The 144,179-nt window shown below is 45.8% G+C and overlaps 1 protein-coding gene across 1 annotated transcript; it reads right to left on the bottom strand.

Annotated features, from left to right (window-relative positions):
- Positions 1 to 40,459: 40,459 nt before the first annotated feature.
- Positions 40,460 to 107,483, bottom strand: LOC144763484 (solute carrier family 22 member 16-like). The gene is made up of 3 exons (XM_078649120.1): positions 107,368 to 107,483; positions 63,479 to 63,578; positions 40,460 to 42,638 (listed from the first exon to the last, which is right to left on the bottom strand). The coding sequence occupies exons 1-3, from the start codon at positions 107,445 to 107,447 to the stop codon at positions 42,429 to 42,431; spliced, it is 390 nt and encodes a 129-aa protein (XP_078505246.1). The 5' UTR covers positions 107,448 to 107,483; the 3' UTR covers positions 40,460 to 42,428.
- Positions 107,484 to 144,179: the final 36,696 nt, after the last annotated feature.

The raw sequence follows: 144,179 nt of genomic DNA, 5'->3' as shown, positions 1-144,179 counted from the left end.
TTATGACCCATTCGTGGTTTTCCTGGAGCAGTCTGCTCAGTGCGTCCGCCTGAACATTCTGCACACCTGGTAGATGAGTAGCCGTTATCGTCAGTCCTCTGGCAAGAAGCCACTGCCAAATCGTCTGCGCCTCCTGCGACAGGGTGCGCGATCTCGAGCCCCCCTGCTTGTTGAGGTAATACATTGTGGTCGTATTGTCCATCTGTACAAGCAGAGAGTTGGTCTGGAAGGACGGACGAAAGGCCTTCAGTGCCAAGTGAACAGCCCTGAGTTCCAGAAAATTGATGTGATACGTGGACTCCGTCTGGGACCACGTTCCCTGGATCTGTAACTCCCCGGAATGCGCTCCCCAGCCGCGGAGAGAAGCATTTGTCACGTTAGTCTGAGTGGGAATGTCCTTGTGGAAGGGAACCCCCTTGAGGAGATTCCCTGCTGAACACCACCATTTCAGAGACTGTAGAGCATGCACAGACAGTCGTATCTTGTCGTCCCAGTTTCCTCTCCTCTGGTCCCACTGATCCTCCAGACACTCCTGCAGCGGCCTCATGTGTAGCAAGGCGTGTGGTGTGAGGAAGATACAGTAGGCCATCGGCGTCAGTAGAGAAGACACCGTCCTCATGTCGTAGATGGAGCGTCATAAGAGCCTGAGCCTTCCGAAGGAGTGATAAACGTCTTTCCTCCGAAGGAGACACGCTTGCAGACAGCGTATTGATGGAGGCTCCCAAGTACTGTAGGCATTGGACCGGAGTCGGGACAGACTTGGACATGTTGATGTGCAATCCCAGCTTTTTCAAGAGAACAGACGTCTTCTGGAAGTGTGCTTGCGCTTCCTAGAAGGAGGATGCTTTGATCAACCAATCGTCCAGGTACGGGTGGACAAACACCTTGTTCTTTCTCAAGTGTGCCGCTACCACTGTCATGCATTTGGAAAAGGTCCTGGGCGCTGACTTCAGCCCGAACGGTAACACTGTGTATTGATAGTGATTGGCGCTGACTTGGAATCGCAGGAACTTCCGGTGTTTCTGTGCGATGGGCACGTGGAAGTATGCATCCTGTAGGTCTATTGCGCACAGCCAGTCTCCCCTTTGCAGCTGAGGGTAAATCTAGTGCAAAGACAGCATGCAAAACTTTTCTCTGCGAATCCACTTGTTTGTTTGTCGCAAATCCTGAATAGGCCTGAACTCCTTCTTGTCCTTTTTGCGGACTAGAAAGAACGGTGAGTACAGACCTCTTCCCCTTTGAGACAGAGGGACGTCTTCTATCGCCCTTTTCCTTAACAGGGTATCGGCCTCCGCCTGGAGCTCTCGCAGCTGAAACTGCGAGCAAACCGGTGGAATTGCTGGAGGCGGGCTGGTGAACCGAAGACTGTATCCATTGCAAATAATATTCAGCACCCACTTGTCCTGAGTAATTTTTCTCCACTCTGCCAGAAAATATTGAACGCTTCCCCCCACCGGAGTGGGTAACGGATGACGGGGAAGTAATCGCTCAGGGCCTAGACCCGCCGGTCCTTTGGTCGCGGTGGCAGACTGCTGACCACCTGCTTCCTCTGGAACTGCTGCTGCTGCTGTCCAGACTGTTGACCTCGTCCTCTGCCCTGTGCCCCGTACCGTCTCTGGAACGGCGGTAGTTCTTCTTCTGGTCCTTGGGCTTCTCCAAGCCCACGGCCGTCAGAGTCTCGGCCTCCGCCTTCATGCGGGCCATCTCATCGTCGGCGTGTCTCCCGAATAGGGTCTCAACCGAGAAGGGCAGGTTGGCCACCCTCTGCTGGGCTTCAGGCTTCAGTGATGTTAATCTGAGCCAAGCGTGGCGCCTCTGATTAACTCCATGACAATACCCGTGGGCTGCCAGGAGTGACAAGTCTGCAGCAGCGCTGATCAGCTGGTTCGACACCAGCAATCCCCTCGTTCGGGATCTCCATAAAATCCTCCTTCTTTTCCCAGGGGAGGAGGTCGGCGAACTGCTGGATGGACTCCCACAGCGCCCGATCATAGCGCCCCAACAGCGCTGATGCAGTGGCAGCCTTCATGGAGGTAGCGGCTGTAGGAGAGTAGGGTCTGCAATCCTATGGTCACCCCAGATTTTTGCTTTTTGCTTCACTGGTTTACAACTTTCCCTGGCTGTGGGCCTGCTAATCAGACCCACAGCCTGTTCTCTCTCTAAATTGACACACATGTACTTTAGGTGCATTTACCAATTGGTACTGGGTTACTCTTATAAGTACTTGTACAGTGTACCATAGGTACCCAGGGCATAAGTGCACCCAAGGCCTACCAGGGGCTGCAGCATGTATTATGCCACCCCTGGCTGGCCATGTAAACAGACACAACTGGCTGGTAATACAGCTGGGGCAAGGTGGTGTAATCACCCTTTGCTGTAGATATAGTATACCTATATCTAACCCCAAAATGGACACATAGATTCCTATAAGTCACTCCTATGGCAGGCCTTATCAATCCTGAAGGCAGAGTGCTTGGAATTATGTGAGATGGTGCTCTAGCATGAGCTGAGCCTGTCTGCAGCTTTCGGAACCATGTCCTTATAGCTGTTCCATGATAACGCTATACCATATACTCTTAAGTGCATTATAATCCTCGCGGTTATTGCTAACTTTGGTATAGCATTATCAAAACATGTCGTGTAAGGTGTCATACGCTTTGGAATACTACCCCCTCGCCAGTTCTGGCGACGGGGGTAGCATTCCACCCTTCTAGAGGGATAAGACATGTATGTAACTGTAACCCCGGTTAAAGTTAACCCGAGCCTTAGCATCACAAAATGGATGCTGCCACCACAGACACGAGTCTGACCTCCTGCTGCTGGGAGTCCTTCCAGCAACGGAGGCCTGGACAAAGGGTTTCCTGCCTTGGGAGGTGCTAGCACCACCCCAGACAGAATTTTGTGTATTGAGGTAGGAAGTGCTGAAAGGAATGAGATATGCCTGGGGCACACAAGGTGTCCCTGTGCATACCCCGGTTCAAACCAGTTGCTGGGGCACTCCAGCCCAAGATCTGGCGCGAAACCGGACAAAGGATAGGGGGTGTAACCACCCCCCTTCCTGGTCCCCCCATGGGAGGGACCTAGTCACTAGTACAGCCCCCTTTAGCAGAATAAAGGTAGGAGCTGGTCCCATTCCAAATTAGATTATCCTGACAACTCTACAAAGAAGAAACTCTGGACTTCGACGTTCTGCTCCACAGAAGACTGAAGAAATCTCCCTTGTGGCCAAGGAGTGACCACCCTGCAACTGCAGGCACCATCAAGCGTCCTAGCGGTTAACTTTGTCATCCTTCCTGTCGGAACCAGACCTCAGAGCTCGACGAGACCCGGACTCTCAGACCTCTCCGACCTCTACCCGCATCTGCAGCACAGCTGAGACCCGTGGGCGCAACGAGACACGTGGGACCGGCCATCTTTGAAGAACTCCACTTCGCTTCCAGCACGACCTCTGAGGCACCCTCGAGTAAGTGCTTTGGGGATTGAGAAGCCCCAGCCCCGAGCAGCTCCTGCACCAAAGACCAGCCCTCCAGCCTCCACGAGATCTGCGTGGGGCCCTTCTGCCTGGTTGTTGCTCGACGCGTTGTCTGGTCACTTGCCGGCTGGCTTGTGGCCTCCTAGACGACGAACCTTGAAATCTACACCGCTGGTCTGGTTGCTCCAGACTGGCCCTTGCTTCCCTCCAAAAGAGAAGTACCCCGGACTCTACTGGTCCGTACAAGACGCCATCTTCGTCCACCGCGTGGGTTGCCTTTGCCAAGGCCTGTTGATCCCGATCCCGGAAGAGACACCGCCGACAGTGAGAGCCTGCGTGGGACAGCTCGTGCCTCCATCCTGGTTGTCAAAGACACCTCCTGGTCCACGTGGCTGCAGAGACAAGCGTCACCTCTTCATCTGATCGCAACAACAGCATCTGGTTCCTTCCTGGTTCCACACCGGTCACTGGCTAGTGACTTTAAACACTGTCCCCTCTGCTTTCAGGTCTCCATCATCTTCGATCCGCCCTTGGATCACTCCGGACATCTTCCTCCTGGTCGCCTGCAGCATCTTTATCCAAGGCTCATTGACTTCAATGCGGAAACCCGACGCACTTTCACACCTATGCACCCGCAGCCTGTGGGTGAGGTAACGAGAGCATTTCGGTGCTCATAGGCAGATTGACTCGGCTAGTGTCCAGGTATCCTGTAGTGTTGGTCTCAACCAGTCGGAACTGTCCTTACTTACCTATTTCGTAATCTGTTCATGCCCATTGACTTTGCATTGAAACCCGCGTGTGTGTTCTAACACTGCACACGCGTCCCGTGGGCCTCCTGCTCCTTACTTAAGGTTAGGGTAGTGTAGCCCCAGCGATTAAACAGCCTCTGGGCATCCTTATTTCTCTACTTAACCCATTTCCTTAGTATATGGTTTGTCGTGCCCGTAATTTGTGCGACTTATTGTGTTTTTCTGAAGAGTATTGTTATGTGCTTAGCCCTCTGATCTCATAAAGAGTTCAGAGGTGTTTGTTAGTAATAAATATATTGTTTATTTTCATAACAACCTGTGTGGTGTCCTTTCATCTGTTATTCAAAGGGTTATATGTGGTAAAACAGCTGGCTTCACATGCCAAAAGAGTTTAGCCTAAGACTGTTCTGTCCATGCTACCATTAGGATAGCTGGTCTATAAGGTTGACTTACAACCAATCACCATAAGGGTTGTTTGGACTGATACAAGGTGATCACTAGAACTAGTGACATCATATATCAGGCCAACTTCTCACATTGGTGGCAGCGGTGGGATTTGAGCTTGCTGTTGTTTTTACCAAATATAATCTTGAGATGTAATTTGAAAGATCACAAAAGGTACCATAGGTACATATAACAAGCTTAGAAATACTCTGAGTTCTACTGAACCAGCTGTTGTAGTAGGAAGGGGCTAGCACACCTGACTACAACTCTTAGCAAGGGACCAGTAGGAAAACCCATGGTGTAGGTAGGTGCACACACCACACCTCACTAGAAAGCATGTCTACCACAGGAGAGGCCACAGTGACTCCCCTTGTGGTTAGTGACCGTCCACAGTCACTTTCCAGATATGCAGCACTTAGTTTCCAGGAGATGAGACAATTGTGTACCTCCAGGAAACTAAAACAGGGTTCCAACCCTAACCTTCCTTTTCTGTTAGGACTCTTAGAGACCTATGATTCCAGAAGGGCCTCTAACCCAGGCCCCTCAGACCCAGCAGATGGAAGCATGCCCCCCTTAGAAGCTGACCCTGACTCTAACCTCCCTGAAACAAAAAATGTAGATAGGAGGGAAGATGGGGACTCCTCTGATGGAGAGGTAGACAATGGCCAAGCTTTAGTCAGCAGACTTACTAGGGCCACCTTAAGCCTACATGGGGATGGGTTTGGGGGAGTCCCAGACCTAGCCACAGGCAGGCCTAACCTTGGGATTAGAAGAGATAGGTCTCAATCCAGAGACTCCAACAGATCTGTTCACTCCCATGTCTCTCATGCATCTGCTCAGAGGAGGATGACTTCCCCTCAGAGGAGAGAGCATCAGGCAAAGACGAAGGAAGTTAATCTGAGGATCCAAAGGGAAGAACTTGCCCTTGCCAAGGAAAAACTTGCTTTTGCCAGGGAGCAGAAATTGAGTGGGCTAGAACCCACTGGTGGCAGCATTATCCCTAGGGATAAAGACAGGAGTTTTGATAATAGACACCTGAGTAAAATAGTGCCCTCCTATAAGACAGGAGATGACATCCACAAATGGATGACTGCTCTGGAGAGAGCCTGAAAAGTACAGCAGGTACCCCAGAGTCAGTGGGCAGCTATATTGTGGCTCTCCTTTGAAGGTAAAGGCAGAGATAAGTTCCTCACTGTTAGAGATGAGGATGCTAATGACTACCAAGTCCTGCAAAAAGGCACTGATTGATGGGTTTGGCCTAACAACTGAACAGTACAGGTTGATGTACAGAGATACCCAGAAAACTGAGGCTCAGGATTGGACTGACTTTGTTGATTGTGCCACTAAGGCTTTGGAAGGCTGGTTACTGGGAAGTAAAGTTACTGATTACACAGGAGTGTACAATCTTATAATAAGAGAACATATCTTAAATAATTGTCAGAACCAGTTGTTGCATCAGCACCTGATTGACTCAGATCTGACCTCTCCCCAAGAACTGGGAAAGAAGGCCGACAGATGGGTCAGAACCAGGGTTAAGCAGCAGAACCAGAACCAGGGTGGTGGCCAGAAGAAAGCAGACCAAAAGGGTAGTAATCCGAATCAACAAAATGACCAGAAGTCAAGTCAAGTCAAGTCAAATCCACTTTATTCGATTAATTAAAATCATAAAAGTATGCTATACAAAAATGCAAACAATTAAAAACATTTAAAAGAATTAAAATTTACACAATTGTATTCTAATACATTTCATTTCCATAAAAAGCTCAAGGTCACAAACCTATTACATTTGTTCTACAAGGCCATAATTCCCAAATACAAGAGCTTGTTTAAGAAGGAGTAGCTACTGCATTACACACCCGCTCAGATCTCCTTATTCTTACAGAAGCTACCAGAAAACTGGCGACACAGTACATAGTTTCCGGGGTTTCCATCATTTGAAGAAATAGTAGGGCAGGTTTATGTTGTTTAAAATTCATCTTTTTCAATAATGGGGTAATGAACCGTTTCCGAGGCACAGAAAGCAACCTGCAGAAAAGCAGAAAATGCACAGTGTCCTGGGGATAAAGATCGTCACATTTACAGGGGGGATTGACCTCCGGCCTACCCCACCCAATCACATCCCATAATATCAAATACATTTGATTAAATCGGAATTTCGTGAGTAACCATCTGTGGAAACAGTTAGTCACGACCGATAAATAGGGAGCCAGCCTCAAAGACGTGGTAACCAATACATGGGCCCTTACTGAAGGTTTACTTAGCTCAACCGCCTCTCGCTCTGCATCACAAAGCCTGATAAAGTTGGTCTTAGTCCACACTAAATCGGCTTTGCACAAAGAATCAGGTCTAGAGAAGATCTCTGGGCGGCCAAGCTTCTCAGCCAGGTTCTTGATATAGGACAGCCACTGAATTTCCCTAACATGGTCTAAGTTAAGACAGTCCATTATGATTGTTCGATTTAGGGAGAGTTGCGGATTCAGCCAGATCTTGATCCAGAGCAGGATAGGTGCTATTTTAATTATATCAGTAATGTAACCCATACCCAGCTCCAGATGAATAGAATAGGTAGCTGTGGACGATGGGAGACCAAGGAGAGACCGCAGAAACTTGTTCTCCTCAATTTGTATGCGGTCAGGATTACTGAATCCCCAAATTGCTGCTCCGTACCTTGCAATAGAAACTGTCTTGGCTTTATAGATTGCCAGGATTGCTTCAGTTGGTTTCCCCCCTAGTCTTTTGGCGAACCCCAGTACTGCAGCCGAAGAACTTCTCATGGCGTTAGATTTTGTTGTGAGCTGTGGGTTCCAGCTACCCCTATCATCGAATAAAACTCCGAGATATGTGAATACCTTTACTCTACTAATGACCTCGGTACCACAGTAAAAAGTTTTAACATTGTTTCTTGAACTCCCCAATGACATTATGTGGGATTTCCCTGTATTAATCAACAAGTCGAGACTGTTCATAAAATTGCCAAAAGAGTCTAGCAGTCTCTGTAGACCAATTTGGGTTCTTGCCAATAAAACCGCATCGTCGGCATAGAGGAGCACCGGGATTGGCGTTCCCCCCATGCGCGGAATATCCTGCGAAACTGCTGTCAGGTCCGTCTCCAACGAGTTCACGTACAATGTGAACAACATTGGGGCTAGAATGCAGCCTTGGCGCACCCCCCTACTGGACTTAAAACTTGCTGTGCATTTCCCCTCGGTTGTCATCCTAATAGAAGCATTCAAATCCCTGTGCAGCTCTGCTAGAAAATACACCAGCGAACAATCAAGGCCCATCTTAAGCAACATGGTCCACAGCCTTGATCTATTAACTAGATCAAAGGCTGTGGACAGGACCATAAAACCCAAGAAGATAGAGCCCCTTTTGGCCCTCGTGTATTTGGCTATAATCAAATCAAGATTGAGGCATTGGTCCTCCGTACTCCTCCCCGCTCTAAAACCATATTGGACATCAGTCAATATGTTATTCTCCGAGGCCCAAGATGTTATTCTGGTCAAGACCACCTTCCCTAAGATTTTAATTGAGGAATCTAACAGTGAGATGGGCCTATAACATCTCGGGTCTCCCCTCTGCCCCTTTTTGAATACAGGGATTATGATTGATCTAGACCAGGACTTAGGGAACCCTACGGTTGCAGAGGCATTAAAAACTTTAGTTAAGATTTCGGCCCAGTACGTCGGATTGGCTTTATACAAGTCGGAGGGAACCCCATCCGGACCTGGTGCCTTATGCCCAGCCGTACTCTCAATTGCCTTAATTACTTCAGCTGTCTCAAACCTTACTGGGGCCACAGTAGGAACAGGGGCTACCAGGGATTCCAGCTCCAGGTGGCTACCATATATTTTTTCAAAATGACTAAGCCAATCTGTTTCAGAGATGTTTAATTCTAGATCAGAATTTTGAATTTTAGAGAACAATGGCATGTTGATAATTGACAAAAATTTGGCACTGTCTTTTAAGGTAGCTTTATCCATGAGCTCCACCCAGGCTTCGTGTTTTAACTCCCTTTTTCGCTCCTGTATTGCCTTCGCATACTCTTTTCTGAGCTGTGATACCAGAGCTTTGTTTCTCGGACGAACATTAAGGGCCTTTTTTAAAATGTTATGGGCTTTACTGCATTTTTGGTCAAACCAGGCCATAGCCGGTCTATTATTTGCTACTCGATCCTTCAGAGTAAGTTCCTGTGACACTTTAGAACAAATGGCCTCGTACGAAGATATTACTACCTCCCCATTAGAGAGAGGATTGACACAGGTGTTTAATTCCTGTGCGGCCTTAGTTGTTATGGTTTGGAAAAGTCAGCGGGGACGATCTTACCCCATTTAAGCCTTCTCCCCTGGTCTTTGGCTTTAACCGACACAACCGCCTGGGGCGGGACAGAGATGTTTAATAACGAAAGCCCATCAAATAGCTCCATCACCACAGGGTTATGATCACTTAAAGGCATCTGTATAGCATTATAAAAAATTACATATTTTAAAAGTCCTAGTGATAAAAAGATATAATCAATAATTGTTTGGCAGTCCCTACCAGTATAAGTAGCAACCCGAGTGTTGGTATCAAAAAACTCAGGTTCAAACAAATTATTACTAGACAGTAAATTTTCAAGAGCCACCCCCTTCTGGCTATGTTCAAAGTGCTGAGGGGATATACTATCTGGGCCATCAAAATCAGTTAGGACACAATTTAAACAAAGATGTACATTAAAATCTCCCATCAAAATTAGATGGCAAAAAGTGGTTTGCTTTTCTTTATAGGATATTAAAAAATCATTTAACCATAGTAAATGCTCATCTGTAGAGGCCCCTTGTTGTGAATTATAACAATTCACTAAGATTATTTTGATATTATTAAACAAGGTTACCTCCACGATGAGAAAATTATGAGAGACACAGTCAATCTTTACAATTTTACCCCTGACGTTCACCGATACCAGCAACGCTAGTCCCCCTCTACTTCTACCAGCCGTCGAACTCAAAGCAGGGACAAAAAAAGAAGTAAAACCATCCACCCAAAAGTCACTATCCTCATCCCATGTCTCCTGTAGGGCAACACTATCATATTGTTTAATAACATTGAGCCAATTTAAATCTTCTCTTTTGGAACGCAGCCCCGCGATGTTCCAGCTTAACAGCCTCACTTTGTCCCCCAATTCGGGGTTCTCTATTACGGGGATATCACTATCCGTCCTAAGTGGAGATGCCGGGGCCATGGAAGACAGATCACCAGTTCCCTCACCCCCCGGGCCTACCCAGGCCTCCCGTCAATCACACAAATCCAGGCTGGATAGGGGATCAAAACTATTATAAGTTGCAATGTTAAACCCTAGATTTGTGCTCCACCTATTATTCTTGTTATTCATGTTATTATCCCTATCTAGACCAGGTGTTTTAGGGTATGTAACATTTTGTTGTTCCCCATACATTATTTTTAGCGGAAGTGGAACAATACTACCACTTCTTCGTTGGGGCGGAAGTAGGTTTTCAAGGACATTAGGCAAAACTGCCGGGTTTGAGAAGGTTTCTGCCACACAGTCACCACTAAACTTTTTGGGTTGGTTCCCTATCCACGGGACCCTTTTTACTGACTTGATCACACTCGCCAGTTGCTGTTTCCCACCTGGGGCTAGCTTCATGTTCCCTGATAACCAATGTAGAGCCTTACTCGAGAGGGATGCAGGTGGCTCTGCAAGGCCACGTTCTAGATGTGGAACGTTAGCCAACACCAATACCACCGGCGTAGCTTCAACAATAAATTGAAGAGGGTCTGTTACCTGGTTTTGGACAGGGGGAAAATTAACTGTTAACAGGGCATCATCCTTGGCACCTAGCTGGTTGACAGTATCCATCGGGGCTTGGGCAGGGGGGTTAGTTATTAACGAACCACCCCCTATCGCTCCCGCATCCAGAGTGTTCTCCCCTGAAAGGGCTGTTCTATTTTCAACAAGAATTGTTATATTTTCCACCTCCCCTACGAGCTTAATTTGTAAGCCTTCCAGTTTTTTGATCTCGGCATTCAGTTTGTCAATTTTTCCCACCAGAGGTTTAATTATAACTTTAATCTTGCTTTCGAACACCTCTACAAATTTGTTAAACAAGACCTCGACCATGGAATGCTTAATATTATCCTCGTCAAGGTCAGTGGTTATTGCCTTAGAAGTACCTGAAGTGGCATCCCTTTTCCTCCTAACCCCAGACCGCAACCCACCACGCTTTGGGTGTTTTTTCGCACATTGTCGTACCGGTCGTGGCACCTGATCTGGGGAGGAGAGTTTGGCTCCAGTAACTCGTGTCTGGACCCCATGATCAGAATCAATGTCACTATCGGGATCAGTTACAAGGAGTATATCGGGGACAATCACGGAATTCATTTCAGAGTCATTATTATCAGGTTCCTGGAAGGAGATAAGTGGAGCATCCGTGCCTATGTCCTGAGGTGAAGTGGCTACCAAGGAAGGTGGTGAAGATGGTCTTAAGCGTTCCAAATCGGGAGATTGGCTCAGACCCAGAGATTCTCTCCTTTGATTATTAATTTTCTTCACCGTTTGCACCAGATAATTATCAATAGTGTTAGATGTAGCCGCAGCAGCAGCAACTTTCTTCGGCATCCTGAGCTTTTACGTAATAACCCTCTTTCACAGAACAACTAATTCCCACAGGGCAGAGCAGAGCTCATTGATTACAAAATCTTACTAGTAGTTGAGAGCCTGTTGACCCAGGGGCAGAGTATGTGGACCTGTCCATGTGTGTCCAGTCACGGACTGTCGCAGACTGTCCCGCCCTTGTCCCGGGCTTAGCCGGGCGCTCCCGCGCACGACTCGCGGGGCGAGAGGCACTCCTCCCTCTTAAGGAACGCTCCGCTGAAGACCCGTTGGTCGCGCCACACCCGCCGGGGCAGCTGGAAAATGTAGTCCCTGCGGCGGGGGTGGGTTACTGTGACTTCGGTGGCCGTTCCCCTCACGGCGGCGTTCACACAACTGCGGCTGCACACTCTGGGCGTTTAAAGGGCCGTTCCCCTCACGGCAGCACTCTCGGGCAAAGCAGGTAAGATTGTCTGGCATTCTCAGCGCTCGTTCGGCGCTCCTCCCTCTTAAGGGACGCTCCGCTGAAGACCCGTTGGTCGCGCCACACCCGCCGGGGCAGCTGGGAAATGTAGTCCCTGCAGCGGGGGTGGGTTACTGCGACTTCGGTGGCCGTTCCCCTCACGGCGGCGTTCACACAACTGCGGCTGCACACTCTGGGCGTTTTAAGGGCCGTTCCCCTCACGGCAGCACTCTCGGGCAAAGCAGGTAAGATTGTCTGGCGTTCTCAGAAGTCTTCAACAGGGCCCCAACAATCTAAGGAGGGTGGGTCCCAGAATTCCCAAAAGAAGAGGACTGATATTCAGAAGAAACCATGGTGCCAATACTGTAAAAGTAAGACTCACTGGTTTAGTGAGTGCACCAAGAAAGGCTCAGCTCCTACCACTACTGCCCCTAAGGCAACTGCACCCCCTAGTACAGCTAGTAGTGGTAGTGTACCCCCCAAGGCTATAGTTGGGTTAACCCTGGGAACTGAGGTGGGTTCTGACTTAGTCAGAATACCCACTCAGGCTGTTCTTGTTTGTAGTGGGGACATAGATATGACCCCTACTGTAAGTCCTAGTACTCTGGGCAAGTACAGGCAAACACCTTTGATCAATGGAAAAATGGCTCAGGCCTACAGGGACACGTGTGCCAGTGTCACTATGGTGACACCAGCCTTTGTGGACCCTGAGCAGATCATACTAGGTTAAGACTACCTAGTGACCAATGCTAGCAACGTCACTACCAATCACAGTATGGCAGTTGTTAACTTCTCTTGGGGAGGGGTAACTGGCCTCAAAAGGGTTGTAGTTAGTTCAGACCTCCCAGTGGACTGTCATTTGGGCAATGATTTGGAATCCTCCTTATGATCAGAAGTGGAGTATAGGACTCATGTGGAAATGTTAGGTTTGTCAGCACATGTCCTTGCTATGACCCGGTCACAGGCCAGAAAATGCCCAGCTGAACAAGTGCTGGATCCTGGAACAAGGGACCAGACACTACCCAAGAGGAAGAGCAGTAGGGGTAAGGCAGTGCCTTCCCCCCCTGCCTCAGGTTGAGGACCAGCCCTCTCAGGAGGCTGACCCAAAGACCCCAGAAGGAACTGTCCTAGAAGAACTTGAACCTGAACAGGTTGAGTTTCTTGGGACAGGGGGACCTTCCAGGGCAGACTTGAGGCAGGCACAGTTAGACTGTTCCTCCCTTGAACCCCTCAGACAGCAAGCTGCTGCTGAGGCTGCAGGGAATGCTACAGGTACCCACAAAGTGTACTGGGATGAAGAACTCCTATACTCTGAGTCAAGAGACCCCACGCCTGGTGCTACCAGGAGGCTGGTCATCCCCTTGTCTCTTAGAGGTTTCCTTCTTACCTTAGCCCACGAGATTCCCCTTGCAGGACACTTAGGCCAGAACAAGACTTGGGACAGGCTTGTCCCTCACTTTCACTGGCCACACATGTCTGAGGACACAAAAGAGTTTTGTCGCTCATGTGTCACCTGTCAAGCCAGTGGCAAATCAGGTGGCACAACAAAGGCCCCCCTAATACCACTACCTGTGGGGGGGGGGTACCCTTTGAAAGAGTGGGGATAGACATTGTTGGACCAATGGACCCCCCAACAGCATCTGGGCACAGATTTATACTGGTGGTAGTGGATCATGCCATTAGGTATCCAGAAGCTATTCCCCTTAGGACCACTAAAGCCCCTGTTGTGGCCAGGGCACTACTTGGAGTTTTCTCCAGAGTGGGGTTTCCTCAGGAGGTTGTCTCTGACAGAGGTGCAAACTTCATGTCAGGATACTCGACTGCAACGTGGAAGGAGTGTGGTGTAAATTACAAATTTACCACACCCTATCACCCACAGTGCAATGGGCTTGTGGAGAGATTCAACAAGACCCTAAAAGGGATGATAAAAGGGTTACCTGAAAAGCTTAGGTGAAGATGGGACATCCTTTTACCCTGCCTCCTGTTTGCTTACAGAGAGGTCCCATAGAAGGGGGTTGGCTACGGGAAACACCCGTTACAACGGATCTATCGCATCGCGCTGCCATCCCAACGCGACTATTACATCGCGGCCGGCATCAGAACGCATGTTATCAGGCCGCATGCTACTACATCGCATGCACATAGACATCGCTAGCGATTACATCGCTACCGCTAACACACCCGTGACAAATAAGTGTGTACATCACTACCGATGCCTACACTGTGAGTGTAAAGAGTGGCACATAACGTGTAATTGTAAAAGTTTGTGATTGTAAAAAGTGGCAAATAACGCGGTAAACACAAACACATAAATATCGTGTAAATATTTAATAAACAGTGGCTAAAGAAGTGTGAAATAACGAGTAACGCCATGACAGGGAGAGAATGTGGTATGACGGCTAACTCTGCCTACTTTGGTGCTGTGAACCAAGGTTCGAGCCTCCTATCAAGTTACCATACTTACAAGAGTAATTTTTTTATAAACAGACGTGGAATGTAAAAAGTGGTAAATAACGTGTGTACATTGTAATAGTAAATATTTAATAAACAGTGGCTATGTGAGGGGACGGGCGTGAATAATAATTCAACATATGCTTATTAATATATGTTATAATTCCAGCCTCGATGACAGGGAGAGGATGTGGTCTGACGGCTAGCTCATGAGGCGGAAAACAAACAAATTGATGGCTGAATGGGTGGATGCATGATAAATTGGTGGCTGGATGGCTGGGTGGATGGATGAATGGATGGGCGGGTGGATAGATGGGTGGAAGGATGCATGAATGAATGAATGATGGGTGGATTCATGATGGATGGATGGGTGGATGCATGATGGATGGATAGGTGCGTGGTGGATGGGTGGATGGATGGATGGATGGATGCATGAATGATGGAGGGATGGATGGATGGGTGGTCGACTTGCGGCCCTTCTCAAGCGCTCCGCTGCTACTGCGCATGCACAGCCCAGCATCAGAACGCATGTTATCCGGCCGCATGCTACTACATCGCATGCACATAGACATCGCTAGCGATTACATGGCTACCGCTAACACACCCGTGACAAATAAGTGTGTACATCGCTACCAGGGCTCGAGTCGGGGTACCACGCGGGTGGACGGCATCCCCCCCACTTATTTTACCAGGAGCTCGATAACTGGAGCAAATGGAGCCACACATTCACTCTTTGGCCTCTCTGGGGGGAGATCCGAGCCCATTCAGAACGCTGATCACGCGCTGGCTTCTCTGATGCAATCGCATCTAACGGGTGAGCGAGGGGAGGCAATGAGTCTGATGGTACAAGCCTCCTTTCGTGACGTCACTTCCTGTCGTAACGTCAGCGTTCCCCCACTTCTTTTTTTAGGACTTGTGCCCTGATCGCTACCAATGCCAACACTGTGATTGTAAAAAGTGGCAAATAACCTGTCATTGTAAAAGTTTGTGATTGTAAAAAGTGGCAAATAACGTGTGGTGATTGTAAAAACAAAAAACTGGCAAATAACGTGTGGTGATTGTAAAAAGTAAACACAAACAAACAGTGGCTAAAGAAGTGTGAAATAACGTGTGATGGCATGACAGGGAGAGGATGTGGTCTGACGGCTAGCTCTGCCGACTTTGGTGCTGTCTACCAAGGTTCGAGCCTCCTATCAAATGTAATTTTTTTATAAACAGACGTGGAATGTCAAAAGTGGGAAATAACGTGTGTACATTGTAATTGTAAATATTTAATAAACAGTGGCTATGCGAGGGGACGGGTGTGAAAAATAATTCAACATATGCTTATTAATATATGTTATAATTCCAGCCTCGATGACAGGGAGAGGATGTGGTCTGTCATAAAAGGTTTAGCGTCGTGGGGAGGGAGGGGGCAATGGGGGCCAAGGGTTAGGTGCGGGTACATGTACTAGAACTAGGAGAATGCAAAGCACGCGTTGTGTTGACGTGCGATGTAAGCGCCTACGATATTGCAGCCTTTCCAATAGAAATGCACGCATTCTCGTTGTAAAGGCGTGCGATATAACAGAGGGCGAAGTAGTGCCCTGTGCGATGTCCTAGCCGCGGTGTTAAATCCCGCGATGTGTTGGTCCGCGATGTAGGATCATACATCCGTTGGCTACAGCCCTTTTGAGCTTCTGTTTGGGCATCCTGTAAGAGGACCCCTATGTCTTGTGAAGGAAGGATGGGAGTTACCTCTCAAAACGCCTAAGCTTGACATAGTGGACTATGTACTTGGTCTCCGCTCTAGGATGACAGAGTACATGGAGAAGGCAACCAAAAACCTTGAGGCCAGCCAAGAACTTCAAAAAGCTTGGCATGACCAAAAGGCTGTCCTAACTGTTTACCAGCCAGGACAGAAGGTGTGGGTGTTGGAGCCAGTGGCCCCAGCAGCTCTCCAAGACAAAAGGTCTGGACCCCACACCATCATTGAGCAAAAGGGAGAGGTCACCTACCTGGTGGACCTTGGAACTCCCAGGAGTCCCCACAGGGTGCTTCATGTTAACAGGCTCAAGGCATATGTTGACAGGGCGGACATGGGCTTGCTCATGGCCACAGATGAGAGACAGGAGGGAGAGAGTGACCCTCTCCCACACCTGCTCACTCAGAACCCTGATGATGGGTCAGTAGAGGGTGTGGTCTTTTCTGACAGCCTCTCTGAACATCAACAGAAGGATTGCAAACAAGTTCTTCAATCCTTCAGACATATGTTCTCACTGACACCCAGTCAGACAAACTGGTGCACCCATGAGGTGGACACTGGTGACAGTCTGCCTGTGAAGAGTAAAATCTACAGGCAACCTGACCACGTCAGAGACTGCATAAAGAAAGAAGTACAGAAGATGTTGGAATAGGGAGTCATTGAACCCTCAGAAAGCCCTTGGGCTAGTCCTGTAGTTCTAGTGCCAAAGCCTCACACCCAGGATGGTAAGAGAGAGATGAGGTTTTGCGTAGACTACAGGGGTCTCAATGCTGTTACTAAAACAGATGCCCATCCAATACCTAGGGCAGATGAACTCATAGATAAATTGGCTTCTGCCAAATTCTTGAGTACATTTGACCTGACAGCTGTTTATTGGCAAATCAGGTTAGCTGAGGAGGCCAAGGCCAAAACAACATTTTCTACCCCAGGAGGTCATTACCAATTTGTGGTGATGCCCTTTGGTTTGAAAAATGCACCTGCCACTTTTCAAAGGTTGGTGAACCAAGTTCTCTCTGGGTTGGATGACTTTTGTGCAGCATATCTAGATGATATTGCTGTCTTCAGCTCCACCTGGGAGGATCGCCTGATCCACCTGAGGAAAGTTTTGGAGGCCCTGCAGAAGGCAGGCCTCACTATCAAGGCCACCAAGTGCCAGATGGGGCAGAGTCAGGCTGTGTACCTGGGCCACCTTGTAGGTGGAGGCCAGGTTCAACCATTAAAGAGAGCAAGATACAGGCCATAAATGACTGGGCTCCTCCAACCACCCAGACACAGGTCAGAGCTTTCTTGGGCCTGTCTGGTTACTATAGGAAGTTTGTCAAAAATTATGGGTCCATAGTGACACCACTTAATGACTTGACAAGCAAGAAAATGCCAAAGAAAGTTCAGTGGACAGTTAGCTGTCAAAAGGCATTCGATGACCTGAAGCAGGCCATGTGTACTGCACCTATTCTCAAGAGTCCTGACTACTCCAAAACCTTCATTGTCCAAAAATATGCTTCTGAGTTGGGTGTGGGAGCTGTTCTATCTCAACTGAATATTGATGGTCATGACCAGCCCATTGCTTTTATAAGGAGAAGGCTGACCCCTTGAGAGAAACGTTGGTCAGCTATTGAGAGGGAGGCCTTTGCTGTGGTCTGGGCCCTGAAGAAGTTGAGGCCATACTTGTTTGGAACTCACTTCAAGATTTAGACAGACCATAAGCCCCTCTTGTGGCTAAATCAAATGAAGGGGGAAAACCCCAAACTTCTTAGGTGGTCCATTTCCCTACAGGGGATGGACTTTACAGTGGAACATAGACCTGGTACTGACCATGGCAATGCAGATGGGCTCTCCAGGTATTTCCACTTAGAACAGGAAGACTCAACTGGTCAAGGTTAGTTTAATGTCCCTAAGTTTGGGGGGGGTTATGTAGGAGAGTAGGGTCTGCAATCCTATGGTCACCCCAGATTTTTGCTTTTTGCTTCACTGGTTTACGACTTTCCCTGGCTGTGGGCCTGCTAATCAGACCCACAGCCTCGCTGTTCTCTCTCTAAATTGACACACATGTACTTTAGGTGCATTTACCAATTGGTACAGAGGTCACTCTTATAAGTCCTTGTACAGTGTGCCATAGGTACCCACGGCATAAGTGCACCCAAGGCCTACCAGGGGCTGCAGCATGTATTATGCCACCCCTGGCTGGCCATCTAAACAGACACAACTGGCTGGTAAAACAGCTGGGGCAAGTTGGTGTAATCACCCTTTGCTGTAGATACAGACCTCTCCGACCTCTACCCACATCTGCAGCACACTGAGACCCGTGGGTGCGACGAGACACGTGGGACCGGCCATCTTTGAAGAACTGCACTTCGCTTCCAGCACGACCTCTGAGGCACCCTCAAGTAAGTGCTTTGGGGATTGAGAAGCCCCAGCCCCGAGCAGCTCCAGCAGAAAAGACCAGCCCTCCAGCCCTCCAGCCTCCAAGAGATCTGCGTGGGGCACTTATGCCTGGTTACTGCTCGACGCGTTGTCTGGTCACTTGCCGGCTGGCTTGTGGCCTCCTAGATGACGAACCTTGAAATCTACACCGCTGGTCTGGTTGCTCCAGACTGGCCCTTGCTTCCCTCCAAAAGAGAAGAACTGGACACATAGATTCCTATAAGCCACTCCTATGGCAGGCCTTATCAATCCTGAAGGCAGAGTGCTTGGAATTATGTGAGATGGTGCTCTAGCATGAGCTGAGCCTGTCTGCAGCTTTCGGAACCATGTCCTTATAGCTGTTCCATGATAACGCTATACCATATACTCTTAAGTGCATTAGAATCATCGCGGTTATTGCTAACTTTGATATAGCATTATCAAAACATGTTGTGTAAGGTGTCATACGCTTTGGAGTACTACCCCCTCACCAGTTCTGGCGACGGGGGTAGCATTCCACCCTTCTAGAGGGATAAGACATGTATGTAACTGTAACCCCGGTTAAAGTTAACCCGAGCCTTAGCATCACAAAATGGATTATGCCACCACAGACACGAGTCTGACCTCCTGCTGCTGAGAGTCCTTCCAGCAACGGAGGCCTGGAAAAAGAGTTTCCTGCCTTGGGAGGTGCTAGCACCACCCCAGACAGGATTTTGTGTATTGAGGTAGGAAGGGCTGAAAGGAATGAGACATGCCTGGGGCACACAAGGTGTCCCTGTGCATACCCCGGTTCAAACCAGTTGCTGGGGCACTCAGCCCCAGCTCTGGCGCGAAACCGGACAAAGGATAGGGGGTGTAACCACCCCCCTTCCTGGTCCCACCCATGGGAGGGACCTAGTCACTAGTACAGCCCCCTTTAGCAGAATAAAGGTAGGAGCTGGTCCCATTCCAAATTAGATTATCCTGACAACTCTACAAAGAAGAAACTCTGGACTTCGACGTTCTGCTCCACAGAAGACTGAAGAAATCTCCCTTGTGGCCAAGGAGTGACCACCCTGCAACTGCAGGCACCATCAAGCGTCCTAGCGGTTAACTTTGTCGTCCTTCCTGCCGGAACCAGACCTCAGAGCTCGACGAGACCCGGACTCCCAGACCTCTCCGACCTCTACCCACATCTGCAGCACAGCTGAGACCCGTGGGTGCGACGAGACACGTGGGACCGGCCATCTTTGAAGAACTGCACTTCGCTTCCAGCACGACCTCTGAGGCACCCTCGAGTAAGTGCTTTGGGGATTGAGAAGCCCCAGCCCCGAGCAGCTCCTGCACCAAAGACCAGCCCTCCAGCCTCCAAGAGATCTGCGTGGGGCACTTATGCCTGGTTGCTGCTCGACGCGTTATCTGGTCACTTGCCGGCGGGCTTGTGGCTTCCTAGACAACGAACCTTGAAATCTACACCGCTGGTCTGGTTGCTCTAGACTGGCCCTTGTTTCCCTCCAAAAGAGAAGTACTCCGGACCCTCCTGGTCCGCACCAGACGCCATCTTTGTCCACCGCGTGGGTTGCCTTTGCCAAGGCCTGTTGACCCCGATCCCGGAACAGACAACGCCGACAGCGAGAGCCTGCATGGGACAGCTCGTACCTCCATCCTGGTCGTCAAAGACACCTCCTGGTCCACGTGGCTGCAGAGACAAGCGTCACCTCTTCATCTGATCGCGACAACAGCATCTGGTTCCTTCCTGGTTCCACACCGGTCACTGGCTAGTGACTTTGAACACTGTCCCCTCTGCTTTAAGGTCTCCATCATCTTCGATCCGCCCTTGGATCACTCTGGACATCTTCCTCCTGGTCGCCTGCAGCATCTTTCTCCAAGGCTCCATTGACTTCAACGTGGAAACCCGACGCACTTTCACACCTATGCACCCGCAGCCCGTGGGTGAGGTAACAAGAGTATTTCGGTGCTCATAGGTAGATTGACTCTCCTAGTGTCCAGGTATCCTGTAGTTTCGGTCTCAACCAGTCGGAACTGTCCTTACTTACCTATTTCGTAATCTGTTCATGCCCATTGACTTTGCATTGAAACCCGCGTGTGTGTTCTAACACTGCACACGCGTCCCGTGGGCCTTACTTAAGGTTAGGGTAGTGTAGCCCCAGCGATTCTACAGCTTCTGGGCATCCTTATTTCTCCTATCATTCTACTTAACCCATTTACTTAGTATATGGTTTGTCGTGCCCCTAGGGCACCATCGTAATTTGTGCGACTTATTGTGTTTTTCTGAAGAGTATTGTTATGTGCTTAGCCCTCTGATCTCATAAAGAGTTCAGAGGTGTTTGTTAGTAATACATATATTGTTTATTTTCATAACAACCTGTGTGGTGTCCTTTCATCTGGTATTCAAGGGGTTATATGTGGTAAAACAGCTGGCTTCACATGCCAAAAGAGTTTAGCCTAAGACTGCTCTGTCCATGCTACCATTAGGATAGCTGGTCTATAAGGTTGACTTACAACCAATCACCATAAGGGTTGTTTGGACTGATACAAGGTGATCACTAAAACTAGTGAGCATCATATATCAGGCCAACTTCTCACAGCGGCCGTCCCTCACACCTTCCTGCCCGCTGAGTCCAACCAGCGACTTTCCTTGTCCGGAGGCACAATGGAGGACGGGGTGGTGGCGTGTTGCTTCCTCGCCGCCGTCACGATTACGGAATCCGGAGTTGCATCCAATCAGAAGAAGGCCAGGTCCGCATCAGGAGCCTTGTACTTCTTTTGCAGCCTGGAGGGGGCTGCTTTCGTCACCGCCGGAGTGAGGAAGAGCTCCATGGCGTGCTCCACTAATCCAGGAACCAAGGGCAACAGAGGCCTAGATAGGTGCTTCTTGTGGAGAGTCTCAAATATTACTGAGGTCGTAGGCGTGGGCACAGTCAGTTGGATGCCCAGCTTGCTCGCACCCCTCAACAAGACTTCCTGAAAGGAGACCACGTCGTCCACAGGGGATACCCTCATCCGAGGCGATTCTGATAGATTTGGCGTATAATTCCTTTCACTGGACGAATCCGTGCTGTACCTAGACCGACCCTTCCTACGGTGCCGTCTGGACCTCGTCGACGAGCGACGACGACTCCTTGATTGCCCTCTCCGTATGGAGCGAGATTTAGGTCTTCTAGGCCTTGGGCGTTCCGCGGGTGCTTGCAGCGGAACCTGCGGTGGTGGCCTGACCGGGGACCTCGGCCGAGGTGCCCCCTTAGGCGGCGTAGGGAGGTGCGTCAGTGAGACCGACCTCGGAGGCCGTGGTGGTGCATGTGGAGGAACAGGCGGAGGTGGTGGCGAAGGAGTGCGCGGCGGCGGCTCCTTAGGCAGTGGAGGAGGAGGGGGAGTAGGTGACTTCGGCTTGGGGGGCGAGTACACCACAGAGTACACTGAGCCAAAACGACTCTCTCATCTTCTTCCTAGGCGTAGGCGATTGAGAGGCAGCGCCCCCTGTCGTTGACCGACGTCACCGGTGTGCCCCTGAGGATCTGGAAGGACTCCTGGCTCCAGAACACCCACTGGAGGATGATCTCTTCCTCTTAGGTGCCGAGCGCCTCTTCGGCGTCGAAGAACGCCTCCTCGACGCCAACGAACGCCGCCTCGGCGTCGACGACTTATGCCTCGACGACGGACTTCGCCGCCTCGACGCTGAAGATCTGCGCCTTGACGTCGAACGTGCCCTTCTCGACGCCGATCGCTGAGTCGACGTCGAGGGTGAACGGCGGTGTCGCCTCGACGGCGAGCACTGACGCCGTCTGGAATCCTTACGACGTCGAAGTGTCGACGACGACGTCGATGATGACGACATCGATGATGATGATGATGACGTCTTCGGCGGCGATCTCGACGGCGGTCTCGTCAGTCCCCTCGACGCCGAAAGTCGACGTCGCCTCGACCCAGAGCCCTGGGGAGACGGGGAGCAGATCGCCGTCATGTCTCTCGACGCCGTTTCGATGGTATCGGCGTCGACGGAGAACGGCAACGCTTTCTGGCCTTCTTGACGCTGGGGAGCCCCCCAGAGGCCTCAGAATGGGCAGAGGAAGTAGATCCAGCCTGCCCAAACCCACCTTGACTCTGCAGTCTTCTTTCTTCCAGTCCTTGGAGCCTGATCTTCTTTCTGTCTCTCAGGGTCCTGGAGGAGAAGATCTGGCAAATCTCACACTTCTCAGGTAAATGAGTAGAAGGGAGACACAAGATACACACAGGGTGTGGGTCCGACTTGGCCTTCTTCCTGGAGCACTCCGGGCATTTATCAAACAATGCTGGCATTTTTGACAAAAAGGAGTGCACAGAATACTAGAGGAGGAAGAGGGCACCAAAACATGTCGAGTGTAAACACTCACACACTTTAAAAGTGCAAAAAATCTTATAACAAACCCAAAAAGGGAGAGCTCAATGCTCCAGGGTCCTGCTAGCAGGAGCCGGAAAAAAGAACTGAAAGTAAATGGGACCTGCTGAGCATTCTGGGATACCAGGAAAGGTCTGGAAAGTGTTCTTAAAGGCATGGTATCCCTTTTGAGCCACAAAATGGCAGCCTATGGGGCTTGTCTGTCCTCCCCTTCCTCTCTTTCATTCCAGAGGCTTTGTTGGTAAAAGGGGAAGTTTTTCTCTATGAAGAAAACTTGACAGGCTGTGCTGTTTGTGGTTGTGGTGGAATGTCTAGTTAAAGTACTGGACAGTGTAGCCTGTGGATATAGGCTGCATTATATGTCTTTAAATTCTCTCTTAAGTGTCTTGCAGGACTGCAATTTTAGACAGCTTAAGAGATTAATTTTGATTGCTCCGGGGTCCACGCTCATGAGCAGGACTATTCACTAGATTATGACTATACACAGAGATCCCCTACTACAGAAACAATTGATGGACGGAATGTTGGACAATGCAAATATTCACCCCCAGTCACATGGATCTGGTTAAAATCCATCATTCTTTTGCACACCACACCACCCCAGTTTGGACCCAGCGATATGCAAATCAGTCTTGAGCCTGTTCCTTGTCGGAACAGTCCAGCCCGAACTACCAAGCCAGGTCCTCCCTGGACCGGACACAAGCATCCTAGGACCGGTTTCAGGGTATCACCCTTCATCACTACCAGTCACACTCTGCATCTTTTATCCCACTTTTGCAGTTTCCTCCTTTCTCCCTCTGTGACTTATTTCTGTTGTTCTTTTTCTCTTTCTTCCCCTTTGTGTGTTTGTTTATTCCTCTCTTTCTCTAGGTAAATGTGCGATGAGGAAAAATAAGTGCCAGTCACCAGAAATGAGTGCCGGTGGAACCTACAGACAACCACCAGCTTAAATTAAGCACTGGTTATACAGAGGCAATGAATCTTATGAGATAAAGCATTCTATAGGAAATGTTACACAAAACGGTGAGGAATACCGTTGTGTGATCTGCATGATACCTTCTTTGCAGCAGGCACATTAAACCTCTGTGCTACATTATGAGTCAAAAATGCCACTAGACAAAACTTCATCTCTCTTCAGCAGAAACATTAATCACCTGCATTATCTTAACATTTTTACTGTTGCCTGAAAACTGCTAGACAGCAAGGAAACAGCAAATACTTTTAAAACCAAAAGTTATTATTGAACACATCAGCTTCACCGGTCATACCTCCCTAATGCCGGCCCTGGGAAATTGTTTGGGCCAGTATGGACTTGACTTTGAGGGTTGTAGGCTTTTTGGGAAAAAGACAAATTGGGGATTATACCTGAGGAATATTTTGGCCATAAAATGCCCCAGTTTTCTAGAACTTTATGCTGTACACTACATCATTTGAACTCATTTTTTCATAAACCAATCACAGTACGCAAACCCCACCCTCTTTTAGTTTGCACTCATCCACTGTGCTCATTCGCATGCTGTAATTGGATTTATACTTTCCACCCCATCAAATTGAAGAGGTGAGGATGCAGTTTTATAGCCAGAGTTTTTGACTCTGGAACTGGTGAGCCGGGTTTGAATCCCAGCCTCGGTGCAACATCAGGTGATCTTGGACGAATAATGTAATTTATCCATGCGTAATGAAAATTAATCTGACCCTATGTAATGTAACTGGTGGTCATTAAAATGATCCAGTGCCCGTGAGCTGAGTTTGCACAATGTAAAACCATGAAAAAATAATATATATATATATTTTTTAAAACAAATTGTTATTCATCAAATGACAAATATACCACAGGGCTCTGTAACCCAGAGGCCTCTGCACAATCAATAATCAACATGATGACTTTGACTTTTGTTAAGGAGAGAAATATAGCAAAGATTCAGAAATGCAATGCGTCTGACAGAAACCCCCCCTCCTTTTTGAGAGGATATAAAGAACAAAAAATTCCCCCAACTACCCCCCGCCCCCTGTCGCACATACCATCCCATAATCGCAATTGAAGCAGGACCCTGCATCCCAGCCACCCCCCTCACCCATTCATGTATACAAGCTAATGTCCTGTGTGCCCATGGGGTCAAACTAAGAAAGGAGAAGCCCCCTCCACAGTCGGCTTCAATGTCAGGCCGCGATAGTCTGCCCACCGCGTCCAGATGTTATAATGTTTCTGTGGCTAGCCTCTCGCTATAAAAATCGGGAGTTCCAGTCCCATACAAAAGTTTAGACTCCTCTTCCACACGGACACCATTGGTGAAGCCGGAGCCTTCTAAGCCCTGGCAATATCCCTCTTTGCTAATATGAAGCCTAACGTCATTAGATTACGCCTATAGATGTTACCCCCAAACCCTTCCATGACATGTAACATTACCAACTTTGGAGACTGGGGCAGGTCCCAGCCCAGCACCTCTGAAAGACAGGACATCACTCCACTCCAAAAGCGCGCCAGGGAAGAGCAGAGCCAGACGGTGTGTAGCAGGGTCCCCTCATCCTGTTCACATCTAAGGCACATCAGGGAAGCTATCATGCTTGCCTCCACAGCCAAACGCTTGTAAAGTAGACCCTGTGCAGATATTTAAATTGGATAAGGCATAGACGTACCGCTATGGCCGCTCCTCGCGGGGAGGCCAGAGCCTCCATCCAATCCTCCTCATCCATAGGACCCAGGTCCTCCCAAGTCCTCTTGAGATTCTGCATGGTAGGGGAGCTATGTGTCACCAATGTCTGATATATCTTGGACATTTTGTGGTCCTGAAGATCCCCCATGAATATCTTAGCCTCCACTTGACTGAATTTGGCTAGTGTCTCCAGGCCCGCCAGGCTAGGGGAAAGTGCATGATGGAATTTAAGGTATCTATAGAATTGGGTCTTAGGCATCTGATAGTCGCTCATCAGGTCTTGAAAAGATTTCAAAGTGGTCCCCCTCATGATGTCTCCTAGAGTGGAGATGCCAATATTATCCCATCCCCGAAACCCTGATAGAGCCGCTAATTGCGGTAGGCGCCCATTATTCCACAATGTGGTGTCCCGGGTCAGTGTGTTCCACCACCCTATCCGCACATGCCTGCCGCCAGATCCAAAGGACCACACGAGTCACCGACGGCAGAGCTCTGCGCACTGGTGCCGAATATAGGATCATGTGGAGGGAAAGATCTCCCATGAGGCGCCGCTCCACAGCGTACGCTGGGTCGTCCCGGTTCCCATACCACCACTCATTCAGGACCAGCAACTGTGAGGCCATATAATAAGACAATACATCTGAGGTCGCCAAGCCTCCGCAATACGTGGACAGGAAACATGTCCGCAAAGAGACACGCACCGCCTCTCCAGCCCACAAGAACTGCCCCAGCGCCAAATTCACCTGTCGAAACCACTGGGGGGAATCGGGTAATGATGGTTCTGCAGCTGATAGAGTAAACGAGGAAGTGCAACCATTTTAAATATGGCCGACCGGCCATATATTGACAATGGCATGCGCGACCAGACCTTCAGATTCTCCCGAACACGTTCCCACACTGGCGCCAGGTTCCTCTCCCATGCCTCCGCTGGAGACTCAGAGAGGAACACTCCCAGATATTTCATGCCATCAGTAACCAACCGAACCGACTCTGCCCAGTCACCCACCCCTACGCGTTCTCCAAAAGCCATAATGTACATTTGCTGGGATTCATATATAGGCCAGACGTTTCTCCAAAAATCTGCATTATTCGAAGCAGATGCGGACCTGTCCTATTTCCATTTGTTAAGAAGAATAGCACTTCATCAGCATAGAGCGCAATACGGTCCGAAAACCCATGATCCCATTCAAAACCCATCATTTGCGCATCTATGCGCACCCATGCCGCCAATGGTTCAACTGCCCATGCAAATAGATAGGGAGACAGCGTCAACCCTGTCGGGTGCCGCGCCCCAAGGAGAAAGTGTAGGACACCGCGCCAGCCACCCGCACTGAAGCCATGAGATCAGTATAGAGCAGAGACAGTTAGGACAGGAAGCCCGGGCCAAAATTAAGATGGCGCAACAGAGCGAAGAGAAACACCCAACTAAGGGAATCAAATGACCGATCCATATCAGCCAATAACACTGCCGCTTGCTCGCTACGTCACCGAACGACCTCCACAGCCACCTGGGCGCGACATATATTATGCCGAGTCGCCCGTTAGAGGATAAACCCGGATTGATCTGGGTGGACAAGTGTAGTGATGTGTGCCTGCAAACAATTAGCCAGTGCTTTGGCCAAAATCTTCACCTCAATGTTGAGGAGCGAGATGGGCCAATAGGAGGCATGCCTACCTGGGGGCCGACCTGGTTTATGAAACACCACAATCTCAGCATGCCTCCAATCCCGTAGGAGACAGCCTCGCTTGCGTGACTCTTCGACCACCCAATGATAGTGGTGCCCTAACTGCAAACTTCTTGAAAAACACACAGGGAAATCCGTTGAGCCCTGGTGCCTAACCGGAATTAATGTTACCCAAAGCGGCGCCCAATTCCTCCACGCTCACGTCATCCGGCAGAGCCCGCGGGGGCAGATCGTCTAGGACCGGCCAATCTCCTCCTCACTAATACATTCTTTAGGGGCAGCATACAGCTCCTCGAAATATGAAGAGAAGTTTTCAGTTATATCTCTGGAGTCTGTGAGGGGCCGCCCATCCATGCTTACCAACCCAGGGAGTGGCTGAGCATGGAATAGCCCCTCGCAAAGTCAATGAAGCATCTTACCGGATTTATCTCCCCATTGATATATGCGACTGCAGGTAGCCAACCAGGCGAGGCGAGCCTCATCCAAGAGGAGAGCGCCTGTACTAACTGCCGTCGTATAACATGTTCCTCCCCGCTCCGACTGCGACATTCCAAGGCACCCACAGTAGTTTCCGCCTGTGTAAGAGTCTCCCTCCGGGTCTTACAAGCTGTCGCACAGTAGGAGATATCAACCCCCGCAGGGTGGGTTTAATCGCTTCCCACAAAGGTTCAGTTTCTGAGACTGACCCCACATTAACCGACAAATATTGATCCGGCGCATTTCCAAGGCACTCCCTATAGTCTGTCCTCTATAAATTCCATGTTGAAAAACGCCAGCAGTAGGGCCTCCACGCCCAACTCATTCGCAGAACAATGGTAACTGGCGAGTGATCCGAGAGGCCCCGTGGAAGGATATCCGCCTCCACCACTTGGGCCACCAGCGCGTGCGGGATAAACAGATAATCAAGGCGATTTGTGGACCTCTGATAAAAAGGTGAAGCCCTGGGCCTGGCCATGCAAATGACGCCAGGGATCAGCCCAATCCAGCCCCACACCAAAGCAGATAACTTCGTACTCTGACAAACCTGTGCGCCCCCTCCGGGTCTCCAGCGATCCAAGGCAACATCTAGAACATCATTCCAAACCCCTCCGACTACTGCCAATCCATCTGGCATATCCACCCATAAGTCGCTCAACCAATGCCCAGGACAGCGAAGGGGGGGGGGGGCATAGACACATCCCAACATCACCGGCTACTCACTGATTGTACCCCGTAGAAACAGATATCTCCCCTGGGGATCCACCCACGTCATGATGTGTGTATATAGGACAAGGCGGTGAACCAAAATTGCTACCCCCCCACGGCTCCCTTCTGAAGCCAGCATGAAATGCCTGGGTAAACCTGTATCTCTGTTAATAGAGTGCTTTTGAACCCATTAGATGCGTTTACTGTAACATGAGGATATCGACATGGGCCTTCTTGGCATATTGAAGAATTGCCCCTTTTTAATCTTGTCTAGGGCACCTCTAACATTCCAGGTTACTACCCTAAGGGTTTCAGGGGAGACCCGGGCCTGTTCAGGTAACCCCGCCATGGGCTATGACAGAGTAAAAGGAAAGTGCGGAGATAGGTGAGTGGCGCACGTCCAGCAATCTAGCAGCATAATAAAGCAGTGCAACATGAAAACAACAACAAAACCATAACCCAACACAACTCAACAATCCCCCCACCCTACACTTCAAGAACAATGAAGCATCTGTCGCGGCTGGTGATGCCTACAGACCCCAACAGGAAGTCCCGGCACATCCCAGCCAATGGATCCCCAGTGTACAGCCCACCGTCAGCCCCTCCACTGGACCCCCAACAGAGAAGCCGGCCTTCAAATGAACTCCTCCGATCCTTCCAACAGCAGCTATATTATCAGGGGTCTGAAGTTCTCCTCCAGCTTGAGTGCCTGAGGAGGCCTGTCGGGAGGCCGAGCCAGCTCGCGCAGAGGCGCTACAGGAGCGGACTGGCGATGGGATCTGGACTGCCTACGATCTTTTGGGTTCAGTTGAGACTGCTTACGAGCAGCCTCGCCGGATGCCGAGCCAGAGTCCCTCCTAGGCGGTGAATGAGGACACACACACAGTCTCATCCGTCCATTGGAACACCTCCTCTGGCGTGTCGAAGAAGTGGGTCCGGGAGCGGTATACCACCTGCAGCCGGGCCGGGTACAGCAAGGCATATGGAAGCTTAAGATCTTGGAGCCGTGCCTTGGCCGCCAGGAAGTACTGCCTCTGTAGTTGAACTAGCTTTGTATAGTCTGGGAATATGAAAATGTGCAAGCTGTCAAAGAGCAGCGGTTCTTAGGCCCTGGCTTAAGAATAACATCTTGGTCGTGATAGTTCAGTAGCCTTGCAATGACTGGCCTCGGACGGGCCCCGGGCGGCGGTTTCTACATGAGGTCTCGATGAGCCTGCTCTATTACCAAGCAGCAAAGGGATTCCGGAGGGAGCCAACCCTCCAGCCATTGGGTAAGGAAGCGCTCCATATCTCCCCCTTCACAGCCCTCCAGAAATCCCACAAAGCGAAGGTTGTTGCGCCGGGCCCGGCCCTCCACATCCTCCACACGCGCTGCCATAGTCCGCTGGGTCATTTCAAGGGTGGCTACTCGTTTCTGTAGAGATGTAACATCATCCTCCACCCCGGAAATCTGCGCTTCGGTCTCGGTAATATGGGCCACTGCGTTCTGCAGATTCTGGCGGAGAAGCATGACGGCACACACACCGTCGCACGACACTGCTGCCAGAAGCCGCCCGCACAATTCCCCCGCGGCCCGACTCAGACCGCCCACCACGCCACCATTCTGCAGAGCACAGAGGAGGAGGGGGGGAAGGCCCTGCTTTGCACCCCAACACCACGGGGTCTCTACCCCCTCCCGACCCCCTCACCGCATGATCCGCCGCTGCAGGCGACCTCCCGCAGCCCGGCCGATGCCTCGGAGCTCCACACACGCTCCGTGCCGCAAACCAGCCGCCGCCGTCCAAGATGGCAACCGTCAGCTTGCCTCGGTCCGTGCTCCAGGCCACCTCAGCCGTGGCCTTTCCCAACAGGCTAGGGAAGCAACCGAAGGATGGCTCTTGTCTCCAACGCATCCCTCAGCAGGGGCGTGAGCAAGTATGTAGAGCGGAGTCGGAGGAAAGGATGTTTTAAGGATATTTACAGAGGGTGGACAGAGCTAGCATAGCACACGTCCACCATCTTCGGCTGCCAGGCCACGCCCCCCCAATTGTATTTTTTAAGTCATTATTGGCACTCATTTTCCCCAATATATCAAGGTGGTGTCTTAACAGATGAAGTCTTAGCATTGGCATAGGAAAGATTTATATTTTGTATACAACATTTTTAGAAGGTACAGTGTGGCGGTACGGAGTATCCCAGGAGCCCTCCTTATCCCCTTACAGATGCCATTGAGCAGCACACATTATATGGACCATATTAGATGCTGTATAAGTATTCTTTTCCCCCAGTGCTTTTTTGCCCTGCCTTCTGTCTGTGATATGACACATGCCTACAAGCAAAGGCCAGGGCCCCATGAAAATGATGTACATCCTCTTGTGTGTGTCAGAGATGCGACCGTACTTAAACTGCTGAAAAACTACGATTAAGACTTCTGGATTTGAGAATCAAAGGCAGCACAAGTTTCTCATAGTGGCTGTTAGTGGGTACTAAAAAAAAATCCAAATACGTGCTCATCCAATCCTTAGCCTCTCTGCAGAGAAACTGCCCGTGTTGAAATATTGGCAAGGCAAAAGTAAAGGAACATGGTCGCTTACGGGAGAGAGGGTGTGTTGGTTATGGGGGATACTGAAGTGAAGGAGCTGCAAGGAAGTACATGCATGATCAATCTACCAAACTTCAAAGAATGGAAAGCTAATGTGGCCCTGCCAGAAATCAAATTTTTAACTTGGAGGTCATGGCTATATTACCAGCCATCAGGACTTAAAACTATTAACTTGCAGATCATGGCATACTTTATTTGCCCTTAACTTAAGGCAGTAGGTAACTTCTAGGCATGTCATTCACTCCCTTACCCATCACTATGATTCTGATCTGGGAGAGCTTTCACAGTGTCTCATGTAAAACATATTGAGAAAATGCAAGTAATATTTCTTAAACATTTTCTCTTCATTGCTTTTTTAAAAAAAAATTTTTATTAAAGTTTTTATATTTTCAACATATACCACCAAATGTTACAGCACACTTATATAGTTTATAACATATCCTGTTCCTACATTAGACATTCTGTAATCAAATCTTTATAAATTCACTTTCAATTTCTTACGATCTTTAAGATTACCGAGCCATAGTTATAGGCGTAAACATAAACATATTCATAAGCATTTGGGCTTCTTGCTACATCGTCTCTATCCATACCTTCTAAGCATTATGTACATCTAAAACCTCCGCTATATCAGTGCTACCATTCCCCTCTTCCATCACTCTATAGGGTGCCATATCTTCTCCCCCAGCGCTCTAGCTCTCCGCCCTTTCCTGTCATATATTGCCTTCTCCAGATTATACATAGAAAGTAGCCTAGCAATCCAGATTTGAAAAGTTGGAGGAGCTCTATCAAGCCAAGCCTTTGCAATACAGATTCGATACACTGCCATAGCAACAAACAGAAACTCTATGGATTGACCCTCTCCCTCCCCCATCAGCCCAATCAATATTAGTTCCAGTGATCAATCCCTAATGATCCTCGTATAAAGGCCTTAATTGCCGTTATTAATGAGTACAATTGTGGACATTCCGCAAACATGTGAACTATATCAGCATTGGTTGAATCACAGCGCGGGCACATTATTCCCGAGGTGCCGCCCCATTGTGCTATTCTAGCAGGAGTATGATATAACGAAAACAGCGTTTTGTAGTGCTGTGCTTGTAGCGTTGCTGAGCATAACACAGTACATCCTAGATCTAAGGAATCTTGAAAATTCTCTTGCGAGGAGCCTATTTTCTCCCCCCATTTTATAGCAAATTTTTCCCTATCGTCTTTTTTAAGTGAATATAGTTCTGCATACAGCTGCCGAATTGTACAATGCTGGCTGCGCTCTATATATTCCATAATCTGGCATTTCCCAAACCCAAGTGTGCCTCCCTGTTTGTTCATAAAGTAGCTTCTCAGCTGTAAATACTTGAAAAAACTCCTACCGGATAGCTTATGCTTTGTTTGTAACTCCTGAAACTGGAGGATACCTTCCTGATCACACAGGTCTCCTATTTTCTTAATACCCTTTTCCTCCCATTCTCTCATAACTGAATCCCTAAAAATATCCCCAGGAAGTGACTGATTTGTATATAGACGTGTATACCTATTGTACCTTCCCAACCCTAATTTTTTTGAGACTGCCATCCACACCTTATACACTGCCATCAAAGTCTTGAATCTTGTATGCTTAAAGTAGCTGAAATCAATTGTGTTTAAAAAGCCGTTCGCAGCATCTCCCCCCAACAGTGCACTATATACATTTGTGAACATAGGTCCATTACCCCCGTGCTCTACCCCTCCTCCCCCTATCATCCCCTGAAAGTACTGTAGGACCGCCACCCAGTAGTAAAGTCTAAAATCTGGGGCACCCCAGCCCCCTTTCCCTCTCGGGAGTGTGATGTACCGATACGCTCTCCTCGTTTTTCCTTGTGCCCATATAAGTCTGTTAAGGATTAATTCTATTTTGGAAAACCATGAGTGATCAAAGAAAAGGGGAATAGCTCTAAAAATGTAAAGACATTTGGGAAATGTGACCATTTTAATGACGTTTATACGGCCCATTAGAGTTAGATGCAGGTTATGTATTCTTTCAGTGTTTTTCTTCACTTTTGCTATTAAAGGCTCCATATTTATCTCCACCAGCCTGTCTAGATCCGCAGTCACCTTTATCCCTAAATAAGTTGCCTCGGGGACCACCCTAGCGTCCTGATGTACTATGATGTTATTTTGCACTATCTGTGTCTTCCCCTTATTAATTGAATACCCTGAAATTGCCCCAAAGTGCATTGCCTCCTGCTCAATTTCCATAATAGCCCTCCCTGGGTCTGGTGTAATAATTGCCACGTCATCCGCGTAGGCGAATACCTTGTATTCCATACTGTGCAGCTTAACAGGGAGGATATTATTGTTGCCTGCCAGCCTACGTAGTAGAGGGTCTAGGTATAAGGCAAACAGAAGGGGAGAGGCAGGGCAACCCTGTCGCGTCCCACGCCTTATTCGTACTACCTCAGTATAGCCTTTGTTGATCCTAACCCTAGCCGTTGGTTCAATATATAGGGCCTGAATTGCTTTGATAAACCCCTGGCCAATGCCAAACCTGGCCATCACTCACCAGAGGTAGTTCCAGGAGACCCTGTCGAAAGCCTTCTCTGCATCGAGAAAAATAGCCGCGACAGGGTCCCCTGCAACCCCGGCGGCATCCAAGATGGTAATTATTTGCCTTGTATGTTGAGTGGTCCCCTTCCCTGGGATAAACCCATGCTGTGTACTAGTGACCATACTCTCAATAACCCTACTTAATCTTTGTGCCAGTGATTTAGAAAAAATTTTGCATCCGCGTTCATAAGCGTAATTGGCCTATAGGACCCCGGGTCTAGTGGCGGCTTAGCTTTTTTAAGTATGACTATAATATCTGCCTCCGCCCAGGAGTGTGGAACAGAGAGCCCTAACTGTGCCTGCCCAAAGGTCTCATGCATATCCTTCCCCAGCACCTTCCAGAAAGTTCTATAAAATTCTCCTGGGATTTGATCCGGGCCAGTAGCTTTTCCAGAGGGAAGTTTCTTCATAGCAGCTTGAATTTCTTGCATAGTTAGCTGCAGGTCTAGCTCCTCTTTCCCCTCACCTGACAGTCCTGGATGTGGCAGTTCGGATAGATATCCCAAAGTCTCTGCATCAGTGACAGGGGGACCCTGATCATATAATGTTGCATAGAAATTCCAGAAGACCTCTCTAACTTCTTCCACCTTATTTACGACCCCACCTAGCCCGTCCTTAATTTCTTTTATTTCTCCCATTGCCGAGCTTTGCCTTGCTCTAATTTCTAGCAAATGTCCAATCCTCTCGCTATATTCATAGCATTTTTCTTTCTTAGAGAGATAATTCCCCGCAGCCTTCCTTGCTATGCTTTCGCTTGCTTCTGCCTTAGATATCTCCATCTTTAATAAGATGACCTCTAACGGATCCTGCTTGATTATAGCCCCAATAAGTAGTTCTTCCAACTCCGCCAGTTTTTTAATCCTTTTATCCATCTTATTCCTTTCCAGCCTGTCCCTATGCAAAGTGTAGCTCAGCGTTTCCCCCTTACTGCAGCCTTGAACGCGTCCCAAGTTATACCTGCAGGAGCCGTTCCTCTATTTGTCTCCCAGAAAAATGCAATCCAGTCCTGCATATGCTCGACATAGCCTTCCTCCCTAAGAAGCCCTCTCTCAAAGGTCCATGTGTGTTCCTTCCTCGTTTCATTACTGAGAGCTAGCGTTAAAATGAGCGGGTTGTGATCTGATAGTATCCTTGGTATCCTTACCAACTGACTACAGCTTGCCAAGGAGCTTGAGATAAGAAAATAATCTAGCCTAGCCACCATCCTATGGGGTGCCGAATAATACGTGCTCTCTGTACCCGGTGGGTTATTCTGGGCCCATAAATCCACAAGTGCATTATTTCGTGCTAGATTTCCAATAGCCTGACAGGTCTTCTTCTTTCTTCCCCTATATACACTCCCCCCGATATACCTAGCCCATCCATACCATTAATATTGAAGTCCCCACAGCAAATTATTGGTTCTGGCCACAGTGACAATTCTGCATCTAGAAATTCAAAAATATCTGGTTCGTCGTCTGTAGAACCATAAATTGATACTATTGTACACCTCCCCGCATCCGTTTCCCCCTCCACCATCACCCATCTTCCTCATTGATCCTCTTTTTTCCTCGTGACCCTGACCCCCCTTTCTTTGCTAATATGGCAACCCCTCTTGTCTTCGTGCATTGTCTTGTGTGTGCCAATACCTCAAAGCCTACCTGATCCAACATATATTTGTTATTTCCTTCGATATGGGTCTCCTGTAGGCAAATAACGTCTAGTTTTAGCATTCTTAACATAGCAGTCACCTTCAGCCTTTTGCTTCGATCATTCAGACCGCAAATATTTATAGAGGCAATCCTCAGCATCATATTTGTTTGCTAAGTGTTTCCTTTCTTACTGCCAACTTCCCTCTAACCATTCCTCGTGCATTCATCACCAAAAAAGTGTGTCTTCCATATTTGTGCTGTAACAATCCTACCACCACCGCCAGCCCTACCACCGACCCCCCCCTCCCCCCTGCCCCCCCTCCCTGTTGGAAACCCTCCCCCCCCTACTACAGGCAAATAGGTCATGCATGACCTATGTGTGACTGCTGTAGATTGTAGTGTCGCTTTCCTCTCCTTCCCTTACCAATATACATTTGGCCTCCCTATGGAGCTGTAGGTGGCCCTTTCCCTCTGTTACCTTGTCCCCTTCCACATTCTGTAAATTCCCCTAGGAACTGGCTGACTTTTATTTCCGACTGAAACATCCTGACCTGCCCTCTAGTTATAACTTTTAACCTTGCTGGAAACAATAAATATGCCTCTGAGCCTTGAGCTTGGAAGGGTGCAATTAGTTGCCTAAGCTTCCACCTCCTCTCCACCGTTACATGGCAAAAATCCGGCCTTGAAAAGAAAGTGACCCCCTCAAACGTTTTCTTAGCTTCTGGTCTGGCTTTGTCCATTATCTCTTGTCTTGCCAGGAAGTTTCCCAAAAAGACAAGCATTGCCCTAGGTAGGTTATCTTGGTTACCATCCCTCCTCTTCTTGAGTGTGAGCGGGAACCTGTGCGCCCTTTGGACCTCGGTCTCCCACTGCCAGTGTGACTCAGGGAAAGCTCACTTCAATAACTTAATGACATACCCTCTAGCATCCTGCCCTTCCACCCCCTCTGCCAGACCAAGAAGTCTAATGTTATTGCGCCTCTGGCGGTTTTCAAAATCCTCCATCTTCCATTGGAGGTACTCCACCACCTTCTCCTGGTCCGCCTTAAAAGTCTGACAGTCCGTCACGTCATCCTCCAATCTGCCCGTTCTTTCCTCCACCTGAGTCACTCTTTCCTCAACTTCTTCATACTTCCTGTTCATCTTCCTTAGTGCACCTTGAATCTTTTTGGTTGCTTGCCTTGCTCTCCGGCTTTCTGCTCTGGCTTCCCCCTGCATCTGTTTTAAGGTGCCAAATAATAAGTCCAGCGTAGCATGTTGTGGGGGCGATCCAGTATTATTCTCTGCTGCCGCCCGTTCCACGCAAGTACTCTCTTGGTACACTTTTGAGGTAGCCGAGTAGTTCCACAGTAGCTTTTTATTCATGCTAGCAGGGGAGCCACCTCTTGCCCGTCTCATCGCAGACTTCCTTCTTTTCTGCGTACTTTTGCCCCCCGAGCCAGTGAAGCTTAGTTCTGAGTCAGAACTCTCCCCCGTAAAGCTTCTCCCTTCACTTGATGTTATAGAGTCAGATTCTTCATTCATTGAAAAAAACCTGTCCCCTTCCGGCGAGCCCCCACCTCTGGCCCCTTATTCTCTTCCAGCTCCCTTTGTGAATCCAGGCTCACCAAGCTGCCCCATTTAGCACCTTCCTTCTGCCTGCTACTTAGTCCTGCCTCAACTTGCAGCAGAGCGTCAAACATCTGAAGATTAATTGGGTTCTCTGCGCCCGTAGCGCTGCCTCTACCCCCTCCAACGCTCCCCCGCTCACCTCCTGCTTGTTGTCCGTGTGTGCTGCTGCCAGAGAGCTTTCCGCGGGAGGTGTGCAATCCGAGGGCGTCTCTGCCCCTTGCGGTTGCCTGGAGATCATGGCGCTTACGTCCTCGAGGACGGCTTCCCCCGGCCGGGCGTCTATGAGTGATGGGTGCTTCAGATCCGCGCCGGCCACCGCTTCTGCCGCTGATTTCGTCGAAAATGCTTCCGTTAAGGTGGGTTGCCTCAGCGTGGTTTCCTTGGGCCCGGGGGTGCTGTTCGCCTGTTTACTTGTAGCATTTTTCGTAGCCGGGCTATCCTTATGCTGTATTCTGGCTGCCGCTATCGCCTGCGTTTCTTCCCCCGCAGAGCCCGCATTATGCGTTAGCTTTTGCTCCAACTTCTTTGCCTTCTCCAGCTTCTTCATTTGAGCTTTCACTGCCGCACTGGTTACAGGTGCTGCCCGCTTAGTACTGGGAGGCATCTTCGCGTTGCTCCCAGAGTTCAAGCCATCCCGTTGACCCAGCACCTTCATCGTGCTAGCTGGGGGCGGTAGGGGCTTCTCCTTTTCCTGTCTCAAGCGCTGCGACATTGCCCCGTGTACTCTAAGACCACTCAAGCCGGAATAGAGATTCTTCCACCAGGACTTTGGTATCAGGAGCACAGCATATATCCCTCGATTCCACCACAGCTCTGAGCGTGTAAGAGCCTTCGCCTGTGCCTGCACATATTCATAGGTCAACAGCATGCCTGGATTGCATGACCGTCAGCATCATGTTCAGGAGAGGGAGGGAGTTGCGACTGTCCTCTACAATCCACCAGCGGCCATCTTGCCCCATTTTCTCTTCATTGCAATTGAAAGAGCTACTTGACGTTTGGCCGAGGACTCCTAGTCGAGCACCAGGAACATCTGAGGAAGTGAATAAGAAGGCATACATTTTTATTTGTAGTGATGGGTGAAGGGGCAGTGCTGAAGTTTGTCCTCACTAACCTTTGAACAAGTAACTTGCAGAGCCTCATCGGTGGTATACAGCATATACATACTGCAGCAATTTTGAGAGCACTTACTTAAAGCCTGGATGAGCTGGAAATACTTTTTATCCACTTACCACAGAATTATTATTTTATTTAAATTTATTTTATTTAAAACATATGAAGATTTTTGTAAAGATTTTTTTAGAAACTACAAAATTAAAAACCTGCTATACCTCATGCAGCTGTAAAATTGCAGCCATGTGCTATCCATTAACATGCAGCTTCGAATTTTGTATCGTAGGTTAATCAAACATTTGACATGGGTAATTTTCTGCTCCCACAAGATGGTAGAGTGCTCAAGCGAAAGGCTGAAACAGAAACAGATGGAGAGAGAAAAGCTGCAAAAACAAGGAAATATGATTCCTCCTATTTGGACAGTGGTTTCACCTGCATTGTTGTTAGTGGAGAAAGTAGACCACAGGGTGTGGTTTGTGGCATGATCTTAGCTAATGACAGCTTGAACCCAACCAAACTAAGTCGTCACTTTGAAACAAAACATGGGTCTCTAGCAGGAAAAATCTGTGATTTTTTTGCCAGGAAGTTGCAGGAGATAACTCAACAGAAAGAAGCGGAGAAATATGTGGCAAATACTACTGCAAATGCATTAAAATCATCAAAGCAAGTGGCATACCACAATGCCAGAAACAAAAGGCCCTTTGTAGATGGAGAAAAAGTGATTCAGCATTGCTCGACTTAGCTAAGACAATGTTTGGTGAAAAAGCAGCAGAGAAGTTCAAACGTATACCCATCTCAGACACAACAGTTTGCCGCTGCATCTCTGACATGTCAGAAGATATCCAAGGACAGCTCATAGCGCGGTTGAAATCAAGTTTGCTTGCTTTGCAGTTGTATGAAGCAACTGATGTGTCAAAGGATGCCCATTTAATTGGTTATGTTCAATAGTGCTATGAAACGCTATTATTAGAAGATTTTTTATTTTGCAAGCCAATCAAGGGGCGAGCAACAGGATCTGATTGGTTTGCCATTATCAATGACTTCCTGAAGATCCTTGTCTTAAAACGGTAAACTGTGCTGGAATTTGCACAGTGGGTGCTCTTTCAATGTGTGGTGCGAGGGCTGGCCTAAAAGCTAATGTATTGAAAGTGGCTCCACATATTCTGTGGACCCATTGTATGATACACTGGGAAGCCCTTGCTGTTTGAAACATTGACAGCGAACATGAGGATGTGTTGAATTCTGCTATAAAAATAGTACATTTTAAAGACCCATCCCACAAGAGCTCGTCTATTTGCAATTTTATGTGCAGAAATGGAGCTGAGCATGATGGCTTGTTGTTTCATACAGAAGTGCAGTGGTTATCCCGGAGGAAAGTGCTATCTCACGTCTTTGAATTAAGGAATGCAGTACAGCAGTTTCTTCTGTGTTTGGACCCCTGCAAAGCAGAACAACTATGCAATCCCCGCTAGTTTGTGCTTCTAGCATACCTTGCTGACATTTTTGAGAAATTACATTCTCTGAGTCTGTCTCTGCAAGGAGCTGACATCACTTATTTTACCATGAATAAAAGATTAACTGCATTCAAGAAGAAGCTTGATGAAAATGGCTTGTTTGAGCCATTTTCTTCTTGTTCAGTAGATGTTCTTGAGGAGACTGGATATGAACTTCTAAGTGTTGCTGAGATAATAAAAAAATCACCTGACTTCCCTCAGGGACAGTTTGCAAAAGTATTTTCCTGAGGGCAACAATCAATTTAATGACTTGTGGCAGAGTCGGCAAGCCATCTCCTGATTCATATGCAGAAAGAACTGATTGATCTCCAAAGTGACCGCACTCTGCAGATGCATTTCAGCAAAGTCTCACTTGGAGAGTTTTGGCTGCAAATGTCTGCAGAATATTCAGCTTTGAGAGAAACTGCTATCAAAACTCTCTTGCCTTTCAGCTCGTCCTCTTTATGTGAGATTGGGTTCTCAGCACTCGTGGTATTAAAGACTAAGTACCATTCAAGACTGGATGTGGAGTACAACCTGAGGATGGTAGTAGCAAAAATCCATCCACAGATTGACTGTCTCTGGGGTGAAAGACAGGCACACCCGTCACATTAATCTTGGTGGTGTTATTATCAATCTATGTCATGTTTAAAACAAAGCATCATAGTAAAAACAATTTGTGCACATTTTATCTAGAAAAATTGTGTTTTGAGTTGAGTAATAAGCCTCTGTCATTTAACCACACCTGCTCACAAACATGCAGTTTACTAAACATTCTTATTGTGTTGAACATTATTTACCAGATATGGCCCGGGATATGCGGGTGTTGTTCGATTATGTAGTGTACCAGATTCCAGTAATTTCTGTCAGGTGGTGGGGAGGTCCGACATTTAAAAAAATTCAGCTGGGTGGTTTCAACCTACAAAGGTTTGAAGACCCCTGCCTTAAGAGGAAGGAATGTCAAGTGTTGTCACTGTTATTGACACTTCTGTACACACTATTTCACTGGCTACACAAATTATAACAGTTCTGACAATATGTCCACTAGTATCAATCTCTCTTAGTTAATACATCTACCTATCTCGCAAGCTATAGTTCTCGCACTGGAGATTTATAAGAAAACGGAAGCAGAAATATGCCTTGCAGTACGGTGTTATGGATATATGGTAAATTATAACATCCTACCTCTACTTTCTACAACAGGTATGCTCACATATATAGAGAAATAATTTGTTTCACATGGTGCATCAATTGCGCTTTATTTACACAAAACATGGAATTCAAGAACAAGCATTCAGTTAATACTTCATGAAAGAGTTACTTTTATTAAAGATTAATCCTCCACCAGCAAAATGAAATGCATATTTAACACTGTTGTAGTTACACCAGCGCCCATAAAGTTGTTAAATTGAATCCCACAAATTGTGTCCGGAGCCATTTTTGAGTGTTGATGACAGTTTTGCACGATCTCCATTCATCTTCACAAGGGGCAGGGATTCTTCTCTAGTCAGGCTTGTAGATGGTCCTCTTCAAATCATACCACGATCGAGTTTGTGTAGTGGAAGAACGAAGTAGCAACACTGCAATTTTCAGATGCAGTGGTCCCAGTAAATACATTTTAAGAACTCATGTTATGAAGCATTGATTGGACCATGTTACCAAAAGAGTTACAGTATCAACAGTCAAAAGTCTCTGCATAAAGATCTTTGTATTACCTGATACTGTTTTTTTTTGTACTCAAAGGCTTGACCAAAACATGAGATTCTTGAGCTAGAAAGGTGCACATGCTCCTGCGTGAAATGAGAACTTTCAAAAGAGAATTTATTCGAAGATAGATCATTTATCAATGAGGACTTTGGCCCGCCTCAAATTCCTTCCTATGGTAACTTTCTAGAAGACTTTAATTTTTGTAAAGGACAGTCTTTTTTTTCTTCAGAAAACAAGCATAAAAAACAAGCTTGCTATAATCAGAAAGAGTGTCTATCAAGTCAACAAGAGATAAAGTAGATAAAGAAAAATATGTTCCCAAATCATAATAACATACAAATCATTAAACCATGGCAGCAGAAGGCATCTAATGCACTAATATTCTAAATCTTCAACCATTTGCAATGCGTCAAGCACAGTGCCTTTAAAAAATGTCCAGAGTAGTGTAATTTGCTTGGCAGCTTTTGTAGTGCTAAATCATTAAATGACTCACTTTTACCAGCAACACTTTTAATGAATGATACAGAGACACAAACCTGTACTCATATATGGTATTCCAATATATGTAATTTGTGATTATTAACTATCCAGGTTATTTTAATTTAATAGTAAACATGCCAATTTAAAACTAACTTGATTAATTTTCATACAATTATCCTATTCTATTGTTTAAAAAAATACCTAGGGATATTTTGGGAACCTACTCTAGAAGTTAAATCCTTACCAACTCAACATAATCACTTCAGTGCTGCAGTATACAGGCAAATGTAATCTTTGACATGTCACTTAAGCACTTATTTTTTAAACGACCTCCCCTAAACAACAGACTTACATTTGCACTTGTACATTTACATTTTCTAAATACACTCAATGTGGGAGTTTTAAGCATTCATATTTAAAATTGCTTAAAAAGATAAATAAATCAAGATCATTTTTGACACTATTGCAACCATTCGGCAAGTCTTCTTCACCTTTGCAGACATGGCATTAAAACAGAAATACAATATGTGAGCATCAAACAGAGGGCAAAGAGATCCAACTTATCTCCAATGTGCCCAAAAGTAACAGCGCCTATTCAGAAGCCCACACTATAGCGCTCATTCTTAGTCCTGATGTGAATCTGCAGTCATACAAGTCGGGCACAAATTGCACCTGGAACAAGGTAGTTTCCTTGCGCATTTGCCTGGTTGCCTCGGGAAACCAGTTAAAAAAAGGGAATCATTTGCAGTTTGATCAAAAAATAAGACCGAAACCACATAATAAATATTATTCTGAACTAGGAAATCTGGAATCGAGCAGTAAAACAATGCGGGATAATGCCAATACCATGCAGTAACAGAATTTCCAACCTCCTTGGAAGACGGGAGTCAAGCTTTTCTGCAGACCTAAGGTATGCTAAAACCTGAATATCCTTTATTCCTTCTCACAAGGCATATCTGTTAGAAATAAAAGCGTAGTTTATCCGTACTTGTAGAGGTCTAATTTGCATAAAGCATCAGTTACTAATTAGCAGATTGCTTCCCTTGGACGAGCGGCACCATGTTTTCTAATGCTACTCCATTCTGATCTTGTACCGAGTTTGCGGTTTTGTTCTCGGTAGCAGCCTCCAGTTCCGCAGCCTCCTCGAAAGTATTGGTCAGTGGCCTCCCGAGGGTTTCGGGCAGCATTAGAGTTAATATTCCGGTCAGTAGAGCCATAAGTCCAACCAGAAGCTGAAAGAAATACAATATGTCAATTGACACAGAACAGAAATGTATTAAATGCACATATAATTCTACATATTTTAAATCACTGCAGCTAAACAAATCTGTAGATATATTCTACTACTTCCTACTTCCTAGAATTTATTTTGAGACTTCTACTTGCAGTTCATGAAAAGCTTTGTTTGTGATGTCAGTATGGTTAAGGCCACAGCACAAACATTTACACCCATAGATCAGGCATCACAGTTGGCTTGTGTTGCACCCATTAAGATGCTTTCGGAATGATATGGATAGTACTCAGCTTCACCATCTGTCATCACAAAGGTCTAAAACCGGAGTACTACATCTCTGCAACTAGAATTGTTTCCAACCAATTGGTGTTTCCTTTTATAGAGTTTTGATTTAAAGCTACAGTTACATATTTCACCCGTTTCATGTCATATTTGAACAAGAACAGACAACTGAAATATTTATTGCAAAACTGTTGCCATTTTCTCAATGGGAGAGTGTAATCTGCAGATATTAGGACCAATTTCCACTCTTCTGATACTAGTTTTGCATCCATAGCTTCATTAGTATCAGTTATAGGAACACTATTCATAATGCTCAAAGCGAGGTTACCCGCCTATAGATGTATGCGCAACCCATCACTTCTAGGTTGAACAGATCCCTAATGTAAGGTTAGGACTTGGGGGGAATGGTCTCGCCAAGCAGCAAGATGGCCGCTCCTTGAGTGTGTTCTGCCGGCCGAGACAGGATCCTGTAAGATCCCGTTCTTAATCAGCACCAGCGGCACCTATAACATCAAGAATCGAGTCCCTGACACTGCAGCGTAAAGTTTGATACCGCTTTGAGGGCACAGCCTAAAATATTTTAGGCGTTCATTGAGCAGCTAAGGAAGGCCCGGTGCTGTGACTGGTGCGCTGCGGGCAGTGAGGCGATTGCATCGGAGGTCACCTCGCCTGATATCAGCGCAGCTATCCGGTGAAGCGGAGAGGGAATCCGTGTGCCGCTTGCTGCTACGTGTACCAGTAAAAGCACCGACGACCTGTATGCAGCGGGACGGCTGAAACGGCCACGGACACCGAGGCCGCCATCTTGGAGCAAGTCCTTCTGCACTGTAACGGTGTCCACCTTGGCCCGGACCTGGTCTCTATAGCTGTGGTCGCCTTGGACAGCGTGATGCGGCCGTGAGAACTCCGGCAGGACCCTAGCGGACTGTACCGGTGACCATACCTAGAATCTGCGCCCAACATCTCTGATGGAGTCCTTGAGTGAAGTGCGGCTGCTGACTCAGAGAGCTGCGGCAGGAGACACCAGCGAACTAGTAGCAGCAGCGGCATTTGCCCCTGAGGAGTGAGGTGGGACGGATGGCGGCACATCGAGAGCCTCCAGTGCTGCTCGGCAGGTCATGCAGTTTCCAATGCTGAAGATGCAGTGAAGAGAAAGTGATTGAAAGTGTGTGTGTGTGAAGTTACGGTCTTGAGGCGGAAGCCGGGACCAGTATCGATTTTTAAACACTGTTGGGAGATTTTACTTGCTTTCTTCTCCTCATTGGTGTTGTTTTTAAAAAATAGCGTATTTGCACAGTTTCTCTTAGGGGGCTCCAATCCGGAGCGAAAGCCTCCGTGGGTCCCGCCATCTTTGTTGAGGAGCTGGGCGAGCAGACTAGTGCTCTGCCCCTCCCGCCCCCACGTGCATAAAAACCCTGATGTCATCTGCACCTCCACTGATTGAAAGTGTGTGTGTGTGAAGTTACGGTCTTGAGGCGGAAGCCGGGACCAGTATCGATTTTTAAACACTGTTGGGAGATTTTACCTGCTTTCTTCTCCCCATTGCTGTTGTTTTTAAAAAATAGCGTATTTGCACAGTTTCTCTTAGGGGGCTCGAACCGGAGCGAAAGCCTCCGTGGGTCCCGCCATCTTTGTTGAGGAGCTGGGCGAGCAGACTAGTGCTCTGCCCCTCCCGCCCCCACGTGCATAAAAACCCTGATGTCATCTGCACCTCCACTGATTGAAAGTGTGTGTGTGTGAAGTTACGGTCTTGAGGCGGAAGCCGGGACCAGTATCGATTTTTAAACACTGTTGGGAGATGTTACCTGCTTTCTTCTCCTCATTGCTGTTGTTTTGAAAAAATAGCGTATTTGCACAGTTTCTCTTAGGGGGCTCGAACCGGAGCGAAAGCCTCCGTGGGTCCCGCCATCTTTGTTGAGGAGCTGGGCGAGCAGACTAGTGCTCTGCCCCTCCCGCCCCCACGTGCATAAAAACCCTGATGTCATCGGCACCTCCACTGATTGAAAGTGTGTGTGTGTGAAGTTACGGTCTTGAGGCGGAAGCCGGGACAAGTATCGATTTTTAAACACTGTTGGGAGATTTTACCTGCTTTCTTCTCCTCATTGCTGTTGTTTTTAAAAAATAGCGTATTTGCACAGTTTCTCTTAGGGGGCTCGAACCGGAGCGAAAGCCTCCGTGGGTCCCGCCATCTTTGTTGAGGAGCTGGGCGAGCAGACTAGTGCTCTGCCCCTCCCGCCCCCACATGCATAAAAAACCCTGATGTCATCTGCACCTCCACTGATTGAAAGTGTGTGTGTGTGAAGTTACGGTCTTGAGGCGGAAGCCGGGACCAGTATCGATTTTTAAACACTGTTGGGAGATTTTACCTGCTTTCTTCTCCTCATTGCGGTTGTTTTTAATAAATAGCGTATTTGCACAGTTTCTCTTAGGGGGCTCGAACCGGAGCGAAAGCCTCCGTGGGTCCCGCCATCTTTGTTGAGGAGCTGGGCGAGCAGACTAGTGCTCTGCCCCTACCGCCCCCACGTGCATAAAATGGTACACCTATACAGGGAGCGCAGCGGGCGCGCCATAGGCGAGCCCTTCTGCACCCGTCCGCGCATAGGGCCGGGACCCCTGCTCCGGTCGATACCATCTCGACCCCGAGTTTTACCTACACCAGCGAAGCTCTTAGAGCCTTGAGGTGCGGATCAAACTCAGCAGGCTGCTCTATTCTGGAAATTGGGGCCAGCACTGGGAAGGCCCTTAACATATGCCCTAACTGTTCACAGATCTTGCCAAGACTAAGCTGGGATCCAACTGCACCCCCCAGGGACAACAATGAAAAGCCAGTCCGGAAAAGGCATTCTTCGGTTAAGTGTCTTTTACTCAATGCCAGATCCCTGGTCAAACACAGTACGGAAGTAGCAGAGTTAATTCAGGACGCTGGGGTGATGATAGCTTTTATCATAGAGTCCTGGACCGATGCTGCTTCTGGCCCTGACATAGTGATTGCTACCCCGCCGAACTATGTTTGCTTCACCCAAAATAGAGAGAAAAAGAAAGGGGGTGGTCTAGCTATTATTTACCATCACTCACTCAGAGGATCCTTCCAACAGGGGCCCGTAGGTCCAGATGAGACTCTTCTTTTTAATTTCACCCTATCTGACCACCAAACTTTCAGAGGCTGCTTAGTCTATAGACCCCCTGGGACGAAAGCACCTTTTTTTCTCGCTCTGGGTAAATTACTAGAAACTGCTGCCACCGCCCAAACGTTCACTCTACTAGGCGATTTTAATTTTCACCTAGAATGCGGCTCGGACCTGGAGAAGTGTGGCTCACCGGTTAGAGGAGGCAGTCCCTGATGCAGAGGTCAGACCCGGGACCAGCGTTCAATCCCCGACGCGGCAGGGTCTTGAGCTCAAAATGTCCACGGACTCGATAATTCTCACCTCGGTGCCTACTCAAATCGTGGGTTCACACTCTGCAACTCTGGGCAATAGCTTGCTTAATCTCCACTACGGCCCCACCGCGATGGGATGCCTGGTCTTCACCTTGGGGATGCCCAGTAGGGGTAATCTCGCAGGGAAAGGCCAGGACGGGTTCCCAAAGCAAGCGCCTTGAGACCTTACGGTGAAAAGGCGCTATATAAGAACGTATGATTTAAGATTTACGATTTACACATGCGATCTTATTGAGCTGCTACAGGGAGTAGATCTGATGCAATTGGTCAGCGGTCCCACCCATAAGGCAGGGCACACCCTGGACGGTATCTTTTCAAATCATCCGAGCTTTAATGTACTATCAGTCCAGCCCATATCCTGGTCAGATCATTCAGCAGTCCATTTTAACTTTGTCTTAGCCCCACCGGTGAGATCATCTACGGCCAGACCCGCCCCACAACAGATAAGGAAATGGAATGACATAAAACAAGATGAGCTGGAATGCTTACTAAAGTCAACCTTGGAGCCACTCTCAGGAAATACGGAACAAGCAACCCAGGCCTACACGAGATGGCTTGATGATGCATGTTTACAACTGGCTCCCCCTAAAACCTTTCTCCCCACACGGCCCACTCCTTCCACTCCCTGGTTCTCTGAAGAGATCAGAGACCATAAAATTGTGTGCAAAAAAAAGGAAAAAATCTGGCGGACAACTTTTAGCGAGTCAGATAAATAAATCTTGAACACTGAGCAAAGAGCGTACAAAGAGAAGATCCAGCAAGCGAAACGAGCCTTCTTTACGAAGAAGGTTAGAGAAGCCAGCAATGCCCCGAAGGAGCTTTTTCGAACAGTGTACTCTTGTTATGCAGCTCTGTGCGGTAGTATGTTTATGCTGCTATGGTTGATGTTGTCATGTCTCTTTCGGTACTATCAGCCTTTTAACCCGTCGATCTGGTACCCAGAATGATGATAGTTTGCAATATTACCCAGGGCGTCCACATGTTACGGTCTTGAGGCGGAAGCCGGGACCAGTATCGATTTTTAAACACTGTTGGGAGATTTTACCTGCTTTCTTCTCCTCATTGCTGTTGTTTTTAAAAAATAGCGTATTTGCACAGTTTCTCTTAGGGGGCTCGAACCGGAGCGAAAGCCTCCGTGGGTTCCGCCATCTTTGTTGAGGAGCTGGGCGAGCAGACTAGTGCTCTGCCCCTCCCGCCCCCACATGCATAAAAACCCTGATGTCATCTGCACCTCCACTGATTGAAAGTGTGTGAAGTTACGGTCTTGAGGCGGAAGCCGGGACCAGTATCGATTTTTAAACACTGTTGGGAGATTTTACCTGCTTTCTTCTCCTCATTGCGGTTGTTTTTAATAAATAGCGTATTTGCACAGTTTCTCTTAGGGGGCTCGAACCGGAGCGAAAGCCTCCGTGGGTCCCGCCATCTTTGTTGAGGAGCTGGGCGAGCAGACTAGTGCTCTGCCCCTCCCGCCCCCACGTGCATAAAATGGTACACCTATACAGGGAGCGCAGCGGGCGCGCCATAGGCGCGCCGAAGGCTCGCCAAAGGCGAGCCCGTCTGCACCCGTCCGCGCCTAGGGCCGGGACCTCTACTCCGGTCGATACCATCTCGACCCCGAGTTTTACCTACACCAGCGAAGCTCTTAGAGCCTTGGGGTGCGGATCAAACTCAGCAGGCTGCTCTATTCTGGAAATTGGGGCCAGCACTGGGAAGGCCCTTAACATATGCCCTAACTGTTCACAGATCTTGCCAAGACTAAGCTGGGATCCAACTGCACCCCCCAGGGACAACAATGAAAAGCCAGTCCGGAAAAGGCATTCTTCGGTTAAGTGTCTTTTACTCAATGCCAGATCCCTGGTCAAACACAGTACGGAAGTAGCAGAGTTAATTCAGGACGCTGGGGTGATGATAGCTTTTATCATAGAGTCCTGGACCGATGCTGCTTCTGGCCCTGACATAGTGATTGCTACCCCGCCGAACTATGTTTGCTTCACCCAAAATAGAGAGAAAAAGAAAGGGGGTGGTCTAGCTATTATTTACCATCACTCACTCAGAGGATCCTTCCAACAGGGGCCCGTAGGTCCAGATGAGACTCTTCTTTTTAATTTCACCCTATCTGACCACCAAACTTTCAGAGGCTGCTTAGTCTATAGACCCCCTGGGACGAAAGCACCTTTTTTTCTCGCTCTGGGTAAATTACTAGAAACTGCTGCCACCGCCCAAACGTTCACTCTACTAGGCGATTTTAATTTTCACCTAGAATGCGGCTCGGACCTGGAGAAGTGTGGCTCACCGGTTAGAGGAGGCAGTCCCTGATGCAGAGGTCAGACCCGGGACCAGCGTTCAATCCCCGACGCGGCAGGGTCTTGAGCTCAAAATGTCCACGGACTCGATAATTCTCACCTCGGTGCCTACTCAAATCGTGGGTTCACACTCTGCAACTCTGGGCAATAGCTTGCTTAATCTCCACTACGGCCCCACCGCGATGGGATGCCTGGTCTTCACCTTGGGGATGCCCAGTAGGGGTAATCTCGCAGGGAAAGGCCAGGACGGGTTCCCAAAGCAAGCGCCTTGAGACCTTACGGTGAAAAGGCGCTATATAAGAACGTATGATTTAAGATTTACGATTTACACATGCGATCTTATTGAGCTGCTACAGGGAGTAGATCTGATGCAATTGGTCAGCGGTCCCACCCATAAGGCAGGGCACACCCTGGACGGTATCTTTTCAAATCATCCGAGCCTTAATGTACTATCAGTCCAGCCCATATCCTGGTCAGATCATTCAGCAGTCCATTTTAACTTTGTCTTAGCCCCACCGGTGAGATCATGTAGGGCCAGACCCGCCCCACAACAGATAAGGAAATGGAATGACATAAAACAAGATGAGCTGGAATGCTTACTAAAGTCAACCTTGGAGCCACTCTCAGGAAATACGGAACAAGCAACCCAGGCCTACACGAGATGGCTTGAGGATGCATGTTTACAACTGGCTCCCCCTAAAACCTTTCTCCCCACACGGCCCACTCCTTCCACTCCCTGGTTCTCTGAAGAGATCAGAGACCATAAAATTGTGTGCAAAAAAAAGGAAAAAATCTGGCGGACAACTTTTAGCGAGTCAGATAAATAAATCTTGAACACTGAGCAAAGAGCGTACAAAGAGAAGATCCAGCAAGCGAAACGAGCCTTCTTTACGAAGAAGGTTAGAGAAGCCAGCAATGCCCTGAAGGAGCTTTTTCGAACAGTGTCCTCTCTGGCAGTCCCCAAGACCATAGAGGTACCCCCCAGCCTTCCTCTTTGTGAGAAGCTGGCTACTTTTTTCCGTGAAAAAGTTGAAAAAATCTTTTCTCCTTTAGACAGTCAAATAAAAACTCCGGTGGAACTTTCCACTAATAACACGGAATCAGATAATGGCCTAGAAAAACTTTCATTTTTCTCTCAAATCAGTGAGAAAGCGGTAATGAGCCGACTTCAGAAGATAAAATCAGGCTCCCCCCATGATCCCTGTCCTGCCGCTATCGCCAAACTAGCGCCAGTTACTATTGCAGCTGGCCTCACCCCCCTCCTTAACCTCATGCTGGATAGTGGGGAATTCCCCGCAAAATGGAAACGAGCCTCCATCTTAACTCTCCTTAAAAAAAACAACTTGGACATAGCCGACTTAAACAATTATTGGCCTATTGCAAGACTGCCCCTTTCAGCTAAAATCATGGAAGGCTTTTTAAATACGCAGTTAAGCACCTTCTTGAGAACAGGACAACATCTGGACCCATCCCAACATGGTTTCCGTGCAGAACATAGCACGGAATCTGCCTTAATTAAATCGGTGGAAGACATTAGAAGAGTGGTGGACGGAGGAGGTAGAGCCGCCCTGATCCTGCTGGGCCTTTCCGCGGCCTTCGACACGGTCCATCACAAGTTGTTGGTGGACCAGTTGAGGGCCTGCCGAGTTCAAGATAAGGCGCTGAAGATCCTGCAGGCCTTCCTTTCCAACAGGACTCAGTCGGTGACACTGGGGGATTTTGAATCACGCCCCTTTACACTTCCTTGCGGAGTACCCCAGGGCTCCTCCTTGAGCCCGACCCTTTTTAATGTCTATGTTTCTACTCTAGCCCCGATAATTCGAAACTTCGGTTTCGATCTTACAGCTTATGTGGACGATACACAGATAGTGGGGTCGCTGCTGCCGGGGGACATAGATAGCACTGTGGATAGGTTCAAAAGCTGCATGCGAGAAGTGGGGGTTTGGATGGCTCAAAACTGTCTTAAATTAAATTCCCCGAAGACAGAAGTGCTACTCTTTGGCTCCAAAGATAACTTTTGGTCCCCGAGATGGTGGCCTGAAGAAATGGGAACTCTGCCCGCCCCAGTGACTAAGGTGAAAAATCTCGGCATTCTGGTGGATGACACATTATCTTTTAAACCTCAGATCAATGCCCTGGTCTCTTCCACCCACTTTGTACTTAAAACAATTAGGAAAGTGCTACCATTCTTGGATGAAGACCACAGAAAAACAGTGGTCACCGGTCTAATTCTTTCCCGGCTAGACTACTGTAATAGCCTTATGCTGAACGCTCAAGTTAGCGTATTAAACAAACTCCAGACCTTACAGAATGCCGCCGTACGCCTGATAACAGATACACCTAAGTTCGTATCGGTGGCTCAGGACCTGGCAAAACTTCACTGGTTGCCAGTGCGGAAACGAATTACCTTCAAGGCACTCTGTGTGGTCTTTAAAGCAGTGCACGATCTGGGCCCCAGTTGCATGAAGGAACTATTCCTCTGGTACAAACCGGCAAGATCTCTCAGATCTGGTCAGCAGGCATTGGTTTCGGTCCCTAGAGTTAAGAAAGCCAGATGGGGAGGCAGGAGCTTCTCCCTAGGAGCCGCAGTAGCCCGGAACAAGCTTCCCCTCTATATTAGACAATTGCCCGATCTCTTATCCTTCAGAAAGGCACTGAAGACTTGGCTCTTCACCCATTAAAGCACCAATCCACACACACCAGCTCATTCTGCTAGCGCCAGGACACCTCCGGGTAACAGTGCGCTCTAGAAAAGTAAATAAATAAATAAATAAATAAAATAAGAGGTAGAGGAGGGAGCCGAGGGGATGAGAGGACCGGCATGGCTTGCTTTGTGTCCTGGACTTGGCGTTGGCCTCCCCTCTTGGTGAGCCCCCGCTGCGCGCATCGGGAGGTCTCCTGCTGGGCCTTTGACCCCCCCTACCGAACAAGGTTTTTGGGATACAACTGCATGTGGACGCCCTGGGTAATATTACAAACTATCATCATTCTGGGTACCAGATCGCCAGGTTAAAAGGCTGATAGTACCGAAAGAGACATGACAACATCAACCATAGCAGCATAAACATACTACCGCACAGAGCTGCATAACAAGAGAGTCCTAGATGGGTAACAAGGCGCTGAGAAGCCTGGAGGGGGTATTGGAGCATGTGCTGGGGAACCGCACTCCATACAGTGTTTGTAATAGCAGCTCCCTTTGATCACCTAATGTGCACTCCCGACTACGCACCTGCAGCGTTAAGGAGGCAATAGAATTGAATGCTGAAAACACAGACAGCCTTTAGAAGATATACCTATCAACGTGATACAGGCCAGTCCCAGACTGTGCATCTTGTAGTGAACTGCTATGGCAGGGCAGTCTGCTGTTATTATAACTACGTTGGCCCAGTCCAGCGCAGAAATGGGAAAAACAGACACCAAACAATCTAAGTTGTCATTTGACAGCAGAAGACCTATGCGCCTAACAGACTCTGGGACTGAAGGTGAGGGTGATAACACCCCCACAATGCACACCGACGAACATGGCGGAGATCTACGTGCTCTTCTGCTGGAAATGAGATCCTGTCTTAAGACAATCAATATCAAACTCAATGTCTTCACTGCGAAACTGGACCAGGTTAAGAAACGTGTGGACATGCATGAAACCAGGCTGGACCAACTAGAAAATTGCTCATCGTATGCCCACGATTTCCAGGTGGAGGCCAAGGAACAGTTGCTGCTAATGGACAAGGTCTTGACCCTAATTAGAGCCAAAAATGACGATTTAGAAGCCAGATCCAGACGCAATAATGTCCGCATAATGTAACATTGTGAAAGAGCTCTCCAACCCCAACGCCGGAAACAACGACATCACCCCTTCGCAAGACCTCTGCAACTCCCTCGCCTCCTACTTCCACAACAAGATCGCGGACATACACAACAGCTTCAGCACTCAACCGACGCACGCCACGACCGAACCACCGCCCCCCACCACCACCCTCCGCGCCTGGACCCCGATCAGCACCGAAGACACCATCCGCACGATGAACTCCATCCACTCCGGATCTCCGACAGACCCCTGCCCTCACCACGTCTTCAACAAGGCCGACACTGTCATCGCACCCCACCTGCGGGACATCATCAACACCTCCTTCGACATCGCCACCTTCCCGGAGAGCTGGAAGCACGCCGAACTCAGCGCTCTACTCAAGAAACCATCAGCAGACCCTACCGACCTCAAGAATTACCGCCCCATCTCGCTGCTCCCGTTTCCGGCCAAAGTCATCGAGAAGACCGTCAACAAGCAACTGGCCGCCTTCCTCGAGACGAACCGCTCCCTCGGCCTCTCACAGTCTGGCTTCCGGGCCAACCACAGCACCGAGACCGCCCTGATCGCAGCCACAGACGACATCCGAGCCCTGCTCGACAACGGAGAAACAGCGGCCCTCATCCTCCTGGACCTCTCCGCGGCCTTCGACACTGTCTGCCACCGCACCCTAGTACAGCGCCTCAGCAACGTCGGAATCCAGGAGAAGGCACTGGAGTGGATCACCTCCTTCCTCACCGGAAGGACACAGAGAGTCCGCCTCCCCCTTTCAGATCGGAGGCCACCGAAGTCATCTGCGGCGTCCCTCAAGGCTCCTCGCTCAGCCCAACTCTCTTCAACGTCTACATGAGCCCCCTCGCAGCCATCGCACGCCAGCACAACCTGAACATCATCTCCTACGCCGACGACACCCAGCTGATCCTCTCCCTCACCAACGACCCCGCCACCGCCAGAGCCAACCTGCACGAAGGGATGACAGAAGTAGCCAAATGGATGTCGAACAGCCGCCTGAAACTGAACTCAGACAAGACGGAAGTCCTCATCCTGGGATCCTCACCCTCCGCCTGGGACGACTCCTGGTGGCCCCCCGCCCTGGGCAGCGCACCCAAACCAACTGACCACGCACGCAACCTGGGCTTCATCCTGGACTCCTCCTTCTCCATGACCAGACAAGTCAACGCCGTCTCCTCGTCGTGCTTCCACATCCTGCGAATGCTACGCAAGATCTTCCGATGGATCCCCACCGAGACCAGGAAGACGGTCACCCAGACCCTCGTCACCAGCCGTCTGGACTACGGCAACTCCCTCTACGCCGGAACCACCGCCAAACTCCAGAAGAGACTCCAGCGGATCCAGAACACCTCAGCACGACTCATCCTGGACATCCCCCGCCGCAGCCACATCTCCGGACACCTGAGAGACCTGCACTGGCTCCCGGTCAACAAGAGAATCACCTTCCGGCTCCTCACCCACGCACACAAAGCCTTACACAACCAAGGACCAGGATACCTCAACAGCCGCCTCAACTTCTACGCTCCCACGCGCCAGCTTCGATCGACCAGCCACGCCCTCGCCGCCGTCCCCCGCATCCGAAGAGCCACCACAGGAGGAAGGTCCTTCTCCTACCTGGCCGCCAAGACTTGGAACTCCCTTCCGACCCACCTCCGCCTGACCCAGGACCACCTCGCCTTCAGGAAGCAGCTCAAGACCTGGCTATTCGAGCAGTAGCGGACCCCCCCCCCCCAGCGCCTTGAGACCCTCCGGGTGAGTAGTGCGCTATACAAATGCTCTGATTGATTGATTGATAATGGGAATTCCTGAAACGACTGCCATTGCTAAAATGGAGATGTTTGTGGAGGAGTTGTTGAGTGATTTGTTCGGAGGCGACCTGTCATCAGTCTTTATCGTGGAACGTGCGCACTGTACCCTGGGCCCTAGGTCACCTGTGGGCGCCACTCCACGCCCAATCCTGGTCCGGTTGCTGAATTACCGAGATCGAGATGCGGTGCTTCACCTGGCCAGGGAAAAGGGGTCCGTTTAATATAAAGGCAACACCGTCTCCTTCTTTCCCGATTTTACCCCATCGGTACAGGTGGCAAGGCATGAATTCGCCCCAGTCAAACGTTTACTCCTACAAGCGGAGATCCCATATGCGCTATTGTACCTTGTAAAACTGAAGGCCACGTACGATGTCACCACCAACTATTTTACAGACACTAAATCAGCAATTAAGTTTGCAAAGCAAGTGGGAGGAAAGAGGTGCAACACTGCAAAAGGACAACAGAGTCCAGAGAAGAATCTGAGCGACAAAGACTTAAAACTACTTACACTTGTTATCACGTCATCCTTTACTAACGTTATAGACATTGAGTACCTGCAATAGATATGACACAACTACTTCAGTGGTTTGATAGATCGCCCTCATATACACTATGTATGTCATTGTTATGGTGAATTCAGGTTAATAATGCGCCAACGGTGCCTTTATCCCTCGGCCACCCTGCCTTCGAGCAGGGCTGTGTGCCAGTGACCCCACACCTCTGGGGAAAGATCCCAATTCTAGTCATCAGGTCTCGACTTAGGACACACTGTTGGTTATGTTTCATAGGGGGGTATAATGCACAATATAATTGGGGGGTTGGTGTGGGTGGGGGGTGGGAAGGGGATGTTATTGTTAGTAAGTTGTACAGAAGTGACTTAGTCACTTTTACACGCAATGCTACAACAGACCACACACCAGTTAGCCATGGTAAGGAGCACCCTAGAGGACCGGGGTTTTAATTGGGAAAATGCCATATACAAGTCACATGATTACAGCCACAAACACCAGGTACATTCGGCTGTTATGAGTTCACAGAGGAGACATAACCCATATTAGATTTTTAACTTGGAATATACGTGGGCTAAATGATTGTAAGGAAAACTAGACTAAAACATGCTTATTTAACTAGACATCGCATAGATGTATGCATGATCCAGGTGACCCACCTAAACAGCACCTCGCATGGTAAGCTCCTCCACAGGCACTGGGGACACACCTTCTCTTCTATTTACTCAAATTATGCCAGGGGCGTAGTGATACTGATAAGACAAGGGCTAAACTGGAAAACGTTGGAGTCGCAACTAGACCCTGAAGGTAGATATGTACTACTCTGTGGTATGTTGGGAGGAGTAAAAAAGGCCCTAGTTGCTGTCTATGGTCCAAATACTGACTGTCCTGAATTCTTTCGGAATGTATGGGCAAAAGTTCAGCTCATAGGATGCAGCACAATATTATGGGGTGGAGATTTCAATGCAGTGCTCAATGACACGTTAGACCGGAAGGGCACCTCTTGTACTAAGCACCCCTGCGCCTGCCAGGCCTTGACGGAGCTGATACAAGACGAAGGGTTGATAGACATCTGGAAAGTGAGACACCCAGGGTTATTGGAGGGAACGTTTGTGTCAACGTATCACGGGGCGTGGTCAAGGTTGGACTACTGGCTGGTGTTGCGTGACATCCCTGCCTGGACCTCTAACGGCACACTACCCCAGGACGCTGTCTGATCACGCCCTGTGCCTGCTACAGGTGATGATCCCAGATACCCCCCTCCCTAGATGTATAGTTGGAGGCCGGCCTCGAATGTTCTACAGGACTCAGCCTTTAGAGAGGAGATACATAAGGACATTGAAGAATATTTTGAACAGAGTACAGGTTCTGTATCCATATACGCCACACTGTGGGAGGCATTTAAAGTAGTGGTGAGGGGAAAGTGTATATCACGACATGCAGGGGTGGTCATGGCTATGGGAGGCAGGCTATCAACTCTGGAATCTCGTGTCAGAGAACTAGAAACACACTATTTTGATACAGACGACTCTACAACATTGCTCGTTATACGTGAGCTCATTTCAGAGTTTGAGGAAGAAGCTCTGCGAGCTGTGAAATTTATGAATAAGCACGCACAGGCCAGGCGATATGGGGAGGAAGACAGGCCTGGGAAAACACTAACTAACATGTTGCGGACTCCATATACAGCCACATATATTTATGAAATTGTAGGTCACAAATCCGCTATCATTAGGGGCCCCAGGGAGGTTCTAGGGGAATTTTCAAAATACTACACTAAGCTCTACACTGCCACACATTGATCGGAACCAACGGGGCTTCAACCGTTCGTTGACTCTCTGGAGGTGCTCTGGCTAAGAAGGGCACATAGGGAATATCAGGACAAGCCATTTTCTCTTCATGATGTCCTACAGGGGATTGGTAGCCTGCCTGCGGACAAAGCCCCTGGGTTGGATCAATCAACCACTGTATTCTATAAAGCATATGCGGAGCTGCTTGCGTCGTATTTGCTGGCGGTATTTCAGGAAGCTCAGGATACTGGTGAGCTCCCCCCGTCAATGCACAAGGCAATAATATTAACGCTGTTAATACCAGGGAAACCCTACCAGGAAATGGATTCTTTTAGGCCGCTATCCTTAATCAATATACATGCTAAAATATATGCCAAATTATTGGCCAATAGGCTGCAACCTCTACTTCCCCTGATCGCAAGACCCAATCAATCCGTGTTCATTCCTGACAGATCCATAGCCCACAATCTTCGCACATTCTTCAAAGTGCTGCATTACCTAAACCCTGACACCAAGTCGCTCGTGGCATTTCTGGATGCTACGAAAGCATTTGACGCGTTGGAATGGCCAATTTGTTCACTGTATTTGGAAGGATGGGCTTCAGTCCAAACTTCATTGCTTTAATTGAACTGTTGTACACCAGGCCGTCGGCACAACTACGTATGAATGGTATGATCTCAGACCACTTTGCTATCTCTCGAGGGACATGACAAGGGTGCATCTTGTCCCCGCTATTGTTCGCTATAGCAATGGATGCAATTTGCGGACTATTTCCTGCGCGAATCTGAGGTTACACAGAAATCCTTTGTTAAGGATACCATGGAAATCTTAAATGTCATCAAGGATATGCCCTTTGATTCATCTACAGAGATATTGGTAACCATAGACATCGAGTCCCTGTATTCCTGCATTCCCCAGGACGCCACGCTAGTGCAGCAGCGCGCGCCCTGAGGTCGCAGGAATGGTTCTATGATGCACCTCAAACTTTTGTTTTGCAGTGCATTGAATTAGCCCTCACTAGAAACTTTTTTAGCTATAAGGACAAGATGTTTCTACAGATTACAGGGACTTCCATGGGGGCTACCATGGCGCCCAGTCTGGCCTGTATATATGTAGGCCAGTTCGAGGAGCACGTCGTCTATCCCTCCACCAATCCCTTCAGAGACCATGTGCGTATCTGGAGGAGATATATAGACGACGTGCTCTGTATCTGGACCGAAGGTGAACCCAGACTCCTTGAATTTATTAACTGGCTGAATGTGCAAGATCAAAGCCTTCGTTTCACGTGGTCTCACAGTCGGGAATCAGCAGTGTATTTAGACTTAGACATCACAGCCAAGGATGGTGGCCTCCTTACTTGCGTCCATCATAAACCCACCGACAGGAACTCTTTACTGGCATACGATTCATACCATCCCAGGGCCCTAGGAGATAACCTGCCGGTGGGGCTGTTTCTTAGATACCGTAGAAACTGTTCGACCACGGACATGTATAATGAGCAGGCACAAGTTCTATGTGAGAAATTTGAAAAAAGGAATTACCCTGTGAAGATTATTAAGCAAGCCAAGAAAAGAGCACTCAATACACCTAGGAGTGCTCTGCTTGAGGTTAACCAAAAAGAGAAGAGTGACTGTCTCCCAGTGGTAATGACTTTTGATCCATTGGCAAGGAAAATAAGGCAATCCATACGTAAGCATTGGTCCTTATTGTCAAGCGGGGATTTTAAAATGCTACCGCCTAGGTTTGCTTTCAAGCGTTCAAGCAATCTAAAAGACAAGCTTGTTCATACTAGGACAAAAGTCTGCAATGCCACCAAAAACAGTACAGTCCCAAATGGACATTTTCCCTGCAGTGGTTGTTCTGTTTGTCCATTAACATCTAAGGTGACAAGTGTTACACTGCAATCAGGCAAAGAATGGTTTTTAACCCATTTCAGCAATTGTAATACCACAAATGTGGTATACAGGCTTGAGTGTGAATGTGGTTTACAATACATTGGACTCACCACACGCAAGATAAAAACGCGGATACAAGAACATCTCAGCACAATAAGGTTAGGGAAACTAACCACCAAATTGGTTCAACACTGCCACACTAATAAACACTCTTTTAAGTGGGTGGTGTTAGAAAAAGTGACAGGAGACTCCAGCACGGTAGAGCGGCTGCTCACCACCAAGGAGGCCAAATGGATTTATCAAGAAAATGTGAAAGGGTAGGGCTCAATGAACTCCTTGAATGGAACAAAGTGCAATAAGCCCCACACATGCGGAGATCAGGCAATATGTGGGTACTTGTGTACATACACATTGAGATACAGTTACCACTACTTTTGACCCTATACATGCGTGGCCCTTGGTACAAGGGAGTGGTCCCCACTTCTGAATGTACTATGTATCTGTGGGATACACTTTATATTCCTTCCCAACCATGATACAGGCTCCTTAAAATGTAACTTGTTAGTGCACACAGTGATATTTGTATCCTTTACCAATTTTAAAATGTTTGGACCGAAAGATTTGTGAACAACTTCGTTGTATTTAGGTGCTGTAATAGAAGTTGTTGTTCAACATCATATTTTTCGTCTTTGGAAAAAAAAAACTTTCTTGTAAATAGAACTATTTTGCCACAAAATTGTGATAGATAAACATCAATATTTTTAATTGTTGACAACTGCACTATTGTTAAAAAACGCTTATCTTGCCTTGAAAATACAACATAGCCTTTATGTGCTGTGACGAATCGGAAACGCTGTTAAGTGGTTGAAGGCCGATAGATATCACTTTAATCGATCCGGCTGACAATTAAAGTGTCCTCCAACTTCTAAATATACATCTACTGTACGGGCTTATGACATTGGAAGTGCAATAAATAGTGACATGTAAAGGTTCCTTTTTCTTTAAACATCGATATTGGCACAGTGGCATACTATAGGAAAAAGGGTGTTGGAAGGACCTACAACAAACTAAAGTGATAAATTAGACTAGATACATATAAACTATACATGTTCTATTCTCCACAGTAAAAATTATCGAAGGAAAAGTGACTAACACCTGGAGTCACTCAGAAACCCATGAGGGTTCGGACCTCTCGATTGGTATGCGCCATGGTGGTCGACTGAGGGTAAATATTGGGTTATTATGTGTGGTTTAGGATCACTCATACTTTAAGCCTTTCCTTTTGGCTTTTTTATTTGGAAGGATGACAACTATGTGTTTTTACATGTTTATTTCAGTTGTGAAGATAACGCATGTCCAATGCAGTGGCCTAAAGATTTGTGACGCCCTGAAGAAATTGCCTAAATTTGAGTTGGCAATGAAACATGTCGGCAAGTGGAGTGTGGCTAGATAGGTATTAGCCATTCTCACTTTTTTAAGATCCCGCAACCAACACGAAAGTGACAGAATAAAGCTAAGTTCCGTGTTGTTGGTGGTTTTTATATGTTCGTTGTTTGACACGATCTGTGTTGTTCGTGGTTTCTATACACTGCACATTCTCACAAACACTGTTTTGTTTGTTCTTGGACACATTTCTTTCTTTTGAGCTTGATGGTGCCAATGATGAGATCAGGACAATCCTGGTGAGTACCTGCCAGGTTCCCGTTGGTGGTGCGCCCGTGAGGCGCCATCTCGCTCACACACACTTTTTTCTATCTACCTGAATTTGGCACATAGGTGTGTGTTATTTGTTGCTTCACAACTGTCATCACATTTTTCAAGGGATTGGGCATATTCTTTTAAACATGGCATAATATAGATGTACCTCCTACCTCACTAATTAAAATAGAGGAGTTATTTTCAAAAGTTTTGCATGAGGTGGTACATCATTAAGTGATTAATTTATGGATGCCTTTGTGGTCTAGGTCTTTTTTGTGAATACATAAATTGAGTGGAGGGCGACCTATGACCACTGTTCCCTCTAAGCTCCTTGTTGTTAGTTACGCTATAGCAATGGAGCCAATAGCGGCCAGAATTTGGCAACACCATGCCGCCAGGGGATTGGGGTTTAGTACCAGAGGGCCACTGATCTCGTTATATGCAGACGACATGACGTTATACGTAAACAACCAGGAGGTAAATCTAGCTCCACTGCTTAGAGAGCTCACTTAATTTGGTGGCCTCTCAGGCATATTTATAAACTGGTCCAGGTCGACCCTATTTCCCCTCACACCGGCCATTAAGCCCTTTGAACAGGACTACACGTTGAAGTGGGCAGATGGACCAGTAAAGTATTTAGGGATTTAGTTAAGCCGAGATATGCAAGAGCTTTGGAATTTGAATTATGGCCATGCAGTCACCTGGCTCGAAGGGAAAATAGAGGTCTGGGTCAAATTGCCGCTCTCTATTGCTGGCAGAATAGCCATCACGAAAATGGTTGTGTTACCAACATTTTTATATTTATTTATTAATATACCAATATCGCTGACCCATGCATTTTTTAACACCCTCTGGTCTCTTATGATTTTCCTTGTCTGGGCGGAGAAGCAAGCTTGCATCAATTGGTAGATACTTACTCTTCCCCTTACTCAGGGGGGGCTTCAGACATGCCGCTATACGCGTACTGTGCCTAGGCGCAGTTCTTGCACTTCTGGGTACACCCTGTCCCATTTCAGCACCAATTGGCTGTCGAGGCAGACATGGCAGCCCCCATTCCCCACCAGGTGGCCATGTATAAAAAATATTGCAGACCCAGAGATGGAATAGATACAGTCGAAACTCTGCGGTGGGCATCGGAAAGGTTACATCTCAGAGCTGGTTTGGAGATACTATACTCCCCATCCGCTCCCTTACCTCACAATCCTCAACTTCCAGCCATGGCTGACGATGGTAATGTGGCATTGACCAAATCCATGGGGTTTGAAGTGTTCGCGGACCTGTACCCTAATGGCATGTTCTGCACCCCACCAGAATTTATTAGAGACCCCGAAGGAGTTTCCGGCGTTTTTTCTTTATTTTAAGATCAAGGGCACTTGTAGGCAACTACACACTACATTTCCTAATCCCCTGGAACAACTACCAGTGCTTGAGAAGTTGAAAAACTCGGTGGGTTCCTGTAGACTAATAACAAGGATGTACTGCTCTATGCAAACCATGCACCCTTGATCATACCTAAAGCCCAGCGAGAATGAAATGAAGAGCTGGACGATCAGGTGACAGACGAAAAATGGGTTTTCTGTGCAGCCAACTCCAATTACATTTACCCAATTACAAACTGCCATTAATACACTTTAAATACTTACATAGGTTCTATAGAACACCTACCCAGCTACACCGCATGGGACTGAGATCAGATTCTAGATGTTGGAGATGTGGATACTTCCCCGCCACATTTTTACATATGGCTTGGTATTGTCCTCTCATAGCCTCCGTCTGGGCTACCATATTCAGCACAATTCATGCAATACCAGGGACGCCCACTGAACCACAACCGAACATAGGACTCCTAGGTTACGGTAAGGACACTAAGGCCGAGCACCATAAGCTATATGCCCTGCTACTCTTAATGGCTAAGCATAGGTTGTTGATCCATTGGGGGAAAAGAAACCGCCCACGTGGAAGGCTTGGATACAGGACGTCACCTTTAGCCATACTCAGCTGTCGATTTTCTGGGAGCTGATGCCTGCCGCCTCCAGACCGAAAGACATATGGGGTCCATCCTTGAATTGGTTAAAAACACTACAAGATGCCGCCCCAACTTCTCCCACTCGAGTAGGAGCTGACACTTCGCAGGAAATAGAAGCACATGTAAAGGTGAACTCAGATTAGCCCAAATCTTTTAGTTGGATAGTAAGATTTGCTGCCTGCAGGCGGCCTGTCGTGGGCTCTGGGAGGTGCAGTGTTTGGGCACTTATTGAGTTGTGTTCTTCGCGAAATCCGGATCCCTCTCCATTGTTTGCATAATGGTGTTGGGTGCTATGGGGTAATCTCCTGTCCGGTTTAATCAACATTCCTTTTTGTATTTTTTTTTCTTATTTACCCACTCATCTGGGATAACATTATATTCAGGCTTTTCAAATTTGATAATATGAAGCTGTATGTGTATTGTCAAAAATGCCACTAAATAAATTATTTAAAAAAAAGGTTAGGTCTTGGAGGTGTAAGGGGTTGTGAGAAATGATAGGATAGCCTGATATTTGCTGAAGATAAAAAGAACAAAGATAGCACCTTACATGGCCAATCTTCTCAAGTCATCCAACAGCATAAGGCACCCCATGAGCAAAGTAATCATTCTGGAAATACCCAAACACAAAACCTCATGCCAGCATTGGTTCATCTGTTAAAGTGGATGAGCGTCGTCCCACTGCTCTCAGAGCAGTGGAACAAGGAAAATAAAATGATAATAACTTAATTATCATTTTAATTTTCATAACGGCTAACGGGCTATGTTAGGACGGGACGGGTCAGGGCTGGGGTCACAAGGAGGAGTAATTTGTGCACCATAAGTGCTCATGACAGTTTGGCCAGCCGTCATGGGCCGGCCAAACAGTCATGCAGAATGAGCATTTCTCCACCTGGCTGTATTTCACAACCGGGCAGAGAACAGTCCCAAGGCTCCCAAGCACTGCATGAGCAGCCAAACAGGCCACTCAGACCAATCACAATGCTTCTGTCATGCTGGTGACAGAAGCGTTGTGATTGGCTTAGAGGAGCCTGTGTGCTGCCGGGGTCCAGGAAGAGAAGAAGACAGAGAAGAAGCTGCGGCTGTAATCAGGTAAGTGTTTTTTCATTTTATTATTCTTGGGTCTGGTCTGCATAGTTATGCAATCATGCAAAACAAAGCTTTCAAAAAAAGCTGCCATAACATGGAGAATTCTTTTATTTTCCTATACGAGGAAGCAGACAATCTAAGCATCTCAATGATAGGAAAGAGACATTCATGAGACCGATTTTTACCTGTGGGAAAAAGATCCACACATCCATCAAGTAAACGCAAAATGGGGCAACCACACTCCCCATACGGCACAGCATGCTACCACTTCCAACAGCAAGTGACCTGTAATTCAAATGGACATGAGAGGCAGGGTTTAACAGTTTTTGTCTAGTTTAATGTTGAAACAAGTTGTTTTATTTCAGGCAGTTTTTCATATGATATCAGAACACTCAACAGATATAAGCATCGGCATAGCATAAGATAGCAGAGGGTTTTGTGTTCACGCTTGAGGGAAGGGAGTTGGCCACAATGGTCTCTGTCTTACAATAGGAGGGCAAGCCAATCCAAAAGCCTGAAAACCCCATCAGTTTTATAGGTTTGAAAAGAGATCCCTAAGGTCAAATGGATCTAATGCTATGTTTTCTCCCTAATCCTAAACACTAAGTAAATATTTTGAGTTTTACCATACTGGCAACCCTATCAATGTATGTGGAAGGATACTGCCTACTGCTCAATGAATTCCTTTCTACCACTTTCAAAAGGCCTGTGAAGGACGCTGTAATGACTGTCTCCACCTGCAGTTTAAAATTTAAAACAAGGGGGTGTGGTTTCGGCGCAGGGGCAAGATAGCGGCTGTCCCCTGAGCTCCAGAATGGCTACAGAGCTTTTCCGGGTTTGTGGCCTCTTCTGCACCGCATTCACCCTGTTCGGATGTAGTTGACGATTCCTCGTCATTGGCGGTGACTCCGCTTGACGTTCTGCACAATGAAGGTGTGCTTTACGACCCCTGTGCTGCGGCGGTGATTCCTCTCATCCTGACGCGAGCAACCGCCATTTTAGGTCGCGTCGCTCGCTTTGAAAAATCCTCATTCTATTTTGCTATCACATTCACTCCTATAATTTGGTGATTTCTCATTTCTGGACATTATTTATAGTGCTCACCTCAGACCTGGCAGGTACGGTGCTGAATTCGTTTTTTCTAGCTGTTGTTGCTCACTCAGTGGAAAACTACCTTTCCAAACATGTATCCTTGCAAATGACTTTCTTTATCTGTCACCTGGGTCTGCATATTTAACTGTTCTGACTGCTGGAAAACCACTGTGGCCCTTTTTTATGATGCCTATTAACTTTTTACAGGTATGTCCGCGTCGGGGAAAGCTAGTTCATGTGACCTCCCATTTTTCTTCTGAATATTTCTTTATATATGGTTTTCATTGAGCAGTTTGAGCTGATACGATCCTCCCTGGTGTATGGGCCAGTCTTGTTCCTTTCAAATCCTTTCACAACGTTCAGCTCATTATTGCAAGAGGATCAGCGATTTGCACACTCCCTCTAAACCGTCTTCTTCAGGTATTAGACCAAAAAGAGCGAAGAATGACCCTCCATCTCCTATTTTATCCTTCCATAATCCTCTCTTAGATTCTATCTTAGATGAAGTTTGTGGACTTCAGCCATTTATGTGTGCAACTTATGGAAAATTGCAACAAATTGAGGATCAACTGATTGTTATAGAGGGGAAGATGTTGGATTTGGAATACCAATGTTGGAACAGGAAATCCAGAAGCTTAAACTACACATCAAAGACCTTGAAAACCGAAACATACAAAATATTCTTTGTTGCCTTTATGGTCTTACTGAGAATATGAAGGGTGCTGAACTTCCTGAAGAAATTTCTTCCGGATCTTCTGGATCTTCAAGCTACTCCCCCTCTTAACATTCAGCATGACCACCGCGTGGGACGCCTTCAACCTGATTGAGCTAAGCCATGTGGTATCATAATAATCTTTTTGGAATTTACAGACCCGATACGTGTATTGAAGGCTTCTAAAGTAAAAATACGCCTTATTTGGTCTGGTCATAATCTTTTTATCTCACAGGATGTGTCCCACGCAGCCAATGCCTGGCAAAAGGAATTCCTAAATCTTCGTCCACAGATGAGACATTTGAACATTCAATATGGTATTCTACATCAATGTCTCTGTAAGATCACCCATGAAGGCACATCACATTCTTTCGACGACCCGGCTAAATTGAAAACTGTTCTGCGTAATATTTCAAATCACAATATGGAGACTAATGCCTGATTTATATATATATATTTTTTTCTTTCTCAAATATACTTAGGTTTTTCCACAGATTGTTTATACTTCTGCTCCAATTATATGTCTCTCTATATCTAGAACTGGTGTCCTTGTTTTGCATTTTCTTAGTTCTTTTCTCTGTTGTCGTTCGTGCTGTCGGCATAAACATGCCCTTCGCTTATTCTTTAACCCTTTCAATGCAGATCTGGACTTTTACCCTTGATCTGTCGTCCATTTTTCTTTTTGTTATTTCTTCCCTCTTTACCCTCACCGTCTCTTCTCAGACTTTTTTGCTTCCCACCTCCTCCCTTACCATTCTTGTTCTCACATAAGTGTTCTCTTTATTTGTTTCTTTACTCCTCTTATAACTATCTACTTATATTATTTCACGGTTGATAAATGGTGTCCTTTTGTCTTTCCTATTGGTCCTGCAGCCCATTGGGCCTGTTCCCGTATATTTTCCCTCATCCCGCAACATGTTTAATATTGTCTCGTGGAATGTTCGTGGTCTAGGTCATCCCGTCAAGCATTAAAAGGTACTTTCCCATCTCTCTAAATGTAATACACGTGTTGCTTTTCATACAGAAAACGCATTGTAAATATGTTAAATCACTTAAACGTCGTTGGGTAAACCAGGTTATTTTTTCTCCAGCTGTTAACATTTAAGGTGGTGTTGCCATTCTATTTCACAAGTCGTTGAATATTCAAATGTTATCAACTGAATGTGACACGAATAGACGATGGGTTTTGGTGGAATCCATTATATTTCAAAAGCAAGTCACGTTCTTTAATATTTATGGTCCTGCTAAATGAGAACCTGAATTTTGGCATAATGTTAAAATGATAATTTCTTCTATTTCTAAACTCAATATGATTATTGCTGGTGATTTTAATGACTAGTTAGACCCGTTTACTGATAGAAAGTCCATTCGTTGATGTATGGAAAATTTGTAATCCTGATATATATGAATTCACATCTTTCTCCAATGTACATCACGCTGTGTCCCGTATTGATTATATTTTGGTTTCCAAATCATTACTCCCCTCTAATAAATCATCAGAAATAAGTTCTATTTTTATCTCCGATCATGCCCCTGTTATGTCTTCTTTTGAAATGTCCCTCAACACCTCTAAACAAGCCCATTGGCGTTTTAATAATACATTGTTATCAGACCAAGCCCTTACAGGTGAGGAACTGCTCCTTAAAAGGTGTTTCTTTGGCAATGTTAGGAAGTACACCAGAAAAGGCTAGACCTGATGTATGAAGGGATATGAATCCAGATCTTCACCAACGCCTGGTGCAGTGTTGGCCACATAAATTAATCCATTTTTAGTCAGGTAGGCAGGTGCTTGCCTTTAGTATGATAAGTAGTCCTGTAATTTGATAGAGGACATATTAGCTGTGGTATACATAATTTTCAGAATAATTTGATTTAGAGTAAGGGAGTAATAAATGTCAATTATGCGGCAAGGGGCGTGGCCAAGATGGCGCCGAGGTTGGATGTACCGTGACAACTCTCCTGCCTGCCGCCGCCCTAAATATCGCTTCCCGGGTCCAATCCGCACCGGAGCGATTTGCAGCGCCTCTAGAACTTCGGGAGGCTGCGGGATCCTGAATCAGCACGCTGTTAGGTGCCCAATGAGAGTTGTCTTCAGCGACGGAGGAGAAACAGTGCAGAGGCCGCGGCACGCGCACCCATGCTTGGTACCCGGGTGGTGCTGGTGCAGTGGCCCTAGAACTAAAGATGGAGGAGTAGGCCGCGTGTGAGAATACCCGCGGCTCCACACCCCCCCTCCACCGCACACTCACAGTGGGAGAATCGGCACTGAGCTGGGTGCGAGGCCCGTGAGGTTTGTCGAGGCAGGAAGCAGCGGGCGAATAGATTCCCCTGGTGTGGGGGGAGGAATGAAGCTGCAACGGCCCTCTCGAGATCAGGCCCCCCATCTCTACCCAATCTCGGCGAGCAGATCGGCCCGAACCGGGCACACTTGCCCAGCGGACCTGGGGGAGACGTAGTGTCAGCCGCAAAGAGGTGTGAGAGGCACGGTCCACTGTAACACCACAGGCCGGGGGCAAGCACTGTGGTCATTGATCTTTTTATTTTTTATATTTTTATTAGATTTTTCAGTGCATAACCAAATAACAAGCATGTCATCATTACTCAGCACATCCCACCCCGGAGCCCCCCCACCTCCCTCCAGCACCCTTGAACCCCTAATACTGACATCCATAACTATCAATACAATCACTTTATCTATCCCACTTCCAAAGAGGATAGAGTCACAGCCAACGACCCAGGCCCCTCTGTGGTCATTGATCTTTAGGGGCGAAGGAGGTAGGACGCAAATGAGGATCTCCTCCGCCTTGCGCTCCCGCTTCGCATACAGACAAATGAGTGGCGGAAAGCGGGGGCCATCTTAATTCCCCAATTGAACTCACCATGTGGCTTTGCCGGGCCACATAACTATACATAAGACTGAACTTTCACTTTTTCTTATTAGTTTTGGGAGGGAATTGTTTGATGCCCACACTCACCCACAAAGGGGCTCCTCTTTTGCTTTACACTGGACCGATAGCATGCATTACACAGCTCATCCTGCTCCCGGGAGGGGATGGGAAGGGATTAGGTTGTGCAGAGCGGAAGCCCATCTCCTGCCGTATGACAGGAAACACAATCCAAATTCTCAAACTCAATGTAAGGGGGCTTAACAATCCGATTAAAAGGCGGGCAATACTCAATTACCTTGAGTCCCCTCGGGAAGATATATGCCTGCTACAGGAAACGCATCTCCTCTCTGGAGATTGCCACAGATGGAAAGCAAGGGTCTTCCCACAGCAATTCTTCTCGTCTGCCCCTTCCAAATCAGCTGGGGTTGCTATCTTGGTGGCCAGATCCTTTCGAGGAGTTGTCGAACAGAAGGTTGATGAGATTGAGGGTCGACTTCTATTATATAGGTTCTCCGTAGCGGGGAGGTCATTCGTGATTGGTTCAATCTATGCTCCCAATGAGAAATAGGAGGGGTTCTTGCATGAGGCTCTGGAGAGGGCGCTGGGAACTGGGGACCAGTTAATGCTACTAGGAGGGGACCTCAATTTAGTATTTGATCATCCATTGGCCAGATCAGCACAGAGATACGGCCAGTCGGGGCTCTGTCAACTGAAGGGCAGGCGTGACTACGAGAGCTGGGGTGGTGGATTTATGGAGGGCTAAACATCTACAGTCCAAAGCATTCTCATACTGTTCTAGTGCACATAAAACATACACCAGGTTTGATTACTTCTTGGGAACTCGGGAAATCCTCTCATTTACGAAAGATGTTGATATGCATACTGACGCGCTGTCTGACCACGGTGCGGTTGAACTCTCGCTGTCTCTCCCCCATACTACTCTTCTCCCTAGGTCTTGGCGCTTAAGGGAATCTATGTTATATATCAAAGAGGTTATAAAACAAATCCAGCATTCACTCAAAGATTACCTTACACCCAACGATATCCCCGAGACATCACCCGCAGTCTTGTGGGAGGCACTTAAAGTAGTCCTTAGAGGGGAATTCATTGCCATAGCTTCAGCAGACAAGACAAGCAGGGAAAAGAGAGAGGCCCTTACCAAATGGACAGTGGAGTGTGAACGCAAACACTAGCGCACAGGAGCCCTAAGGGTTTGGCGTCAATTAACTAACATGTGCACTCAATTGGCAGCATTAGACACAGTCAGGGTGGAATATTCAGCACTCCGCCTAAGACACTCATATAATGGCCAGTGCGGCCGTCGCCTGGCTAACACATTGAGCGCTAAAGGACAAGAATAGGGCATCTCAGAGATCTATTCCACCAAGGGGTACCTGGTCTCTGATCGGTCCAAATATAGCGAATGTCTTCAAGGACTTCTACGCGCACTTATATAATTACCAACATTTGGATGCAGAGGCCGGATCTCAATATCTGAAGGAGGCTAAAACCTCAACTCTCACCCCATATCCAGCGGAGTCCCTGGATGAGGATATCCACATTGACGAGGTCATATTGCGCACCTTAAACTCGCAAAGGCGCCGGGCCCGGACGGGTGTTTAGTGACCTTCTGCAAGTCGTTCTGTTCAACACTAGCACCTATCCTAACAAGACTTTACAATTAATTTTCAGAATATGGGACTATCTCAGCCTAAATGCACAAGATCTCTATAATAGTTTTACCCAAACCGGGGAAATATAATCAGCGCTGCAGCTCCAACAGGCCCATCTCCTGTTTGAATATAGACCTTAAATTAAACACAAGTATTCTAGCTCACAGGATCAACACATATCTCCCTTTTTAATAGACCCGGATCAAGAAGGCTTTATCCCATGCAGACAGACTAGTGACAACACCAAGAGAGCGCTACACATTATAGAAAAATCGAACAGGGTCCAAGAGGAATACATGCTCTTAGCGGTCGATGCCGGGAAGGCCTTTGACTGGGTACATTGACCATATCTCGAACAAGTTCTAAAATACTTCGGGTTCGGGGACAGATGCAGGACCCATATTCTAAACTGCTACCAAGCCCCTACAGCGACCGACCGGCTTAATGGCTTCACTTCTCCTCCATTTCCAATACATAGAGGCACCTGACAGGGTTGCCCACTGTCCCCGCTGTTATTTACTCTTTATATGGAGCCCATGGCCTAGAGGATTTGAGACCACCCAGATATTACTGGTGTACCATTTGGAGGTGACAGGCACTCCAACTGTCTCTATGCTGATGATATTGTGCCATCACTGGGGCACCCGGTTATCTCCCTGCCGGCCTTTATGGGAGAACTGAGGGCTTTCGGGCGGTATCGGGGTTCCAGATAAACATAAACAAATCTCAAGCTCTCAATCTCTCTGTACCCCAAGTAACAGTAGACCTTCTCACGACCCAGTTCCCTATCTTGTGGGCCTCAGAGACAATCCTGTGTCTGGGGATCAACCTAGCCTCCATGATACAAGCAGCAGTAGATAGCAACTACAAGGTGCTTTTCCAACACATTCGGAGTGATCTAAGGAGGTGGAAGCACCTACATATTTCTTGGCTGGGACGGATAGCAGCTTGCAAATTACGACCCTTCCTAAGATACTGTATCTCTTTCAGACCGTGCCCCGGACTCCCCCGAGAGGTAAGATCGCTAGACTCCAGTCAGAATTAGCGCAGTTTATTTGGCAGGGACGGAAGCCGGGCATGAATCGCTCCCTTAGTTATCTCCCTCCTGAAGCGGAGGCATGGGCATCCTTGACCTACAACTCTACTTCAAAGCGGCGCAGCTGCGACACTTGGTGGACTGGAGTCGGCCATAGTCCGAGAAGCACTGGCTCTTTCAGGATAGAGCCATCTCAGGCACAGCAATCTGGAAGATTCCGTTTCTTACCAAAGCACAAAGGCCCATGGGCCTGTATCTGTCCCCAATAACCCGGACAACGATAATGGCCTGGGACGGCACTAGCACTAAAATGGGACTGACTACTACTCCATTCCCGCCGACACCCCTCTTCAAGAACCTGGACTTCACCCGGGTTACCATGAAGACAGGGTTTGCAACCTGGAAAGCATCAGCATGTCGCTCCATCGGCCACTTCTGATTCGGAGGGCTTACACTCTTTCCCGCAAATGAGCAAAGATTTTAGGCTCCCAGAATCAGAATGATTTCATTACTTCCAATTAAGACATTGGATCACACACACACCCCTCAAACTGCGCTAACGCACAACGCCACTTAACTCAGAACGAGAGATGGCTTTAGGCCAAATCGACGGATAAGGGCATGATCTCAGAGCTAGATGCTATCTTACTCCAAACTCAGGTTCATACATTTCATGCGGGGCGGGCACGGTGGGAGGAGGAACTGCGGCGATCCCTGAGCGCTAAAGACTGGGAGGGCATAGCCTATAGGGCCGGCCACACTGCACATAGTAAGTCCCTCACAGAGACACTGACCAAAATCACAACACACTGGTATTACACTCCGGTCAGGATACATAAAATTAAACCAACACAAAGTGACAGCTGCTGGCGGAGATGCGGAGGCCAAGGGTCATTGACACATATACTGTGGGACTGTCCGTGGATCCAGCAATACTGGACACAGTACATAGACGAGATAAACAAACATCTTGATACACAGCTACCACAATTCCCAACCTACATGCTGCGGGGACTCCCAAACCCATTAACATATCCCTTAAAATCTACCCGTGGCCAGCAAATAGGAATGGCGCTGAGGGCGGCGGCCCGGGCCATTTTAGTCCACTGGAGCACAGCGTTAATTCCCATGCACACAAATTGTATGCACAGGGTATGGCGCATTCTGGGAATGGAGAAGATTTCCATGTCCCTGGCAGGGAAAGGGGCCGGTTGTCTGGAGCTGTGGGGACCATTTGTGTCTCTACTATCGCAGGAATTCCACGAGCTGACATGTCCCAAATACCTCAGACTCCTGCGTCTACTAGAGGTCCCCCAGCCGGAGAAGCATACGTAGCACTGAGCGTATTCACATCCACACAATGGTTTTGGTATCACATGAGGGTGAGTGGATAGTTGAGGGGTAGAGTTTTGTGGAGTCCCTTCTTCCATTTTGTTTTTGAATCAATCTCAGCACGGAATTATGTTTTGTATTGCCCCTCAGTGGTTCTATGTCACTGATGACTAAAACCTGCTGCTGTACTTGTTTGATATTTTCGAAAATGCCAATAAAAGATTTAAATCATAAAGTATGCAGCAATTGCCATAGTAGTTTTTTGGAGTGGTCGTAACACACAGGCATTAACAAAGTTCACCTACTCGGATTTGAACTTCTTCAGGGAACTACCAGGAGCAGAGGGAACATTATATAAGATGGACTTGGATGGTTTTGCGGAAATTCACTTAAATTGTAAACAATTAGAGTTTCTAGGTGGGATACCACCATACCATTCAGGTTTGATCCGCTTGAGTACAGGTCCTTGGTGGTCATAGAGGATGAGGTAGTTAAGAATACAGCAAAGGGTTGAAAGTCAGTCAAATATGGCACACTTTCAATGTACAATCTGGGTCACCCAGCAGGCATTATGTGTTTGATGTATTCTAAGCTATGTGTCAGTTTAGGATAATTCCAACAATGAAAATGTATAATTCTTCCGACATTTAATTGATTTTGACATTTTCTCGACCATTGATATGAGTGTTCAAGAGCCAGAAGCTATTAAATTGAGAGACCTACATCCGTTTGTTTGCAGTATGACGTTTTATTGCCAAATTGTTCAAAGTCAAGGGGCACCTTCAGCATGTGTCTTCAATGTTGTTCCCCTGTTGCATCCAAAGGAACCTGATTTTATATACTTCACAGGCTGAGAATGATTGTTTTGTTGAAGCAATTATAAATGTTACTGCAACAAAGTATACGCTCCATGACTATCGATCTGGGGAACGCGGAGATGTCTGTAATAACATTAAATCCTTTTTTTTGTATTTTTATATAGCACAAACTCGACCCGAAGGTATTGGAGCGTTTCCATGAGCACCAGTTACATTAAACAAGGACATATTATTTTTTTTAGGCACAGGGAGATTAAGTGATTTCCCCAGAAGCACAGGATGTTGAGCCAGGACTCAAACATGGTTACTCAGTCCCAAAGTCAGCAGCTCTGACTGTTACGTCACATCCTGTCCTAACCTTCCTAAGTGTGCACTGAGTATGTACAGTGGGAACTTTGTTCCCTTACCACTGTCCTTATTTCGTGAAGGGAAGGGAAGGATAGGAATGAACCCAAGAGCATACCCAGAACTATTACTTTGAGCATTAGGGCGGCTGAGTCTGGCTCTAACTTTTCAGGCCAGCACAACTGTATTGAATTGTCATTAGTGCGCATAACATCTGGATCTCCAGTTTGACCCGGGTAAGAAGAGCTAGTTTACTTTAACACAACAGCATGTAATATTCAGGCAGTTTGCGAAGTTGGTGCATTCTTATCTCAGAGTTCAGCTGGTGCTGTTATTTTTCCAGAATCAGTGGTGCATGACCATGCTGATTAATAATGATTTTTTTTAGTCCCCTCCCCCCCCGGAGTTTTATATAGTACGAACTTGACCCAAAGGTATCAGACTGCTTTACATGAGCACCAGTTGCATTACAGAGGGACACATTTATTTTTGTTAGGCACGGGGGGATTAAGAGAATTGCCCAGAATCATGGGAAGTTGAGCGCCCCTGAGACTGGAACCCAGTTCCCCAGCTTCGACGCCTGCTCTAGCCCATACACCACTTCCGAGCACAACAATTGGGGCACCCTTGAGTCAGGTCTGATGCACGGTGTTCTGCCATGTTAGCTGTGCTGATAATTTGGCTGCAGTTTTGAATGACTGATCGGCCAAAAGTGGAAATTCCCAACCTCACTCAAATTCAGGGACAAAGATATCTGGGTGGTAGAGTTCATCTAACGGTTAAAGCAGTTTCTGGTCCTATCATTGGTCTCAATTGAGAATAGCTTTTATGGAGTAATTTGTGGTGATCACATGTTCCAAACGTTGTCTGGTTACTCGTTGTCTAGGCTTTTGTTTGGATACATAAAGGCTGTAATAGGCATATAGTTTCTAGCACGTTGGGATCTACAATATTTTTTTTCACGGTGTGTTGGACAGTTGCTTTCTTTGGAGGTCAAGTATTTGCGAAGGGACACATCCACTGGGTTCGATACAAGTGTAGGCAGTACTTTGAGTCCTGCTGATGGAGCAAGGTCCCGGAGGAAAGAGACTTGCTCTTAAGCAATCTGCTCGATTAACTCACTAACAAGTTATTAATAAAGTTTGTGGAAACTAATGCGCAATCACATGAACATTTTTGGGTTAGTGAAGCTTGCGCATGGATGTACTAACACAGGTAACATTGAAGAAGGACTAATACCGCTTTAAACGGGAAATCTGTTTTGCGCATGCATCAACTACATCTACGTAGGATGACGAGTTAATGCTTGGAGGGAAATTCTGGTGCATGAGCAGAAGCTATTAATATGGCATCTTGAAGACTCACATGCATGGCACCTGCTTATCTGAAATTAAAGCAAGCTATTTTACTAATGCTAATGCGGGGATGAGTTTAATAAATAAAATGGGATAGAGTAGAGTTGGATGGTATACAGTGGAAACATTTTATCTTAGAAATTAACACTTGTCTTTTGACTTTTATCATTAGTACGTATTTGGGCCTTTCTCGTACAACTGAATGAGCTGAGTGACGCGAAGTCTGCGCATGTCCGCTGAAGGAAGCCATGAAGGCCATTACAAAGCAGTTGAAAGGGAGCCACGGTCAAGTGTTACATCATGGGAACATGTTGGTGCAGAGTTCAACCGTGAAGAGTTCTATTCATTATATTGTTTAAATGTTTCAATATTGATACAAGTAGTATATGGGAATAACATTTATGAATAAAAAGGGGTTGGGTTTATGGACAATGGTTTAACTGAATTTTGGGACATGTAAGCATGGAGTGATGAAGACCCCACTTTGCCTGACCAATCAAATTTCGTATTGTCCCGATATTGAAACATTAATGGGTGGAACATGCAGAACATATGGTAGGATTAAGATAGCTTTAGTTAGTTAGTCAGATGGAGAATTGCTGAATGCCGATTATGAAGCCTTGCTGTCGGGTAGAGAAGCTGACTGTTTGAAGAACTGCTGGAGTTGCTGATGAAGAGCTGATTGCAGAATCTGACGCAGAAATTTCTATCCTAATATAATTGGGTTAGATTTGAAGATTGCGGAAGAATCTCAAGGAGGAAGAGAGTGTCAGAGAGGGGTGCGGCGCAACCGTTGGTACCTTAGAGAGGTTAACTATCCTGTCCTGATTCCTGTCCTTAAATCTTTGTCTCCTGAATCTATATATACACACATAAAGGGGTGGAGAGGAAACAACCACAAATAGGGATGAAAACAAGCAGTGGCACAATTATGTGTTTTGAAAAACTGCCCTACATGCTTCATCATCTGGTCTGCTTACAAAACGCCCTGGCGTAGCCACGCACAGGGCATAGCATAGGGAGGGGAACACAAAACACAAAGACAGAAACAAACTTAGAAGTGACAAACAGTGTTCACAACAAAAAGTGTTAACCCCAGACTGGGTACAGTGATAGAACAAAGTGCAGTCAGGCTAGTGAAGTTAAAACTGGCTCATGGATACCTGTCATACCTTTATTCATAGGTTCCAAGGTCAGGATTAAAAATTGAATGAAGGATGGTGGTGTTAAGGGAGAAAATCAGGATCCTGTAACACCCCTCCTTAAACTGCTAAAGTCAACATGTTTCGACCTTTTAGTGCCCCCATTCAACAGGTCACGTCGGTCTTCTTCAGGACGTCTATCAGTCCCAGTCTCTTATGCCCCCTTACCGTAGCCAGGTACTAAAGAGGTAACAGGTGATCAAATCGATCTGGCCCATGTGTAGGGAATTCCGCCAACACAGAATCTACGTACTGCGGAGAGATAAACATAATTCTAGAAACGTGATCCAAACAAATATCATACCCTTATTAAAATGTTGAATCAACGCACCCTCCATCCATGTTTAGTTTCCATACATTGAAAATATTCTAATGCCCCCATCGGCATCCAATTAGTTAATCAGTATGCTCCTTATCCATATTATGGTTCCAATTGTTAAAAATAGATGTGTTTCCTTAATCTCATCACTGCTGCTAGAGTATGTTCTATGCAGATCTAGCTGACATACATGGTGACAGGCATGCACGATATTCAAAGTTAAAAAAAAAACATGTTCAAATCCAACTACAGAAGTGACATACCAGACCCATGCCACCACACACCAAAACTCACCAAGTTTATTGGGAGATTAAACTCGAAATGCCGCCAGGCGGGAGGAGCTCCAAGGAACACAACCTGTGTTCAAAAGGAAAGGGTGAAAAGTCGGGAAAAAGTGTAAAAATGCACTGTACGAGGATACATGACTGAGCATTTGTCTCTACTCCCGGGTATCCCATAAGTGCATCCTGCATACCCCTTTAAAATAATAAAAAGGACATGTCCTATAGTATTAGCCCCCATAGTGAGCCATGCCCCTCGGGAAACAACTCTGCATCGAAATAATAAAGACGGAGTTTCTAAATCAGCCAACTCAGGCACATAGATTCCCACACAAGTCTTATGCTCCGGTCTCGTCCCCAGCACCTCCCGTGACCTTTCCATTGGCGCCGCGAGTGTAAGTGCGGAGCCTCAGCGTCCTCTTTTTAACCCTGATTAAAAATGCGTAGTTAAAAAATGCGGAATCTCGCAGAAAACAAACTCCCACACTCAACACCCCACACAGACGTCTTACTGCTCCGGTGAAGCCTCCGGCACCTCTCGTGCCCGTTCCAGTGACGCCGCGAAGATAAAAGCGGAGTGTCAGCGTTTCTATTTTAAACCCTGTTGCCGGCAGCGGCTCGCATGCTTGCCGTCGCAGCACGTCTACGTAACGGCACGCCTGCGCGTCAGCAATACCCTTAGTAGGAAACAAGGGAATTGTAGTTTCGAAGTCTGCACCAACTCGGCGTTCTCGGTCAAGGATACTGCAGCCGTGTTTACACGACAACTATGTAAGGCAGTACGCTGGCCCACACTATGATCACTCAGCAAGTAGCTCATTCAATCATTCCAAATGACTATTGCGTTTTGCGTAGCAATGACGTAAAAATTGGAATCATGGAAAAAATAGTCAAACAGCCCATCCCACACGTCAATATCAGTATTGGCAACCAAAGTAGGGCTGTGAATTACAATTGGTGTGTCCTCTTTGATCCCAGGGAGTAGGTAGACCCAGGTCAATACACTTGGTGTCAGTAGTGAGGTGGCACACACTACAAGAACTGCATCTAAAATGACCACCAACGGGTGGTAGACCAGTGATAGTGGCCCTTCCCCCCAATGTGCGTGGTACCCTGGGTCTGGTGTGGATCAGTAAATCCTTGAGGTTCTGGCTGCGTCTGAATGAAAACAGAAGTTTTTCCATAACCAAACTGCCAGAGTTAAGAATCTTCCAATTCTTAAGTACTGTCCGTCTTATTTGTTGGGAGGATGTATTAAATGTCGATACAAACACGGGTTTGTTAACTTCTGTTCTTCTTGTTTTTGTCAATAAAGAGTCCTGGGTGGGTACCATGTATCTTCAAACTCATGGCACCTCCATGGGCAGCGTTTTCGCGCCAAGCTTGGCAGGTCTATATGTCGGTGCCTTTGAGCACTCAGTCATCTACGATAACGCTTGCCCGTGGAGGCCTCATTTGAGGCTGTGGCGTCACTACATTGATGACGTCCTAGTCATATGGAATGGGGACAAACCATCAGTGGACTCATTTTTGGATTGGCTGAATGGTATTAACCCTTTGTTGCATTTTACTTCCACTACTGGATACCACGCACATTGGGGGAAGGGCTACTATCACTGGTCTACCACCCGTTGTCGGTCATTTTAGATGCGGTTCTTGTAGTGTGTGCCACCTCACTACTGACACCAAGTGTATTGACCTGGGTCTACCTACTCCCTGGGAGCAAAGAGGACACACCATTTGTAATTCACAGGGTGTGATCTACTTGATCACGTACCCATGTGCTAAACATTATGTGGGGATCACCAGCAGAAAGGTGAGGACCCGCATAACTGAACATCGCAGCACGATTAGATGTGGCAGATCTAATACGAAGCTAACGTCACACTTCATCGAGGCGGGTTACACCTCAGAGGACTTGAGATGGATGGTCATCAAAAAACCACACATGGGGTCGCAGGCAACAGATGACAGCAGAGCCCTTTTTCTGCGTGAACAGAAATGGGTATTCCACCTTAAGAGTCATTTGTATGGACTCAACGATGACATACCTTAGCACGCTCTCAGTAGATGACCTAAATCATAGGGTTGCTCTATGTACATGCATACTCTAAACAATCATACACTATTTTGAATTCCCCCTTTCGACCTACTTGGTGATTTAACACATACATATACAATGCTCTCACCTTGATATTCAAAGGGATTTGGTCACCCAGGCATTTTTACAACTAACATGCATAATACATGTCAGCTAATAAGAAGGGCTTCTTACACCTTTAGAGCTTAGCCGGTGCAGATTATCTGTCACCTGGGTATATGCAATGAGGGAGGAGTGAGATTATGAAACTGTAGGTTGGTGTGCATGGATATGCTGTGCGAATACTATAGGGGGCAGCGTGTTGGGTCACATATTCTGCTTGCAGACACGACTATAGCCCTACTTTTGATGCTAATACGGATATGGAGATGCTGGACGGGTTTGCTTGACTATATATCCCATGATTCCACCTTAAATGTCACTGCTACACCCAGCGCAATAGTCATTTGGGAGCATGTACATTTTAACAACCATTAGTACGGTTGGAGTAGCTACTTGCTGAATATTTTGCAGATACGACGATAGCCCTACTTTGGTTGCCAATACTGATATTGAGGTGTGGGACGTACTGTTTGACTATTTTTTCCATGATTCCAATTTTTACGTCATTGCTACGCAAAACGCAATAGTCATTTGGATGTATGCACATTTTAATAGTCATTTGGATTTATTGGATGAGCTACTTGCTGAGTGATCATAGTGGGGGCCAGCATACTGCCTTATATAGTTGTCGTGTAAAAACGGCTGCAATATCCTAGACTGAGAACGCCGAGTCGGTGCATACTTTGAAACTACAATTCCCTTGTTTCCTGCGAAGGGCATTGCTGACTCGCAGGCATGCCGTTACGTAGACACGCAGCGACGGCAAGTAGGCGAGCCGCTGCCGCAACAGGGTTTAAAATAGAAACGCTGACACTCCGCTTTTATCTTCGCGGCGTCACTGGAACGGGTACGAGAGTTGCCGGAGGCTTCACCAGAGCAGTAAGACGTCTGTGTGGGGTGTTGAGTGCGGGAGTTTGCTTTCCGGGAGATTCCGCATTTTGTAACTACGCATTTTTAATCAGGGTTAAAAAGAGGACGCTGGGGCTCCGCACTTACACTCGTGGCGCCAATGGAAAGGTCACGGGAGGTGCCGGGGACTAGACCGGAGCATAAGACTTGTGTGGGAATCTATGTGCCTGAGTTGGCTTATTTTGAAACTCCGTTTTTAATATATCGATGAGGAGTTGTTTCCCGAGGGGCATGGCTCACTATGGGGGCTAATACTATAGGACATGTCCTTTTTATTATTGTAAAGGGGTATGCAGGATGCGGATATATGACGTTATAACGCATACTATTACAACGCATGCTTTTACAACGCAATTTTTACAACGCAGGATCCGTTACAACGAATACTATTACAACGCATTTTTTACAACGCATATACCTTTCAACGCATACCATTACAACGTAAGTATAGGTAAGTATATATTTTTTTTGAAAAATGTAAGTTATTAAATTTAATATAATTTAATTTTATTAAATTTTAATTTAATTTACTTATTTTTTAAATTTAATTTAATTTTTAATTTAATTATTTTTAAAACCTATACCTAGCCCTGAACCCTAAAAATACCCCTTTACCCAAAAACCCAAACCTAGCCATGAACCCTAAAAATACCCCTTTACCCAAACACCCAAACCTAGCCCTGAACCCTAAAAATACCCCTTTACCCAAAAACCCAAACCTAGCCCTGAACCCTAAAAATACCCCTTTACCCAAAAACCCAAACCTAGCCCTGAACCCTAAAAATACCCCTTTACCCAAAAACCCAAACCTAGCCCTGAACCCTAAAATACCCCTTTACCCAAAAACCCAAATCTAACCCTGAACCCTAAAAATACCCCTTTACCCAAAAACCCAAACCTAGCCCTGAACCCTAAAAATACCCCTTTACCCAAAAACCCAAACCTAGCCCTGAACCCTAAAATACCCCTTTACCCAAAAACCCAAACCTAGCCCTGAACCCTAAAATACCCCTTTACCCAAAAACCCAAACCTAGCCCTGAACCCTAAAAATACCCCTTTACCCAAAAACCCAAACCTAGCCCTGAACCCTAAAATACCCCTTTACCCAAAAACCCAAACCTAGCCCTGAACCCTAAAATACCCCTTTACCCAAAAACCCAAACCTAGCCCTGAACCCTAAAAATACCCCTTTACCCAAAAACCCAAACCTAGCCCTGAACCCTAAAAATACCCCTTTACCCAAAAACCCAAACCTAGCCCTGAACCCTAAAAATACCCCTTTACCCAAAAACCCAAACCTAGCCCCCTTTACCCAAAAACCATACTTACCTATACTTACGTTGTAATGGTATGCGTTGTAAAGGTATATGCGTTGTAAAAAAATGCGTTGTAAAAGTATTCGTTGTAATGGATCATGCGTTGTAAAAGTTTTGTTGTAAAAGTCATGCGTTGTAAAAGTTGCGTTGTAACGGGTGTGCACCGCAGGATGCACTTAGGGGATACCCGGGAGAAGAGACAAATGCTCAGTCATATATCCTCGTACACGTGCATTTTTACACTTTTTCCTGACTTTTCACCCTTTGCTTTTGAACACAGGTTGTGTTCCTTGGGGCTCCTCCCACCTGGCGCCATTTCGAGTTTAATCTCCCAATAAACTCGATGAGTTTTGGTGGGTGGTGGCATTTGGCTGGTATGTCACTTCTGTAGTTGGATTTGAACATGTTTAAAAAAAAACAAAAAACTATGAATATCGCGCATGCCTGTCGCCATGTATGTCAGCTAGAGTTGCGTAGAACATACTTTAGCAGCAGTGATGAGATTAAGGAAACACATCTATTTTTAACATTTGGAACCATAATGTGGATAAGGGGCATACTGATTAACTAATTGGATGCCGATGGGGGCATCAGAATATTTTCAATGTATGGAAACTATACGTGGATGGAGGGTACGTTGATTCAGCATTTTAATAAGGGTATGATATTTGTTTGGATCACGTTTCTAGAATTATGTTTATCTGTCCGCAGTATGTAGATTCTGTGTTGGCGGAATTCCCTCCACATGGGCCAGATCGATTTGATCACCTGTTACCTCTTTAGCACCTGACTACGGTACGGGGGCATAAGAGACTGGGACTGATAGACGTCCTGAAGAAGACCGACGTGACCTGTTGAATGGGGGCACTAAAAGGTCGAAACATGTTGACTTTAGCAGTTTACGGTGGTGTGTTACAGGATCCTGATTTCCTCCCTTAACACCACCATCCTTCATTCAATTTTTAATCCTGACCTTGGAACCTATGAATAAAGGTATGACAGGTATCCATGAGCCAGTTTTAACTTCACTAGCCTGACTGCACTTTGTTCTATCACTGTACCCAGTCTGGGGTTAACACTTTTTTTGTGAACACTGTTTGTCACTTCTAAGTTTGTTTCCGTCTTTGTGTTTTGTTTTCCCCCTCCCTATGCTCCGCCCTGTGCGTGGCTACGCCAGGGCGTTTTGTAAGCAGACCCGATGGTGAAGCATGTCACACACATTCGTGTGTGAGTGAGGGCAGTTTTTCAAAACACATAATTGTGCCACTGCTTGTTTTCATCCCTATTTGTGGTTGTTTCCTCTCCACCCCTTTATGTGTGTATATGTAGACTCTAGCGGGTTCGGGGTGGTAGAGTTGTGGTTTGACCCTCTCCCCTTTCTTGTGTGAGATAATCTCCTGAATCTATCTCAGGAGACCCCCTCCAGCCCTTTGGCCAGGGGGTTGGTCTTTCACACCATCCTTGGTAATTATACATTTCTGTTATTTGCTAATGTTCTTGATCTTTTCTCTCTGTCCTCTCTCTTTCCAGAATCAATTATTGCATGAGTCAGAGATAAATGCAATGTGTTTATTTATTGAATTTTCTCTCCTATGAATGATGGTGGCTGCACTGTATTGAGAATGTTCCCATGCATCTAAAATTTAGATAAAAGATTGAAAAAAACTTCTTGAGTCTGTGGTGATTCATTTAAAGTATAGAAAAGTTAGATTATGTTAATTATCACCATTAACTAGATTCAACTAATGGTCCATCGACCAGAGAAAAGAACTTGTTGATCTGTGAAGGGTTAGTTGAAAATGTAACAGAGGTATTGAATAAATGAATCCTAAACAGTTTGTGAAATTTTATAAAAACTTGACCCCCGCGGTTTAACCACTGTGAGTTTATGGGCCCATGTGAGTTTATAGTAGTGGAATATCTGTTGTTGGTGAACCGCTGGATCACTGCTGTGTATGGATCTGCAGGAAGGTTCCATGCTTGGGTATTCTTTGCCAGATTCAAGTAGTAAAAAGAACTCTAGAATGAAAGTTGTTGAGCTGACAAGTGACTGTTCCCGGAGCATCTGGATTAGCCATAATAAAAGAACATTTAATTTTTCCATCTGTTCTGTTTAAACAGAATGGAAGTATATTAATAAAATATTCATGCTTTAACATCCAGTTTCACAAACTTCAAATGTTGGTGTTTTTAATTGCTTATTTCCTTTTTAAAATACAATACCTCACCACTCCAAGTTGTACAAAAACGTCCCACCTCGTCCTGACCATTCGCTATATGAGCTTGGCTCTTGGTTTTTTATATCCTGTATTTGTGGCACACTGTGTATATTACATTTTCTGGGGGGGTTTTCTGGGTCTTCTTGCCCTTGGCATGCAGTTCCCCAGGAGAAACATATTGAGCATTACTTAAGCCGATCTACACTACTGTTTGGCTTATGAAACATAGCACAATAAAAGTGATGAATGTTTTTAAATTTTCCCATTCAATATTCTTTTTATCCAGTATATTTTTTTTTTTTGAAATTATTTTTATTGGCATTTCAAAACAATGCGATACAGTGTCACATAATGATTCATAATACGATAGGCATCTTAGTATGGCAACAGAAACGTGTGATAATACATCTGTAACATAGGAGCAGTCCGCTGTACAAATCAAAGCATGGGTGGGTAACCACAAGTCAGGATTTACAGTTCTATTCTGTATCAGAGCCAGTGCTTTCCGTATCAGAAGGTGGGTCGCAAATGTTCCCTCTGTATTTATTCCACGCTCCCCAGACCCTACTCCATTTCTTGGGACAACCTCTATTTCGAAACACTGCCCGTTCTGCAACCATCGCAGCGTCCATATCTCGCCTCCAGGCCGATATTGAAGGTGACAGTCCCCCTCCCCACCCCTGCGCTATATTCCGCTTCGCCACCATCATACCTAGTGTCATCCAGATCTGCCCATATCGTGTGAGATCGTTGGGCTCCCAAATGTTCAGGAGGCATCGCTTGGGGTCAGGCAGTAAGGAGAGTTCCTCAGACTGAGACATGGTGCGCATCACTTGGACCCAGTAGTGTGCAATGTGGGGGCATTCCCATATCGTATGGTAGAAGCTACCTATTTCCCCACAACCCCTCAGGCAGTATGGGTGAGCTATCCTCTTCATCTTGTGTAGTGCATCCCTTGTGTAATATTGTAGGAAGGTTGACCCCTGACTATGGTTGCCCCCAACTTTTTGCCTGGTGTTTTGCTGGTTTTCTGACTTAGTTGACCTGAGGCCCTGCTGTTCAGGACCTCAGGCCCACTGCTCTCTCTGTAAAATGGATTCCATGTACCTTAGGTACATATCTAAATTGGATACTGAGCCACCTTATCAGTCCCTGTACAGTGTACCCTAGGTACCCAGGGCATAGGTGTACCCAGGGCCTACCAGGGGCTGCAGCATGTATTATGCCACCCCTGGCTGGCCATCCAAATCTGACACAACTGGCTGCTTGACAGCTGGGGCAAGGTGGTGTAATCACCCTTTGCTTTAGATATAGTATACCTATATCTAACCCTAAAAATGGACACACAGATCTCCTATCAGTCACTCCTATAGCAGGCCTTAACAATCCTGAAGGCAGAGTGCTTGGAATCGTGTGAGATGGTGCTCTAGCATGAGCTGAGCCTGTCTGCGGCGTTCGGGATCCATCCCTTAGCCGTTTCCATGATATCGCATACCATATACTCTTAAGTGCATTATAATCCTCGCGGTTATGTGCCAACTCTGGTATCGCTTTATCAAAACATGTCGAGTAAGGTGTCATACGAATTGGAATACTAACCCCTCGCCAATTCTGGCGACGGGGTTAGCATTCCACCCTTCTAGAGGGACACGACATGCCTGTAACCTATAACCCGGGTAAAAGTCAGACAGAGCCTTAGCATTCACAAAATGGATGCTGCCACCGAGACACAAGTCTGCCCTCCTGCTGCTGGGAGTCCTCCCAGAGCAGGAGATAAGGACAAAGGGTTTCCTGCCAGGGGCGGTGCCAGCACCGTCCCAGACAGGGTTTTGTGTATTGTAGGTAGGCAGGGCTTTAGAGGAAGGTGACTGCAAGTAGCACCCCGGTGCTCACTGTGCATAGGCCGGCTGGAACCAGTTCCAGGGTCACTCCAGACCCTGTGCTGGGGAAAAGCCCGCCAAGGAAGTGGGTGTAACCACCCCCCTCCTAGTCCCACCCATAGGGCAGGACTTAGTCGCGTGCCAGCCCCTTTTTACAGGATAAAGGTAGAGACTGGCCCCCTTCCAAATCAGATCATCTTTGAATCCTGAAACTACTTTCCACGAAAGGAACTCAAGACTTCTTCCTAAGATTTCTCCCTTGTGACTAAGGAGTAGTCACCCTGCATCCGCAGGCACCATCTTAAAGAACACTGCGGTCTGCTGCAAGTCTCTCCTCCGGATCAAGACTGCCCAGCTCGACGAGAACCGGCTTCCCTGGCACCTCTGACCTCTACCCACCTCTACAGCCCAGCTGAGAACCGTGGGTGCGACGAGACCTCAAGGGACCGGCCATCTGCAAGACTGCACGACTTCTTTCCAGCAAGCCCGCCGAGTAACCTACTGGTGAGTGCTTTGGGGTCCGAGAAGCCCCGACTCTGAGCAGCCCCAGCTCCGAAGTGCAGCCCCCCAGCATCTCCACGATCTGCGTGGGGCCCTTCTGCTTTCCGCTGCTCACCGCGTTGTTTGGCTACTAGCCCGTTGGCTTGTGGCCTTCCTGACGACGCCCGACGACATTTCTGCTGCTGGTCTGGTTGCTCCAGACTGGCCCTTGCTCCCTCCCAGAAGAGGAGCACCCTGGACCCTCCTGGTCCACTCAAGACGCCATTTTGAGTCCACCGCGTGGGCTTGAATTAGCCAAGGCTTGTTGCCCAATCCTGGGTAACTTCGACGCCAACGACTTCATCCTTCGTGGGACAGCTCGCACCTCCACCCTGGTCGCCGACAACACCTCCTGGTCCGAGAGACTGCAGAGTCCAGCAGCGCCCACTCACCTGACTGCGGTGACTTCGCCCGGTGCCATCCTGGTGCCCACTTAATCACTGGCTAGTGATTCAAGAACTTGGTCCCCTCTGCTTTCAGGTTTTCTTCTTCCTTGATCCAGGCTTGGATCCATCGAACTTTTCTTCACTGGTCGCCTGCCAGCAACTTCTTCCTTCCAGGCTCCTGGTCCGGCAACGAGATCCCCGACGTCTTTTCAGACCTATGCAGCTGCAGCCCCTGGGCTAGGTAACTTCGGCACTCCGGTGTCCCAGCATAGCCTCACTATCCAAGGGTCAGTATCCACTGTCATTTTCTCCCTACCAGGTCGGGTTCGCCCGTGAACACTAACTTTGTGAATTCTAGCTTCCATAGACTTTGTCCCGCATCCCGCGTGAGAGTGCACACTCTGCACCCGAGTCCCCTAGGCCTCCTAGTAGTAATCTAACGATTCCCTAGTCCAGTCCTAGCGATTCCAAAGCCTATTAGAACTGTTACTTACCTGCTAGTAATTCGCATTCCACTTTTAGCGTATATGGTTTTTCGTGCCCCTCGGGCATTTGTGTAACGTGCTAACTTAAAAGTATTTTCGTAAGAGTTTTGTTGTGTGCTTAGCACCCTGTCCTCATAAAGAGTACAGGGTTGTTGTGATTCTAATAAATACATTGTTTATTTTCATAACACTTGTGTGGTGTCCTTTCACTGGGTGTTCAAGGGGTAATGTGATGGTAAAACAGCTGGCTTAACACGCCCTCTAGAGTCTTAGCCTTAGACTGCTCGTATCCATGCTACTAGGATAGCTGGTCTATAAGGTTGACTTACAACCAATCATCAATAAGGGTTGTTTGGACTGATATATAGTGATCACTAGAATAGTGAGCACTGCACATCAGGCCAACTTCTCACATTGGTGAGCAGCGGTTGGGATTTGAGCTTGCTGTTGTTTTACCACACATGCCCTAAGAATATCTTGTGAAAGATCACATAAGTACTAAAGGTACATATAACTTAGCTTAGAATACTCTGAGTTCTACTGAACCAGCTGTTGTAGCTCCTAGGGCCTAGCACACCCTAAACTACAACTCTAGCAAGGGATCAGTAGGCAAACATATAGTGTAGGTAAGTGCACCACTTACACCTCACTAGAAAAGCATGTCGACTCAGGGGGACTCTACTGAGACTCCCCTGGTCAGTGTTGACCCTCCACAGGTCACTTCAAGATATGCAGCTCTCAATTTTCAGGAGATGAGACAACTCTGTGTCTCCAGGAAACTGAAGCAGGGGTCTAACCCCACCCTTCCCTTTCTGATAGGTCTCTTAGAGACATATGATGCCAGAAAGCTCTCTCAGTTACATGAGAGCATGCCAGCCTTAGAGGGAACCTCTGGGGATCCAGACCTCCCCAACACTGATTCAGCAGTTGAGGAGGAGGATGAGGAGGTACTCTCTGGGGATGAGGTAGACAAGGGTCTTGAGGTAGTCAGAAGGCTAACTAGGACCAACTTAGACTTACTTGGGCTAGGATCTGGGGGCCCCCCAGTACTAACCCGAAGTGGGCCTAACCTTGGAGTTAGGAGAGATAGATCCCTTTCTAGGGACTCCAATAGATCTCTGCACTCTAATGCCTCTTCTCAGGGGAGAAGGAATCCTCCACAGAGGAGATTTACTTCCCCTCAGAGAAGGGAGCATGAGGCTAGGATGAGACAAGCTGAACTGAGGATTGAAAGGGAAGAAATTGCCCTGGCCAAAGAGAAGCTTGCCCTGGCAAGAGAGCAGCAGATGAGTGGGCTAGCTCCCACTGGTGGCAGCAATCTCCCAAGAGATAGAGAGAAGGGTTTAGATACTAAACACCTGACTAAAATAGTGCCCCCCTTTAAGCAAGGGGATGACATCCAGAAATGGATGGCTGCTCTGGAGAGGGCCTGCACTGTGCAGAACATTCCCCAGAGTCAGTGGGCAGCTATACTGTGGCTCTCCTTTGATGGTAAAGGTAGAGATAAGCTCCTCACTACTAGAGTTGAGGATGCTAACAATTACCAGGTCCTGAAAAATGCACTGATTGATGGGTTTGGTTTAACCACTGAGCAGTACAGGTTGCTGTTCAGAGACACCCAGAAAACTCAGTCTCAGGACTGGTCTGACTTTGTTGATTGTGCCACTAAGGCTCTGGAAGGCTGGCTACTGGGTAGTAAGGTTACTGATTTCAAGGGATTGTATAATCTAATTATGAGAGAGCAAGTCTTAAATAATTGTCAGAACCAGTTATTACACCAGCACCTGGTAGACTCTGATCTGACCTCTCCACAAGAATTGGGTAAGAGGGCAGACAAATGGGTCAGAACCAGGATTAGGCCCAAGAACCAAGGTGGTGACCAGAAAAAGGAATCAACCAAGCCTCAAGAGAAGGGTGGGAATAAATCTCCAGATCAAACCACATCAGGGCCCCAAAAATCCTCTGAGGGGGGTGGGTCCCAGAATCCTTCCAACAACCAGAAGAAACCTTATTGTTATCCCTGTAAACAGGTGGGTCATTTGAAAACTGACAGCAGTTGCCCAAAGAATAACAATAAGGAAAACATACCCCCAAGTAACATTCCCAAACCTCCTGTTACTACTAGTAGTAATCCCCCAGGTGGTGGGAGTGCCCCCAAGAATTTGGGTGCATTTACTTTGGGAGTTCCTGGGGACTCTGGCCTAACCAGGTCCCCAAACTTAGATACTCTTGTCTGTGAGACTGGCATGGGGTTTGCCAACTTCACAACTTGTCCCAACACTTTGGGCAAGTACAGACAGGAGCCCCTCATCAATGGTATAAAAGTTGAGGCCTATAGAGACACAGGGGCTAGCATCACTATGGTGACTGAGAGTCTAGTCCCCTCAAGGCAACTTTTACCTGGTGCCACATACCAGGTGACCAATATTGATGGAGTACAGAGAGATCATCCCATGGCAGTGGTCAATCTCAGCTGGGGAGGTGTCACTGGCCACAAGAGAGTGGCAGTGTCACCAAACTTGCCTGTAGATTGCCTACTGGGGAATGATTTAGAGCTCTCAGCCTGGGCTGAAGTAGAGCAAGAAACCCATTCTAAAATGGTAAACATCCATGGTAAGGTTAGTGGGGCAGTGGTAGCCACAGCCCCAGTCCAAGATATCCTCCCTGAACAGGTCAGGAGGGTTGTGCCAGTCATAACCCAATCTCAGACAACTTCCTTCCCAGAACAGGTTGTCAAGGCTGTCATGGTAACAGCCCACACCCAAACTGAGCCCCCTCCTGAAAAGGTTGGGAGAGTTGTGATGGCCACAGCTCAAACTCAGACAGATGATAGTGTTGTGAAGCCTGAAACTATGGATCACTCCACTCAGACAGAGAGTATTGAGGAGGAAGAGAAATCTCCCTCCCACCAGACTTTAGGAAAGGATCAGCCTCCTCAGGGAACTGATCTGACCCCTTGTGAAGAAACTGCCACAGAGGTAGTCAGGCCTAGCCTGGCAGAACCCCTGATGTCAGTGGACCCTTCCAAGATGGGACCCAGTCTGGAGCAGGTAACCTGCCCCTCTCTACCCTGCCTCAGTCAGCCCAGGGCTGTAGAGGTCAGGGAGGCCAGTGTTGGACCCCAAAGGGCCCCCTGTCCAAAAGAATTTCCCAATCAGCAGATTAAGGGCACTGAAGCTAGTAGTCCTAGCCAAGTGAAAATAAAACATACTCCTGAGGGATCCCCCTTAAAATTAGTTAGGGACCTCCCACAGATGGACACTGTTGGGCACAGCCAAACTTGGGACCTGAGGGCCCCAGACCTGACCTGTCCCTCCAGTAAGCCAACCAGAGGGACCCAACCTCCAGCTGTAGGTAGCCAGAGGTTGACCCTGAGAGCCCAAAACAACTCAGTCTTGGAAAGAAAGGCCTATATGGTGGAAAATGATTGGAGGAAGCTGAGCCCAAAATTAGTGGAGCCTCACTTCAGTACTCCATTTCAGCACCAGCCTTTTTCTTTGACAAAACACACCACAGGTAGAGATTCCCTATGGTGGAGACCCTCAGACACCCTTAGGGTGAGGGATTGCTTAGTGGACCATGACATAGGGGGTAACCATGCCAGTGCTGGTACTTCCTTAAATGGCCACTTAGGCAATATAGGCTTACCTGGACAAGGATAGCCTTATCTCCTTTCGTTTGGGGGGGGGTTATATGTAGGAAGGTTGACCCCTGACTATGGTTGCCCCCAACTTTTTGCCTGGTGTTTTGCTGGTTTTCTGACTTAGTTGACCTGAGGCCCTGCTGTTCAGGACCTCAGGCCCACTGCTCTCTCTGTAAAATGGATTCCATGTACCTTAGGTACATATCTAAATTGGATACTGAGCCACCTTATCAGTCCCTGTACAGTGTACCCTAGGTACCCAGGGCATAGGTGTACCCAGGGCCTACCAGGGGCTGCAGCATGTATTATGCCACCCCTGGCTGGCCATCCAAATCTGACACAACTGGCTGCTTGACAGCTGGGGCAAGGTGGTGTAATCACCCTTTGCTTTAGATATAGTATACCTATATCTAACCCTAAAAATGGACACACAGATCTCCTATCAGTCACTCCTATAGCAGGCCTTAACAATCCTGAAGGCAGAGTGCTTGGAATCGTGTGAGATGGTGCTCTAGCATGAGCTGAGCCTGTCTGCGGCGTTCGGGATCCATCCCTTAGCCGTTTCCATGATATCGCATACCATATACTCTTAAGTGCATTATAATCCTCGCGGTTATGTGCCAACTCTGGTATCGCTTTATCAAAACATGTCGAGTAAGGTGTCATACGAATTGGAATACTAACCCCTCGCCAATTCTGGCGACGGGGTTAGCATTCCACCCTTCTAGAGGGACACGACATGCCTGTAACCTATAACCCGGGTAAAAGTCAGACAGAGCCTTAGCATTCACAAAATGGATGCTGCCACCGAGACACAAGTCTGCCCTCCTGCTGCTGGGAGTCCTCCCAGAGCAGGAGATAAGGACAAAGGGTTTCCTGCCAGGGGCGGTGCCAGCACCGTCCCAGACAGGGTTTTGTGTATTGTAGGTAGGCAGGGCTTTAGAGGAAGGTGACTGCAAGTAGCACCCCGGTGCTCACTGTGCATAGGCCGGCTGGAACCAGTTCCAGGGTCACTCCAGACCCTGTGCTGGGGAAAAGCCCGCCAAGGAAGTGGGTGTAACCACCCCCCTCCTAGTCCCACCCATAGGGCAGGACTTAGTCGCGTGCCAGCCCCTTTTTACAGGATAAAGGTAGAGACTGGCCCCCTTCCAAATCAGATCATCTTTGAATCCTGAAACTACTTTCCACGAAAGGAACTCAAGACTTCTTCCTAAGATTTCTCCCTTGTGACTAAGGAGTAGTCACCCTGCATCCGCAGGCACCATCTTAAAGAACACTGCGGTCTGCTGCAAGTCTCTCCTCCGGATCAAGACTGCCCAGCTCGACGAGAACCGGCTTCCCTGGCACCTCTGACCTCTACCCACCTCTACAGCCCAGCTGAGAACCGTGGGTGCGACGAGACCTCAAGGGACCGGCCATCTGCAAGACTGCACGACTTCTTTCCAGCAAGCCCGCCGAGTAACCTACTGGTGAGTGCTTTGGGGTCCGAGAAGCCCCGACTCTGAGCAGCCCCAGCTCCGAAGTGCAGCCCCCCAGCATCTCCACGATCTGCGTGGGGCCCTTCTGCTTTCCGCTGCTCACCGCGTTGTTTGGCTACTAGCCCGTTGGCTTGTGGCCTTCCTGACGACGCCCGACGACATTTCTGCTGCTGGTCTGGTTGCTCCAGACTGGCCCTTGCTCCCTCCCAGAAGAGGAGCACCCTGGACCCTCCTGGTCCACTCAAGACGCCATTTTGAGTCCACCGCGTGGGCTTGAATTAGCCAAGGCTTGTTGCCCAATCCTGGGTAACTTCGACGCCAACGACTTCATCCTTCGTGGGACAGCTCGCACCTCCACCCTGGTCGCCGACAACGCCTCCTGGTCCGAGAGACTGCAGAGTCCAGCAGCGCCCACTCACCTGACTGCGGTGACTTCGCCCGGTGCCATCCTGGTGCCCACTTAATCACTGGCTAGTGATTCAAGAACTTGGTCCCCTCTGCTTTCAGGTTTTCTTCTTCCTTGATCCAGGCTTGGATCCATCGAACTTTTCTTCACTGGTCGCCTGCCAGCAACTTCTTCCTTCCAGGCTCCTGGTCCGGCAACGAGATCCCCGACGTCTTTTCAGACCTATGCAGCTGCAGCCCCTGGGCTAGGTAACTTCGGCACTCCGGTGTCCCAGCATAGCCTCACTATCCAAGGGTCAGGATCCACTGTCATTTTCTCCCTACCAGGTCGGGTTCGCCCGTGAACACTAACTTTGTGAATTCTAGCTTCCATAGACTTTGTCCCGCATCCCGCGTGAGAGTGCACACTCTGCACCCGAGTCCCCTAGGCCTCCTAGTAGTAATCTAACGATTCCCTAGTCCAGTCCTAGCGATTCCAAAGCCTATTAGAACTGTTACTTACCTGCTAGTAATTCGCATTCCACTTTTAGCGTATATGGTTTTTCGTGCCCCTCGGGCATTTGTGTAACGTGCTAACTTAAAAGTATTTTCGTAAGAGTTTTGTTGTGTGCTTAGCACCCTGTCCTCATAAAGAGTACAGGGTTGTTGTGATTCTAATAAATACATTGTTTATTTTCATAACACTTGTGTGGTGTCCTTTCACTGGGTGTTCAAGGGGTAATGTGATGGTAAAACAGCTGGCTTAACACGCCCTCTAGAGTCTTAGCCTTAGACTGCTCGTATCCATGCTACTAGGATAGCTGGTCTATAAGGTTGACTTACAACCAATCATCAATAAGGGTTGTTTGGACTGATATATAGTGATCACTAGAATAGTGAGCACTGCACATCAGGCCAACTTCTCACAAATATGATCTGTGAAGTATACGGAGTTGGACTAGGCGAAGACGCGAAGGAATACCTATTTCTTTCGGGGATGAAGTGGCTTCCTGCCACTCTGAGTCATCAATGTCACCACAGTCATGCGTCCATTTCTCCCGCAGGGCTTCTAGAGGGTCGGGTAAGTTATTTACCAGTTTCCTATAGGTTAGAGATGTCGCCTTCGAAGGCATAAAGTCAGTCAGGAGCCTGTCTTCTAGCGGGGATGCCTCTGGGATATCTGTTCCGGATTTGAACGCTGTTGTCAACGCATGCCGCACCTGTGTGTACCTAAAACGTTCTGTCAGCGCCAAGTCATATTGCTGTTGCAGCGTCTCAAACGGTAGCACCTGCCCCTTCTGCCACAGATCTCCAATGGTCGAGATGCCGATAGCATCCCAGCGGTCGAAGCCCTTGGAGTGCCTCAGTCGTCCCAGCTGTTTTATGTCCCACAACGGGGTCAGTTGTGTCAGCACGCCCCGCCATTTTAACCTGCTTAGCGCCGCATGCCACACTACGAGCGTGTGATGCAGTGGACCGATCATTGTGGAGATCAACGTTTTATCATACAGGGGGGCCAGCATGCCAGGGAGCCCTAACTGTGCTCTGTCTGCCTTTAGAGCTGGTTCTGACTGGGGAGATGAAGCCATTGGTTGACGGTCTTTAACTGCGACGCCCAATAGTATAGTTGGACGTCCGGGAGTGCTATGCCTCCGTCGTACCAGCCGCGCGTGAGCTTGGATTGCGCTATGCGGGCCGGCTTGGTGCCCCATAGAAGCACCGAGACGTTCGCCGCGATGGTTTTGAAGTACGCAGGGGGGACAGAGTAAGGTGTGTTTTCTAGAACGTAGAGGAAGCGTGGCAGGGCCATCATTTTGAACAGGGCCGCTTTACCTAATAGTGTCAGCGGCAGTGACGCCCAGTGTCGGACGTCACGCTTGAGGCGGTCAAGAGGGGGCTGTAGATTGTGTGTGCGGAAAACATCAGGGTCAGCCGTAACGTATATCCCTAAGTATTTGAACCCCGCATCAGAGATCCGCAGCGGGCATGAGTCCGGCAAGCGCGGCGCAGGGCCGCGCAGTATGTACATGGTGGACTTGGACCAGTTGATTGAATAACCGGAAGCTCTTCCGTATGCCGTGCAGACATCTAGCAGTGTGTTAATCGAGCGCTTGGGCGAGGTGAGATATATTAAAACATCGTCGGCGTACAGGGAAATTTTATCTTCCCAGTCATCCGTCCAGCGGATACCACTGATCGTCGGCTCCCACCTAATCCACTCGGCCAGAGGTTCAAGGACCATGGCAAATAACAATGGGGATAGTGGGCAGCCCTGGCGCGTGCCCCTAAACAACGGGAAGTCTGCCGAGATGTGGCCATTAGCGGCTACATGCGCCATTGGTCTTGCATACAGCAGACGGACCCAGGAGCAAAACTTTGGGCCGAAACCAAAGTGACGTAGCACCGCAAATAGAAAGGGCCAGTGGACCGTGTCAAACGCCATTTGGGCGTCGAGGGATAATATCACCGCGGGCTCTAAGAGATACTGCGCGCGCGCCAGCGCACCGTGTACTCTGCGTAAGTTAAGCGCTGTGTTCCTGCCCGGCATAAAGCCGGATTGGTCCTTATGCACGAGTTTGGGCAGATGGGACGTGAGGCGTTGTGCCAACAGTTTCGCGAGTATTTTAGCCTCTGCGTTAATGAGTGAGATTGGGCGGTACGACGTGCAGAGGTCAGCTGGTTTCCCTGGATTTAGGATTGCTACAATCTTAGCCGTGCGCTGATCCAGCGGGAGTTCCCCCGCCTCTAAGCTTTCCGCGAACATACGTATCAAGTGTGGTGCAAGCGTGTCTGCCTGTTGCTTGTATAAGTCAACTGGTATTCCATTGGGTCCCAGTGCCTTACCCGTCTGCAGGGCTTTAATCGCCAATTGCACCTCACCGGTCGTTAGGTCTGCGTCCAGGGCCTGAGCCTCCTCCTCTGTCAGTGACGGCATTTTAAGATCTCTAATGTAGGTGTATGCTTCGTCTTCTGAGATCGTAGACTCCGACGCGTATACTGTTTCGTAGTGACGAGCTAGTGCGTGTACTATTGTAGCAGGATCTCTAATAGGGTCCCCTCCCCCTATCGCCAGTTGTGCTATCCACCTGTCTCTCCTGTCACGTCTGTCCAGCCAAGCCAGCAACTTGCCTGCTTTGTCGCCCATTTCGTAAATTTTGTGTCGTGTGGCCGACAGTTGCAGCTTGACTTCCTCCGTCAGGTGTGTTTTATGACGATGTTGAGCTATTCGTAAAGTGTGTGCTGTATTGGGGTTTGGGTCCGCCGCATGCCTCGCCTCTGCCCCAGCCATCGCTGTCTCCAGAGCCAACAGTTCCGCCCGACCCTCCCGCCTAAGCGCTGTAATGGAGACTATTGCCTGTCCCCGAAGTACTGTTTTGTAGGCCTCCCACAGAGTGGAGGCAGATGACACCGAGCCTGTGTTGTCTCGGAAGTACTGTTTGGTTCCCACCTTCAGCTCCTTCCTGATCTTAGAATTTTGGAGGTATGCAGCGCGGATCGGATAAATCCGACGCCGTGTGGGTTGGTGATGTGCATAGGTAAGCAGTAGCGGGGAGTGATCAGAGATACCACGCGGCCTTATTTCTACCTTGGACACAGTACCCGGACCACCCGGTGAGCTAAGGAAATAGTCAAGCCTGGTGAGAGTGTTGTGTACACTGGAGTGATATGTGTACTGTCGGTCCTGGGGATTGTATTTCCTCCAGAGGTCTTCCAGTCCCATAGCAGCCAGGAAGCCCTCCAGTCGTGTTGTACCTGCTGGTGCCAATTTCGGGGGGGCCCTGTCCATGCGGCTATCAGCTACCAAATTAAAATCACCTCCAAGAAGCAAATCTCCCTCAGGGAGTCCCAGTATGAAAGTGCTAAGGTCCGATAGGGCCATCGCTTGTAATGCAGGTGGGATGTAAACAGAAACGATGTTAACAGGCTTACCCTCCCATTGTGCGTGTATAGCGGCAAACCTACCCGCCGTATCTGACTTGGCCGACAGTATGAGGAGGGGGAACTGTTTTTTCACTAGAACACCGACTCCCCTGGACCCAGAAGTGAACTCGGAGTGGGCCACCATCTTAAAACCCCACCTGTCCATTGCTTTCGTGGCCCTGCCGGTGAGATGCGTCTCCTGTAGGAGGATTACTGCAGCCCCCTCCCTTTTAATGCTCCTCAGGACCAGACCCCGCTTGATTTTGTCCCCAAGGCCCCGGACATTCCAGGAGAGTATCGAAAGAGAAGGCGTCATACTAGCCTCATCTCCCCGCGGAATTGTGTGTGCGTCAACCCCCATCATCTTGGATCAGTGTGGCAACTCGACAAATATTTGTTTCTGTGGTTCCAGACAGTGTGCCTCTAAGTGCAATATGGTGTATCGCATCAACAAAAAACATAACGAACAACAGAAAACTTACCCCCCTTCCCTCCCCCCTCCCTGCCTCCCTGCTTCGCGGACTCCAAACTGCCCGCCACCCCAACTCAGCAGAGTGCTTACAATCCCCATCAGGAAACAACATTGCTTACAAAAGCGTAGGGGGGGGTGAAAGCCCAAGGAGGACCAAGTAGCCCCTAACTGTTCCAACGTCCCAGCTCAATTATAAAGTCACAGTAGCATAACAAGGGGGGTGAGCATCAGTAGGACAAAGTTCAGTTCACCGTTTATAGTTCACAGCAAAAAAACAGAGGTACTTCCCTGAAGGCAACAGGATTCATTCCCCAGAGTCTGCAGCCGGGTCGGCCTCGGTCCGTTCCTCTTGCCCAGTCTGGTCAGGCCCGTTGGCCTGCCCCTGCCCTCTGCGCCTGCTGTTTGGTCTGCCATGGCCTCCAGCCGGTCGCCATCCCTCAAGCCAGTCGTGTGCGTCCTCCGGCGTATCAAAGAACCAAGTTTTTTTATCAGCCACTACCCTGAGGCGCGCCGGAAAGAGCATGGAGTAAGGCAACTCACGAGATCTCAACGTTTTCTTCACCTCGATGAAACTTCTCCGTTTCGCCGCCGCCGCCGTCGTGTAGTCCGGGAAAATGAGTACCTCAGAGTTTTGTATCTTTATGGGTGGCGCGGACCTCGCCGTTTGCAGGATGGAATCGCGATCTCTAAAGTTAAATATGCGCGCTATAACGGGTCGCGGACGTGCCCCGGTGTGTGGACGCCCTCCCGGGACCCTGTGCGCCCGCTCCACCGAGAAAAATTTGGACAGGCCTTTCGGTTGCAGCACATTCTTCACGAGGTCTTCCACATAGGGTCCATGGCAGGCCCCCCCTCCGATTCCGGCAGACCAACAAGGCGGATATTATTGCGCCTGGAGCGCCCTTCCTGGTCGTCCTTTTTGTCTGTTAGGAATTTGTTGTCATCCTCCAATTTTGCCACCCGTTTCAGCAGTGATGCCGTGTCCGAGGTGAGGGTCGTGGTGACCTGCTCCACCACAGAAACCCTCGACGACATTTTTGTAGGTCCGCCCGCAGAAGTGTGACATCTGTCGAGATTGACCCAACCGTGGTTTGGACCTGAGTCAGGGCTGCCATGATGTCCTCCAACGTTATGGCGGGGACCGCGCCGCCCTCCGCGCCCTTAGCACTTGTCCTTTTCTGCTCCACCAGCGGGGGAAAGTCCTTGGCGTAAGCAAATTTGTCCAGCTTGCCCTGCTGGGACCCCCGAGTACCCCTGCCGCTCATTATGGGTCAGTGAGGGGGCACCACCTCGGGACACACTAGCGCAGGTGAGGGGGTGCGCCGCGAAATCGGTCAGTGTTCCAGGCAAGGAAGTCAGGCCTCTCCCCTCCCAAGTCGTCAAGGCGCCCCTCGGGGACACCCGTCCCAGGCTCCCTCGACGGTCGAATAGGTACTTCACAGCAGGAGGAGGGCCCCCAGATCAAGCGTGGGCTATATCCGCTGGCGCGGGAGCAGAAGTGTCCTCAGTCTGTGTGCGCCGCAGTGAGCTGCCAAGAGCGCAGGTCTGGCCGGCGTTGGTCCCGGCCTCACGGCCTCCTGAGCATAGGCTCTACCGGCGAAGGGATCCAGCTACTCTGTTCGGGTGGTCGCTAGAGGGGCGAGGTCGGGCGGGAGGGGGGGGCAGCCAGAGCACCACTCACCCGCCTCCAGGCGTCTCAGCTCCGCCTCGCGCCCCCGCTTCAGGACAGCCACCGGTGCTCCTCCGGCAGTCCTCTTCAAATTTAGGCCGGTGCCTATGACGCGGATGTAGGCCGCGGGCTTTTTATCCAGTATTTTGACAGAAGCATTTCTTTCGACTAGTTGGTCATGCCATTTGATTAGCAAAGTATGCTTTTTTGTCCTGCTGGCCACAGTAGAATATCCACCTATCTGTAAGTGTTAACCGATGTAACTCAGTGTCATTCAGTTTTTACTTTTGTTCTCCATATTAGTGAGACTATTTACTTGTAGGATTTAATTTCCTTTTTTATTAAGATCTTTTGCAATTCATTTTTTTCTTACAAATCATGGATCTCTTCTTATTTGCTGTTATGTTTTTAAAAGTAATAGATGCGAGCACAGAAAGCAAACTGTACACGTTGGCAATAAATAAAAGCATACAATACATCAAATAGTAATGTCAAAGATTTCAAGTATTATTCAAATCTACATCTATACAGGCCAACAAACAAACACTTAGGCTAATGCCTCTTGTGTAGTCAGGACCTGGAGAAAAGAAGGCGTGTTATCACCACAATTCCTATCAATTCCTATCAAACTGCAGTCTGCTAAGTTCCATTTACCACAAATCATGGTCTATACAAGGCAGGTACTATATAATAACTTCAAGACAAATGTACAACCTTTTTCGGTTGTAAATTAAGGGTTGCGAAGCCTGCAACTCACAACATCACAGGCTATGCGACTACAAAAAGGCTAGTCACAATGCACATAGTTTACTTTGGTAGTCGGAAAAGAAGCTGCGAATCGGAGGATGGAGACAGTGTGAAAGGAGGAAGGGAATGCATTCTACTTACTATTCGCAATGCTATTTACCAGTTGTTTGCAACTGCAATTGTGGTTGTAAACCAATGATCACATACCAGTTCCCAAAAGGGTTGGTATCCATTTGTAAGCTGTGTGAGGCAGTTTTTATTAAATGGGCTGTTTGCACTGGGGTTTACACAAGGGGAATATCAACTGGTTCTGCCAACTTAAACCTGGTTGCCTGTCAACTACGCCCTCGCTATACCTGAGGCGGTGTGACTACAATCACTATATTTCCCTTCTCAGGATCGCAATATAAAATGGAGAACCTGAACAATGATCCCTAGCTTGCTTTGGTAGTTTGTTTTTTTAAAACAAAAAACCTTTCCCAAGAGGACTCAATAAACATGGTACCTCCTTGGCAACGTTCATTGCTTTCAGTGGAGCCACTGCATAGGTGGCTCCAAAAAAGGTATGAAATAATATTGAAAGTCAAAATACATCCATATTTGTGGTAACATCCTGAAATATTTAATAAAGGTGAAATGTCTATATTCTACTGCTGACAGTATGGTTAACACCCTATGACAAAGCCTCACATTTTTATAATTTTATGCTACATGATTGTTACTGGCATCTATGAAGGTATTATAATTCTAGGGTTATGGGGCAGCTGGATCATAAACCGTTGACGTTGACTCAGAACCACTGAATCGAGTCCGCATTTAGGATGTTATTTGAGTATTGTGATCATTCATTAGTGTGTGCCCTTGTAGTTTTTGAAGCCCCCTTAAACCGTGCTCCCATTGGTTTTTCCACCTGCTTTTGCATGTATTTTTTCCTTTTTAAAGAAACAGCTCTGTCTGTACAATTATTTACTGTGTTATTTGTTGTATTACTGAGTTCTTAGTTTCTAACCCACAGCACCTCCCCCGCGTAAGGCTTGGATTGCTATGCATCACTACTATTTGTTCCACATTGTGGGGGTCTGCAGTAGCGGAGCCCCGGGAAACCAGGCATGAAAGGCCTTAGATATCACAACTGGGGCCCAGTAATTTCGATTCACCCAGATTTCTCATACTCAGTATGAAACAATGATACATATCCAAATAATTCATTCTTATGTTTTCCCGACTTCACAGAGAAAAAGGTTTGACCAGAAAGCTCATCCAGAGTTCATTTTCAATGTCCTCAGCTTAAACCAGAAACAAGGTGTAGACAGTTTGCTCAAAAATGATATCATAGAGTTGTCACAGTTTTAAGTCTCATGACTCAGCATCGCTGATTTGGAGGTAATAGGGCAGCTGCAGAAAGACATTCCAGAGTGAATTCAATTACCACAGTTCTCAGCATTTTCACTCCCACCCACTACCACTACACAGCGGATAAGTGAAGCCTTCCTCTCCCACAATGTGGGCCACAAGTAGGCTGTCCCAAGACAAAAGGCGAGCCTGTCCATGGATCAAACACACAAAAGCTGATAGGAGGAATGTCTGCAGTAAGCCTAACCACTGGCAATCGCTCAGTGTAGCATTCAAACCCATTGTTCTTTTGCCCAGCATACCACCTAAGTTTGACCCAGCCTTTGGCAAATCAGTCTTGACTTTGCTCTAATATGAATTGTTCAGCCTGAGCTGCCAGCCAGGTTTTCCCTGAACACAAACACAAGCAACCCCAGACCGGTTATTGGGGCTCCTCAGTCGGGTGTAGCTTGATTCAAGGGGCACAGTAAGCATAGAACCCACATCTGAGCATACCCTTGCCACTTACGGCAGCATACAAAAGGTGATAAGAGGGATGCTTGCACCAAGCCTAACCATTGGCAATTGTGTGGGGTAGCATTTTTGCCCATCATGCCACCTCAGTTTGGACCTAGCTATATGTAAATCAGTTATGACCCTGCTTCAATAGGAACAGTCCAGCCTGAACTGTCATGCCAGGCACTCCCTAAGCCAGAACACAAGCCACCCAAACCGGGTTAGCCCTGATTGGGGCTTGACAGTCAGGTGTAGCTTTGTTCTAGTGCCACAGTGACCACGGGACCCATGTCCAGGCATATCCTTGCCACTTAGGGCAATACATCAAACACACAAAAGTTGATGGAAGGAATGCTTGCAATAAGTCTAATCATTGGCAATCTGTTGCGGTAGCATTCCAACCCACTGCTCGTTTGCCAACCATGCCATCTCAGTTTAGACCCAGCCATATGCAAATCAGTCTTGACCTTGCTTCAGTTGCTCCAGTAGGAACAGTCCAGCCCGAACTGCCTGCCCAGGGCCTCCCTCAACCAGAACACAAGCAACCCAAGAGTGGAACACAACTTCATACTAATTTGTCATCTCATTTATGTGGCTTGATAGATTTTAACTTCATAGTTTCTAAATGCTTTCATTTATTGATTATTGAATGATACTAATTAGATGATTTGGATTTGTAAACCTTTTTAACGTTTTAATAAACCTTCATGCTCTAAAAACGTAACCACTCACTGTCTTCCTTGTGGAGCCTAATATACTTCATTTTAATTAAATGTATTGATTTGAGCATTAGCCTTAGTTGTGGAGTTTAATTCATGTGCCACTGAAAGTGACACCTTTTAAATTCAAAGTGGACTAGTTGACTACGTGGTTATCCTCGAAAATTGATCAAACGATCAATGAAAAGAGCGTGGTTTAACCACCGAGAATTTCTTCTCACCCCTAGACCTAAAAAACGGATGAAACGTATTCCATGCATCACGACGTTTGGTACTCGTAGCAATCAAATCTCGACCATTATTAAAAGACATTGGCCACTTGTGGTTTCTACTGGAATCACCAAGGAATTGCCCTGATTCTCTTACAAAAGAGGAAAAAACCTTCGAAACCATTTAGTCCGGGCTGCCTTACCTCGAGCAGAGGGCGCCACTCTTACATCTCTATGGGGCCTGGACAAGGTTGTAGGCCATTATAAATGTGGAGGCTGTCTTATGTGTGACACAAGCATGAACACCAAACAGTTCATACATGGGAATATCTCCTATGATCTCCGTGATTTTTCCAATTGCAACACAACTAATGTTGTGTATGCGATCTGGTGCCCATGTGAGCTTATCTACATTGGGCAGACAACCCAAAAAATAAAGACCAGATTGCCACAGCATAAAAGCAGGATACGGTGTCTAACTGAAAACGCACCTTTGGTTGCGCATTATTCTGAAAAGAATCATGCCCCATCCGAGATGCGCTGGCAAATAATTGAGGTTATCCATGTCCCTGTGAGAGGTGGCAGTATTTCAAACATTCTGAATAGAAGTGAGTGTCGGTGGATACTCCGATGTGACAGTGTGAATAAGGGATTGAACTCAATTGAGCAATGCCATTCTGTGGTGGTTAATTAATACCTGTTTTGACCAGATATGACTATATGTCTTTATGTATAGCATTTTTATGGTTAATCATCTGAATTTGTACTATATCCACTGTACACACTGTGTTTGCTTTTGCAATTTTTTTCTATATTTGGAGTTAAATACACCTTTAATGTAACTGCTTATTTTATGTTTGAATATTCACGGAATCTCTTTTGTAAATGTAATTTGTGCTAAATGCTTAATATTCTCATTGTCATTGTGTGCTTTCTCTATTTTTACAAATTCCCCTTGGTAAAAAATTCTTTATTTATATGTGTACCTAGACCTCTTATGATGAAAACAGCTGTTTTTATTCTCTATCTACACATCTAGATATATACTCTGCCCGCCTCAAGTTGGCAATGAGGTCTGGTCCCCTCTTGATTGTTTTAAATACAATTATCTACTTAACAACCCGTATTGAATTGCTATTCTATTTTTGCATACTTTATAGCAAGTTTCTTCGTGCACATATATATGTGCCGGCATTCACTGGGACATCATAATTGCCGTCATGATGTATTTTTGCCCAGTCTAAGATGGCGCTGCCTTTTGGCAGGTTGCTTGTCCTTCTTCTAAAACTCTTAGACGGTATTTCTATCTGGCCGACCGTGCTTGCCGTATTTCCGGCTTCATGCACGCGGAAACCATTTGGAGTTTTTTGAACTGAATAGGCGGTAAGCTTTGTCTCTATGCCGTCTGTGTTTAGAATGCGGCACGTAAACACTGCATGATTTGTCACGATCGAGTTCTTTGGCACGCGTCCACAGAAATGAGGGCAATTAAATATTTTTATGTATGCTTAAATGCTGTAAATGCTTGGACTTGACACACACGTTTTACACATGCGTTGTGTGTTTTGATGCGATACAGGTCGGGCGTTTTTATTGCACTTATTTTTCGTGATGCATGGGCGCTTTAGATATCGGTTGTATTGTTTGATAAACTAACGTGACTATAATGTAAGTGGCAAAATATCCGTTAATGGTCACAATTGATGAACTGTTGCCGCAGTTTGGACTATTTATTGCCTTGTCTATCCTGCACTCACGTTTCGCATTTTTTAATAGCCTACAGGTGATGAGTTGGTGAGAAAATTCCTATATAACCACTCGGGCCATTAGGTGGCCAGCTGAATGATTTGACGACTTCTACAATATGCTATCAAGTAGCTATACTTTATTGTGAATTTACCCGCTTCTCTGCGGTAAGTGCAATAGTCTTTAGGCTACATTGGTTTGTTTCTGGCCTACCTTTGTAGCTTATGTGACCTTTGTTTCTTTTTGGTAATTTTTAGTTACTGAACAGTGATTCTGGAGGACCTGAATTTTAAATCGGTCTATCTCCCCCATTTTAAAGTTGAAGGTAATTTTGCCTTCTTGTTTTTTATGAACATTGGTATAAGGATTCCCCTTCACTTAGTGGTGTGGATTAAGGTCATAAATCTTTTCTAAAACCCTTTTCTTTCACGGGGTTCTGTCCTTCACTCGGCCGCCCTTTTCTTCATGAGATGCCTACTTTGACATTACTGTAAAATTTATTATCAGGAATTATTGTTAAAATTGTATCTTTTATTGTACAGATCTCTTGCTCAAGAACAATTTTGAGTCCTGAAGATGACCGTTAAATAAAGTATCGGTCGAAACGCCGTCGACGCTTCTCTGTGGCTTAATTTATTATAAGGACACAGTATTTATGTTTATGGTGTTCCTTTTTTGTGATATGTATTGTTGTTGCCACTTGTCTGGTTTATATGTATTGTTTTTTGTATACCAGCGTTTTTCTTGCTTGAGATTATTTGTATGTCTAAACAAAACCTTTTGAAATGTCAAAATAAATAAATGTATAATTTTGATACTACTAGGCTGTTGTGAAGGGCTTCTCTAACTAATATATTGGATATCTTTCCAATTTTTTAACATTTTTCTTCCCCTGAGCCTTTTTGTTTGATATAATGGGCCTGCTTGCAGGCACAGCAAGATCCCAGGTCACAACTGGCTATCCACTAAGTGTGTAGCAGAGAGAAAACATGTTCCTAAGCTAAATAACTTGAAAAGAACTGTGGACTACCATTTCGCAATACTAATATTTAGAGACAACTTCAGCTGTCGGTCATCTACGGACTGACCACCAAACTGCGAGTGCATGAACTTCTCCCTGTAGTTCTCTCCCACTAGCACCTTCTCCGGCTTACTGCTCTACCGACCCCCAGGACCCATAGGTCAATTCCTCAAAGCACTTCCCAAACTTGTCGCCAATTTAGCCCTAACTCCAGCTCATTTTACAATACTAGGAGACCTTAACATCCACATGGATGACCACTCTAACCACCTGGCCAATGAGTTATCTACCAGCCTCGCAGCACTTCAAATTAAACAGAAAGGCTTTGCCCCCACATATGACAAGGGCCATCTCCTCGGCCCAGTGTTTAGTAACAACCAGAATCTTTATGTTGACTCTCCCGTCCCCCTCCCCTGTAGGGATCACTCGCTTATTCCCCTGGTCTGGGAGACTCCTTCCCCCTCTCCTCCTGAGAACACTATGCTGACACTCGATAGGAAATGGTCAAATCTCTCCTTTAGCCAATGGACCGCTGTTCTCTACACCACTAGACCCAGACTGACCCTAACCCTGAGATGGCGAACAATTACTTCAACTCATGGATCCAAAACTCATTGGACACTGTACTCCCAAAAAAACGCGCGCACAAGAGATTCAGGCAAAAATAAATACCCTGGTTCTCCCCTAAATTAGGAGAGCTTAAACAGATTTGCAGAAAATCTGAAAGGAGATGGAGACAGAACTTCGCGGAAGAAAGGAAACAGGACTATGGAGAGACAATTAGGAGGTACAAGGCAGAGATTAAAACCGCCCAAACCAACTTCTATGAGGAGAGAATCAACGCAGCTGCTAACTCTCCTAAAGAGATCTTTCGCATCGCTAAGTCTCTCTCCTCTGTGCCGCATACACCTCCCAAGACGGAGGAAGCCCCAGACCGGGGCAACAACCTAGCAGAATATTTCCACCATAAAATCCAGGTGATCTGCCAGCCTTTCCCTCCCCACCAACCAGAGCCCACAGATCACAGCACCACCACTTTACACCCTGAACTACACTGCTCTTTAGGAGAATTCCCACTGTTAGACACTGAGTCCCTAGACACCCTCATCTCCAGGGTAACCTCTGGTTCCCCCTTTGACCCCGCCGCCCCCACAGTACCTCTCATTAGTCACCAATTCCATTCGCCTAGTCATCTTAGATGCTCTAAATGCTTCTATCATCTCCGGCACGGTGCCCCTGGCATGGAAATGCGCACAGGTGAGATCCCAACCTTGATCACTCCAACATGGCTAATTACCGTCCCATTTCTCTCCTACCCTGGCTGAGCAAGTTACTGGAGAGACATATAAACTCCACTCTGGTGCAGCACTTGGAATCCAACAACTTGCTTCATATCACCCAAACTGGATTCCGTCCACAACTAGGGACAGAGACGGCCTTACTGGCGGTAACTGAGGAGGCAAGGAGACTTCTGGACCAGGGCTGCTCAGAAGCTATCATTCTGTTAGATCTCAGTGCCGCCTTCGACACTGTTGATCATAATATCCTGCTTGAGCGGCTAAAAAACTTGGGAGTGACAAATATAGCTCTTTCCTGGTTCCAATCCTTCCTAAAGGACCGGTTCTTTCAAGTCTTTGAGGAAGCTGCCTCATCTAAAAGGTGGCCTCTTAGCTGTGGGGTCCCCCAGGGTTCGTCCCTGAGCCCCACGCTTTTTAACACCTATATGACCCCATTGGCAGAAACCGTCTTTCCATTCGACATCAAAATCATTACCTACGCAGATGATACCCAACTTATGGTGGCACTCAACCACCCGGAGGGATCTTCTGGCGCTCTTGGCACTTGCCTAGAGGCGGTAGTCGAATGGATGGATCGTTCCCACCTTAAGCTAAATGGGGACAAGACCGAACTGATGTTTCTGGGCAAATCTCCATCTCCCGCCCAACACTTACTTGGCCAACTTTTCTTGGCCCTATGCCCATCCCAAAGCAGCAGAAAAGAGCCTAGGCGTGTGGCTGGCCAGCTCCCTTGGTTTTAATCACCAAGCCTCTAAGCTTTCTGCTACTTGCTTTGGCCTAACGAGAATGCTTAGAAAGATTCTTCCCCTGCTCCCTTTCCAGGCTAGGAGGATTGTGGTCCAAGCCCTCATACTGTCCCGCCTTGACTACGGGAATGCTCTGTATTTGGGCGCCCCTCAGTCCACAATCCAGAGGCTACAAGTCATTCAGAACTGTGCGGCTCACCTATTGCTCCTGATTCCCCGGAGACACACAGCGAAACCCGCCTTGAGCAACCTCCACTGGCTTCCTATCCGGTCCAGGATACAGTTTAAGGCCATGTGCCTAGCCCACAAAGCTATGTGGAAATCAGGCCCAGGCATCCTTCTGTCCTTGGTCACCCACTATCAACCCCCTAGGAGTCTGCGCTCCAGTTCAGCGTTTCGTGCCACCTCTGTGAAATTACGCAGATCCAGGTGGGGTGGATGCTCCTTCTCCCTGAATGCCTCCAACCTCTGGAATTCTCTCCCCCCTCACCCTCCGAGGGGAACCTAACCTGCTGGCATTCCGTAAACATCTCAAAACTCATCTTTTCACTACCTCACACTAGCAGCACTTGCCTCCCTGTCTCTCCGCCCCGCAAACGCTAGGAGGCCTCCGGGTAGCTAGCGCTATATAAATCCAAATTCATTCATTCATTCTAATCAAGATTCAAGGTCAGTGGTCTTGAGATGCCTTCCCCTTCCCAGATCTTAGCCATCACAACCATCACAAGCCAGACTGCTCCTGCTCCTCCTCTTCAACCCTATTCTGCTCTATAATACATAAAAACACAAGCATTACACAAGCAAATGTGGGTGCTTTTTTGTACCAATCACCATGAAACAAAGTAGTGAATGAACTTCACAACAAGTCAAGAAGTGACAATTTGGTACTCCTCAGTTCGAGCTACAATCCATCATTTAAGTAAGGCATAAGCACACAACCCTTCTCCTTAAGTGAAAAGGTCACTGTAAATTACCCTGACCAAAAAAGGTATTCCGTTTTTTTTCTACTCTGATTGAAAACAGTTACGCTTCAATGAAATGTCTAACAATATTAGAAAGAAGAGTAGAAAGGCACACAATGTAAGTTCTGTCAGCAGTGTTTTACAAATCTTAACACATTTGCCTACATTATTTGGTCATTTTATATCACATTATATTCATTACATTTTGAAAAAACATACCTTATAATAGTTGGGTACAGTTCTGCTGTATACAGGTAAATAAGTCCAAATGCAACACCTATTGCAAACTTTCCTGACATATTTGCTACAATGCACAAGATGGTGTAGTCCTGTGAAAACAAAAGCAAAAGGTCATTTTTTTTTAGTTTTGTTGGGGTTTTATAGCTTTGACTTGCAAGTGAAAACAAAAACAAAAAGACATTGAAACCCACTTTAAACTGCAATCATATATTTCAACACAGTTTCGAATACAGTTAAACGTGTTTGGGTTCAGTCAAATTTCATAATGAATGAAGCCTCCTTTGCCTCCTCCAATTTGGTTGGACCAAGTAGGAAGGTCTGTGAGATGATGTGTTTGTCCCACTGCTATAAGCAAGAGTGGAGGAATTATGAATCTGCCCTACTGGCCATCCTGTGGCAGTAGGTTGTTTCTGGTTTGGAGGTGGCTAGGCTTAAATATAGATCAAAGAATACAAAGCAGGATTTTGTCACACTAATAATTTACACTGCATTTATCCCTTGAAGAACATATCAGTGGAAAATGTAATCTGTAGATATGTGGGGAAATAGATCTGCTGGCCCTAAAGAAAGATAGCTGGCTTACAACTTTCAAATGTTTTATGCCTCTTTTGATAAAACGAGCTGAGGGATCCAGCCATGTTGGATTTGGAAAAGATTCTAAATACCAGTGATTATTGTATTATCCACAAAAAGGGGCTGTCCGAACCTGGCAATTATCTGCCAAGCTCCCTCCTCAACATAAAAGGAAAGATATTCCAATAAATTAAATTTGGGGATACATGCATATAGAGGTGTCCTCACAGAAATTCCAAAGTGATGCCAAGGCCAATTTGCGGTAAGGAAATAGTAAAATAGATTGTGCATTCCACTTCGTCCCAACATTATGAATTATGTCAGTTTTATCATTCTAAGTTTATTTTTGTTTTCTTAAAGTTTTTTAAAAAAGCAATCAAATCTTATGTAACACTACAAGTTAAAATGTACTGAGTGATTAATAAAAACTATTCCAAAAACAAAAGACATCGAAAATTGAAATCAAATTCAAGTAGCAGGAAAAATAAAAGTGTTAATGCCATTAAATATACCAGAGCTTAGCTGACCTTTTGCAAATAGCCTCAAAGAATTTAGGGATAGATGTATGAAACATTTTTGCATTCACAAACAGCCCGAGTCGCAGAATTGGACCATTGGCAAACGCAAAAATTCCTTTTCTGATGTACAAAGCTGAAATTGCGATTTAGTAAACTGTTACCAAATCACATTTTGGGTTTGCGAATCAGTATTTGGAAGGGGCGTGTTTTGGCCGTCCCTTTTAAATACTGATTCGCATCGGTATGTACGAATGTTTTGTGACCGAAATGTGGCCGCAAAACATTCACACTTTACCGCCAACTCAAACTTGGTGGTAACCCATTCGCAAATGGGTATGGAACTCTTGGGACCCCTTCCCCTTTGAAAGTAGTTACATTGATATTTTTTAAGAGCAGGCAGTGGTCCCTTGGACCTCTGCCTGCTCTTAAAAAATAAACTTTTCATTTTTTAACACATCCTGTTTTCCTTTAAGGAAAACAGGCTGCACTGTTTGGTTGGTTTATTTAAAAGCAATCACAGACATGGTGGTCTGCTGACCCTAGCAGGACATCATCACGTTGATGGCAGCGAGTCATAATGGGTCACAAATTGCGATCTACCTCAATAAAAATAAAGAGGCAGTTCATTTTGCAGCCCACTATGAATCGCTATTTAGGGAATAGGGGCTAAATAGCCCCTTGTACATTAGTAATAGCGATTACCAACTAGCAATTTGCAAAAAATGCTATTTGGTAATCGCTATTACTAGTGTTCATACATCTAACCTTTAATCACTTGTCATTGGAAGCAAGCTGACATCAAGATTAGACAGACCAGAGCTACATGGGCAAAATGCTAAATGCTCCCCTGAGCCAAATTAAAATATTGTTTATTTTTAGGAATCTTCTGATATCCTATCGGAGCCCCCCCCCTCCCCACCCCATCAAAGGAGTTATATAGATTTTATACAGAATCTTCAAATTCTATGAGCTATTATTTATTCTATATATATATCTGCAGTTTAAATGCATGAATCTTAGTATTGACAGGGGTAAGGCACATTTGTACCCTTGCATCGGTACTTTTAAAATATTGCCAGATTTAGAGTTCAGCAAGCAGATATACCTATGCTCTGTGGAGCCCTTGTCCTTTTATCTTCATATGGAAGACAAGGTACTGTGTGCCCAAACTGGAAGCAGCCTAGGCAGAGTGTTGGCAGGTTTTGAGCTACTATGTAGACATACCATATGGTGATTAACTCATTCAAATAGAAGATACTACTAGTATCAAGTAATGACTCTTTGAGAAGTAATACGAGGCTGGATAACAAGTATCTGAGGGGGGAAAGACTTTTGAATATGTCTATGATTATCTTTATTGCATGATGAATACAAATCTTTACAATGTAAAGTAATACACGGTTCCAAATGATACAACACTGATGCATATGATCAATAAAACCCAGGAAATATGGTTAAAGACACGCTGAATAAGTCACATATTAAAATGCAGAATCCGATGGACATAGTGGGAAAAAAATTGGCTGTATTTATCAAGTTCAGACAGTATCTTAAAAAGGTTAATCTGATTTAAAATAGAAATAACCACATACCAGCTTTTGTCTCTTGCAAACTGGTTTGGGAAGGCTGGCTGATAGTTAGCTAACGCTGGGTATCAGAGCCATGTGAAGCAGCTTAGCGTCTTTGACCTGCAGGGCTATGAGGTGTTGGAGGCACTTCTTCTCAGAATATGGAAGTAAATCGGCCATTCTAGTTTGGCTTAATTATTTGTCAATTGGTTCTGGTACCAGTAGGGTCTGAGTGAAAATTGTTGCTAATGGTCAATCTTCTAGAAATTGCATCGTAATACTGATGTATTTGCCAAATTGTGCCAATTCCATCCTCTCCGTGATAGTGAACACCAAATTCACAGCCTAATTACAGGGTCTAGTGCCATGGGTGATAGTAGTTTTAGCAGTGTACGGCGAGGCAACAGAAGTGAGGGACAACAGCAAAGTAGGGGTTAAAAGACTCATATTTTTAATTACAAAGTCTGCAATTTACGATTTTTGTAAGGGACTGCCATCCCGGGTTTACTTTCTTAATATATAAGCCCATTAGCCTTGCAAACAGGATTTATAGTTATGTAGTCTTTGCAGAACGCACTAGAAAAATATGGTTGTGATCTAAAGGGAATACAGTTGTACACTGACACATAACAGCCCCACTGCTTGCAGGATTCTAAAGTTTTTAAGCTTGTACATGTCGCTTGCCTTCGATAATGTTTTTTTTTTTTACAGAGCAGTTTTGAGCATGGCACACGTGAGCTGTAAGCTCTTTGACACATTTTGGTCAATTTGAAGGGTGTCGATTGAGTGCTGTAAGCATTGTGACCAAGGATTCCCATTTTGGGTGAAGATGGGCTGGAGGGCTGATTTCATAGTGTTGGCAGGCACCTCAATTGTTCTATATTAGTAATGTTCAAAGGACACCATACACACCCACGTTTGGGCCACCAGCCCAAATTCCAGCCTTATCAGGCAGCTCCAACGATACAATGAGAGTCTAAAGCCCTTTTGTAAGCCTTGACTTGGTATTTATCCAAGATGTGAGCTAACTGACCCGGGTAGGCTTCCAGGTTGTAGGTAATTGTTAGTAAGAGAGTGGCGGCCAATACTTGTCTTACTGGGCCGGTGGATGGGCTTTCCAAAGAGTTATTCAATTTGCACGCATTGGTTATAGTTGACTCAGCTTTTGTGGTGGTATATCTCAGTTGGGTTTTGTACCCTCCTCTAGAGGTTAGCCAGACACCCAAATAATTATAAGAGTCAGCTATTTTGATTTGTAGAGCTCCCAGGCTCCATCTGTAGTTTGGTTTATTAATTGGGTACCTGAAACTAAGAATGGTGGTCTCTGAGCCATTTGTCGCCATTTTATCAGCCAAGTTATGGCTGTGCAGAACATTGAGAGCTCTCTGTTGACCGATTCTCGAGTGGTCCAAGAGGACGATATCATCTGCATATTGTAGTATCGCAATCCTGGTCCTTCCAATTTTCGGTAGAATGAGGTTAGTTTGATTCTACACAGGAGCCATGTCAGCTGTGAAGAGGTTGAATAGAAAGGTCGCAAGTACACAACCTTGATGGAGGCAATTGTCAGTCTTAATCTTCCTGGAAACAGTTGATGGAGTTAGCTTGACTCTAACCCAGGTCAAAGTATATAGGAATATGATGGCTAGAAGGTAAGAGCTTATGGTTAAAGTTTTGGGACTGAGTGGGGACTCCATTTTGAAAATGCCTTCAGTGCTAAAAAGCCCTGAAAGTTCAGACAATTGAGATTGAGTATGGCAGCGACTTTATCTGGATAAGATATTTTCTTTACCAAACTAGTTTTTTGTTGGTTTTGGGCCAGAGAAACTTCTGTTGGGAGAAGACACTATGAAATGGGAGAGCAATTGAGTTTCCGTGGGTCCTGGTCCTTCTACCGATGATGATATTGAAACAAATGTACATTTTATTTTATTGCGTCTTTCTTCCCAGATATAAACATCAGAATCCACTTTATTTTGTTTTGTCTTCTTTATATACAGGCCAGGAGATAGATCCTCCATCCTGTTTTAGAAAAATTATTACTACACAGGTTTTAGAGGGAGTGAAATTCTTACTTGTGACTAAAAGTAGTAATATTATACGCGGTAAATTAAATAAATACTTCTTAGACCTCTTACTCAAAATTCTTAAAGGAGTAACTATTACATAATGGTTAACTTTAATTAGCAAGACCCTAAATGAGGGAGAGGTGTTTAGAAGGTGCTTGGTCACCTTACATCTATACACTTTTTATATCGTTCTGGATACCTTTCTACTGTGTCCCACATATACTGTGTATCAAAGTATGTTTACAATTTATTAAATTAGATAATGTTTAGTAACAAAACACTGGTATTTGGAAACACATACCTTCGACTACATCCATTGGTTGGTGAGGGAATTACATACTTTTTGACCGCATACATCAAGATAAAATTATATAATTTACCATTAGCAATGCAATGAACATTTTTTTCAGTTATGATTTTCATTTGGTATGCTGATATTATATTTGTATTTGTGCATTGTGTAAATTTGTTTAATGGATATATGTGATGTATACAACAATTTACAACAATTTAGTCTGTTAAATCAAAAATGCTCTACATCGAATTGGAAATTTACATGGACTGATTGGGTGCATTTGTTACACAACTCTAGGTGCTAAACCACTTTTAGTTGAAGCAAGGTTTGGTTACTGTATCTGTGCAATTTGCCTGGCCCTTATATAGGGAGGGGAAAATTTCTAGGGCACGGCGAGTAGGATCTTAGGATCTCATGGGCAGCGGCTCTCAACTTTAGGGTTGTGTTTCCAAGGAGAATACTTGTGCCCTCTAATGTTGGACTGCACTGTGGCTAAGGATGCAAATTAGAAACATACTGAGTAGGCAGGAATGATCGGCACTAAAGAAAACCATCTGCCTTTAATACCTCAGAGTTATATGCAGGGTCAATAAACCATACTTAGGGGCCCATTAGGATGTAGGGCGAATCGCCACCGCCATGCGGGCGGTGGCAATCCGCCCTACATCCTAGCTCGCCTGCCACCCATTTGCCCCGCCATATTAGTATGGCGGGGGGAGCACGGCGGACGGGAAGACCGTCTACCGCTTTTCCCCACCGGTCGACAAGTCGACCGGGCGGAAAAGGGTTTCATATGGTGGCGGTGTCTGCTAGACACCGCCATCCATATCAGGATGCAGGCGGGAGGGAGCCTTTCCGTGGCGGCGATGCTGCCACGGAAAGGCATGCAGCTTTCTAGTTTGGGGGCCCGTTGCGGGCCCCAGGATGTTGGGGGTGTGGGGGGGTACATGGGGGGTACCTATGGTACCCCCCTACTTGTGCATGCACAACATGGCAGGCACCGCGTGGTGCCTGCCACGTTGTGCATGCACATGCACAACATGTATTTTTGGCATTGCGGTGGACGGTGCTGTAAACACCGCCCGCCGCAATGTTGAAAATGCAGGATGCGCCCGCCAGTGTGGCGGGCGCATCCTAATGTCACACATGGAACCCCCGCACATATGGCGGGTGGTCCCTATTACCGGCAAGGACGCCCGCCCGCCATCCTAATGACCCTCTTAGTGTCTTTTAGGTTTTTTACTGACTCCCATAGTTTGTTTTCACCTGAGGAAAGTTACACTGCAGTTATAAATATTTAGCAAGTAACACACAGTTATATTCAACCAAACAATAGTAGGTTACTTGCCCTGGTGTATGCTGATATTTAACCAATTAAGAAGATACAATATCTTTGCATTTGGCTGCAGCGAAGAAGAAATATTGACCTACTTCATGAACTTGTATTTATTCCCATGGGCGCAAGTTAAAGTCAACAGGGTACTTTCAGACCCCTGTCCAAAAGAGAAAGGCACCAGACAGGGATACCCCACTACCCCTGCTTTTATTTGCATTGGCGATTGAGCCCCTGGTGGAGTGGATGAGAAAAGATCCCTTAGCTGAAGGCTTCCAATGTGCAGATCAGCTGGAAGAGCCCATTTATTGAAAACGTGCTCCTGTTCCTGAGAGGTTTACAACTAACCTGCACTCGCATAATGCAAATGTTGCATCTACACGAAGATTGCATCGTTTTATGATAAATTGGAGTAAATCCTTATTAGTTCCCCTTGAGGAAGGTATGATGTGGCAGCTGCATCTCCAAATTCACACATGGAGTTTTAAGCACTTAGGAATTCACATTCCTACATGCACCCAACAAGCATGGGCCCTTAAAACTGCCCGCCTTCTGACACAACTAGATCACAATATTCACAAACGGACTGCCCTTTTTTCCATCACAGGCAGGATAGCACTCTTCAAAATGATAGCCCTCCCAAAGTTCTTATACATCCTACAAAACTTTCCACAAACTATTACAGAATCCCTCTTTGATAAATTGAAAGTCACCCTATGGAAATACTTGCAGTTGGGCAAACAACCACAGGTAGCTTGGACCAAATCTACACAGGCCATGTATGATGGAGAGTTTGGCATGCCTGATATTCAACTCTGCTATAGGGCTATTTAACACATAAACATTAATGACTTGATGCTTAGAGACAGGAACGACTCAGCGAATAGAATAGAATTGCAATTCTTCCAAGACACTAACCCATTACACCTTCTATACCACTCCATGATCCCCAAAAACGTACCCAAGGTGACCAAGCTGGTACGAACAGCATGGTGTCAAGCATTAAAACACATCACTTGGTACAGGCGGAACACACTAGAAACCCCTCCATGGCAGGGTAACTAGCTCCCAACGGTCAAGATGGCCCTCAAATTTAAAGCCTGGAACTAAGTTGGTATCTCTAGGCTAAATGATGTCTGGGAGGGAGGTTATATTAAGCCAATCACTGACCTAAGTAAAGAACTTCACATGCACAAATCGCAAATTGTCTGATTTCTGCAATTGAGACATATACTCGAACCCCTAAGGTCTAAACTGAAGACTCCCCGACTCCCCATTTGAATCCACTAGAATCAAAAATGCAGAAGAGGTGGGGTACTAAGGACATTCCACTCACTGATAGTCAACACCCCAGACCCAACAGCACAGTTAAGATTTCATTTAGAAACAAACCTTGGTACAATTGACGATGATGAATGGAGAAAGGTGAAATGTTGCTCCACACAATAGCTATCTCTTCCTGTCTCTGTCTCATTCAGTTTCATTATCTATATAGAATCTATTTTATCCCTGACAGGCTATCAAAAATGAAATCAGGGACAACCCCAAACTGCACTAGATGTCACCTTGAGAGTGGCACCTTGATACATACGAAATTAGATTGCCCCATTATAACACCACACAAGATAATATTCAACAATGTCTCCCTAATGTCTTGGGGCAAATAATTTACTTAGCACTCAAAGTGACCCTCTTGGGACGCAGACAAAATGGTCGGCACCAGGGCAACACTTCTACTCATTGGACTGGGTAGCGCTTAATCCAAAAAAGGGGCAGTGCACGAAAAAAGAGAGCCATGACACCCCATACCCTGGCAATGGAAACAAGGCATTGATCACTGTGCTAATTTGGAACACATGGTGTACACTGCTAGAGGATGCACCAGGACATTTGAAAAGATTTGCAGGTGGTGGTTATATGCAGCTGAACTATCACAGTGTAGCTTCCCATATCAAACAACAACCGGTTATTTTTTACAGAGGCAAATGCAATGTTATATACGAATGAAAATGAAGGAAAATGTATTTCTATAGCGCCTAAACTACCCCGAGGCCTGGGGTTGGAGATTTCAGCATGGCAAAAATCCCCACCTCCGAGCCGGAAGCTCTGCCTCCAAACCGCAAGCTCCGCCTCCGGGCCGGAAGCTGGACCTCCGGGCCGCAAGCTCCGCCCCCAAACCGGAAGCTCCGCCTCCGGGCCGGAATTTACGGCCCGAGTTCGGACTTAGAGTTAGTAGTCTTAAATCTATTCTGTCAATACCGAAAGTAGTAAGTTTATTCTGTGAATCCCGAAAGTAGTAAGTTCACTCTGTGAATCCCGAAAGTAGTAAGTGCATTCTATGAATACCAAATAGTAGTAAGTTTAGGATTTAGTCTTAAGTTCATTCTGTGAATCAGGCCCTTCGGGTTTGATAATACAGCCATCCACTGTATGACTCTTCCGTACACCTGTGTCTGATTGATATATGTGAACTAATGGAAAACCGAAACCACATTGGAGGAAACCAAATCTGGAAAATCAATTATAAGGAAAGACAATTTGAAGGAAATACAACTACATCGAAAGTTACAGGAAACATTTTAAAGGCAAGATAATTTTAGGGAAAATTCAAAATGTACATTAGGACTAATAGGGACTTTTTGGCTCCAGGGATCGTTAATGTTTAGGGGTGATGAAGTGTTTTTCAGGGTCACAATGGGTGGATTTCAGGCATATAAATCATTTTTTAGGAGTCAAGGATGGGTGGAGTTTAGGGGTAATGAGGGTTTTTTTATGGATTAGGAATTGGTGGTGTGTAGGGGTGCTGAGGTGTATTTAGGGTTCGTGATGATCGGAGTTTAGGTCTGGTGACGGTTCAGTGATGGGTAGAGGTTAGGGATGGTGAAGAGTTTTAAGTGTTTTAAGGGTTCATGGCTGCGTACTGTTTAGATGTAGGAAGGGGTTATTAGGATTTATGGATGGCTAGAGTTTAGGGGTGATGGAAGGGTGGTGTATGAGGGGGGGCGAGGGTTTTTTAGGTTTCAAGATGGGTGGAGTTTGGGGGTGGTGAGGAGTGTTACGGGGTCAGGGATGGGTGGGTTTAAACCTAAAAAAGGGCTTCTAGGGTTCGGGAATGGGTGGAGTTTAGAAGTATTGAGAGATTACAGTGTTCTGAGATGGGAGGAGTGTGAAGATAAAAAGGGATTTTAAGGTTCAGAGATGGGTGTAGTTTAGGGGTCAGGGAAAGGTGTAGTGAGGGGGTTTCAGTTTCTTGGATTTGTGTAGTTTAGGTGTGAGGTGTTTTCAGGAAACACGGATTGATAGTGTTTGTGAGGAGTCACAAATTAATGGTGTTCAAGGGTGGGGAGGGGTCAGCAAATTAAAAGCATCCATAGTAAATTTTTTAATAATGTAAAAGAACAAATCTGAAATAATGTCCCTTGAAGTAAAGTATCAAAAGAAATACCTAAGAATAAACTGTTTCGGAAAGTAAGGCCTGCAACCGTTGGCATTTACACCTTTAATTGTAAGCATGCAAAAGCCAATTTCAAGCCAAAAGACATTCTATGAATTGGTTTCTATCAAATGGTAAATGATTTTCATTCTGAAAATTCCATTTAATAGTTTAGCTGAAATGATTTCTCAGTAATGGTATTCCATGAAGTTGTTTTTCCATTAAATCGCATACAACCGTGTCTCATGGCCCAGCTGCAGCTGCTTTCTAGAATGCATGGCTCTCAAGTTGTCCCTCATTAGATTTTATAATTTCTCAGGTTTATTACTATAAATAAATTGAGGAAGATTAAATAACCAAGTGTTGACTATTCACAAAGACCAGACATCATTGAGAAAACCACATATGCTTTAGTTAGGTGATGCAGGTCGAGAAGTAATAAAAGCCCAAGAAGAGAACAGTTACAGGAGCCATAAGAGCCTCTGCCGCTCAGAGAGAAGCTGGAAAGGAAACTGCCTACTGGATAACAGTGGAATACAGACACACAAAATTGAATGCAATGACACAAGAAAGGCAATTTAAGGGTAAAGACACTATATAATATTTACCTTTCCTAAAATAGTAAAGTAAAAACAGGTTCTATGAGGGCACAAAATACAATCAATATAATAAATAATCATTAAATCTGACTGGCTTTCTTTTTTAGTTAAACATTTTGAAGAATGTGCAAGATTGGAATTCTCTTCACACAAACATGATCATCATGGTCATACATTTCTACATTAGTACTAACCAAATTCACATTTTGTGAAACATCAAATTGACCCTGCAGAACATCCTCAAGAACATGTTCCACATTTGAATGCAGATCCCACAATGTATAACAGTTTCCAGCACAACTAATATGTTTTCTTCTATCAAATCCTTTTGGAAAGGTTTGGCCTTTACCAGAGAATCTTTGCTCCGCCAACCCTGATCCTTCAACAGAATGGCAGTGTGAGACCCGCACCATGAGTAGTGGTCCTCAACAATTCGATACACCTTTTTGTACTTTGTGGGATTTCTTGATCAGGGCCCATTCACCCATTTGAAACTCTTTCGATTTGCATGTAGCCTGTTCATATAGTGATTTATCATCCAGTTTATAGATGTAATTGAAATGCTCTCTCACACACTCATCAATACTGGTATGTTCCTTCATTATATGATCTAAATGGTGATTATCTAAAAAATCCTTTGTCCAATTCGCTGTTAAGTGAGTTTTTGCCTCTGTTCCTTTGAGAAGAAAAAATGCTGCAAACCAGTGACTGAATGTAAAGTATTAAAATAACTCCAAATTCTCTTAGTAAGATATTTGTTACCATTCATTATACATACTAGAGCTGTTTTATGCCCTCCTTGAAAACCGTGATAGAGCCTTCTAGTATACCATTTGCTGAAGGAATATACAAAGGTGTCTTTTCATGTTTTATACTAGATTTCCTTAAAACCTCTACCATTTGTTTAGATGTAAAATAGGTTCCATTGTCAGACCCAAGAGTTAGAGTATTCTTTCCTTGGAAAATACATCTTCAAAAATCTATAACATTGTCTGCATTTGGCACAAGCACACCCATTTATTATAGTAGTCAGTAAGAACAATTATAAATATCATATTTTGTAGTAAGACATTAGGAGGTCCATCAAAATCAAAAGCAACCTTGACCTATGGCTGTGCTGGTAATGGATTAAATCCAGATTTCATCTCAATGACTTTCCAGTATTTGACAGATAATAAACACCCTAGACATTCATTTATGAACTATGGCACAAAAGCATCCAAACCAGATTACCAATAGTGCTTTCTCAATATTTTTTTTGTACCTGACATGCCAGGATGTCGAATATGTGCAATATGAATCAACGTGTTTCCTAACAGTTTTGAGGGAACAAACAAACAATGCCTGGTTAAAATACAATTCTCTATGGACAACTCTGTTGCAATCTGCTGAAAAGGGACAAAGGGTTGCGACAAATTTCTCATGGGATGCCAACCATTCACGACAAGCTTCTTAACTTCACACAATACCACATCTTGCTCACACCCCTTCAACCAGTCAGTCTCACTTAAATTCTTGCAACTTAAGACAAGTCTCAAAGAAGCCGAATCTGTACCATTACCAAACAAAAGATACAAGATTGGTTTATGATCAATGATAAGATCATATTGATTACCCCAAAGGTAAGTCTTAAAAAATGTAACTGCCCATGAACACACTAGAGCTTCCCTTTCAATGGTACTGTAAAGTTTTTCCTGGTCTTTGAGTGTGTGTGAGACATTCGTTATGGTGTTCTCCTCACCTTTGTGCAATTGTGTCAAAACAGCACCCAATCCAATGTAACTCGCATCAATAATCACAGAGCACTTGTCAGTATTACAGAAATATTGCAGAGAAGGTGCAGAGATAATCATGTCTTTTTATGGTTTGAAAAGTTTCATCATGTTCTATCATCCACAAAACTGTCTCCTTTTTGCGTACGAGTCGTCACAACGGTTCAATGGCAATAGTATCGCCTTGAACAAATCAAGCATAGTGTTCGCTTAAACCTAAAAAAAGACCTCAAGGAATCTTTTTCTCTAGGCGATGGTGTATTAATGATAGCATCAATAAGACTCTTTTTGGATTGATGGCATCAGCTGAGATGGTGTGACCAAGGTAATCAAGTTTTTCAACTAAGAACTTGCATTTATCTCTTGCGAAGAGTCATACCTTTCTCACACTGAATGCTGAGCCTATGTTCAAAATCAGGTTATGTTTCTCAATACTTTTGGCAAAAATCAATATATTGTCCTGAAATGCTTGAATCCCTTTGACGTCTTTAAACAAGGTGCCCATGTGGTTCTGCAACATACTAACATAGGATGATAAACCAAACGGTAGTCTTAAATATTGAAAGGTGCCAAAGGGAGTTACGAACGCAGTCACATCTTGAGATTTTTTTGTCAAGGGCATTTGATAGTAAGCTGATTTGAGATCTATTATAGACAAGCATTTGCAATGCAACAGGTCTCGCATTTAGGCGAGTTTGAGCGATTGGCATTGTAAATGACAATGCCTTTTATTTATGTTTTGGTTTTTGAAACATAAATAAAACGCATTCTTATATGCAATGTCAATAGCTCAAACTCGCGTAAATACGATAACTATTGTATTGCAAATGCAATAGTTCTCGTATTTGCGAGAGATTAAGCTATTGGAATTGTAAATGACAATGCCATTTATTTATCTGTTTTCAAACCCAACACATAAATAAAAGGTTTGTCATTTACAATGCCAATAGCTCTAACTTTTGCAAATGCCAGACCTATTGCATTGTAAATGCTTGTTGTGTAAAAGTTGAAGTGCCTCTGAAATCACAGTTTCTTATTGTGCTCGGGCGCCCTCTAATGTACTCTGCACACAATGCAGGTTCCCCGTTGGCACGTGGCACCCATTGCAGTACCGTACAGGCCGTGTTTAGTGTTGGGATTAATAAAGTCCTCTGCGTGAAATATCTCAGATTTAGCGACGTAACGCAAAATGTGACTGGGGAACCCCGAGTCTCCCGTATTTCAAAGATATTCATTGGCCATGGCTTGGGTCCAGTGGAGCCCCCCCTCGCCCCCTGCGCCGCAGGTGCTGCCGGTCGCGTGTTACATCCTGGAAAGTGGCACTTCCTCAATAACGACATGATTGGAGTATTTAGTTCGACAGTTTTCTTATAGGTTTTTGTCTTGGTAGGCCGTTATCCCGAAGGTAAATAATAGAGCTGAAAGGGTTGGAAGCGAACGAAGGGGAACTCATACATGTAACACATATATTTAACGCTTTGAATAAGTGTATGGTGGTTTGGTACCAGCAGTAATAAGAAAAGCAAGTTGCAAGAAGCCGTGGAATATCACGTTTGTTGATCCCCTGGGAGCCAGATTAACTAAATAATTGGTGTGACCCAGTCAAGTCAAATGGGCATCAAGGTGAAAGGCACATATTGGCCAGCAGGATGCCCACTTGTGTTCGAAAGTTCTTGGGTGGTGGGGGAACAGCCACTTAGTGTATTTCGTCGACACTCAGACTTTTGCTAAATCCCTGGTCTAGTACTTTTGTTTGGCTCTAATTAACCCGCGCTGGCCTCCCACACTGCACCCCGCTGGCCTCTGAAAGTTCTATTACACTTAGTCGTTGGGGAGGAGATGTGGCCAGAACATGGGAACCACGACTGGCCTCGACCCAACAACTTGTGATTCCGTGCAAACTGCTTGATATCCCTTGCCTAAGAGGGGAAATGTGTAACATAGTCTAGTTCTGGTTTAAAGACCTCCAATGCCATTAGACCAGGTTCCGGTTACGAAAACTGCAAAAAAAGCAAGCTATTTTACATTTTCTTTCCTTAACTATCAAGATATGAAAAAGAGGTTCTAAATTGTCATAGACTGGCACATTCACTTACACGCAGTTAGCACGAAAGAATGAGAACATGGCTGTGGTGATTATAATCTCACCAATATGCAATTATTCTTTACAACACCTTCAATGCTGAAAACATGGCTGTGCTTAAATGTGGGCACTACAAGTCTGAGTTACACAGATCTTAAGTTACACCTCATTACATCCTTGCCAGATTTAGATGTCACGGAATTGTGTCCTTGCCCATTGGAGGTGCTGTGATTCACATGAACTGTTTTAAAAGGATACTCTTGTGTGCAGGTTGCAAGTGCAGCTGCTTTATGTGGCCTAACATACGGTCACACATTTTAAATGTAGCAGGATCCTGACTGACGAGCAGTAGATTGCACAGGAATGCCTACGAAAAAGTAAATTGCTAAACATTTGATTGAATAAAAGGTGTTTGCAGACAGGATTCTGAGATTAAAGGGTAGAGAAATAAAAACTCTGCGAAGCATCGACGATTGGTAGAAGCAGGCTTTGGAAGTAGCCATTTGATTGAATATTTGGCTACGAGCCAAAGCTCAGCAGGGCTCTCAGAGAGACAGAGGGGATGGAGGAGCATTGTAAGGCTTAATGAGCCATTACAAAAGCCAGATGGCCTGTGCACGTTCACACAACCGTGCCCGCAAGCTTGAGGCCAGCAAAAGCCTCTCTGGTAGCACTTTGAAAACCCGCTTACTAACGGTCTCGCTTGAACTAGCGCATGCGCTAGCTCAGGCGAGACCTAAAAAACAAGTAAACCCCCCAATGGCCATTAGCATTTCTTGTATTTTTGGTAGGGAATGACAGTCAAGTATGATATTTTTGTTTAATGAACACAAATCACCACACAAACTTATTCTGCTTGATTTTGTGGTGCTAAAACAACTTCCAGAACCCATTCTGACAAATTAGTGGCTTCAATAACGCATTCATTGTACATTGTGAAAAGTAATCCGCTAAGCCAAAGTCCTTTTTAAGTTTTATTTGAAGTTATCAGATCATAGAGACCCCATCCACAAACATAGCACAGATCCACCTCAACCACTTTTAACCGAGCCTTCAGTTTCTCTCGTCTAGAACATCCAGCTCAGTTGCCACTACATGCATCACTCCTAGGTTACAGAACTGACATGCAGGTGGTTCTATAACCTAGGATCCCACAGACATATTATGCAACGATTCTTTCAACTCACTTCCAAAACTGAGTGGAACAGGTCTAACTTGATGTTGAACAGGAAGTGCTCCTGCTTTTAACTTAATGTTATGTTTTAACTCTCTGACATACGTGTCTAATATGATTTCAATACCTTTGTCAAAATTACCATCCTTAATATCAACAGTTGCAATTGGCATGCCGCCTAAAAATATACGAATTGCATGTCCAGGTTTTAACACAATTCCCAATCTACCTAGATCATGCCCAATCCACTCTGTCATGGCCTCTGATTGCCATATGCAACTTTGGGAAAATGATGCACCCATAAAGTTCATTGTGTCTCGAAAATAATAAACATGTCGACATTCTGATCACCAAAAGCCTTTAAAAGAGTGTTACATCTCAATATTCATGTATTAGGAATGCTAATTATTGTTTGTTCCACATTCTAGTTCCTTTAAGAATCTCACTTTAGAATACTCTGTATCTGAGGGTCAGTTGCACTGAGCCTAAGGAAGATAAGACGGCTCTATGTTGCTGTGCTGAAATTTCAAATAAATCATTTAAAACTATTCTGGATTTACTACTTTCTACAATTGGTGACGAGGGGAGGAAAACAATTCTCAACAAGGAGCTGCAGCACAGAAGAGTTGTGTTCCAGAACCAGTATATTCTTTTATATATGGATTTAAAAGTCATCAATTCATCTGTGAGGAAAGAGGAAAATATTCTTTAAGAATAGAAGAAAATCAGGTCAGCGCACGCTAAACCGTGAGTTTATGGTGACTTTTAGGCTGTTTTAGAACTAAAGGATTCACGGAAAGCATTTAACATTGCGCATGTCAAACGTTTAATACTGCGCGACTTAAAATTTTAAAAGTAATCACCTTATCTCGGCACGCTGATCCACAACATTTTTGTATTGTTTGGAGCGTGTGCCCTGAATCTCCACGACTTGGAACGCAGGAGAGAGCGTCATTCTTCATTTGTTTCGAGTCCAAATGACATTGGTACGTCCTCATGCAGTGCAATAAATTTGTGGAATGCGTGACGAATAGACGTACTGCACACACGAGATGGTGGCCATTTTATGTGTACATAGCTACCTGCACAGCAACCACTATGCGGCACAAGTTTCTATACAGAGTTTTACATTGCCTACAAGGAATTTTCATAAACAAAAGAACTGATTCTACATCTACTAAAAAAAGTAAGTTGTTTTAATTTAAATTCCAAGGAATATATTAATTCTCAGGAAGTACAATTTATCGACAGAGTCAAAGTTAGAAAAGGAAATAATTTATTATTACAAAGGAACATATTTCATTATATCCAAACCCACTTTTTGTTTAATTTTTTTTAAATATATGAAACTACAGAATTTCAATTTTCACATTATTTAGGTGTAACATATTTTAAAAATATGCAATTTGAACCACCAGCTAAGTTTTTACAATCTAAAGGTGATCCTCCATTACCATGGTCTAGATGGAAGGAGGAATTCATAAACTACTTGAAATCCATTGATGGTGATAGAATGGGTGCGGAAAGAAAGAAAAGTATTCTTTTACATTGTCTAGGTTCGGAGGGACATATGATTTTCAGAGCTTTACCGCAAATTGTTATTGCTGAAAATGGAGAAGCTACTAATGTTTATAATGAAGCTTTACTCAGGATGGAAAAAAGATTTAAACCTACAAGTAATATAGCTCTGAATAGGTTCAAATTTTATACATGGATACCAGAGGAAAATGAGACATTTGATGATTTTTTAACATCCTTAAGAACTTTGAGTGTACATTGTAATTTGGGGAAAATGTCTGACGAAATGATAAGGGCCCACATTTTTGTCCATGTGAGGTGTAAAAAAACTCAAGAACAGTTATGGGTGATCCCAAACTATCAGAAGCCATTTCCACTGCAAAAGCGTTTGAGCAAACAAAAAAATGGATGAATACTGTAAGGAATGTAAATAACAGGTCTTATAAATCAGAAGACGTTTGTGCACTCAAACGTCAAACGGAAATTAAAAATGATTCTTCTAATTTAATTCCGCCCACAGTTCTAAGTATATTTGAAGAGATTTTATAAAAATTGGAAGAATTCAGTTTGTTACAGGTGTAGAAACAAAAACCATATGGCTTTGTTTGGAGGATGTCTAGCTATTAAAAGAGAATGTAGGGACTGTGGCAGGATTGAAAATTTTTCAAATATGTGTAGAGATCAAAGGAAGTTCACATCTCAAAATCGAGCAAGGGTCTCATGTACATTAGAAGGGCCTACAGGAAGTCTACAAAATGGAGGAGATGATAATGCGTCACAAAATCAAGGTTTTGTTGTGTCATTAGTTGATAGCATAGCAAATGTTAAAAATCCAGATAACATGCCTATTAGGAATTCACCTATGTGTATTGTTCAGATACCAGAAGTGGATTTAAATCTGATGGCTGATTCTGGGTCTCCATGGACTATTATATCTAAACAATATTTTGAAGAAAAACGTAGCTGTGTTTTTGACATGCAAAAGATTTTGCCATCTGATATAAACCCTGTAAGTTATGACGGTTCTCGCATTGATATGGTAGGTTATTTTTACACAGAGTTATGTTTTAAAAATAGAAAGGCTAATGTACAGCTATATGTCTCTGTCAAAGGGATAAATGTACTTGGTTGGAGGGACCAATGGAAGCTTGGGATAATTTTAAATCCGAGACTGAAAGAACCAGTCATGTTGGATGAATCTATGAATACTAATAATATTTCAGTTACAGGTTGTGAAGACATGGAAAAACAACTTATAAAAGACAATTACAAGAAAGTATTTTCTGATTCATTAGGAAAACTCAAAGATTTTTCCCATCAGATCAAACTCAAGAGTAATGTAACACCTTTCAGACAAAAGATTAGACCAGTACCCATTAATGTTAGAGAGGAGTTAAAGGACATGTTAAAAGAGCTTGTGTCAGAAGGGATTATTGAAGCAATTAACTCCTCTGAGTGGGTTTCACCCATTGTTTTAGTTCGCAAACCAGATAATTCTTTTTAGATTATGTGTGGACTTAAGAGCATTAAATGCAGCCATTGTTGTGGACTGTCACCCCTTACCCAACATTACTGAGGTGGTTTCATTGTTAGAGGGTGCAAAAGTATTTTCAACTTTTGATTTGAGGTCTGCGTACCATCAAGATCCACTTACTAAAGAATCAAAATCGTTAACAGTTTTTATCACTCAACAAGGATTATTCCAATATACCAGAATGCCGTTCGGTTTGGCCTCGGCGGCATCAGTATTTCAAAGAGTCATGTTCAACATCTTCAGAGACATTGATAATTTCGTAAAGTGTTTTCAAGACGATATTTTAATCTTTTCTGCAAATGAGGAAGAACATCTCAAATATTTGTCAGAAGTTTGTTCAAGACTAAAACAAAGTGGTTTGACACTTAAGGCACACAAATGTAAATTGTTTTAAAAAAGTGTTGAATATTTAGGTCACACTCTTACTGGTGATGGGGTAATACCACAGAAATCTAATGTTGACAGCATTGTAAATGCACCCGCTCCAAGTAACAAAGAACAATTATTGTCCTATGCGGGCATGTGTGAGTATTATAGCAAGTTTGTGACTAATTTTGCCTAAAAAATGCAGCCGTTGAGGAAGCTTTTAAGACACAATGCATTGTTTGAGTGGGGTAAGGATCAACAGGATGCTTTTACCATCATTAAGCAAGATATTATAAATGCACCCACTTTAAAACCTTTTTCCATGAACAAACACTGTGTTATCACTGTAGATGCAAGTTATATGGTATAGGTGGGGTTTTGTCTTAAAAGTGTGGCAATGAAGAATGGAATGTGTGTTTTGCTTCGAGAACTTTAAATGAAACAGAAAGACGTTATGCTCTCATTAAAAAAGAGTTACTGGCGTGTGTATGGGCAATTGAACACTGTAGGAATTATATATGGGGAAGCAGATTTACATTAAGGATAGATCACAAACCTTTAGTTAACATTCTTTCGCCAGGTGGAGGATGGAATTCTACTGCGAGAATTGCTAGTTTAACTTCAAGATTACAAGAATATTGTTTTAATACTGAGTTTGTTCCAGGTAAGAACCCACATGTGCACACATGTTAATTTCAGGGGTGCAAAAGGGTGTCCTATTGACACCCTTACCACACTGAAATTGTATTCTCAATTTGCGATTCTCTAATTGAGAATCGCAAATTGAGAATGTCTTCCTATTCATTCCTATGGGCCTTCTAGCCCATAGGAATGAATGAGAAGGTATTCCTTATTTGCGAATCTCAATTTGCGATTCGCAAATAAGGAATAAGTGGGATTCGCAAAAAATGTTGCTAATCCTACCTACATTGCGTTTTGCAATTCTCTAATTGCGATTCCCAAAAAAATCGCAATTTGAGAATCGCAAAACACAATTTACCTACATATGGCCCTAAGTCCATTCTGCTTTTTAAACGGCAGGGATCCTGCTTCTAATATTTGCCCCTGGTGGCTGAAAGAGAAATGCAAGAATAATATAACTAATGATTATAATGTGCCTAATACCAATGTAAAAGTGAAAGAAAAACAAAATAAGTATAACCTGTGGTATGATAAGAGGTAGAATACCAAGGAGCATAATTTTAAAGTAGGAGATTTTGTTAGAATTAGGAAACCAGGTTTTGTGGGTAAGTGTATGAATATGTTTTCTAAACCCATTAAGATCACTAAGGTTTTTAGAAATAGTCTAATTACTAAGGATGGCAAGTTATGGAATGTTAGACATGTTTCTAAGTGTCCTGGAAGTTTTAAGACCACGATTGGATCAAAGGAAATTAACAATTCTGGTGTTGGTTCTGATTTGGCCATGCCAACCAATTCACATCGATTACAACGTAACATAACTGATACCACGATTTCCCACAATGACTCTGTTGCCGGTAGAGTTAAGGACTCTACACGTTCAAGGTTTTTACCCATGAAATTAGTAGATTTTGTTGGTTAGTCTTTGTTTGGTTAATTTCTCTTCTTGCTTCCTTTCATTTTTTTCCACAAAAGGGAGATATGTTACATCTCATTATTCATGTATTAGGAATGATACTTATTCTTTGTTCCACATTCTAGTTCCTTTAAGAATCTCACTTTAGAATACTCTGTATCTGAGGGTCAGTTGCACTGAGCCTAAGGAAGATAAGACTGCTCTATGTTGCTGTGCTGAAATTTCAAATAAATCATTTAAAACTATTCTGGATTTACTACTTTCTACAAAGAGCATCTGCTTCAATTAATGCTTAGTTAAGTTGCTTCTTACAGAAAGTGATGTCAGTGAAAATAGTTATGGGAGACTCAGAGTCAGCCATAATTTCTAGACCAACACTGCCTATGTGAACTAAACCTAGAAAGAACTCATGTCATCAGCTTCACCGTTAACAGTTAATACTAAGTTATTAACTGCATCCTCTTCTAACTCTTCCAAAGCATTTGCTGGTACATAAGGTGTGCTTTTGGCTGACTTGAAATGTCCAATTTTTTAAACAATATATGTACTTCTTGCCCACTACAGGACAATTGGTATCATTCCCTAGATGTAATTTCGAACCACATCTGAAACAAATGAATTTCTTCTGTTGAGGAATAATATTCTTGCCTTTAGTAAACCCAACACGCTTCTACCTTGTCAGAGACAGCACAAACTGCACTTGAATTAAGAGGCTTAGTGCTGGCTAACGCTTGTGTAGACATAGATGAAAGTTCGATACCTTTAGCAATATCTAAAACCTCACTGAGAAGGATTTCTACAGGCTAATAAACGTCCATACACTTTCTTGCAATGACAATTAAATGCAAACTGGTCTCTCAAATAAGTGTCAATATTCTCTCCTCATTTGCATTTAGATGCTAGGATGTGTACATTGGAAATATACTCCTCGATGCATTCATCAGCAAACAAGTTCCTTTTTTTAAAGTGTGCCTATCCAGCATTATGTTTGGTTGTTACTGAAATTCCTTTCTAAATGCTTGATGGCTACAATGTAAACATCCCAGGAAACAAATTAATTAGTGGGCAGCTCTATATCAGGAAGATTATTGAAGATTTATTGCCCCACATCTCCAAGCGTAGTGAATAAAAGTGTTTTCTTACTGTCTGGTCAATTATCCTTGCCATTAATAACAGTAATGTAATTTTCAAATGGACGGAACTACTGTTGCCATTTGACTTTGGGTTTGCCAGGACGTTTGACCAGGTTGATGATGAAATAAATGAACCAAACTCAGATCATTAAGTTTTGCGTCAACTTCCTCTTAATCCAAGGATGATTATAAATAGGAGACCGCCACAAAAATAAATCCTTATATCGCCTCAAAACACTTGCAAATTTACCTTATCGTATGGATCCTCACAGTCCGTAATGTAACAAAACACAAGCACTGTGCCTTCCTTTATGAAATCCCTACATGCAATGCTAGTGCGTAATAGAGCATGTATTCCTTCTGAAAGGTCTATCATGCAAAACGTGTGCATCAAAGATATCCCAACTAGCAACAGGACAAAGGAATTTCCAGCGTATGTGAGAGCTGATACAACAGTGTGAAGAAATGACGTGATAAAAGAATGTGAAGCAATTCAAAAATAAGAAAGCAGGCCATGCATGCCAAACAAGCGTTAAATACACACAGTTAATAAAGTAATTGAGGCAAGACAGATAAACATTCAATGCACTTTGCTAAATATATCCCATAACGAACACTCCTGAGAAAAGGAAAACCGTAGAAAATTTGGGGGGCATATTATCAAGAACGGGGTTAAAAATTATCGCCGGTTTAGCGGCAGAAAAATGCTGCTAAAGCGGCAATAATGGGCTTTATAATATGCCCTTGAGAATTCCAATAGAAGTCCATGTTCTGGTGTGAACATGGGCTTTTATTGGGATTCTCCAGGGCATATTATCAAGCCCATTATCGCCGCTTTAGCAGCAGTTTTCTGCCGCTAAACCGGCGATAATATTAACGCCGTACTTGATAATATGCCCCAAAGTTCCTTCAGTGGGCTTGAAGTGGAGAAGACAATTCTTCTTTAACTCGTTGTCAAAAATAAGTTGAATATTCACGAAGAGGAGATGCAGTTGAGAAAACCACAAATGCTTTATTTAGGTGATGCAGGTCGAGAAGTGATAAAAGCCCACAAAAAGAACAGTTACAGGGCCACAAGATCCACTGCCGTCCAGAGAGAAGCTCGAAGGGAAATGGCCTCTTGGACAACAGCAAGCAGACCACGTAGGGAGAATCTATTCAAGGGAGAACATTTAATGCAGCTTTTAGGGAGATTAGGGTACTGCTTAGTTTCTATATCAACCTTACTATCTGCCACTTGCCTACAGTACAGCAAACCTTTCCCATTGGAGGCCCAAGATTTAAGCTACAGTGCAAACATTAACCTACATATAGGACTACAATCCAAATTCTGTTTCTCCTAAAAATAAACATAACTTCCCATCTCTTAAAGGGTGATATCCTAAACATATTAAATGGAGGAAAACAAGGTAGTACAGCGTAATAAAGATGTTATTATATAACATGCGGTGCAGAATATACACATGCCAACTAAGTTACATATACCAAAATGTTATAATTTATTGTAAATTAGAGAGATGTACACTACCAAAAAATGTTGCAGTTTGATAGGCTATATTTATCAAAAGAGGGAGTGGAGAGGAAATGCGTCTATACAGACACAAGTGGCGGATTCAATCTCCCCAGTTATAGTTTATAAACAAAGAGAATCCACCCATATAAGATAGATGAAAGACGGGAAGGAAAACAAGGGGGTGTGCCTCCTAAGATGGTGGGGCGCACACAGTGTTCTTTAAATACCCCTCACACACCAAAAGGGCCCTTGGTGTCATGCTTCATCATAGGGGTCTTCGCAGGGGCGTAACACAGGCCCCCGCAGCCCACGCAGTGTGGGGGGGCCTCTGCGCTCCAGGGGCCCCCAGGGACCCCTTCCGCGGTCGCGCAGCCTGCAACCTCTAAGAGCCATTTCGACCCGGGGCGGACCTGCCTTCAGCAGTCTATGCGTTACTGGCTGTGTCACAGTGTGAGTGGGATAATGTATAGAATCTGGCCATTCTAGCCAAATACAACAGGTCCTCACCAAGCCAAGGGTTTATATGAAATGATGAACTCTTATGAATATGATTATGTACAATCTGAAAAATTAGAGGAATAAGTGATTTCTTGATATGCATGTATTTAAAATGTATGTTTCAATACACTACAAAAAGAATAGCAACCCGTTACACAGGGATTATATATCTATCCCCTATCCATCCAAGTAATGTAGTTGGATTCGCCATCTTTGATAATAAATACAAACACACATTTAACTGTTTTGTACCAGAGAGGTTTCCAGATATGTATCTCCATTTAGTATCATCATCTTTTTATTACAGGATACCAAGACAAAAAAGCAGTATATGACAACTGTATATTATCATGTACTTATTGTAATCCATTGTGTGTTCATTTCTCTAGGGTGATTATATTGACCCCTATACCACGACAGATATCAAACGTAGTCTTGATAAAGGTGGACAAAACTGTGGAAAACCACCGAAACGCGTCGACGCACCACGTAGTATAATTCATGACCTAGACATCTTTGTTGATATACTGTATTCTGGTGTGCATAACTCAGGTGTCAGAAATTGAGTCCGAATATACAACCAGTATTGTACAAATTCAATGTCTTACTGTCCTTTCTGTCTCTGTGTTTCAATCTTGCTGGCCAATATTGAATGTCGATTATCTCTTTTGTTTTTAATTGTGTTGAGTGGTTTCTTATCGGTCCACTCTTTTTAATGTTTGTATTTTCAATAAATTGTAAGAATTCTTTTTACACACGTGAATCTTGTATTTGTCTTTGACTTTCTGGCTCGTTTTATTTAGTTCTACTCAAGGGAATATCTCTTGTTTTATTGGTTAATTAGGAATAGCTCAAAGAAGCATAAAGTGCTAATAAAAGTCAATGGCTGAAATATTCTGGGACCTAGGTGCGAAATGAGGCTGAACACAATGTAGTGTGGTCAGAAACTCCAACCAGGTTTGTCCTGGTCGAAGATTTTATCTTCTGACTTTAGTCCTCTAAGTCACAATCCACCACAAGATTACATTTCTAAAGCCCCCAGGACCTTAGGGAGACACTTAAAGACTCACAGGGTGTCAGACAGAGGCCAAACAGACAGAGTCAAGTACAGCTCTTGTTGCTACTGGACAGCTGAGCAGTTGCAGGAAAAGGCCTCTCGTAGCTTGTTGTATCCCTTTAAATTTAACAGGAGGCCAGCCGTATGCCCTTAGAGTCAACTTCTTTGTCCTGAGTAAAAGAGGGGGTTAAATTCCAGTCTCCTTGACTATTCTCACTTCTCAGAGTGCAAAAGATATCAAGTACAGTCCTCTTCTGATTTTGCACATGTCAAGAAGTGTTCTGAAGTGGGTGCCTGGAGGTGCCACATTCATGTCTGACAAAAGATAGTGGGTAGGTACCCCTTGGCATACCCTAAAGAACCCAGTAAAAGTTCTTGTGGCCAACCCTACTCAATCTGGGCATTTCCAAGATGGTGGAAGTCTTCGGCTACACTAAACTTGGACTTTGACGGCTGAGGGTGTGTGTGGAAAGCGTACTATGGTAATACCTGGTAATACCTTTAACATTTAACACTAAAATCCAGTTTGAGGCAGCCACTGTATCCCCTATAAACCTGGACACAGAAGTCTGGTAGAGCGAAGGATGGATTTCCAGCAACCATACAGTAGATACACAAGAATTCCTTTGACATCTTGTTCTCGACCTTTGTAGCGCACCCCCAGTGTCATTTGTAAACCCCAGCAGACCTGTCACGCAGGGTTTTACACTCTAGTAGGATTTAACACTGTAATATAAAAAAGACCCACTGTGATTGGAGCCTACTTGGTTGGGGGGGGGACAATGGACGGGCCCAGCTCAGGTGTCGGCTAACATTTGCCTGTGACAGGGGTAGCCTCTTTGAATTGTTCCCTAAGTGTTATAAGTAAAACCCCAGACATTCAAACACACTTTGATGCTGGAATGTCAAAAAGGATGGTCACAGCTCCACCCTGCATATTCTGTCAAGTTCAGATCGGTCCTCTCTTCCCATTCAGGTCCGCCTTTTAATTGCTCAAGGGAAACATTTCACACTCATTTACACCTATTCAAATGCTAACTACTGACTGGCAGCAGCAGGAGAGCAAATGGAGATGAGCGTTTAGAGGCTTCTGACAGGGAAAAGGTAACTTTCTAAAGGTTTCTTTTCCTTAATATTTATTAAAAATCTGACTAAAAAATAGTCCTTTAATTATTGTGTAGTTAGTCTCATTATTCGAGATACAGTTTTAGGATTTTTTTCTGTACACTGTGTTATGATTTTCATCTGTTTCTACGTTTACTTTGGACAGCTATGACTACCACAGTGATAAATAGCTTTTGTGTGATAATACATGTAAATACATGTTATCATTGAATTTCTACACGTCCTACTTTTAAATAGCATGCACCCAACCTTTTGGGTGACCAGGCCTGCATAGGCATGTCTTATTCATATTTAAAAGGGAGGTTTTAAACTGTAAAAAGCCTTTATTTTGACATGTCAAATTTAAGGTTTTATACTGCTACAATCAGGCTACGCTGGTATGCCGCACGCCAAGTTTTACACTGTCACTGTAGTAGATGGCACAATAGGTGCTGCTGTCCACTAATGACATTTAACTTCCAGGCCCTTGGTACACCTTGTACCATATACTTTGTACTTTTAGGTAGGTGAAATATACCAATTTGGTATGTGACAATTCAACCATGTTTAGAGGAGGAGTACTGACTCTTTCTACTGGTTAAGTGGGGTAAGGTGTACAGAGTTCTAGAGCCAGCAAAAATATAGGGTCGAGCAAAAGATGATAAATACCAGGTCACCATGTAGAAAAGGTGAATTTCCTACAGGTCCTCAACATACCCCTTCCCATTACAAAATACTACAGGATTTGCCAATAGTCATTGCACAAATTGCGTACACTTTTTGTGAATCCTGTCTTATTACATCTGGCCCTTAGTTCTTTGGTTAATGTAAATAAGCAGTTATCCTAGTGGCCTATGGGGACTTGGGCCCACTGGAAATATCATGAAAGGTGAATGGTCTAATACAGGCTTTATAGCAACAATCTGTTACAGCTACAGATGAAAATAAGTGTGCACACTAGACAGCTCAGAGATATAGTAAAATCAAATTTGGATTGGTGCCAAGAGGCAAAACAGGAGCTGGTGATTGCTTTGGACTCAACAAAGGCTTTTAAAAATAGAATGCATACAAGGATGTGGATGGGTCACACACAACACAAGTAGAAAAAAAGCAAGCATTGGCAAAGCTGATAGGTATCCTCTTTGGGACATCCTGGTTTTGCCGATAGTTTTAGGAATATGATACTGTATATTCACTGTATATTTTATATAAGTAAAGACTTTGATATTGATAACATTTGTAAACTCTCTTTAGTGTAATTTTGCATTGTAATTATAATTTACTAAATATGAGCAAAACTAAGATGTCTGGTCTAAGATATGCTGAGCAATTATGTTTTCCAATGCTTGTGTGGTATATGTGAGAGGAGTCGCATTTAGGTGTCCAGGTGTGTTCTGGTTGTGAGAGAGTGTTCATGTTGGGGCATGACTAGAGCTAAGGAGCTGAGGCTGAAGGCAGTGTGAGTCAGTGGGCCGTAACATTGTTCATATTACATGATCCCCAATCCTTAGCCTCTCTATATTGCACACAGAGTAATGGTCACATATGTCCCATTTATAATTACCATTTCAAATTATTTACAAGAAATCATGGTTGTAGCATCTTTATATCTAACAGTTAACAAGCAATCACAGAGCCAATAGGTCGGCCTTGTTTTAGGTGTGTGTTGAATGTTATGTGATATGTCTGGAATCAATAGCAGGAAATTATCAAGAGGTGCCTCTATACTGGTTAGGCAGAATGATGTGTAAAGAAAGCACAGGATTGTAGTACACGTTTGTTAAGTTGCACTCTTAAATACTTGGACCACACCCCTTTTAGAGACCTCTCCCCATCCCACCCTTTTCTCATTAATTAAAGGAATGTGGGCCTTACTAGGCTGTAGCCTAGGGACTGCTAACATTCTTTCCTCTCTAAGGTGAGAACAAACAATTGTAATATTGTAAAACTGTTGAATCCTTGAAGTCACATCTAAAACTTGTGGAGCAGAATGGAGCGACTATTTTGTAGGGTCTATGAGAGGGCAGGAGCACAGCTGGGGTGAGGAGTTCACTTCAGTAAAAGAAAGGAAGGGGCCCGACCTCCTCCACTGTGACACCCATGGCCGTGATTGTAGGTCTTAGGGGCCTCCCTGAGTGCCACTGTGCCCCTTTAGAGATGGTGCTGATATATTTGTTCCCCAGCTTTGTTGATCCAAAAGTCGTGCAGTTTATTTACTCTCTGACAAATCTGATCCAATTATACTCAGTTTCTTTGGGGTTCAAGTGCAAAGGGAGAAACACAGGTGAGAGATTGTAACGTGGAGTGTTTGGGGTGCTGGGCAAAATATGACGAGCGGGCAGTCTATTCATGGAAGAGAAGGGGTTTAGGAAGCATCAGGACTGTATGGGAAAGCGACAGAGGGCAGGGCAGATGCAGCACGATGGGCCCTAGTATGTTGGAAGCTGTACTGAGGAGCGCAGGGTGGAAAGCAAACTAATGGGGAGATTGAGCAGCAGGGAGCGCTGGTGGAGGAAATGTAAATGGGTGAGCGGGTAATGGAGCGGGTTAGGGAGGAACACACGGGCACAAGGGAGAGTGCAGACAGTGAAGAAACACCTGGAAAACATATGCACTCTTTAGGAATGGTTAAAAAAAGGAAAACGTAGTGCCTGAAAAGTGAGCAGTGGAATGTGCCAAGTAATGTGTCCATGGTGAAGGGAAGTGACAAACATGAGAAGAAGGAAAGCCCGCTCAAGTTTACAAGTAAGAAGACCGCAAATGTGAGTGACAATAAAATCAACCAATGGTAAGCAATAGGTGGGTTCTAAATCCATTGGAAGCAAGCAATACATTTTACAACAGACAGCGTATGGGCTTTCTAGTAGGTGAGAACTTAATGAGAGATACAAATGTGATTCGATCATTTTATTTAGACCAACTTAATTGTTTATTCGAAGGAACACTGGCCAGGGTCTAACCTTTCCTAGTAAAAAGACAGAGACTTGACCATATATCTTCTTCAAACCAGGTTTTAGCCTTCACTTATATGGCCATCTATAACAAAAGTTGTGTTCATTGATAGTAACACTCCATTCGGGCTGAAAAGGAGAGTCAGGGATTTATGTACAGTGCAACCCTATCGCAGTTGCAACCAGGGGCCTAACACAGGCCCCCAAGCTCCAGGGGGCCCTCTCAGCACAGCACTTCGGCCAGAGAGCACCTGATAGAGTCCGGAGGGGCCCCCTCCACTTACCTTGCAGGGGGGCCCCCTGAAGTTTTGTTACGCCACTGGGTCTTCGCGTCCCTCTACGGAACGCGGCGTGCTACTGACCAGCGAATACGCAGGAGCACTGATACATTAGCTATGTGCAATGTGTGAGGGTTGTGAATGGTAGGGTCAGAGGTGAATGCTAAGTGAATATCTAAAAAATACCTGGCAAGTGAGGGCTAAAAAACTTTAATATACCTCCGTGCTGGTATTGTTAAAAGGGGTGTGATGGAGGTGTAGTGTAATTAATGTACATTACCTCCTGAGTGCGTCAACATGTTTCAAGGCATAAAGCCTCTTCTTCAGGACGGGTGCACAGATCCCTACCTTACTCATAAGTGATAGTACATTACAGTTCAGTCATAAACATTGTTCATGTGTGCAATAAAGCCTAGTGTGCCTACTATGGTACTTGGCCTTGAGATGAATCCTCAAACAATTTGTTAAAATGAAGCCAATGGCATCATGAGCCTGTGGAGGGAAAGGACCCTGTGCTCAATGGCACTAAGCGTAGAGTTGCTACCTACTGCATGCGTCCCCTCCGCGGATCCCCAGTTTGATAGACTCCTATCTGGTCAATATCATAGCTAGTACCTCTGAAAGGCTATATTATATTATCTAACTATATATCACTAGCCGTTTTCCCATAAAAGCTGCCTTTGAAGAACACATAGTTCTAAGAAAGAATTAGAATCTTCACCTAGCTCCCAGAATGTCCCTACATTGGGAGACATGCTGATGGAGATGATTGCTCTGGAATCATTCAGTTTTCTGTAAAGAATGCTAAATATTTACATGAAAATGTCTCTTCTCTCCGCTGGTACAAGTTCCTGAAATAAATGAGACCCCAAAGCATTCCTTTTAATGTGTTGGTATTAGATATTTCGAATGTTCTTGGGAAACATTCCTGTGAAATGTATGTCATGTATGAAAGTTTTCGCTCTGTTTTAAAATCGCCGACTTATTGTTTTGTCTGATTTACAATGCTAATTTTTTAAAAATGTGTTTAATTAATTATCTTTAAGTATACAAAGAGATATCTTGATAAACAATAATGAAAAGGTTACTTACCTGTAGGAGATATTCTGCGCCTTTAAGAATTTTCTGGAGTCACATTCTGTGAATTATTCTGCCGTCTAATGGTTGGGTCCAGAATTGTCCTCTTCTCTTTTTCCTTTTCTTTTTCTTTTTGGCCATTGCACAATCTGCTGGTGTAGCCATTCCCCTATGGTATCTGAGACATGCCCACAATGGCCCTGTGTATGGCCGCCATCTTTAGATTCTATATTTACTTCTTTGGTGATCCGTCGTTCCTGGACTTTTTATTCTTCTTCTATGTATTTTGCTTTCCATCTTATTTCTGACTCACATCACATCTCTGGGATGTTGGGGAGTGGGGCGTGGAAGTGTGTGTAACATGTTAATCCTGAAAATTCTTCAAGCTCCAACACTGCTCCTAAAGATAAGTCATTTTTTCGTTTGGCAGTGGAAATCTTTCCTGGATGCACCTGATGTGCACCCTTTACATAGCGGTATTTCCCCACTTGGGAGGGTGAGTTGAAGTGAGTCTGTGTTTGCAAACAGGTGTCGTAATACTTTCTGCCTCAAATGTACTTCCCTGTTAACCTGAATGTCCACACAATAGTGTTTTGTGAAAATGTGTACGCATTTTATGGAGCGGTTAGCTATGAATACCCGTATGACTCCTTTTTAGGTCGAGCGTAGACAGCACTTGCACTGTCAGGCAATCTGTTGTATGTACTTTGTGGGGTCTGACTTCTCCCACCGCTTTGGATTGGCTTTTGTCTGTGGCATTCAAAAATATAGGCCTGCAAATGGTTAATAGTTGGTGCATGTCCATCTTTTCTCACAAGTTAACTCCCATGGAGTATTGCCACAGGAATGAACAGCAACATGCACGATGCTTGCATGCCTTTATCTTGTTGTTTTCTAATGTAACCCATTCATCGACATCGGCGTCGCATCAGCATTGACGTCAGGAGAGTCAGTGTGATTTTACCCAGTGAGACAACAAAGAGAGACTCACATGTCATATAGAGACACACCTATAGGAGGGCCACTGCAGTGACAATAGCGCCTGCTACTGAATGGAGGTGGTGAGGCGGGGGAGGAGCGGAGGGGGAGTAAAAAAAATAAAAGGTGCTACTGCCTCTCCTCTGTTTTCTCCACACCACAACAGGAAACACACAGCTTCCCAAAATCCCCTGGCCAATCACAACGCTGCCTTACAGCAGCGTTGTGATTGGTCTGAGCACCGTGGTTCAGAGCGCAGATGGGGACAGGGAGGCTGTACATGTTCCCCACTAGGCTGTGCAATGTAGCCCGGTCGGGAACCTGCAAATTATGCTGGACTGTTTGGCTGACCGAAGACCAAATTGTCCTGCACACTTTAAAGTGTGCTTAACACTCCTCCCTCTGGCCCCTGCTCCAGCCAACTCTGCACCACTGGCCCGCCCCAAAGCGGGAAGGAAAACGAAAATGATAATAACATTAGTTATTATCATTTTAGTTTTCCTTTTTAAACAGCTCAGGCAGCTCCCACCACTGCTCGTTTAATTGGACTACCATTTTTGGACCAGCCGGTACCACTAAACCGACCGCTACCTGAGTAGTGTCTCAACTGAGCCTGCACTGTACTCAGGCATTGCACAGAACAGTGCACTGATTGGCAAGGTAGAAGTCCGTCATCGGATCTGGCCGACCCGTTCATCGCGCTCGCATAGACCAGTAAGTGTCACTGTGAAGTGAGTGTGCAACGCCTACCTCTGCCTCTCCCCTGCTCTCCTGAGGCACGGCTTGCCCATTGCTCCGGCGGGCTGTGCAGTGCCTGCCTCAGCCTCTCCGCTGCTCTCCTGAGGCGCAGCTTGCCCGGTGCTGCGGTGGAATGTGCAGCGTCTACCTCAGCCTCTCAGCTGCTCTCTACTGAGGCGTGGATTGCCCATGCTGTTGTGGGCTGGGCAGCCGAGGTGCTCGTAATTAGTCCTTAATTACATTTCTTTTGTTGTGTGCACTGCTGCAGCCTTAGCCTAACACTCTCCTGAGGCTTGCCTGGTGCTGCAGCCACGCTCAGAGTCCGCAAGTGTGTCAGTTGTCGTGACTGCATTAAGGTGAACAGTGGAAGTGTGATGGGATCGAGCATTACTTCACCCACAGGGCCTCTCTTCTTAGGCACAGCAACCAAGAGACCAGTGGAAGTGTACCTGCCACATTCAATCTCTGTGCTTTTCTACTGGGGCAGTGCGGAGAATTGTGGAGACATGAAGGGAGTCTTCTCCCCTCCATCCACATGACCTCTCTGTAGTGAGCTAGTTGGCCACTACCATACAATGTTGCACTTTCACCCTCCCGGACGGGCGCGGACGGGAGGTAATAAATAAAGGGGCAACTTCCACTTGTGGCAGTTAGCCCAAACCACATCACCAAGTGTGTCCTGCGTGCTCTATAGCCTTTCTCCTTGTAGACCCCATTCCCCAACAGTAGTTGTGTCCCGTCCCTGCAATACCCCTCACCACATTGGCGACGAGGGGGCACCCAGACCTGCGGTGTGCCTGGCATCCCGTGAGGCGCAGGACTCTGGTGGGAGCAGTGTAAGTAAGTAAATATTTTATTGTATGTGGTTAATTAAAACCTTTACAAAATTTGCAAGGAGAATATTACATAAAAACATTAAAATGAAAAATAAATAAAAACCTACATTTACTCTTTGTAGGATACTGTTTTTTTTCCCCTTCTCTTTTCTTCCTCCTTCTTTTTAAAAGGGAAGACAGAAAAAAATAAAACAATTTGACATTTGCTGAAATCGGAGTCTTTTGTAATCCTTAACCCTTTGATTTGGTACCATTGTTCGCCATTTTTTAAGTTTGCATTATTAGGAGGCTCGCCTTCTGAAGAAATCTGGTGGCCCTACAGGCTGTCTGCAGCTGCTGGCTGTTCAATGCTAGCATGACTGCCGGCCGACATGTTCTGACTTGAAATGAGCGAAATATATGCAAGAGATAGTAACGTCTCAGGTTTGTGAGGGTTGGGCAAATGCACAGAAGATGAATCAAAGTTTTTTCTGCATGACCACAGAGTCTGCAGAGTGATGTTGGCCACGTTTGCTTCCATGCAGGGGTCTGGTCTTTTGAGATGTAAGTTCCCAGCCGTACTCGTAGGAGCATCTGTTGTGTAGATGGTGTTATGTGGTTAACTAAGTATGGTTGCGGGACACACCTCTCATATGTTGCAAGTACCATCCAGCCGTGTTTTTTCTTTGCTAGTGCGGCTTTGTCAGCGATCCAAGATTCTAGTTTTGCCGCACCATTGGCTGCTTTTTTGAAGGTCGCAAAAGTGTGACTGGTGTTCCAGGCCTCTTGCATATTAAGATTTGACAGACCTTCTTCAAGTTTTGTTTTCCATGCGTCTTTTCCTTTTGTTTGTTTATTTATTTCGGCCCAGCAGAGACCCATCAGCGTGTCCTCTTGAGCTGCTCTTAATTTCCAGTACATTTTTAGTATTGCCGCTTGTCTGGCTTGGTGCTGATTTAATAGCCCAAATTCAAGGCGTACTTGCGCTTGTGAAGCGAACTTCGGAATTTGAAAGATGTGTTTGAACAGCACTGACTGTTGGAGATTGAGAAAGTTTGCGTCTTTGCCTCTGAATAGTTCTGAGCCGTACGTGATCGATGGCAAAAATTTTGTTGCGATCACCTTCAACAGATGTGAATTGGAAGGACAATTCAGTTTTGTTTTTACTAGATTTAAAGCAAAGCGTAATTTATTGGCCTGAGCTTTTCTGTGCAGTCGTTGATCTTTTAATATCCATCTTGCGTCGACCAGTACTCCCAGGTACTTGTAAGAGGGGCTTTGTTCTATCATATTTCCCTCAATGTGCCAGTTGAATTTTTGCCGCCCTGGCCGTGATGCAAAGCAGACGATTTTTGTTTTTTTGTAATTGAGTTGCAGCCCGTACGTACGGGTGAATTCGTGCAGCCTTGTGATGGAGCGTTGTAATCCCAAGGGGGTCTGGCTGCAAAGAACGATGTCATCGGCGTACTGCATACTCCTTATTTTGTGCTGAGCTAGCTTGGGCGGGCCGCTTTCAATCTCCGCAATGCTCTTGTCCAGATCCGCGGTGAAGATATTAAAGCGGGTAGGGGCCAAGACACATCCCTGCTTGAGGCCATTTCGGGTGGGGATTTTTTCTGTTGTTCTGTCACCATTGCCTATTTTTATCTTGACCCAGGTCGATGTGTATAGGTCAATGATGGCCTGTAACAGCTTCGATGGTATGCCCCAGCTATCCATCTTTTTCCACAAGGTCTCCCTTGGGACTGTGTCAAACGCCGCTTTTAAGTCGACAAAGCAGGTATAGAGTTTTATTGATTTGGCCTTTGCACTGTCGACAAGGAGGTTTAGTGCTAACAGGTTGCATGATGTGTTGGTTCCTGGCCTGAACCCCGTCTGGGTAATTGGCAGAATGTTGTTGGAGCTGACCCAGTCCTCCAGTGCTTGCAGGAGGTTGGATGCGTATACTTTGGCCTCTACGTCAATAAGCGCTATCAGCCTATAATTCGCTGGGTCTGTTCGCGCGCCTGCTTTGTAAATTGGATGCAGGATACTCCCTCTCCATGAGGGGGGAATGCTTCCTGTTTGAAAAGCGTTGTTATACAAAGGGGTAAGGTATTCAGCCCAAAACGCTTGGTCATGTTTAAAGAGTCCATTTGGCAAGCCATTTGGGCCTGGTGCACCTTGCGACCTCAATTTCTTTAGGATCAATTGCACTTGTCGAGACGTGATCAAATTTTCACCAAAGTTTTGATCATCTTCTTGTTTCTCATTTTTCTTATATGTTGGATGGTCTACTTGGGAATTGGTCATTTGTGTTTGCTCTAAATGGTGGATCCAGTCTTCCTGTAGTATGGTTGCATTAAAGACGTGGGCAGTTCTATTTGCTATTTTATTGATTTCTGCCCAGAATTTCCGATTGTTGCTTGTTTTGCTGGCTTCTAGTAGTTGTAGCCAAATTTCAGTTTGATGTTTTGTCTTTGCCGACCATATGTCTTTTTTGTATTTTTGCCTTAAATTGTGGATTTGTCATTTGGTGTCTGCACCCTTTGTTGGATTTTTTCCTTGTAGTTTTCTGATTTTCTGATTTGGGATCCTTTTTTTGAGCCCTATTGAGCCCAGGAGCTCCTGGTGTGCTTCATTAGTTTTTCTTTTGTGGATCTGGGGTTGCTGGCCAAATCTGTTGCTTAGACTTGCAATCATGTTTTCCCAATTATCCTGGTATGACAATAAGTTTTGCACGCCCTCTTCTGCCTGCGCGCTTTTCACAAATGTCATAATTTCTTCGACGTTCTTCCCATTCCAAACTAGTCGCTTGAGATTGTAGGGACTCGGGATTTGGAGCAAATCTTTGCATGCTGGAGCCCTGGTATGTTGGAAGCTCAGCTCAAATGATTGTAGACTGTGGTCGCTCTCCAATTTGTGGATTATTCTGTAGTTGACAATTGTTTGGAGTACCTCGAGGTCCACTATGATGTAGTCTAATACAGCTTGAGCCTGTTTGGCAATTCTGGTCGAAGATGCGGGCTGATCTTGCGAAAAGCGGCCATTCAAATTAAGCATTCCCAGTTCCGCGAACATTAGGGCACATTGTTGTCCGTATTTATCTTTTTTTAGATGGTTAGTTATTGTAGGGGGAATTGGTTTCCCATTCCGTTTGTTTCATTGGATATTCTGTGCGTGATCCCTCTGTAAAAGGAACATGTTCAAATCCCCAGAAGCTATCAGCCCCGACTGTGGGAAGGTGGATTGCAGAGATTTGACGAGTGCCTTCAGGGTCAAGATTTTTTCTAATTTCCTCCTGGATTCTGGGTGTATATAGATGTTGCAGATAACCAATGACCGAAAGTCTTGTGTGACCTGTGCTCCTGGACTGGGGACAGGCTGAGGTTCAATTTTGATGCACTGGATCCATGTTTGTCCCGTGTCGATTATGTCATAAGACCATGGGATGCTGGTATTCAGATACATCGATAGACCTCCGGATGCTCTGCCTACTAAGCCATTTTTGATGGCATGTTGTTGAATTTCTTTGAAGCCATTTATCTGTTCGGATGTGATTGACCAGGTCTCTTGGAGTAATATGATACCAAATTGTTGTATAAATACTAGTAGTTCTGCGTCGTTTGTTTTGCCCCCCAGCCCGTTGATGTTCCATGAGCATACCTTCAAGTTCGATTTTCATGCCTCATCAGTCATGCCATCCGCGGGGCTTGGGGTCGTGTCCCCATTCCCTTGCGGCTGGTCGCGTGTGGAGGCCCTGAGACTTAGTATTCCATCCGTGTGTTGGCAGGGAAAGGTGAGGAGGCAGTAGTGAGCGGGCGGCGCAAATGTGCTGTTGCGCACAAGCAGACATGGAAGCCGCAGCCGCGTTGGCCTGAGTAGAGGTACCGCGAGTGAGTGTGCGCGCCCGGGTGGCCAGAGGAAGCACGGGCTTGCCGGGAGGCCAAGAGGGGCTGCAAGCCCCCGCACCATGAGACAGTGCGCCAGTGGAGCATGTGGCCTGTGTGTGAGCCTCACAGTAACACGTGGAGGGAGGCGAGTGGTCAAATCCTAACAAGCACTGGCACATGCAACATCAAATAGAGACAATAACATAAAAAAATAAAGGACAGCAAAGAGCAGCGAAAGAAGGGAGCACATGGGTGAGAGGAACATAACGTCTGTGCAAGCAGGAAGCAATACAGCTGGAGGCAGTGGTGGTGGAGCACCAGAGAGGTCACCCCAGATTTGTCCGTACTGTTGCCATTTAGCCAGCTCGCGGATTATGCCACCCC

Source organism: Lissotriton helveticus, chromosome 6 (genome assembly GCF_964261635.1).
Source record: "Lissotriton helveticus chromosome 6, aLisHel1.1, whole genome shotgun sequence".
Taxonomy (NCBI): Eukaryota; Metazoa; Chordata; class Amphibia; order Caudata; family Salamandridae; genus Lissotriton; species Lissotriton helveticus.
The sequence above is the reverse complement of the archived record's forward strand: the minus strand, read 5'-3'. Positions and strand labels throughout refer to the sequence as shown.

What these genes read in the sequence shown, in the direction of transcription:
- LOC144763484 (XM_078649120.1), bottom strand. Translation starts at nt 107,447, where the DNA reads ATGTCAGGAAAGTTTGCAATAGGTGTTGCATTTGGACTTATTTACCTG. An exon ending in CTGTACCCAACTATTATAAG is followed by an intron (nt 63,579 to 107,367) that starts GTATGTTTTTTC and finishes TTTGAATTACAG; the next exon opens with GTCACTTGCTGTTGGAAGTG. An exon ending in TGTGGATCTTTTTCCCACAG is followed by an intron (nt 42,639 to 63,478) that starts GTAAAAATCGGT and finishes TATTTCTTTCAG; the next exon opens with CTTCTGGTTGGACTTATGGC.